The following is a 144,179-nucleotide window of genomic DNA, read 5'->3' as shown; positions in this document are numbered from 1 at the left end:
TGTAAACCGCAATTTCAGCATGCATGTGAGGTATCGCCGTGAACGCCAGGTCGAGGGCAGTAATTGTTGTGGTAGACCTCCTCTGTAAGTCCAAAGTGGTAACCTGTAAAGACTTTTAAAGGCTTTTAAAACCGTACGTAGTTTGTTGCCGCGGCACGGGCGTGCGCAATTTTTAAAGCATGTCATGTTAGGTGTCTATGAACTCGGCATAAGATCATCTTTTAAATTTTACCAAACAATTTGGAATTATATAGTGTATTTCTGCATTAAAAATAAAAAAAGTGTTTTTTTACGCAAAAATTGCGTTTGGAAAATGTGTGCGCAAATACCATGTAACAAAAAAAATTGCAACATCCACCATTTTGTTCTGTAGGGCCTCTGCTTTAAAAAAATATATAATGTTTGGGGGTTCAAAGTAATTTTCTTGTGAAAAAAAAATATTTTTTCATGTAAACAAAAACTCACAGAAAAGGCTTGGTTTTCAAGTGGTTAGAAGAGTGGGTGATGTGTTGCTAAAATTGAGCATAAAATGCCAGGACTGTTCAAACACCCCCCAAATTACCCCTTTTTGGAAAGTAGACACCCAAAGCTATTTGCTGAGAGGCATATTGAGTCCATGGAGTATTTTATATTTTGCCCTAAGTTTCAGGAAAATGACAATTTGTTTTTTTTTTTTTTTTTTTTTACACAAAGTTGTCACTAAATAATATATTGCTCACGCATGCCATGGGTATATGTGAAATGACACCCCAAAATACATTCTGCTGCTTCTCCGGAGTACAGGGATACCCCATGTGTGAGACTTTTTGTCAGTCTAGCCGCATACAGGACCCGGAAAACCAATCCGCACCTTCTGGCTTTCTAAGGGCGTAAATTGTTGATCTCACTCCTTACTACCTATCACACTTTTGAAGGCCATGAAATGCCAAAATGGCACAAAACCCCCCCAAATGACCCCATTTTGCAAAGTAGACACTCCAAGCTATTAGATGAGAGGCATGATGAGTCCATGGAATATGTTATATTTTGCCACAAGTTTCAGGAAAATTATTTTTTTTTTTTTTTTTTTTTTTTTTACACAAAGTTGTCAGTAAATGATATAATGCTCACACAAGCCATGGGTATATGTGAAATGACACCCCAAAATACATTCTGCTGCTTCTCCTGAGTACAAGGATACCCCATGTGTGAGACTTTTTTGCAGTCTAGCCGCGTACAGGACCCGGAAAACCACTCCCCACCTTCAGGCTTTCTAAGGGCGTAAATTGTTGATCTCACTCCTTACTACCTATCACACTTTTGAAGGCCATGAAATGCCAAAATGGCACAAAACCCCCCCAAATGACCCCATTTTGCAAAGTAGACACTCCAAGCTATTAGATGAGAGGCATGATGAGTCCATGGAATATTTTATATTTTGCCACAAGTTTCAGGAAAATTATTATTTTTTTTTTTTTTTTTTTTTTTTACACAAAGTTGTCAGTAAATGATATAATGCTCACACATGCCATGGGTATATGTGAAATGACACCCCAAAATACATTCTGCTGCTTCTCCTGAGTACAAGGATACCCCATGTGTGAGACTTTTTTGCAGTCTAGCCGCGTACAGGACCCGGAAAACCACTCCCCACCTTCAGGCTTTCTAAGGGCGTAAATTGTTGATCTCACTCCTTACTACCTATCACACTTTTGAAGGCCATGAAACGCCAAGATGGCACAAAACCCCCCAAAATGACCTCATTTTGCAAAGTAGACACTCTAATCTATTTGCTGAGAGGCATGGTGAGTATTTTGCATCTCTCATTTTTTTTGGAAAATGAAGAAAAAACAGGAAAATGCATTTTTTTTCCTCTTTTTTCAAATTCCAAAACTTTGTGACAAAAAGTGAGATCTGCAAAACACCCAACATGCCTCTCTGCAAATAGCTTAGGGTGTCTACTTTCCGAAAAGGGGTCATTTGGAGGGGGGTTGTGCTGTCTTGGCATTTCATGGCCTCCGAAACTGTGATAGGTAGTCAGGAGTGAAATCAACAATTTACGCCCTTGGAAAGCCTGAAAGTGGGGGTTGGCTTTCGAGGACCTGTACTCGGCTAGACTGCAAAAAAGTCTCACACATGTGGTATCCCTGTACTCAGGAGAAGCAGCAGAATGTATTTTGGGGTGTCATTTCACATATACCCATGGCATGTGTGAGCAATATATCATTTAGTGACAACTTTGTGTAAAAAAACAAAAAAAAAAATAATAATAATATATTTCCCGGAATTTGTGGCAAAATATAAAATATTCCATGGACTCACCATGCCTCTCAGCAAATAGCTTGGGGTGTCTACTTTGCAAAATGGGGTCATTTGGGGGGTTTTGTGCTATCTTGAAATTTCAGGGCCTCCGAAACTGTGATGGGTAGTGAGGAGTAAAATCAGCAATTTACGCCATTAGAAAACCTAAAGATGGAGATTGATTTTCGGGGTCCCGTACACAGCTAGGCTCCCAAAAAGTCTCACATATGTGGTATCCCTGTACTCAGGAGAAGCAGCAGAATATATTTTGGGGTGTAATTACACATATACCCATGGCATGTGTGAGAAATTTATCTTTTAGTGACAACTTTGTGTTAAAAAAAAAAATTTTTTTTTTTTTATTCATTTTTCAAACACCTGTGACAAAAAAATTAAATATTCAATGAGCTCAACATGCATCTCAGAACATTCCTTAGGATGTCTACTTTCCAAAAAGTGGTAATTTGGGGGGGTCTTGTACTGCCCTGCCATTTTAGCACTTCATGAATTGAGATAGGCAGTCAGAAATTAAAGCTGCGTAAAATTTCAGTATTTACACCATAGTTTGTAGACGCTATAACTTTTGCGCAAACCAATAAAAATACGCTCATTGAATTTTTTTTTGTCAAAGACATGTAGCTAAATATATTTTGGCCAAAAAATATGACATAAATTGAGTATATTGGATATTTTTTAAAAGACAAAGTTGAAAATTTCATTTTTTTGCAAAATTTTCGCTCTTTTTTTATTAATATCGCAAAAAATAAAAAGCGCAGAGGTGATCAAATACCACCAAAAGAAAGCTCTGTTTGTGGGAAAAAAAGGACGTAAATTTTGTTTGGGTACCACATTGCATGACCGCACAATTGTCAGTTAAAGTCGCACAGTGCCGAAGCACAAAAAGTGGTCTGGACGTAAGACAGCAAAATCCTCCGGTTGTAAAGTGGTTAAAGTGTTTTGGTGGTGTGTAGTTTTGGTTTCTTAGGCTGATCTCATCAAAACCTTTCTGGTTATTAGAATGGGTCAGTGCACACATTAGGATTGTACTGCCCTCTAGTGGATACACGCTGTAAGAGAGCAAGAGAGAAAAAGAAAGAAAGAAAGAAAGAAAGAAAGAAGGGGGGGGGGGGGAGAGAGAAAGAAAGAAAGAGGAGAGAGAGAGAGAAAAGAGAGAAAAAGGGAAGGGAGAAAGAAGAGGGAAAGAGAAAGGAGAGGGAGAGAGAGAGAGAGAGAAAAGGGAAGAGATAAAGAAAGAGAAAAAGAAAGAAAGAAAGAAAGAAAGAAAGAAAGAAAGAAAGAAAGAAAGAAAGAAAGAAAGAAAGAAAGAAAGAAAGAAAGATATGTATTTTTTTAAACAAATGCAAAAACAACGTTAACCAGCTTTAGGGGGGGGGGGAGAGAGAAATAAAGAAAAAAGGAAAGAAAGAAAGAAGGGGGAGAGAGAAAGAAAGAAAGAAAGAAAGAAAGAAAGAAAGAAAGAAAGAAAGAAAGAAAGAAAGAAAGAAAGAAAGAAAGAAAGAAAGAAAGAAAGAAAGAAAGAAAGAAAAAAACATTTATTTTTTTCTTTTCTAAATCAGCCAGAACTGACAGCAGCCGGTAAATATATGTCAAATACATATAGGGTCCATTCACACGTCTGTAAAATGGGTCCGCATCCGTTACACAATTTAGCGGAACGTTTACAGACTCATTGATTTTTAATGCCAGTCTGAAAAATTAGGCATTCACAGGATACAGAAGTAAGTGTTGGCCAGTACAGGCCCCAAAAATTAGCCAACAGGCGTTCACCTGACAGCAAAGAACATTGTATTCTGTGGCTGGAGGTACATTAGGCATACACAGGATACAGAAGTAAGTGTCGGCCAGTACAGGCCCCAAAAATTAGCCCACAGGCATTCACCTGACAGCAAGCAACTTGGTTTTCTGTGGCTGGAGGTAGGCATTCACAGGATATAGAAATAAGTGTCGGCCAGTACAGTCCTCAAAAATTAGCCCACAGGCGTTCACCTGACAGCAAAGAACTTTGTGTTCTGTGGCTGGAGGTACATTAGGCATTCACAGGATACATAAGTAAGTATCCGCCAGTACAAGCCCAAAAAATTGGCCCACAGGCGTTCACCTGACAGCAAAGAATTTTGTATTCTGTGGCTGGAGGTACATTAGGCATTCACAGGATACAGAAGTAAGTGTCGGACAGTACAGGCCCCAAAAATTAGCCCACAGGCATTGTATTCTGTGGCTGGAGGTTTCTGTGTGGAGCAGGGATACACTGTATAGTGACACAAGTGGCTAGCTAATAGGTCCACAAAAGTCTTTTGTCAGTGTAGGGAGAGGTTGCTGTGTGGAGCTGGGACAGACTGTAGCAATTAGGCATTCAACGGACATAAAAGGCCATTTATGCCTCTGTATTTACCTAAGACAGGGACCATGAATTGTTATGGGTGGGGGCGGATATTTGTGGCCTGTCATGAGGAATTTGAATCAAACATGGTCTAATGGTCACATGTGTTGAAATCCTCCGAGATCCATGCCTCATTAATTTTTAGAAATGTGAGGTAGTCAACACTGTCGTGAGCTAGGCGAGTGAGCTTATCGGTCACGATCCGCCCTGCTGCGCTGAACGTCCTTTCGGATAGGACACTGGACGAGGGGGCAAGCCAACAGTTCCATTGCAAATTGTGCAAGCTCTGGCCAGAGGTCAAGCCTGCCCACCCAGTAGTCCAGGGTTTTATCACTTCTCAGAGCATCCTCATCGGCCGTTAACCTGATGTAGTCGGACACCTGTCGGTCTATGCGTTCCCTGATGCTGGAGCCTTTGCAGTCAACGCATAGGTCGCAGTAAGCCCAACACTCACCTAGGGATGATCCACTGGACGGATGGAAAATAGGGTTTCCATCAGTCCAGATTTGACGGATCGGATCGGATGTCTCCGCTGACATCCGATGCCCCATAGACATGCATGGGGGGACCGTTCAGACTCGCCAAAAAAACGGACAGGCGGATCTGAACTGTCCGCCTGTGTGAAAGGGGCCTAAGAAGGCACCTGGACTCCCATCACCGAACCCAGTGGGAGCAACGCCATCAGAACCCACAAAACCAAACTCCAGGCTCTCACCGTCCAGCCTCTTCTCCTTCTCCTTTCTCCTCACAATTGTCCTCCACTCCACCTTCCATCATGCCATCCTCAAGTTTTTCTAGAAAAGGGCAGGCTTCCGTGGCCCAAATGTTCGAGCGGTTGACCGCTGGATTGTCGGAACTGATAGCCCGCCAAATACTACCATATAAACTGTCTGACTCGGAGGCCTTTCGAAAATTTGTGGCCATTGGAACACCACTATGGAAGGTCCCAGGAAGGAAATATTTCTCACAGAAGAGCATCCCAGAGCTATATGGCCATGTTCAGCAGCAAGTGAATGTATCTCTGGCACACAGACACGTGGTCTAGCAAACACGGGCAGGGAAGGTATATAACTTTTACTGCCCACTGGGTGAACCTTCTGACGACCGTCAAGCATGTAACCTGTGGCACCCGTGTAGATTTGGTTTTACCGGCACGGATTGCATGCGGGCCTGCCTCTTCTTCTCCTCCCCCTACTCCATCCTCCCTCTCCTCCTCGGCTGACTCCTCCTTTTCCGCTGCTGCCGTCTCTTCCGCTGCACCGCCCAAGATCCCCAGAACCTATTCGGCATGCCAGGTGAGACGTTGCCATGGTGTGCTGCGTCTGTTGTGCCTGGAAGCCAAGAGCCACACTGGTCCTGCACTCCTTTCAGCTTTGCGTTCACAGGCAGATCAGTGGCTAACACCGCTCAATTTGACAGTTGGTATGGTAAAGTGGTGTGCGACACCGGTGCCAATCTGCTGAGCGCGCTGAAACAGGGCAAAATTACACAAGTGCCGCACATGGCACAGGTCCTGAACTTGGTCATGCAGCGATTCGTTGTCAAATACCCTGGGGTCCAGGACGTCTTGCGGCAGGCCAGGAAAATCTCGGGCCATTTCAGAAGATTTTATACAGCAATGGCTCGCCTTGCTGACATTCAACGGTGACACAACCTGCCCGTCAGACGTCTTATTTGTCACTGCCCGACGCGATGGAACTCAACCTTGTATATGCTTGATAGGCTGCTCCAGCCGAAATGTGCAGCTAACGACTACCTGTATGAACTCTGCGGCAGCACAGGTTCTGGGGAGCTTGGGTTTTTTTCACCGCGCCAGTGGCTGCTCATGCGCGATGCATGCAGACTTTTGCGGAAATTTGATGAGATCACCAAATGGGTCAGTTGCAGCCAGGGCTCCACCAGTGACATCGTACCTTACGCCTTTTTGGTGGAGCGTGCATTGCGTCGTTTCATTGATCAAGCAGTCGAGGAGCAGGAGCAGGAAGATGAGGAAGTCGCAATGCTGGATGAATATAGAAAGCATATTATAGTGGATTTGTATTGTTCAGCATTGTGACTGGTGAGCGGTTCTGCAGCGATACTACAACTACAAAGAGTGACAAATGCAATTAGAAAAAAGTATTATAACTGGTGTGATAGACCAGTGGCCCCCATAACCACTGATGGAAGCGGGGGTGTTATATAACAATATACTTTCATAATAGTGTATTTGGGTACTGCAGAAATTTTGCCTCTGCATCATCGACGTCACCTTCCCCACCACTAACATTAGAGATCTCGGAGTAGGCAGCAACAGCAGGGACCAACCTCCTTCAGCTGATCTGGGTACTGTCATCAGAGTGCTGAGTGGCGGCTGTTGCTATCTCCTCTTCCTGATCCGATGCCAAGAATTGCTGTGCATCGTAAATGTCTTGTGATGGATCGGAAAATAATTCCTGTGACTCAAGCAGAGGGTATATGGAAGTGGTGGTGTTGGTGGTGGTGTCTTTGGGAGTGCACACAGCAGAGAGTGAAGAGGGTGCAGATAGAGAGGATGAGGAGGGTGCAGAAGAGGAAGGCTGAGTGAGCCACTCAACCAAGTCTGGTGCATCCTTTGACGTAATCGAATGCACCTTCTGCAACTTTCCACTTTTGCTCCGGCCTGGTGCTCCTGCCCTACCACCCCTGCAGAAGGGCCTGCCTCTTCCTCTGCCTGTCATTTTTTTAAATGACCCTGTGACAAAGTCTCTAGAGAAGCGCAGTATATGTGGAAGAAGGTATATAACACCCCGCTTTAATCTGTCGTTTTGGGGGGCCACTGGTTTATCACACCAGTTATGAAAAATATTTTCTAGTAACGTTTGTCACTGTGTGTAGCAGAGTTAATGCAGCGAAAGAGGCAAATTTTCTGCAGTACCCAAGTACACTATAATATGCTTTCTATATTAGAAAGCATATTATAAGTGTATTACACCCCTATATACTGCACCCCAAACAATAGTACACCTATACCAGTCCTTTAAAAGACTTTTGTGGACCTATTACCGAGCGATTTGTGTCACTCAGTGCCGGTTCACACTGATTCGATGCGGGAACACTGCGAATATATCTGCGTGTTCCTGCATCGCTTCCGCAGCACAGGCAGTTCACACTGCCATATGCGATACGCTGGGGGTGTCAATTCAAGGTTAACGACACCCCCAGCTCAGATCTCATATCGCATGCGATCTGACAGTTCGCACAGAATCGGATCGCACTGGTGTGAACCACCATGCGATCAGATTCTGCTGCGGACCAAAAACAGGGTCCTGTGCGTGTTCACTGCGATTGCAGTGCAAATTCAGCCATACAAACTGTATGGCTGAATTTGCACCGCACAGTCATTGCATGTCATTTTAGGAGCAGTGCGCACCGAATTACATGCGATCTCTGTGATCGCATCAGTGTCAACCGTCACAAATGGACTACACGTACAGTATGGGAAGGGCATAAATGCATATATATTATTTTTTACATCGGATTAGTTTTTGATTACTAAATGGTGTTCACTGACTGCATAGAGTATTTATTTTTTTAATAAAGTTGAACTAACCCTTTATGTTCCTTTATAGCTGAATAGAATGTTCTGAGTACAGAGGTGTGTGAAAAAAAAAACAATCACAAACAATACTTGTTTTTCTGCATTATTAATATATAAAAATGTAATTTTTGTACTCAGACTTGTGTTTTTATACTCAAACCCATGTATTTTGCTGCATAAAAATGTATGTCATATTGAAATCCCATTCTTCCATATAACGGTGGATCACATGTAGGCACAGCAGTTTAGAGTAAACGGGAAACTTAATGGGCCCATTGACACCTAGCACACTGCATTCACTCAGGAACAGTGTGAATCCAGCCTTATGGCCCATACACACATTCAGAAAATTGTCCGAAAAATACCGTTTTCTGAGCGATCGTACAATAATATGATCGTTCGTACACAGCTTTCGAGAGCCATTCACAACAGTTCATTCCATATTATCTGATGGGACAAGCACAAAAATGTTTCCCGTATGATACCAGATCGTACGATTTTCGTTTAATCAGCGCAGTTGTCGTTTGAAAATACAATACAATACATTACATCACTTCTGATATTTTACACTGTTGTACGAGAATTTTCATACATTTAGTAACTAGGGATGATCGAACTTTTGAAAAGTTCGGTTCGACCAGAACACCCGAACTTCCCGAAAGTTCGGGTCCGGATTCCAGAACCCCATTGAAATCAATGGGACCCGAACTTCGGTAATCAAAAAACACCATTTTGAAGCCCTAAAAACCAAATAAATGCCCCTAAAAAATGCCTAGGGTTCTGGGGCATGCCCCAGGGACTATTAATCACACAAAAAAAAGTTCTTAGAAATTGTTGTTTTTGATAGAGAGCCAATTATTGAAAAAATTATTGAAAAAAAAAAAGAGATTTCTTTGGATTTAGTGTCTGGGGGTCTAAAAAGTATACCTGTGAAATTTCAGCTCTGTAGCATGTCCAGAACCAGAAAAAAAAAGATAGTTTGTCTTAGAATTGCAGTAGAGCAGGGATATTGCTCCGTTATTTTCACACCTGGCCGTTTTTGTTGCAGGCGTTTATTGGGCTTTTTTGTGGATGTCTTTGGAGGCAGGCATGACATCTGAACTTCTGTATAGGGGTATATATACACACACACATGTATGTATATATACACATACACACATATAAGTGTGAAAGTAGCGGAGCCCGTGATCAGGTGGCACATGCGCATGGGAGTCCCGCCTCGGCGCCTCCAGCATCTACTCCTTCTCCTCCCCTCCGGGTGGCACATGTGGCGCGCATGGGAGTCCGCCTCCGGCTTACTGTGAACCTCCACCACACAATCCAGAGGCAGCAGCCAGAGAGATAGACAGACAGAGTGAGTTAGGGTCAGAGTTAAGGTGTGTTAGGACAGAGCAGTTAGGGTCACGCTGTGTAGTGATCAGTATAGGAATACTGTAGGTAGGACAGTGTAGTGTAGTTGTCAGTGTAGTGGATAGTGTAGTGTAGTGGGTAGTGTAGTGTAGTGGGTAGTGTAGTGGTCAGTGTAGTGTAGTGGTCAGTGTAGTGGGCAGTGTAGTGTAGCAGTCAGTGTAGTGTAGTGTGTAGTGTAGTGGTTAGTGTAGTGTAGTGGTCAGTGTAGTGTAGTGCAGTGGGTAGTGTAGTGGACAGTATAGTGTAGTGGGTAGTGTAGTGTAGTGGTCAGTGAAGTGTAGTGGACAGTGTAGTGTAGTGGACAGTGTAGTGGTCAGTGTAGTGTACTACTACACTGACACAACACTACTACACTGACCACTACACTACACTACACTGTCCACTACACTACACTGACCACTACACTACACTCACCACTACACTACACTGATCACTACACTGTTCACTACACTACACTGACCCCTACACTACACTGATCACTACACTACACTGTCCCTTACACTACACTGATCACTACGCTACACTGACCACTACACTACACTGACCCCTACACTACACTGATCACTACACTACACTGTCCACTACACTACACTGATCACTACACTACACTGATCACTACACTACGCTGACCACTACACTACACTGATCACTACACTACACTGTCCACTACACGACACTATCCACTACACTACACTGACCACCCTGGACAGTGTAGTGTAGTGGTCAGTGTAGTGTAGTGGACAGGTAGGTCAGTTTAGGAATCAGGTAGGTTCCTGTTGTGGTCAGTTTAGGAATCAGGTAGGTCACTGCAGTGGTCAGTGTAGTGGACAGTGTAGGAATCTGGTAGATCAGTGTAGTGGACAGGTTGGTCAGTGCAGTGGACAGGTAGGTCAGTGCAGTGGACAGGTAGGTCAGTGCAGTGGTCATTGTAGTGGACAGTGTAGAAATCAGGTAGGTCAGTCAGTATAGAGGTCAGTGCAGTTGCCAGTATAGGAATCCGGTAGGTTAGTGAAGTAGACAGGTAGGTCAGTGTAGGAATCAGGTAGGTTAGTGTAGTGGTCAGTGTAGGAATCAGGCTGGTCAGTACTATTGTAGGAAGCGACTCAGGGAGTGCTAAAAGTCCGCAGGTTAGGGGGCGCAAATTACTTGCCTTGCCCCGGGCGCTGACAACCCACGCTACGCCACTGGGGGTGGCTAAGGTGAATTGTGAATAGGGGTGCAGTGTAGAGCTGTGGACAGGGAAAAAAAGGAGTGAGCTGTGGATGGAGGACACAGAGGTAAGCTAAGGGATAAGCAGAGGTGATGATTTGATGGTTACTTTTGGGGAAAGACCAAAGCAATTTTCTGGAGCACAGTAAAGCATACAGAGTTAGTGACCAAGAGTATGTAATGTAAGTCACAGCATGCAGGGTCCAGTAGTGATAATTTTGTAACACCTTATAAATTACATATTCAGAACTGCTATACTTTGTTTGCTGTGCTGTATGTTACATATTAAAGGCCCCTGGATGGTACTGCTTAACCACTTAAGCCCCGGAAGATTTTACCCCCTTCCTGACCAGGCCCTATTTTGGGATTTGGCACTGCATGAGTTTAACGGACAATTGCGCGGTCGTGCAACGCTGTACCTAAACGAATTTGACGTCTTTATTTTCCCACAAACAGAGCTTTCTTTTGGTGGTATTTGATCACCTGTGCGATTTTTTGATCATGCGCTATAGACAAAAAAAAGAGCGACAATTTTGCAAAAATAACCAAATTTTTTAACATTTTTTTTATGAAATTCCCCCCCAAAAAATTTAAAAATCTAAATTTTTTAACATTTTTGGACAATTTGTTTTCTGCTACATATGTTTGGTAAAAAAAATCGCAATAAGCGTATTTTGATTGGTTTGCGCAAAAGTTATTGTGTTTACTAACTAAGGGAAAGATTTTTGCAATTTTTGTTGTTTTTTTTAACGAGTAATGGCGGCAATCTTCGATTTTTTTTGTGGGACTGCGACATTGCGGCAGACAGATCGGACCCTTGACTGACATTTTTGACACTTTTGGGGGTACCAGTGACATTACTACAGTAATCAGTGCTATATATATGCACTGTTACTGTAAAAATGACACTGGCAGGGAAGGGGTTAACTTTATTGGAGAAGGAGGGGTTAGGTGTGTTCCTAGGGGCGTTCTTCTAACTGTGAAGGGATGTGGCTGTGTGTGTAACTACAGAGACACACGATCCTGCATAGCAGGACCGTATGATCTCTGCACTTACACAGGGGAGAATGACAGGCGGCTTTGTTTACATTAGCCGCCTGCCTTTCTCCCTCTGTAACGGACGATCGCGAGTGACCGGCGGAAATCGGGACCGCCGGGCACACGCGCGGGGGTGTCCGTGAACGAGCGGGGGCAGGAGCGCGCCTCCGGCGGCGCGCACTCGCCCCCTATTGCCTCGCAGGCGAGTGACTTACCCATACGTCACTTTGCCTGCACGGGGCTGACCGCCGCAGTATATGTACTTGCGGCGGTCGGCAAGCGGTTAATGCTGTACCCTGCACAATGTGTTTTGCCTTACATACTCCTGAGCCCTGCACTCTGTATGCTGGACTGCATATTACAAATGCTTTATAACTGCTCTCTGTGTGCTGGGCTCTATGTTACATACTCCTGACCCCTGCAATCTGTACACAGGGCTATATGCTCCATATTTCTGAGAAAAAGGAACACTTCGCATTGAATGTAAGTACTATCCTGTTTGCTTTTTTTTCTGCGCCTTGTGTTATACGCACTGCTCACAAGTGCACAATACACACTCCTGAGCCCTGTGTGTTATGAAGTCCTGTATTTTGTTACATATTCCTAAACCATGTGCCTTTTGTGATACGCAGTTGTAAGCCCTAACTTATTACAATCATTTGGCGCCACTGTACTTCTCTCCTCTAAAGAAGGTGTGTCTGGGCGTGGTTGGGGGTGGGGTTTGGCCGGGGGGGGGGGGTGTGATTTCCTGCATCTATTTTCTGAGAAAAAAAGCCCTGGTCAAAAATGTCGGTTAGGGCTCTTTCACACGCCCGTTCAGTTTTTTTTTTTTTTTTTGCGCCCCTGTGCTTTTTTTTTTTTTTTACATGGAGCGGATGACACTTGTGTCATCCGCTCCGTATGTCCGCATATCATCCCATCCGTTTGCGGATGATATACGGACATAATGTATGTCTATGGGCATTGCGGATGTCAGCGGATGACACCGCTGACATCCGATTTTGCTTCCTTTCCGTTTTTTAAACGGAACAAAAATAGAGTTCTGTTCCGTTCCAAAAAAACGGAACAGAACTGAAAGGAAGAAAATCGGATGTCAGTGGATGGTCATCCGCTGACATCCGCAATCCCATAGACATTCATTATGTCCGTATATCATCCGCAAAAAAAAATAGGATGATTTGCGGACATGCGGAACGCCCGTGTGAAAGGGCCCTTAGGTTTTCCGATCTGTCTGCCGCAATGTCGCAGTCCCGCTAAAAATCGCAGATCGCCACCATTACTAGTAAAAAAAAAAACAATAAAAATTACATAAATCTTTCCCGTAGTTAGTAGACGCGATAACTTTTGCGCAAACGCATACGCTTATTGCAATTTTTTTTACCAAAAATATGTACCAGAAAACAAATTGGCCTAAAATGTTAAAACAATTTAGTTTTTTACATTTTTTTTTTTTTGGGGAATGTCATATAAGCAGAATGTGAAAAATATAGTTTTTTTCCCAATTTTCGCTCTTTTTTTGTTTATAGCGCAAAAAATAAAAATTGCACAGGTGATCAAATATCTCCAAAAGAAAGCTCTATTTGTGGGAAAAAAAGGACGTAAATTTTGTTTGGGTACAGCGTCGCATGACCGTGCAATTGTCGATTAAAGTAACGCAGTGCCGAATCGCAAAATAGGGCCTGGTCAGGAAGGGGGTAAAACTTTTCCGGGGCTGAAGTGGTTAATAAAGCAAATGCCCAAAAACATCATTGACATGAAGATTGTTTTACTCCTGATCATCTACATGAAAGTATCATTTTGAAATGGATCAGTGCATGGTGGACTGCACTGGGGTGCGGTCCCAGTACCAGTGAGTTATGGACTAAATGGCTGTAGGTACACTGGTTAGGGCAGGCTTGGTGCCCTACTGGGTGTCCTCAGACAGGCAGTGTGTGCAGGGAACCTGATCAGCCCCATGGTAGGGTACCCAGGAGCAGAGATGTATAGTAACTAAGTAGAGCTACTTCACTACTGTACTTAAGTACCGAAAGGTATCTGTACTTTCCTAGAGTAGAATTTTTTTCTCCTACTTCCACTTTTACTTCACTACATTTTTTCGATGATTTCAATACTTCTACTCCGATGTTTTTTTTTTTTTGTGCTGCATAGTTACTCGTTACTATTATAAAAATTATGGTTTCATGAAGCTCAAAACATGTGTATTATCAGCGCATACGAAAATAAATGCTACTGTATGTATAAATAAAAGCTGCATTTGAAATAATAAAAAACAATATGATGTTCAAACTTTCGACTTCTTTCTTTAATAACTACATAACACAGTACTTGTACTTTTACTTTCAGTACTTGAGCAGCAATTTTTTTTTCAAAACTACTGGTACTTTTACTTTCAGTACTTGAGTAGCAAAAATTAAAAAAAAACTACTTGCAATACTTAAGTACAAAAAATGTTGAATACTTTAGTACTTCTACTCAAGTCACTTTGTGATCGAGCACTTCCACTTCTACTCAAGTCACTTTTTGATCGAGCACTTGTACTTTTACTCAAGTATGGGTTTCGAGTACTTTATACAACTCTGCCCAGGAGGGCTGAATGTACACAGTCAGGTCAGGCAGTGAAGGGTTAAAAAGCAGAAGTCCCCCCCTTTCAGCCGCAGAGCACAAGGGTGGCATGCAACCTGCACACCGCTACATAACACTGCTTTCTCTCTCTCACTCTCCAGCCCTTCTATACAAGGACTTCAAAAACCTGATACCAGGTTAAATTCAGAGCTAAATTATTATTATTATTTTTTTTTTTTTTAAATCTGCCTGTAGTTCAGCTTTAAATTAATGGTTTTGTAGTCCCTATAAAATGTCATTATAGTGTGTTCATTCAAAAAGACCAGTGCTATACATAGACTGGCCAGCAGATGTCACTGTAGGTCAGTTGAAGAGAAATGCTCATAAGTTTCTTTCCATTATTATCCCAAATGTTATATCTGATTCATTAACCACTTAAGCCCCAGCCCTATTTCGGACACTTTTTGTTTACAAGTTTAAATCAGTATTTTTTCCTAGAAAACTACTTAGAACCCCCAAACATTATATATATTTTTTTAGCAAAGACTCTGGAGAATAAAATGTCGGTCATTGTAATATTTTTTATCACGCGGTATTTGCGCAGCGGTCTTTAAAGCGCCATTTTTTTGGAAAATTTTTGAAAAATCACATTTCACTAATTTTAAAAAATACAAAACAGTAAAGTTAGCCCATTTTTTTTCTATATTGTGAAAGAACATGTCACGCCGAGTAAATAGATACCCAACATGTTACGGTTTAAAATTGCGCCCCCCCGTGGGATCGCGACAAACTACGGTCAAAAGAGATCTCAATCTGCGACGCTTTAAATTTATTTAACGGTTACCAGTTTTGAGTTAGAGTGTAGCTCTTTTCTTTAAATTATTGCTCACGCTCTGGCGATCGCGGCGATACCTCACATGTGTGGTTTGAACAGCGATTTCATTTGCGGCTCGACTTCCGTATATGTTTTTTTTTGTGCGCGAGCTAACGGTGACGGGGGCGGCTAAATTTTTTTTTTTTTTTTTTTCCCATTTATTTTATTTATTTTTTTAACTTTATTAAAGTTTTAAAAAAAAAAAAAAATCTGATCACTTTTATTGCTGTCACAAGCAATGTAAACATCCCTTGTGACACCAATATGTAGTGACAGGTACACTTTATGGAGGGATCGAGGGTCTAAAAGACCCTAGACCCCTCCACTACACTTCCCTGTATGCAAAACGCCGAAAACGGCATTTTTGCATACAGCCGTTTTTCAAATTTGCCGCCTTTTGCAGCACAGTAACCCGGAAGTGACGTCATGGACGCCGCCTCCGGGTTACGTCATCGGAGACCCGATCGATGCCGTTTCCGGCATTCATCGGGACTCCATCCAGCCGGCGGACGTGCCGGCTGGGTGCTCGGGGCTCCCGGTGGAACGGGAGCCCCGGGCAAAGCCACGGAAGGCGGCGGGAGGGGGGGGGACGTCCCCTCCCGCCCCCCCGGGTACCGATCGAGCGGCTCCCGAGCCGCATCGGTCGGTACCAACGGAAAGCCAACCGTCGGCTCTAAACCACGGTACCGGGATGGTGCCTCTAGCTAGAGGCATCATCCCGGTACACTACCGCAAAGTTTACCGACGTAGACCTACGTTAGTATGCGGTAAGTGGTTAACCACTTGCCTTCTGTGCACTTAAACACCCTTCCCATCCAGGCCAATTTTCATCTTTCAGCGCTGTCACACTTTGACTGACAATTGCGCGGTCATGCTACACTGTACCCATATGAAATTTTTATCATTTTTTTCACACAAATAGAGCTTTCTTTTGGTGGTATTTAATCATCTCTGGGTTTTTTATTTTTTACAAAAAAAAAGAATAAAGACAAAAAATTTTGAAAAAAAAAAAAAGTTTTTCTTATTTTCTGCGAGTAAATTTTGAAAATAAATTTTTCTCCTTCACTGATGTGCGCTGATGAGGCGGCACTGATGGGCACTGATGAGGTGGCACTGATGGGCACTGATGAGGTGGCACTTATGGGCACTGATGAGGTGGCACTTATGGGCACTGATGAGGAGGTACTAATATGCCGCACTGATGAGCACTGATAGGTGGCACTGATAGGCGTCACTGATAGGCGGCACTGATAGGCGGCACTGATGAGCACTGATAGGCGGCACTGCTGGGCACTGAGAGGTGGCACTGAGAGGTGGCACGCTGGGCACTGAGAGGCGGCACTGCTGGGCACTGAGAGGCGCCACTGACGGGCGTCACTGGTGGGCACTGAGAGGTGGCACTGATGGGCACTGGCGGATGGCACTGATGGACACTGACGGGTGGCACTGATGAGCACTGATGGGCGGCACTGATGAGCACTGGTGGGAAGCACCATCAGTGCCCACACTCAGTGCCCATAGTGCTGCCAGTCAGTGCTCATCAGTGCCTAGATGAGCAGGCACTGATGGGCACTGACTGGCAGCACTATGGGCACTGATTGTGGGCACTGATGGGGGACACTGATGGCGGGCACTGTGGGCACTGTTGGGGGCAATGTGTGTATGTTTTTTTACCTTGCAGTAATCAGGGCACTGGTGATCGGTGCCCTGATTACATGTCTCTGTGTCCCCAGCGCTTCGAGGCTCCCCCTCCTTCCTCACACTGCAGGCTCCGTGTGAGGAAGGAGCGCCGGCGATGAGAGATGATCTCCTATGTTTACATATGAGATCATCTCTCATTGGATGGTCCGATCACGTGGTGAATGGCCGCTGTGATTGGCCATTCACCACGATCTGTGATCGGCCGTGTCCAAGGGACACGGCCGACACAGATTCTCCCCGATGCGCGCTCGCGGGAGCGCGCGGGGAGACTGCTTCTGGGAGGCCGTTTAAAAACGGCCTCCCGAAAATTCGAGTCCGCGCTGCAGCCGTATATAGGCTGTAGCGCGGATGGGATGTAGTTAAACTGTGTTTTAAAAATTGCTAATATTAAGACAAGAGTAAAACTTCTTGCCATCTGTGCACCATAAGGGAGATTTCCCTTAAATTCCTGCCCTAAAGGAAAGGAGAATAAATCTCTCCAAAGTGAGGGAAATGTCTGTAGGTATCATCATAACAAGTGTTGCCACTGGAAGATTTACTCTTCTTCATTTCCGGTAACAACTCTTGGTTCTTCCTCCTCTTTCAGACCCAGTGACAGCGTTCACCAGGACTAATAGAGAAGGCAAATCTACAAACGGGTTCAGGGACATCAATAAATACCTGACAGAGGCCCCCCACCACCACTACCACCACCACCAACACCACTCTTTTAACCACTTGAGCTGAAGGTTTTACCCCTTTCAGGACCAGGCCATTTTTTGTACTTCGGCACAGCCTAGCGGGTCTGGTGTGGCTTGGGGTCCCCCAAAATCTGTACCAGGCCCTTATCTGAGCATGCAGCCTGGCAGGTCAAGAAAGAGAGGGGATGAGCGAGCGCCCCCCCTTCTGAACCATCCCAGGCCGCATGCCCTCAACATGGAGGGGGTGTTTTGGGGCATGGGGGGGCTCTGCTCCCCCCCCCCCCGCCACAAAGCACCTTGTCCCAATGTTGATGGGGGAAAGGGCCTTTTCACCGCAACCCTGGTCTGTGGTTGTGGGGATCTGTGAGCAGGGGCTTATCAGAATTTGGAAGACCCCTTTCACAAGGGGGTCCCCAGATCTTACCCCCCCCCCATGTGAATGAGTATGGGATACATTGTACCCCTCCCTACTCATTCACCAAAAAAAAGTGTCACATAGAAAAAAAAGTACAAACACAGTTTGACAATTTCCTTGTTAAAAATCCATAAATAATGTCCCCGATGTAGACCTTACCTGTTTAAGAACTGTCAGATGGAGAAGCGGGCAGTCGTGGTTAGCCTTCGACGAGTGCAGAGGTTTTTGTCTTTTTTTTTTTGGTACGGCGGCATAATTGACGATGGGTCTACATCAGGGGATATTATTTTTGGAATTTTAATAAAGAAATTGTCAAAAAATGTGTTTGTGTTTTTTTTAATATGCAACACTTTTTTTGGTAAATGAGTACCCCATGCTCATTCACATAGGGAAGGCCAGGATCTGGGGACCTCCTTGTAAAGGGGGCTTCCAGATTCTGATAATCCCCCCAGCCCGCAAACCCCCACAACTACAGCCCAGGGTTGTGGGGAAGAGGCCATTGTCTCTATCAACATAGAAACAAGGTGCTTTGGGGTGGGGGTTGCAGAGACCCCCTGCCCAAAGCAACCCCCCATGTTGAGAGCATGAGGCCTGGTATGGTGTCAGAAGGGGGGGGGGGCACTCATTCGTCCCCTACATTTCCTGACCAGCTGGGCTGCATGCTCGGATAAGGGTCTGGTATGGATTTGGGTTGGGTATGCCATTTTTTTTTTTTTGTGTCTGTATCCAAACATTGCCTGTCCAGTGTGAATGATATGGACTCCACCCATACTACTCCTTTTAGTACATTTAGGTTTAAGATTATGAAAAAATAAATACTCACTCGTGCAAAGTATCAACAGGTTAAAGATTATGTTTAAGTGTTTTAGGTGTAGGGGTTATGTTCATAAAAGGTTAAAGTAAACCTGAATTTAGAAAAGTCTGGCGGTCCGGGGGCGGTGTGACTGACGATATACTCATTCACATGAGGGGCAGGATCTGGGGAAGAAGGAAGAGGCTCTTTTCCCCATCAACATAGGGACAAGGTGCTTTGGGGTGGGGGGGAGCAGATCCCCCCCACTGCCCCAAAGCCCCCCCTCCATGTTGAGGGCATGTGGCATGGGATGGTTCAGGAAGGAGGGGCACTCGCTCGTTCCCTCTCTTTCCAGACCTGCTAGGCTGCATGCTCAGATAAGGGTCTGGTATGGATTTGGGCCATTTTGTTTTTTATTTTGGCATGGGGTTCCCCTCCAAATCCATACCAGACCTGAGGGGCCTGGTATGGATTGGGGCGGACCCCAGGCAGTTTTTTTTTACAAATTTTTTTAGCCGGCAATTCTTTTTTTTACATTCATCTGTCAGGTTGTTAAGGACTTCTTGGGCCTTTCCTTAGCAACTAGCTATATACAGTGTTTTTAAAGGGGGGGAAAAAAAAAACACAAAATGCAAAATGCATGAAAAAACTGCATAAAAAAACACTTGCATTTGTGGTGTGACTCAATAAAGTCTATTACACACAAAACGCAATCTGCTGTGGGAAAAAGTCCTTGGCCCTTTCCAAAATGCACTGGCTGAAAAGCACATAGATGTGAACGTGTACCATAGTAAATAATGTTAAATGGACTGTAGTGCGTTTCTGCAAATTGCAAAACGCACCAAAAATTGCATAGGTGTGAAAGTAGTGTAAGTCTGGGTTCACATCTATGTGGTTGATGTGTTTTTCAGGCACGTTTTGTAGTGCGTTTTGCCTTTTTAAACCCTCGTTTTTCCATGCATTTTTGCATGCAGTTTTAATGCATTTTGCATTTTTCTTTTCTCCTCTTTAAAGCACTGTATATAGCTGGTTGCTAAGGAGCGGGCTGGGAAGCTGGCAGCCACATCCTTAACAACTGATGAGCGTTTATGGTGCAACTCCATTGTTGTCTATTACACACAAAACAATATCTCCTGCGGGAAAAAAGCACCTGACCCTTTCCAAAAACGTGACGGCTGAAAAACGCATAGATGTGAATGTGTACCATAGGAAACCATGTTAAATTGACTGTAGTGCGTTTCTGCAAACTGCAAAACACACTACACAATGCATAGGTGTGAACGTATTGTGAGATGTGACTGTGCCTTGGCACTCCTGTGCCTTAAAGGATAAGTTCACCCTAACACTAAAATCCCTGTATCTATAGATCTCCACATTCTAACACTAACCTATCTAGCCCTGTAAAGAAGAAATCAGTATACGTACCTTTTTTTTAAGCTGATTCGACCCAATCCCACGCTGAGCTGTCAGCCGTGAAGGCGGGTGCAGAGGACACAGTCGACAACAAAAGCCCCATAGTAACTCTATGGGTGATGTCACTTCCCATTAATTTCACAGCCGTTGTCGGCCGTGTTCTCTGCAGAGCTTCCCCTCCTAGAGATTGAGTCGGATCGACTTCAAAAAAGGTAGTTTTACTGATTTCTTCTTTACAGGGCTAGATAGGTTAGTCTTAGAACGTGGAGTGCTATAGATGCAGGGATTTAAGTTTTAGGGTGGACTTATCCTTTAAGTTTAAAGTGGTTGTAAACCTTCAACTTTTTTAAAAATAGAGCAGCCTCGATCCTCTTCTTCTGTAGTTCCCCGCTGGCGCTCCAGACCCCTCCTCTTGTTCATCGGGTGCCCCCATGGAAAGCCCCTTTCTTTAGGGTCACCCGTGCGGGCTCGCTCCCGTGTCCTGCTGCTGCTTCCATTGACACAGATGACAGGACTCGGCCCCCCGCTCCCGTGTAACAAGATTTGATTGACATTAGCAGTCAATCTGCTGCTATCAATCTGTCCAATAAGGAAAGAGACAGCAGCTGGAGCCACTGCGTTCATGCACATCCCTGGTTTGGATCGGGCTCAGGTAAGAAAAAGGGGAATCTGGGGGAGGGCTGCAGCACAGGTTTTTCACCTTAATGCATAGGATGCATTAAGGTGAAAACCTTGGGGTTTTAGAAGCACTTTAAGGCCTCAAGCACATAGGATGTTTTGAATGCCGCTTTTAGAGGCATTTTGCCTTTTTTTATTCTGCCGCTAAACGCCCCTCAATGTTAGCCTATGTATCCATGCACACATACTCTAGGTGAGTACAAGAATTTAGAGGCAGTGGGGCATTTAGAGGCAGAATAGAAAAATCCCACTGCCAGCGCGTTGACGGAAAGCAGCGTTTTGGCAGAAAAAGCTCACAATGCACCTAAACGCGTCTAAATGCACTGAAGAGTTAGGCGCATCATGCGTTTGAACGTTCATTCTTTTCACCAGCCAGAATAAATTAATATTCTTGATAATGATCTATATGAGCGCCCAAGCGCTTGATGCCCCTAACACGTCTAAACACATTTGTAAAAACACAGCTTTTAGCACGTTTTTGGCGCTGCTTTTGTCCTGGTGTTTAGAAGAGTGCCAGTGTGCACGAGGCCTAACAACTGTATATCTGCACGGGATATAGAAATGCCATTACAACCTGCACTTTCTTCTCCTGGCTGCAGAGGAAGCTGAACCTGAAGACCTGAAGTACAAGTATCTCTCTGCTTCTGCTTCATTCATCCTGTGGATCAGTACTTCCTCCACCTTTTCTGCTGCTTCTTCAGTATTCCTCCACCAGTAATCAGATCGGCTGTCATAAAAGGGACACCTCTGACACGGGGAAGCAAAATTCTGCTTTCTATTATGATGGCCATTTCTACACAGAGAATTCAGAGAAAACTTCAGAATAAAGTGTAGTAAATCAGTAATAGGGAAAAGATCAGCTGAAGGGAGACCACAGGTCATGGTGGTAACTAGTCCTTTGTCCTCTGCTTGCCTTTTTTGGGCTCAGCTTCCAAAGGTACCGTGACCTTTAAAGGCAGTGAAAAATTTGGGTTAAAAATGAACTTTGCCTCCCTCTGCATGTTTTTTTTTCTCTTCTTACCTGCATTGCTGGGTTTTCCCCAAATCACATACAATCCAGTCGTGCCGTAATCCACCAAAGGTTGCTGCCTGCTGGGTCCAGAGCCGCCATCTTCTTTGCTTGCATCTATGGTAGGTGGCTATCTCTTCAGGGACTGCAGGTAATACAGGGAGCCGTGAAGTGGCCCTGCAGCTTTCACATGCGTTTGCAAATGTGTGCTAACTAAACCCCTGTTTTGACGCAAACTGTTAGACAGGTTAATTTGGTTGATAAGCAGACTGGTTGGCAAATTGAACTGGGAATTTTATTTTTGTTTGTTTCATAAAAATGAACTTTGCCCCCTCTGCATGTTTTTTTTTCTCTTCTTACCTGGATTGCTGGGTTTTCCCCAAAACACATACAATCCAGTCGTGCTGTAATCCACCAAAGGTTGCTGCCTGCTGGGTCCAGAGCAGCCATCTTCTTTACTTGCATCTATGGTAGGTGGCTATCTCTTCAGGGTTCTTCCAGCCAACCCCCTGATGACACGTCAGCACATGCAAAGTGTGTTCTACATTGCACCTGAGACCTCATAGGATGTGTGACTTGCATCTGAAGGATGTAAGCTCTTACTAGATTGTAAGCTCTTCTAAACAGGGCACTCTTAACCCTCTCATATTTTATTGTATTGTAACTGCATCTGAAGGATGTAAGCTCTTAATAGATTGTAAGTTCTTCTGAGCAGGGCACTCTTAACCCTCTCATATTTTATTGTATTGTAACTGTATTGCCTCCCTTTTATATTGTAAAGCACTGTGTAAACTGTTGGCGCTATAAAAATCCTGTAATATAAAAACAATAATAATAGTACACATGTAACACTGTGCAATGTTACTGTATTGCAGAACTGTTGTGTTGTCACAAGATGGCAGTGTTCTGCTGCTTAGTTATCACACAACTAATACAGAAATGCTGAAGGCTCTGGGACTTGTATGTTGTAAGCAGGATTCTTTCATCCAGAATAGCTGAAGCTGAACTACACCACCCATGAGGACTGACAAAGGGGCGGGAGCATTTAAAAACGGAAAAGTCCAGGATTATGGGAGTAGATGGCAAAGACTGTGTTGGAGGCTCGACGTTAAAGAGAGAGCAGAGCGGATCCACACTGGTTTAGGCCGGATCGGGCCAAGTCAGGAAGTCACAAAGACCACCAGAGAAGCTGATCATCCTGTAGGCAGACAGACCAGGTCATGGCCACCTTCACAGCCATCCCAGGGGAGAACAAGGGGCCCCCTCCACACAGAAGGTCATCGATTCGCCCTGCTGTGCTGTAGAACCAGGTGAGAGGGTTCTTAACCCACACAATGCTGCCATTGCACTCAAGACTGTTTTTTGCATCCAGTTGTTAGGGTCTAGAACAGTTACAGTACAGGCACTCCTTTTGCCAGTCCACCATCCTTTGGGCAACTCAGTTTTCTTCAGAGACCGAATCTCTATTATGAACCAGCGTAAGTGCCCTAACTAGTAGGCAGAAGAGTTCTTCATGTGCTTGGGGTATCTGTTAAAAAGTTATTTTTCTAGATTTCTGAGAGTAACTCTTGACTCTTTTCACTGAGAACCGGCAAGTGAGCTAGCCCAGTGTTTGTTGTTTCTCTTCTTATTTGCTCACTTAGGGAAAACTTCTTTTAGCAGTGTTAACTTCCCAGCAGATTTTGGGGCACCAGTTCTAGTAATTGGAGCAGAGTTTGGAGTCAGAATAGGTTTAACATTTTTACTCCTTACGTTTCTCTTCCTTACATGTATGGTCTTGGCTCGAAAAAAAAATTGTTTATGTTACAGGGTCAAAATAAAGTTGAATTTCAGGCATGGCAATTTTTACTCAGTTACAGTGTATATTGGCCCAACTTGAACCGATGTAAGTATTAGTGATCGACCGATATCGTTTTTTTACCGCCGATACCGATTTTTTGGTCATCGGATATCGGTATCGCCCGATATTGGCCGATATTTTTGGACATTAAAATTTTTTTTTAATGTCTATAGGTACTGTGGTGGAGGGATTTGGGGGTCTAAAAGACCCCAAACACCTCCTCTGCACTTAAAAGCATTCAAAACGCCAAGTTTGGCTGTTTTGAATGCTGTAAGTTTTTGAATTCGGTGCCGCCAGTACCTGGAAGTGATGTCATGTCATGACATCATTTCCGGGTATTCGGCGGTGCCGAGTTCAAAGAAATGGAGATCCGATCAGATGGTGGCGGTGAAGGTAATATGCCCGGGTCTCCTGGTGGGACAGGAGACCCGGGCGAGCCGCCGAAGGCGGAGGGAGGGGGGGGACCTCCCCTCCCACTCCTTGGAATGACAGCCGAGCGGCTTCTCAGCTGCATCGGTTGTCATTACCAGACAGCCGACCGTCGGCTATGGACACCGGTACCGGGGTGATGCCTCTAGCTGCAGGCATCACCCGATACATGCACTTTCCCGAAATATCGGCAATATTGGTAAATCAAAAGGCAGATTCCGATATATCGGGGAAAGTGCATATCGGCCCTCGATATATCGGCTTTGCCGATAATCGGTCCATCTCTAGTAAGTATGTATGTGTATTACCTTTGGGATTCCCTTGGAAGTTGGAAATCCCTGTAGTTGACACCTTTATTACATTCATCTCCCCTAGCTTTTGGGTCTCCTGCCAAGCAGCTGACCTGCTGCTTACTGAACACAGGACGTTGCCCTCTCAGCATGGCCCTCTATTCAAGGAACACTTTAAATTTTCTTAATGAATGTAAGGTGCTCCCTGATTGGAAAAAGTGGAGATCATAATGTCACCACCCCGCCTTGTCCAATCAGAGATTGCTTTGCATTCACTGAGTAAATGTTCTCTGAAGGGCACCATGCCCAGCGGCATCCTCCTGTGTTAACAAAGCAACAGGGCAGCCACTCGGCACGGAACCTGGTAGTTAGTGGAGATCACTGAAGTAGAGGTCCTTACTACAGTGATTTCCAGCATCCCCAGGGATCAGCTAGGTATGTCCCATACATAACTTCATTGGTCCAAGCTAGACCAATGTAAATATATAAAAATTGGCATACGTGGAAGTCATCTTTAAGTAAGGAAAGAAGAAATAAAACTACTTTTAAGTTTCTTTTTCCATCTGTTGATCTTACAAGTAGCATGTAAGTGGATCTTTAGATGAAGTATATTTTGCCAAGTTTGGTGTGGATGAGAGTTTGTTTTGTCCAAGTTCTTGCACAGCAGAGGCCTCAAGTAGCCTTTTTTCCTCCCGGACGAGCAGCCTGCCAGAAATCCAGCACTTTTCCTTGAGCAGTAACTTTGATTTAAATGATCCTTGAGAGAACCTCAGTTATCTCTAGTCATAAAACCTCTCACATCTGTTTTTTTGTTTTATTTCTGACAAATGGAGCAAAAACATAGATATATTGCATTTTTCTCTTACCACAGCCAGCAGAAGGAGGAAAAAAAAGGCTGTTAAGTCATTGGAGTGGAAATGATTTAGTGAAAGTCAGGAAATTTTATTGTGTGTCCAGAGCATTCCTATATTTTGGTTGGGTGTCTGACTGTGAATCCATTGGGGTGCAATGATGGATACTGGGCAATGGGCGAAGGGCCAGCACTTTTCATTGTATATTTACAGCATGCAGTTGTATTTCTGTGTGTAGCTGTTTTATTTTCCAACAGATATTCACAAAGTAAAAGCAATAAAGATAACGCTAGATGTAAAACTCCATGAACACTTACATTGCAGGCGTTCTTTAATGGGATGCTTTTTTTCAGTACATGTTTTCAGTTACTGTGACCTTTCCCTTGAAAAGATTTTTTGACATGATGTCCTTATATTGCTCATTGTACCACCTTTTGATTTACATTTTTATATATTTATGGAATTATAAATACCTCCTTTAGTGGTAATTCCTGTTTAACCACTTTACCACCGGAGGATTTTGCTGTCTTACGTCCAGGCCACTTTTTGCGATTCGGCGCTGTGCGACTTTAACTGACAATTGCGCGGTTGTGCGACGCCGTACCCAAACTAAATTTACGTCCTTTTTTTCCCACAAACAGAGCTTTCTTTTGGTGGTATTTGATCACCTGTGCGATTTTTACTTTTTGCGCTAAAAACAAAACAAGGGCGTTTATTTTGAAAAAATAATATTTTTAACATTTTTTATATGAAATTCCCCCCAAAAAAATGTAAAAATCAAAAAATTTTTACATTTTTGGCCAATTTGTTTTCTGCTACCTATGTTTGGTAAAAAAAAAATCACAATAAGCGCATTTTGATTGGTTTGCGCAAAAGTTTACTAACTAAGGGAAAGATTTCTGTCATTTTTGGTGTTTTTTTTTTAACGCGTAATGGCGGCGATCTGCGTTTTTTTTTGCGGGACTGCGACATTGCAGCGGACAGATCAGACCCTTGACTGACATTTTTGACACTTTTGGGGGTACCAGTGACATTACTGCAGTAATCAGTGCTATAAATATGCACGGTTACTGTAAAAATGACATTGGCAGGGAAGGGGTTAACTTTATTGGAGAGGGAGGGGTTAATGTATGCCTGGTGCTTACTGACATGTGTGGGGGGAGGTGACTGAGTGACACAGGGACAGATCGCATGTTCAGCTATGCTGAACACTGCAATCTGTCACTCCTTGTCACTTAGGAGATCCGCCCGCTCTGTTTACACAAGCGGGCGGATCTCCAAACTCGATTCCCCGACGATCGGGGAAGAGCAGCGGCGATCAGCGCCGCTCCTCCCCTGGGCCGACTCCCGCTGTGACTGAAAACAGCGGGAGCGCACCTACAGGGGGAGGAGTCCAGCGACGTAGGTCTACGTCGCTGGATGGAATCGAGCCACTTTGCCGCAGTACAGTTCCAGTGACTGGTCGGCAAGTGGTTAAGACCCGCACTGGTGCGACATGGGATCCGACTTGAGAGAGCACAAGTCACTTGACATGTCAAATTCAATGTTTCCCTATGAGAGACATCATAACTGATCCGACACAAGTCTCTCTGATCTGACTTTAGTATATGTTCCTACACTACTTTGGTCCAACTTTGATACGACTTCAGTGCCATAGAGTGTAAAAAGTCTCACTAGGTTGGATCAAAGTTGGACTGAAGAGTCGGATTGGAAGTCGCACGACTTTCATGTTGGAGCATTGTGAACCTGGGATAAGGCCTCATGCACACTGCAGCTGTCAAACACTCATTTTATAGGTGTTTGACTTTATTTTCTGCCCCTAAATGCCCCTCTTTCTGTGTCCATGCACACATGGGGGAGGTTTACAAAAAATGGTGCACACAGAATCTGGTGCAGCTGTGCATAGTAAACAATCAGCTTCTAGGTTTTAGTCTGGGATAACACTTCGAATTCCGACTTCCTCGCGGCTTGCATATGACTTCTTTAACAACTTCCCAACCACCCGCCGCAGCTATACTGCGGCAGGGCGGCCCTTCTACGCGAACCGACGTAGGTATACGTTGGTCGCGCGCCTGCAGCTATGGACCGAACGCGCGCTGATTTACTGTAGTAATGTCACTGGTTCCCCCAAAAGTGTCAAAAATGTCAGTTAGGCTTCCGATCTGTCCGCCGCAATGTCGATGTCCCGCAAAAAATTGCAGATCGCCGCCATTACTAGTATATAAATAAAAAAACAATAAAAATGACAAAAATCTTTCCCTTAGTTAGAAGACGCAATAAATTATGCGCAAACCAATCAAAAAACACTTATTGCGATTTTTTTTTACCAAAAATATGTAGCAGAAAACAAACTGGCCTAAAATGTTAATGATTTTTAATTTTTTTGGGGAATGTTATATAGCAGAAAGTGAAAATTATTGTTTTTTTTTTTTTTTCAGAATTGCCGCTCTTTTTTTTGTTTATAGCACAAAAAATAAAAATCGCACAGGTGATCAAATACCACCAAAAGAAAGCTCTATTTGTGGGAAAAAAAAGGACATCAATTTTATTTGGATACAGCGTCGAAATACCACGCAATTGTACGTTAAAGTAACGCAGTGCCGAATCGCAAAATATGGCCTTCCGGTCCAGAAGTGGTTAACAGAAGTCAAGGCAAGTCGTATTGAAGTCACACCAAAAGTAGTGCAGGAACCTTTTTTCTAAGTCGGAGCGACTTGAGTCACACCCATTAGAACGGTTCTATTGCAGTTAATGGGGCGCAACTTGTCATGCAACTTTGAACACACAAGTCGCATAACAAGTCACAACAGTGTGAACCGGGGCTAATTGCATAAGCTTAATTGAACAAGCTGAAATTATAAGCTGATTGGTTAGTTTGCACAGTTGCACCAGATACTGAGTGCTCCAGCTTTAGTAAGTTTCCCCCATAGGTTTTTAGAGGAGTTTGGAGGAAGGGGCGTTTAAGGACAGAACCCTGAATGCACCAAAATCGCACTCAGGAGAGGAACATTTGGGCAGAAAAAATGTTGAACACATTTAAAATAATATTCTGGCCAATGAAATTAATAAGCGTCCAAACGCTTGACTCATCTGAACGCGTCTAACCGCATCTATACGCGTTTTAAAAAAATGCAGCTTTAGGCAGTCCGGAGAAAAGCATTCAGAAGAGATTAGTGTATTTGAAGTCTAAAGCAGGTGTGAACCCAAGCTTTCGAAATGCAGGCAATAATAGTCAGTCAGTTGTTAGATATTTAAATAATATACTACAATACCTTTTTTGGTGTGTTTTATATTGGCCACATGACATTAAATAAAAAAATGGAGCACCAAACAATCATCTCATAAGTCCATAATCCTTTATTGTTGGTAGCAAAGTGACAACAGGTAGAACAATGGTAGAAGACACGTTGTGGGATGAGGAAATACCACTTCATTGGGGCTATAATAAAATTCATATAACATTGTTTATAGCCCTGATGGAGCCAAAATGTCATGATTCTGCCTCAAAGAAGCTCATGTACTTTTTTGAGCTTCATGTGACAGGTGACACAATGCTCAGGCATGAACAGGCCTAAGGAGAATAATGGGATTCTTCGTCTTTTAGTGTTGTGCTTCAGGAAATGTGGGCCAAGACTCTCAGGTGTGAACATGGGGCATAAGGGAAGTTAGAAGATGTACGTGTTCTTTATCATTTTCCTTTTCATTGAATCACCTTTGGCCCTGTTCCCACCTGTGCGTTTAAGGTGCGCTGGGTAGAAAAAAAACGTGTTTGCTGCATCTTTGATGCGCTTTCATCAAAACGAGATACTGTTCAATGGTAAAGTATGTAAACTGCACCCAAGAGTCAGTGCATCTAAAATCACACAGGTCCTAAATGTAAGGAAATCAATTTGCAGTTGAAAGCCATTATTCACTATTCATTATACATTTTTATAACACTGGCAGAGTGCACCACAGAGAATACTGAACACTTCATTCCCTGCCCTCAGGGTTGTATTTACCTTAAAAGCAATTATGGTCCATTGCAAAAGAATGGTAATGCCGCTCAGGTGAAAGCTGTCCCACCCTCAGCAGTTGGGTGCACGTCCGGTCCGCGATCCGAGCAACATCCAAGCAAAGAGAAAAGTTTGACCGCACTCCAAGATCGAAGGTGAAAAATAGACGTTATTGTGTAATAACATGTCTTAACAGCAATACAAGCAACATGGACAAACCAGGCATGGCAAACAGCAGTTGACGCGTTTCATGAACTAATTTTGCTTACTCATAACTAACTGTTGGTTATGAGTAAGATAAATTAGTTAGGGGAGGGGGGGCGTTGTGCAGCTATCCATTCCTATGAGATTGAGAGGTGTCTCTATAGGCAGTGTTGGGGGTAACTAGTTACAAAGTAACTGATTACAGTAACTACATTACTTTTTTTGGTAACGAAGTAAAGTAACTAGTTACAATACTAATATTGGTAACTACACTACTTTCCTAGGCTATAGAAGGTAACTACACTACTTTACTAGGCTACAGGAACGGGCTTTCCTGGGTTACCCAAGCCGTGCGATACAATCGTTATTTCGAAGAATAGAGAGGGATGAAGTTTATGACTTTTTGTTGCACTTTATGTTTTATTCTGTTTTTTCAGGTTTTGTTCTCATGTTTCCCAAAGCCTGTGTTTATACAATAAACTCTATGCAGAAAGAGTGTCATGTATCTTCTTCTACACGGTCAATTAAGAAAGAGGAAAGTAAGGTAATAAGTAGTGAAGTTACTTTTCAAATGCAGTAACTAGTAAAGTAATCTCATTACAATTTACAGAAGTAACTAGTAACTAGTTACATTTTTTGAGTAACTACCCCAACACTGTCTATAGGCTATATCAAAAAGTATCTTGGACGTGAAGTCAGATAAATACCTGAAAAAGGACCATACCATCCACATGACGCCAATTTATAATTTTCCCTAGCAATCATGTGTTCCACATGGTCAATGTTGTCTACTTCAAACACTCCATTCGGCCATGGATGGAGGTTCAGTTTTGCGCCAGAGTCTAGCAATCACAGACCTCGCTGCCATCAGAAAATGTCTAATCAAGCTTCTCTTAAGCTGTTTATAAGAGCCCGGAAGCATGAATACTGTCATTTGAGGCGTATTCGGATATTTTAAATATAAATATATAAAATAAATTCTTATCCCAAAAAGGAGTGATCTTAGGACAGGTGCCCAAATAAGGGACATAGTACCTATGACTTGTAGGCAATTCCAGCACTCAGCAGAAGGGTTCATCTTATGAAGAATCATGGGGAATCGGTACTATCTTGATATTAGCTAGTAATTATGTTCTTGGGCTAGTGAGGAAATCAATGTCAGTGCCAGCGTCTTGTCCCACTCCAGATGTTCATGAGTTTCGTCCAACTCCCCTTCCCATTTAGCTAAAAAAGCTGGAGGGTGTGGGGAAGATTACCTTAACAAAATCTGGTAAACTAGGGATAGTGGATGTTCCATTCTGGAGGACTGAGAGAGTAACAACTCAATGTCTGTGTAAGGTCTGGTCAAACAGTCCAAGGGAAGTAAGGTCCCGATGTAGAATTGAAGCTAAGTATACTCCAACCAGACTCTCGAGGGGTTTTGACAATTGGAGAGCAGCTGAGCAAGAGGGAGAAGTTCGCCTTTATAGAGCATGTGACCCAATTGAGGGTTTGCACTCTTCTGCCAAGATAGATATTGTAATCTATGAAGTGCTGGAGGGAAGGTGTAACAGCCAAATAAAGGGGTCATAGAACATGGTCAGAAGAAAGCAGACCTTTAGCAAGGTATGTGTCTCATTTGTGCAGGGTAGCAGAGATCAGCGTTGGTATACAGGTTCCAGTTGGTCTACACTTGGGGTCTGTCCATGATAAAGAGGTAAAGTCTGGCTCAACTCCAGCTTTGTATTTTACTGTGTGCATTTCTGGAATGTGTATGCTTGAATTTGTTCAAATAAAATTCTCTCTTTTTTTTTTTTTTGTCACAAAAGATTTTAAGGGTTCTTGTAGGAGAAAAAGGTTGAGAAAGGCTCGTCTAAAGCAGGAGTCTACAGACTTTCTAAACAAAGAGCCAGTGTAGTCTCCTTCAGACTTTATTGGGGCCAGCATAGGTGTGTGCAGCCTATTGCATTAGAGTGTGCACCCCAAAGCTTAAACACACGTCCGTGTGTGTGTATATTTATAACACCTATAATATATATTTATATACTGTATATATACATATATATATATATATATATATATATATATATATATATATATATATATATACACACTATGCTTCGGTTATGTATAAACACAGGTACCGATCAACCACTGTGTTCATTCACAAAAGGAGGGGGCGAGTAAATGGCACAGGGGCCCGTGCAGCAGGGGGAATCATTTAGGGTGTGTCCAGGCACTCCAAGTAGACCCTGTGCGCACGCCTATGGGGGCTAGACTGTGGTCAGTGGCAGCAGAAAATGCCTTTGATATAAGATATTGGTGGTTTAGGCTTGGTGGTCAAGCCTGTGGTCAGAAGGAGGGAGAATAGTACCCCATCATTGGTATCAGTGGGAGGCAAAGTGTCCCAGTTTTTGGTATTAGTGGGAGGAATAGTACCCCATCATTGGTATCAATGGGAGGCAAAGTGTCCCAGGTTTTGGTATTAGTGGGAGGAATAGTACCCCATCATTGGTATCAATGGGAGGCAAAGTGTCCCAGGTTTTGTTATTAGTGGGAGGAATAGTACCCCATCATTGGTATCAGTGGGAGGCAAAGTGTCACAGGTTTTGGTATTAGTGGGAGGAATAGTACCCCATCATTGGTATCAGTGGGAGGCAAAGTGTCCCAGGTTTTGGTATTAGTGGGAGGAATAGTACCCCATCATTGGTATCAATGGGAGGCAAAGTGTTCCAGGTTTTGGTATTAGTGGGAGGAATAGTACCCCATCATTAGCGCCAATAGGAGGAGTTATGCCCCACAGTTGGTGTTAGTGGGAGGAATAGTGTCTTAATGGCCAGATAAAGGCTAGCAAAGGGCAGCATCCAGTCCACAGACCATAATTTGGAGACCATTGGTCTAAATTTTTACAAGAACATCTTCAAAACCAATCAAACTGCATTATAAAAACCAACACAAATGACTGAACGAGAAGCTAAAACATAAAGAGTTTATTTTATTTTTTGCCCCTGTAGTGTTTGTCATGTTATAACAGCACAGTAATACTTGTCATAGTTTCAGCCGTATTAATCTATCTCTTTTATAACAATTTTTAATGGATCCCGTATACCTAACATACAAATAACTTTTAAAGGATCTACTAACATTCGCAGATATGTTTTTAAAGAGAAACTTCAGATTTGTTAAAAAAAACTATATATATATATATATATATATATATATATATACAGTATATATATATAAACTTTCCTAAAACTGCTGAAAAATTAAATTTTTTACCAACATGGCAACAATACTAGCTGTAGATGACATTTTCTATACTTCTCAACCCTGTGCTTTTGCAGCTGGCTCACCCCATTTCCCACAAGTCTGTGCGGACAATATATTTATATTACAGGTGTTTATATAGTGCTGAAATTTTACGCATCACTTTACATACTGTAATATTAGTCCCTGCCCTCAAGGAGTTTACAGTTTAAGGTCTTTATCTCACATGCTATATATACACATACTAGGGACAATTTAACCTATCAGCATGTCTTTGGAATGCGGGAGGAAACCAGAGTACCTGGAGAAAACCCCCGCAAGCACAGGGAGAACATGCATACTTCATACAGACAGTATCCTGGCCAGTATTCGAACCAATGACCCCAGTGCTGCAAGGGAACTGTTAAGCTACTATTGGCGCTTTTCCACTGCATGGAACCGAACGGTTCGGCTCGCTTTGTGCTTTTCCACTGCATGGTACCGCATGGTACGGTGTAGGAACGGTTTGGTACAGTACGGTACGGCGGCGCTTTTCCACTACATTGAACCGAACGGTACGGCTCTCAAAAACAGTACCACCTTGATTGTGGTTCCAAGAGGTACCATACCCGGTACCATATTCCACAATCCTTTGCATGCAGTCACTACTAGCCACTGATTGGTCAGAGAATCGTTGTTATCCCACCCACATCCCACCCACTTAACTTTAGTACTACTTTAGTGGAAAAGCAAACCATACCATACCGTACCGAACCGTTCCAACACCGTACCATGCGGTACCAGCAGTGGAAAAGCAAACCGGGCCAAGCAGGGCCGAGTAGAGCCGAGCCGGTACTTGCAGTGGAAAAGTGCCAAATGATTCAATAGTATGAGGTCAATTTACTGGTACAACATTCATGGTTCTGCACCATGAGCTTTCTTCTTGGGTACAAATTTGCTAATGATGCTATATGCCCAAAAGGAGTGCAGTATGTCTTAATACAACATTGCCTCTAATCCTGTATTAAAATTAGGCAGACTCCCAATTCAAATATACCAAAATGGCCTGTTTCAATATGTCCACCTGGCCTTCACCCTCCCCACCTATCTTTTTCATTCTACTCCTATTGCCCTCCTCTCTAACAATTGGATACTTTTTATTTTAATTACCTTTTTTCAGGAACATTTGCCACACTTCATGGATTCATTTGTCCGCTGCCTTCATCACACATCTCAGGAGGCCTTGGGGTGCATTACACCGCAGTATGTCATCAGGGGGGGCCAGCTGTCTCTTACTGGTTCTTCCAGTCAACCCCCTGCTGACACCCCACGGTGCATGGGAGCCAGCTGCAAGAACCCAAAAGAGACAGCTGCCCCCCCTGATAATATCACAAAAGAAAATGGGTCTGCTGTGGTGGAACAGGGGATCTCTATTCTCTACACCATTGGCTTGTTGAGCGTGTTAGTATATTTTTGTGCATAACCCCGTTTAAAAGGTAAGGGGAAAAAAATAGGGGGATGAGCAAAGTTCCAAAATGTATACATTCCATATAATTCACCTAAAGGGAATTTGTTTTTTTTCTTAACAAAACTGAAGTTTCACTTTGAACATATCCATGCCTGGATTTAGCTTGAGATATTTAAGAACATTTATGTAACTTGGCCGTGTGACCTATTTTAGTTGCCATTTCAGATTAAAGAAGGCTTACAATCATCAGAAAATAATAATATGAGCGAATGGCACCAGATTTTCAAAAATAAAATACAAAACAGAATTTCTGTGCACCTTGCAAGTTTCATAAGAGGCAATCTTAGCTGTCCATCCTATTCACCGACTCTTCAGTTTAGCCTTGAAAATTGTAGTCCATTCTTTTTTTTTTAATTCCATCCCATCTCAGTTTTGAAAAGTTTTGGGCAGAACAGTCTATATCCAAATATATTGCAAGTGTTTCCAGATCCAGATCATTTTAGAAGTCCAATGTTCAGGTCTTGTGGGAGGCAAGGGCCGGAAAGTCCACTGGGTGCGAGGCCAAGGGTAATGTGTCTGAATAATAGTATGTCCGATGGAGAAGGCCACAGATTGCGTTCAGGGTACATACATGTGACTCGTTTTGACCTTAGCATTGATTCAGCATATTTTCCCAAAAATTAAAGGGGAACCCAAAGATAAACTCAATAAAAACATGTTTTTTTAGTTAGATAGGACCAGAATAGTTGCCTCTAATGGCTGCAATTCAACATCCAGATGGCTGCTGGGGATAACCAAGTTATCAGTGTTAGTCTGTTTCACATAGTGTATGAGCTGTGATCTTCTGGACAGTGCTACAGCCTGCAGTGAGTATAGCAGGTCACTCGCTCAACACCTCTTCTTTTCACTGCATACACAATGTTCTGTGATTGGATGGGGGTAGGGTGTGACGCTCATTCGCTACACCTTGTCCAATCATAGAATGTCTTGTAAGAATTAAAAGTAATGCAAGATGTTTTTTTAAATGGAGGCGATGGTGAGCGAAAAACCTGCTATACTCACTGTAAGGGATTTAAAGTTGCTGCAACACTGCCCAGAAGACCACGGCTCAGAATGTAAGTGGTATGGACCACCAATGATGATTTGAGTATATATATATTATTTTTTTTCACCCCAAGCAAGTTTGAATCCACTTAAAGCTGACTGACTCTATCTCTGCTGGAAGTCTATTCCAAGCGTCAACCATTCTTTCGATAAAAATTGATTTTTGTAAAATCTTACCGTAAAATCCTTTTCTCTTAAGCTCATTGACAGACGTAGTCCTCGTTGATTAATAACAACTCGGGTTATACTGCCCTCTACAGGAGTAGGACTAGACAGGAAAGAAAACGTTCTGGCCACACCCTAGGGGCAGTCCCAGAGGGTATATCCTCTCACTTCCTGCTACAGCAAATCAGTTATGTCACAAAGCAGTGTTTAGAGAATTTAACCCAACCCAACTCAAAAACAGAGGGGCGGGTACTACGTCTGTCAATGAGCTTAAGAGAAAAGGATTTTACGGTAAGATTTTACAAAAATCCATTTTTCTCTGTCGCTCATTGACAGACGTAGTCCTCGTTGATTAATAACAACTCGGGACGTCCCAAAGCAGTACCACAAATGAGGGGTGGGATAACAGAAATCAAAATCCAGAAGGCCCAACCGGAGCCAACCAGAAGCATCAAGGACTCATCGAGCAAAAAGATGAGACCCAAGTGAAAAACCCAACAAACCCTTGAGGTAGACCAACAGTCTCCTCAGATTGCGGCCTGCAGAACCTTGCGGCCAAAAGAGGCATCTGACGATGCCATCACATCAACTTTATAAAATGATGTAAAGGTATGAACCGACGATCAAGTCATCGCCTTGAAAACCTGGATCGCTGACGCCTGATGGCGGAAGACCCAGGAAAAACTAGGCGCCCAAGTAGAGTGCGCCTTAACAGGGAACGGAGGATTCCGACCCTTAATAGAATAAGCCTGTACCACCGTCTGACTGGTCCATCTAGATATGGTCACGGCAGACACAGGCAACCCCCTTCTAGGGCTATCCGTGATCACAAAAAGTGAGTCCGTCTTACGAAACAAGTTCGTAGTAGTCAAGTGTACCCTGATTGTCTGAACCCCATCCAAGGAGTGTAATGCAAACTCCCAAGGATGGCTAGTCTTAGGACACGGGGAAGGTAACACAATATTTTTATTCAGATGAGAACTCTGAAAACCACTTTAGGAAGGAAGGATGGATTTGGAAAAAGAACCACCTTATCCCTATGAACCACAAGATATGGGGAACGACAAGATAATGCGGCCAGTTCTGACACCCTGCGTGCAGAAGTAATGGCCACCAAAGAAGGCCACCTTCTGGGATAATGTAAGCAAGGGAATCTCCCTAATATCTTCAAAGAGAAGTTTCTGAAGAACCGATCCCAGGCGGTAAGGGTGCACGCACTGGCGGAGCCAGATGTCGCACCCCCTGGATGAAATTCCGCACCAAGGAATGATTAGCCAAAGGTTTCTGAAAGAAGATTGCTAACGCTGAAACCTGACCCTTGATAGTGCTCAAGGACAGTTTCTGCTCAACCCCTTGTTGCAGACAGACCAAGATTCGGGTCCCCGAATAGGTATGTGGGGGAAATCCAAGAGATTCACACCACGCAATATAAGACTTCCATGTGCTGGAAGTCGCTTTCCTAACTTTAACTAGAGGTAGGAATAACTGAAGCTGACACTCCCTTGTCCTTCAGTATCTGGGTCTCAATGGCCAGGCCATTAAGCCAGCGATTGTAAAGCAAGATGGAAGATCGGTCCCTGAGACCGCAAATCCTCCCTGAGAGGAAGTCTCCAAAGAGCGTCCGCGACTAGCCTCACCAAGTCGGCGTACCAGGCTCGACGAGGTCAGTCCGGAATTTCCAGAATAACTGGAATTCCCTCTATCTCTATTCTGCGAAGAAGTTCCCGCAGTAACTTGAGAGGATGGAAGGCATGCCGTAGCTGATACTGCCCCCACGAGGCGATCAGCGTTTCTGCTGCGTCCGCAAGAGGATCGCGGGTGCGAGCTACAAACCTCCGCACCTTCCTGTTGAGCCAAGGTGCCAACATATCCACATCCAGGGTGCCCCAATGAAGGGACAGCTAGTGAAAAACCTCTGGATGAAGAGGCCATACCCCTTGATCCAGAATCTGACGGCTGAAATGATCTGCCTGCTGATTTCCCACCCCCGGAGTGAACACTGCGGGGAGATCCGGAACAAACCGTTCCGTCCAACGAAAGATGCTAGTCGTTTCAATGGCCACCAGGACACTCTAAGTGCCCCTTTCTTGACATAAGTCACGACCGTGGCATTGTGCGATTGGATCCGAATCGGGCTGCTCTAGAGCTGCTCGGTCCAGTAAATCAGACAAAATCTGATCGCTCTCAGTTCCGATACCCTTATTGGTAACCTGGATACTATCGGAAGGAATGACTTCCCCTGGTTGAGCATCGGAGACTCCCTGGTCCGCTCGATCAACCGGATCCGATTGTCCAGGGAATCGGAATTCTGATTCCATTAGAAAAGAATCTCCTTCAGGAGAATTCGGGTATGAGACTGGGTATACGGTACTGCCTCTAAGAAGGCCACCATCAGTCCCAGCCAATTGACGGACAGCAACATCCGAATCGTTGACTGAACCTTCTGGAGTTTCTCCGCAAGGAGAAACTCTCTTGCCCAGGATGTATCCAACATTAGGCCCAGATAGTTCAGTCTCCTGGTGGGAACCAGGGATGATCTTTGGGAAAGCGAAGAAAACGCTGATGTCCTGCGATGATGGGGATATAAAGATAGGCATCCTAAATGTCTATGGACGCCAGGAAATCCCCCTGATGCAGGGAGGCCACCACTGTTCGGATGGACTCCATCTTTCCCCAAGTCCAGAAATTGGACGCACCTTGCCCTCTTTCCTGGGCATTGTGAACAGGTTCGAATAGAACCCCTGAAACCGTTCAATGTTAGAAGGGAAGAATCGCACCGGTGGAAGTGATCAAAAACTCGATCCTGTATCCTGACCGTATGACCTCGCAAACCCCTTAGTCCGGGGTTCTGGCAAGCCATGGATCTGGAAACCGGTGAAGCCATCCCCCCACCCCAGAGATGGGTAGGGGCGCATCAGGCTGTATTCTTCAGGCTTGGCTGAGCTGGACTTTTTGTTTAGCCGACCAGCGCCCTTTGAAAACCCTCTGAAGGGGGTTTGGAGGGTTTCGCCTTATCGCCCGCCCTCGAGAAACGAACAAACTCTTTATGAGCAGAAAAGGAAGGTCCTCGTTAGTTACGAGGTCCTTTTATCCTAACAGTCTGTGGCAAGACCGTGCTCTTGCCCCTAGTGAGATCCTTTATAATCTCAACCAAACTAAATGGCAACCACTGGCCTAAGGGTTGACCCTATCAGGGAAAAAATGATGCGGGATTCCGCTTCCACTTTTTCGATCCACCGGATCCCTAAAAGACGCAGCGTCCTCCAACGGGATAACGGTGGCTTTATTTGGAAATTGGTGAGTCCACTAAAGGTGGTACCGTCTATCCTTTTAAAGAGGGATTCCTCAAACGGATAGCGCCTAGCCATGCGTTTGGAAATAGCAGGGGTTCGTTTCAAAACGACCCCATTTGGGTAAAGGAAAATCCTTCGCCCTTTTTGGTAGGCTAACAAGTACCAAAAAGGAATCTCAGTCTCAGCTACCTCTGCCGGTGTAACCTCAAGACTAAAGGTTTCCCGGACGGACACAACTAGTGCATCCACCACTCTTGTGCTATGGCGGAGGCAGAAACGTTCTCCTCACTGCTGAGGAGACATTACCTGAGAAAACAGCCCCATAAGAGGGACCTGCAGCTGCATTGACCAGCTCCGAATCCGTATCTGAAGTATCAGATAAAAAATAGGGGTAGGCGGGGGTCGCTTCTTGACCCCCGTCCCTGACAGGCCACCTCCACCCGGGATACCAAAGACTCCAAAACTGCCGAAAATGCATTAAAACAAGTGGGGTACTGGAGGGTCCTGCGGCCACCTTGAGGGGATCAGGTGGGGATACATATGCGGCAGGGTCAATGATTATACAAGACATTTGCCAGCGACAAAAAAAAACTTTTTTTTTTTTTTTTTTTGTAATCCCCCAGCGCAACAGCGCCCCTCAGTGTTACCTGCCTTTTTGGACCCCACAGAGACAGAGAGACCCCAAGGCTCATCCCTGATGCACAGAAGTTTTCTATCAGCCTGCTCAGTGCTGTCCTGTTACAGACAGGAAGTCTTTGGCCCTTTTTCCTGGGTAAAGGAGGCGGCTCCGCCCCTTAACACGCCTTCCGGCGCCTCCCCCTGGCTCCACGAGGTGTTTGGTCACCTCAAACATGGCCGCCCCCATGCTGGAGACACGAGGCTACGCCAATATGGCGGCCTCGTGTGATCTGCAAGACAATGGCGGCGGCCTGTTAGGATAGCGGCGGCTAGCAGCGGCCTGCGGGATGCTGTATTCGGCCTAGCGGCCTGCGGGAGTGCATCGGCCCCACAAACTTCACCCTGGATGGTGATAAGCCTGGCCGACGGTACAGGACCCTGGCGGGCCGCATGCGGTCCGTGGGTCGTCGGGAGATGCCACAAAACAGTGCTGTGCAGCCCGTGGAAGCTGGAGGAATGGCGATCTGGACTGCAGTACTCAGGCATAGGCATCAGCCTGTGTACCTCTGACAGGTAGGATACCTCTTACTTCAATAGTAACGCCCCTTTTAGTGCTGCCACTGACTTCAGTCATCCTTACAGACTTACAATGACTTTAGATCGTCAGCTCCCAAACCAAGCCTCCTGGTTATTTTTCACAAAAATCACACTCAAATTGGGGGATCTGTGACTTATTATAGGATAGAGGGGAGATCCATCCTACCATCCCAGAGAGGGGCCCGCGTCCACCACAAACCCGACCGGGGGAGAGGGGGAACATACTAATCACCATACCGGAACCAGGCGGGCACCAACTCCTGACAGAACCCCTCTCCACCGGGGTGGGGGGGCTGTCGACCAATATGGATGCCGTGACTCTGTTGGTCATTGGCGTCCAGGCGAGACGTTTAACTCGCAGGGTCAGTCCCTGTCCAGTGGGACTATGTCGCGGCCGACCCAGCGCGGAGCTATGGCCTGCACGCGCTCGTAGGCTGAACTGGGGTGACCACTGGATCTCAACATCCAGCCCGTCGCCCAGTTCCAGCTTACTTGCTTGAAGATCTCACAGGAAACTGGAGAAAAGAGCTGTCTAAAAAATCTTTCTAAGAAAAAAATCCTGCCAGGACCGAAGATCCTAGCAAGGCATCTAGGTCCTTACTCCTAACTAGACAGAAAAAAACTGATTTGCTGTAGCAGGAAGTGAGAGGATATACCCTCTGGGACTGCCCCTAGGGTGTGGCCAGAACGTTTTCTTTCCTGTCTAGTCCTACTCCTGTAGAGGGCAGTATAACCCGAGTTGTTATTAATCAACGAGGACTACGTCTGTCAATGAGCGACAGAGAAAATAATACTTTCTAAGATTCGTTTTGAACTTTCCTCCTGCTAGTAGAAGTCATGTCCCTGTGTTCTTCATCTTAGCTTTATAACAAAAATACCGCCCTCCTGAACCTTCTTCACGCCCACAGCGATCATTAGAGGTAACAACACTGGCCCAAGCTCTGAAAAATTATTTTTTCCTGGGGTTCAGCTTTACATTATTGCACTATTGCACTTTGGACTGGCAAATATTATCAGTTCTGGTTGCATGCGTGAGTCTTACCAGTGCTTTAAGTGGCCCAAAAGAGGTGCCGGTACTCTATTATAGCCTATACATCCCCCCCCCCACCCCACATCAGGGTCCCCACAGAGCACCCCCCCTGGCCTGGGCTGGGACTCCGGAGCAGGGGGACTCACTGGTGGTGACTGGTTTGGCTCTGGAGTGGGAAATATTCTTGAGGGGGGCAATTGAGGGCGCAGATGTCCAAAATGAGCGTACTGTTAGGCTAAGGCGCACTTAAACCACTGAGTCTTACAAAAAGATAAAGCATGTGGCTCATTTTAGATACGAAGTTCATACTTAGTGCAGCAACAAAGCAGTCTCAGTGTGCACAGTGCATACAGCCAGCGGTAATAGCCGGTCTAGGTGTCAGGTGCAGCGGTTTCATATTTGCCTATTTACAGAAACCATACCGAATTAGTGGAAAACCCGTCAGGTGCCACATACCCTTGCATGCTGCACCGTCCACCGGCATGTGGTCACAGGATGCTCTGTGGTACTGATGAAGGAAAACTCAGATATCAGACAAAAGATGGATATGCAGCTTTAAAAGGAAACCTGTACCAAGGCAGTATGAAGGCTGACCATTGCTGACCTCTCCTTTTGAATATCCTAGTTCCTTGGTTGTCATGCTGATCCTGTGGCTTCAGCACTTTCTCAGTCACGGACCAGTATTGCAGATTAGTTCAGATTTCACCCTGACTTTCTAGATCTGCACCTGAGATCAGGTCCTCAGATGGGATTGAAGCCGGAGAGAAAAAGCTTCCTCACCTTGTACCACATCTGTAAATTCACCTGAACTCCAATTACATGTGGGAACCTCAGCAGAGGTGTCCTGGGATTTGCTGTGGGGGGCAGCCCCATTGAAAGCAATGAGAGGCTGTTGCATGTAATCTCTCATGCAGTGATCACATGCAAATAATTGGCCTTTGACGCAGTCTACTCCCATTGCTTTCAATGAGGCTGCCCCTAACAGCTAATCGCGGGAACCCTGCTGGGTTTCTCACATGTAATCATAGCGTGGGCGCAGTCGCAGGTGTGCATGCACCCTCAAACTATAAAAAACTGCAAGGCTGCCCCTTGTTGACATTCTTATAAAAATGCTATTTGCCTGACTGTCAGGTTTTAATAATTTGAACTACTGACCCAGAACCAGGTAAAAGTCCTGATCTGCAAACGTTTTCCAAGTCATTGACTCTGTATGGTTTTTAAACACCGGAATCATCTTGATAGGCACATGGCACTTTCAGAATCAGAAGACAGTTAAAACAGTCCACATATTCCAACACAGGTTTACATAAAATGACTTACATAAAATGACAGGATGTGGGGTAATAGGGAGAAAACTGTAATTTATACCTGCAGGAAAGGTGCAAGTGCAAGGATCAATTCATAGCAAGTGCATAAAACATCCCCCCCCCCCCCCCCCGCACCCAATACTTGCAGCTTGCAAAGAGGATTAAAAAAAAAAAAAAAGCGTCTCTAATATAAATCAGAGATTTCCGCCATATATGTCTGCAAATATGGTACTCACATGCCTGACCCTGGTTTTTATAAGAACATTAGAAGTAGGTTTTAAAGTGGACCCCCTCCCTTTTTTTTTAAGACATTTGCATAAAACACATTTCTGATGTTTTACAGCTATAATATAATTTTTCGTAACAATGTGTAGCCTTCATCCCTAAAAATCCATCCTTCAACTCCAATCCAGTGATTTGCCTATGCTGAAAATACTTCATCAGCCTGCTGCAGGAAGGAGGAAGCATTTCTTCAGTCTCTCCTGCCCCCCAGTGATCAGGCTTGCAATAATGCAACTCTGCTGCAAGTCACAAGGTAATACCTCGTACACACGCATTGATAGTTGGCTGTAAATTTTCGGCCAACATCCGATCAGCCGATTTTCGGCTTGTTAGTATGATGCTTTCGACAACCAACTCCGACTTTTCGGCCGAATAAAATCTGGTGTGCAGGCTATAAAATTTTTGTTGGCCGTCAACACAACGGCCGATTTTCCGTCAGTCAGTACAGATTTCGGCAGACAAAAATCTGATGAGCAAGACTGGGCATGCTCATGCTCAGAGATGAAAAAACACACGGAAAGTAAACCAGCACATGACATCACTTCTGAAGTTGGTTTTTGTTGGCCGAGAAAATTAGTGTGCAGTCTAGGCACATTCCAACCAACACAACAACACTGGACAAAAGACGGCCGATCGGTCGGCCGATAATCGTTGCGTGTGTACAAGGCATAAGAGGCCATGGAAGGGGATAATCTGTGTCAAAGCCAAGAACTTCATGAGCACCAGGGAATGACTCCATCCTCTTGGATAGAAAAGCAGATGAAGATATTATATAGGGAAAGGAGTTGTCAGAATGCCTGTAGCTGTCAGAATCGCTGAACAGTTGGCATATGCCCATTGGTAATGGCATTATAGGGATATTTTTTTCATTGGCTCAATATTTTTTCTTTTATTAAATTTACACCTGGCTCTTTTGGCAAAAGTCGATTGAGAAATGCACTTTTGTGGAGCCGTGTGGTGCTGACAGGGCCATTCATGGCTTGAATTCTAGCAGATTCAGCAGGAATCAGTGGATATTCAAGTCACCTATGGCAAATATTTATACCTTACTTAGCATGCCTGCACTTTAAATGTGAAAAAAAATATATATCTGATGCTAGGTCCAATTTGGTTTAGGGATGCACCGATCTGACTTTTTTGGACCCGATACCGATATCTGGCATTGTGAAATCGCCGATACCGATACCGGAACCGATCCGGAGCTACACACAAAGCAAGCGGCTGCAGTACAGAGCAAAGCCGCTGCTTCATGTGTGTGGCTCCTCCATTCACAGGCGGAGTGCATCTGATATCACTCCGCCTGTGAGCCGCACCTATACAGGAAGTAGCGGCTCCCATCCCATACTACCATCATACTACTACTGCACCTAGTAAGGGATGGCTGAGCCGTTACCAAGCAAAAACTGGATCGGCCAGTGGATCGGTCAATGTTACCGATCCCCCGATCCATCTAAAATGGCCATATCGGCACCGATATCCGATCCGAATATCGGATCGGTGCATCCCTACTTTGGTTCGGTCCCTGTTGTTGGGCAGGAAATCTGCGTTATGTAGAATTTAACTTATGCACTTGCAATGAGTTGCCTCTCCCATGTGCTCATTTTTAATTATTATAAATCCATTGATGAGCTGCATGATTTTTTCTCCCTTTATTTTGCTATGTATACATACACAGGGCCTTCAGCTACCCCAGGCTTCTGGTGTTTCACAGTACCTTTAAGGAAGGTTGTAACCTCTCAGTTTAGGCATTAGTATTCAAGTCCCAATAATAGCCGGATCACAAACCTAGAGACAGCTTGAAAGCAGCATGTGGCTTCCCCATATGTTTGCAAATGCATAGAGAGACGTCTGCTTTTCTTATAATGGCAGAAGCAGGTTTAAATGAGGTCCTTTTTGCTGGTTAGCAGAGCTGTGTTCTGGGGAAATAGGGATGCAATAAATATGATATTCTGTGAATCAGTCTTACATAAGGCTTGGCTTTCTCAGGAGAACAAGTCCAGCAAATTAAGACAATCCATTGACACAAAGCTTCAGTAAATCTTTGGCAAGACAGCAGAACATCAAACTAAGTGTGCGATGAGGTGACATAAAGATATCCGGCCTAACGGAAGAGGTACAGCGAGATAAAACTGAGCAGCGCTGTTGGCCTTTCAGCGTCTCTGTGTTTGAGTCCTCTATCCAGATGTCTTTGTGAGGAGTCTCTGCCAAAAGCCGTCTTCAGAATTTACCATCCATGGCTGGCCATGTGGAGAACCCTCGCTGGTAGGGCTGTGAAGAGCAGATGTTACCGCATATCACTCCTAGGAAGAAAACAGATGGTTAGACAAGTTTCCAGGTGTATCAAGAGGAGGGGATGAACACAGGAAAATCCTTCTCAAAATTCAGTCCAGTTAAAGAAATATATTAATCCTAGTTGTAACCTAGTGGTCTGAGTATTTTGTCTTACATCAGCCTTTCCTAACCTCATTTCTCTGGAAACCCAGAGTTCCTCCAGAGGTTGTTAGGGGTTCCTTGAGCAATGATATTACATTTATTAAAATGTAATTTATGAAAGATATTGCACTCACAAATGTTAATGGAGTATAGTATACACATCAGCACTCGGGATAGTGAAAAAACTCCCTCTCTGCGCTACACTTCCAGTTAAGGTTGGCACGATGACGCCACCCAGCTCCAGGCGCTTTGCGTCATCATGCAAACTGTTAACAGGGAATTTGCTGTATCTCAATTACTGATGTGAATGCTTTATTCTTTTTTACACTTAAGTGCAATATCTTTAATACATTGCATATTCTAGTGGCCAAGTAGGACCTTTAAGGCCCGTACACACAAGTCAAAATTCGGCAGGGAATTTTCGTCCGACGACCAATCTGCCGATTTTCGGATTGTTAGTATGATGCTTCCGACAACCAACTCCGACTTTTCGGCCGAAAAAATCCTGGTGTGCAGGCTATATAATTTTTGTCGACCGTCAAAACACGTCCGATTTTCGTCTCATTAGTACAGATTTCGATGGGGAAAAATCTTATGAGCAAGACTGGGCATGCTCAGAGATGAAAGAACACAAAGAAAGCAATCCAACACATGACATCACTTCTGAAGTATAATTCTGTCGTGCGGGAAAATTCGTGTGCAGTCTAGGCACATTCCAACCAACAGACACCACTCTGGACAAAAGACAGACGACCGGTCGGCGGAAAATCGTTGCGTGTGTACGAGGCTTTATTCCTAAAAGAGGAACACACCTACAGTGGTTGGAGTGATGGATATTGGCTTGGACCTGTGAGAGTGACCTGAAGCCTACTGAATACCCCTGGAAAGGAGGTTTCAAACTTTGGACTTGTTTTTATCACTATATGCTTCATATTAAGTTTTGAATTGTTTTATACAGTTTGTGTTTCAGTTTTGGTTGGCATATTTAATGTAGCAGCTAGGCACCATATTATTATTTTATGTCTGTTGATGTGGGAACACATGCAAGGCATCAGTGGCAGCTGACTTTGATATAAAATAATACACTTGGTTGATTTTGCTATTTGAGGACTGGCAGCTCAGGAGTATTTTTTTTTTATATTAAATCACACTAATGTACTGTGAGCTGTAGATATGTTCATTATTAGGAGGGGTTTCCCGAGACCTGAAAGTTAATTCAAGGGATTCTCTGCGTTAAAACGGTTGAAAAAAGACTGTCTGCCCCGTTTCCACTGAGCTTTCTGGTACGGTTCGGTTCGGTACGGTACACTATTTATGCCGTTTCCATTGTGAATGGTACCCTAATTCCGAACCGTACCACTTTTTTGGGACCCTTTCGTTGGGGTACCAAGCACATTAGTACCGTACCAACAGGGTGGAGCTACACTCTGCAGAACTTTGATTGGTTGACAGAGAATCGTCTATCACAGCTTTCCTGCTACACCATGCCTATCATGAAAGGGTACTATTGGCAGTGGAAACGCAAGGTGTACCGTTCCGAACTGTACCGTACTGAACCGAACCATACCGTACCACTCAGTGGAAACGAGGCATTACTCCAACACAATATGTTCCTGTTGAAGTCCCCCCTGGGAGTTTTGGGTGTTCAGATCCAGGAACACATCCACCTTTGTATGTTCCAGCTCCTCCTGTTAGATTCTCCATAATATAAAAAAATACAGCAAGGACAGTTGAAGCCTCCTATAATGTACAACACAGGGTTTGCACTAAGACAGTCCACAATAAGACAACAGCATGCAAAAGTAATGATACATGCGGTCCTTCAAGTCATTTTCTAGAGATTGCAGTGCTTGCAGTGAGACTGTTGGATATCACCTTTGTGACTTTCTGGAGCAAGCGTGATCACCATCAAAGGGGGAAAAGTGGTAACTTATAAGATAGTTGGACCCCAAAATGTTATAGGTTATCATGCCCTTGTTGCAAAAAAGAGGATCCCTGGGTCATCTCCGACCTCTAGAAACCTCTGAAACTTTTCCTCTCAAGATAGCACAAAACACTCTACATCAGCCTTTCTCAACCTTTTCAATCCAGAGGAACCCTTGAAACAATTTTCTGGCCTCAGGGAACCCCTGCTAAAAAATACTATATCTACAACTCATAATACATTAGTGTGATTGTCACTGGGAAGAATACTCCTAACATTTGAGGTCATTGCAAAGAATTACCCTCTTACAGACAATTAAAAAGATTAATGGTGTCAGTGGGAACTTATGTGAGAGGCAGAAATTGCTCTGTGCTCAAGGAACCCCAGAAACTTCCTGAAGAACCCTAGTTGAGAAACTCTGCTTTAACCGGTTGCCGACAGTATATGTACTTGCGGCGGTCAGCCCCGGCCAGGCAAAGTAACGTATCGGTACGTCACTAGCCTGGGAGCCAATAGCGGGCGGGCGCGCGCCGCCGGAGGCGCGCTCCCGCCTCGGCTCGTTCACGGACACCTCCATGCGTGTGACATCGGGTCCGCCGGTCACTCGCGATCATCCGCTGTGAAGGGAGAAAGGCAGGCGGCTAGTGTAAACAAAGCCGCCTGTCATTCTCCCCTGTGTAAAAGCACTGATCTAACGGTCCTGCTATGTAGGACCGTTGATCTGTGCTGTTACACACACAGCCACATCCCTGCACAGTAAGAAGCACGCCCCTAGGGACACACATAGTCACTGCATCTCTAATAAAGTTAACCCCTTCCCTGCCAGTGTCATTTTTACAGTAACAGTGCATATGTATAGCACTGATTACTGTAGTAATGTCACTGGTACCCCAAAAGTGTCAAAAATGTCAGTCAAGGGTCCGATCTGTCCGCCGCAATGTCGCAGTCCCGCAAAAAAAATCACAGATCGCCGCCATTACTCGTTAAAAAAAAAAACAACAAAAATTACAAAAATCTTTCCCTTAGTTAGTAAACGCAATAACTTTTGCGCAAACCAATCAAAACACGGTTATTGTGATTTTTTTTTACCAAACATAGGTAGCAGAAAACACATTGGCCAAAAATTTAAAAACATTTAGATTTTTACATTTTTTTGGGGAATTTCATATAAAAAAATGTGAAAAATATTGTTATTTTTGCAAAATTGTCGCTCTTTTTCTGATTATAGCGCATGATCAAAAAATCGCACAGGTGATCAAATACCACCAAAAAGAAAGCTCTGTTTGTGGGAAAAAAAAGGACGTCAAATTTGTTTAGGTACAGCGTCGCACGACCACGCAATTGCCGAATCGTAAAATACCCCTTGGTCAGAAAGGGGGTAAAATCTTAAGGGCTTAAGTGGTTAAATCCAGTGTGGTTCTTCCTGCTCCTCCTTGGCTGCTTGAAAGGTGTCTGGAGGTTGTGCAAAGGGTGGCTTTTCAATACGCAACAAAAGCATAGTGCCCTATAAAGTCTGAGTCCAATTAACTGGTGAGATACAGTATCACTTTTTACCTACGCTGATGAGCATGTTTGCTCCAGAAGGACATGAGGCTGATATCTGGTGGACCCCAAACTTTAAGAGGTCAATATACTCTTGTTGCATTGTCACCCACCCTGTGCATGATTTCAGAAGCAGGGGAGGAGCAGGAGAAGCCACACTGGATGTACAGTATTTGGTGCTATGTTAGGATCCGTACCAGAAACTGTGAGATGCTGGTTGGATATGAACTGGACATCCTCTTTATTACACCAAAGCATATGAACCTATTTTCTAGTGAGTTACCACTTTTTACTCTATGGCCATCCCATTTGCTCAAGGAAGTCACAAGTGTGATATCTAGTGGTCTCACTTCAAGAGCTGCAATGTTTGGAATCCCTTCATTATGGTCACAGTAGATGTACAGACCTGGGAACTCAGTACAGAGATTTCACTGAGAGTCCCTTAGAAATATAAGAAATTGTTAGGTGGTTTAAATCTTTGGCAGGCATCACTAAAAGGGGGACCGTGGTCCGGACCTGGCCTGAGCCATTGCTCCATCTGGCCTGTGGTCGCTCCATTTAGGAGCCGCTTCTATTCCCCAGCCTCCGCCGCTATCATTCTCAAGACCGAGTGGAGAGTGGGAGGCAGGAAGGTAATAAGCTGAGTGCGGGAGGCAGAGCTCTGCATTGGATAAAGGGCGGGGGCAGAAGCTGCAGGCGGTGAACTTTTCATATTAACCAGCAAGTGATTGGTGGCTAGGACCGCCCTGCGGAGAACACTGCTGTTGGGGGGGGGGGGGGGATTTGTGATGTGAGGGGGGGTGGGTGAAGTGAAGGCTGCCGGGCTGTGTGTGTGTGTGGTGAGGGTTGATGTGAAGGTGGCAGAGGACAGTACTAAAACACAAAAGAAGCCTCCATTGCGTAGTATATGATGGTTGTATTAGAGCAAGTAGCATCCACTCACATTTAGGGAGTTCACTTTCAGCATGAGGTGTTCGCCGAGTTGCTTCCGCGTTCCAACGGCTCAAACCACCGTTACCGGAAGTGACATACTGACGTAACAAAACCACGCCCTACGCGTTTCGTCATACTACGTCATCTGGAACGTCAGTACGTCACTTCCGGTAACGGTGGTTTGAGCCGTTGGAACGCGGAAGCAACTCGGCGAACACCTTATGCTGAAAGTGAACTCCCTAAATGTGAGTGGATGCTACTTGCTCTAATACAACCATCATATCCTACGCAATGGAGGCTTCTTTTGTGTTTTAGTGACCGAGGAACGAGGAGTCATCTGCCTTACATGTGCGGTAAGCAGCGGTGCAATTTGTGGGGATCCACAGGCGCCATATTCGTTATCTAAAAGCACATTATCACTCACGTGGTTTATTGCAATATTAACACTCAGCACTTTATATGCATATGTGATATATGATATGGTACACTAAACACAGCCCATGCATTGTTTGTTGAAGTTTTTAACCAGCACGTAGCACTTTGTATTTAAAGGGGCACACGCACTGTATGCACCATATGCACCTTATCAAATACGGATGATTTTATGCAGTTTATCTTTATTAATGCGCACAATATATACTTTTTATTATTGATTATTTCAAGTGATAGCGCCGTTCCCAACATTGTGCACTTTTTCATTTTTACTACCTCAGTGGTAGGTTGGAGGCAGCTTACATCACAATATTTATTCTAGTTCAATTAAGGTACTGAAACTCCATAGCGCTGGTAATAACTTTATTTCAGAGGACAGTACTGTTGTGGGGGAAGGGGAGGAGTAATTATTTAAAAAGGGGGGTGAGGACACTGCTGTGAATAAAGGGGCGGGGTTATGTAAAGGGGATTTGGTACACAAGGGGGAGGACACTGATTTAAGAACCGCATTGTGATATAAGGGGGAGCTGTGATATAAAGGAGCAAACATGCGATTCGGACCTCTGCTGGAAGAAAATTTTACCGATTGGACCTCGGTAAATTTTAATTCAATACCACAGATCTATGGCATCCACCAACAAGTGAAATATCAGTTTAAAATGAACTGATCCTTTAAAAATAATCCACAAGGTTCTCAGGAACCTGTAACATGTCGTTCATGCAGGCGTAGCCCAATAGATTTCCCTAGATAGATCACCAACAACAGGGACTATAAAGCCCTAGCCACGTCCATGCAAAATGAAGCCAATTCACAATCTCGGATAAAATGCATGAGGTCCACTCTCCTAGCCAGGGGTTGCATGAAGATGGACTTGGCTACAGCTCAATACGCAGTGCACTGTATACGGTCTATTCTACAAGTCAATGTGATCTGTACAACCTAGTCCTCCAACAACCAATATCTCAATCATGGATTGGGGCTGGTAGGTTGAATTTTTTATCTTTGGAGTTTCAATGTGCAAAATCTGCTCAGTGGACTGTCTGACCTCATCCTCTCCACCATGCCACCCATGGCCCCCTCTCCCTCTTCCTGCTGGTAGGTGGAGCCCCTGTGTCTCACTGAAGTCTCAGTGATGGAAAATGAATATAAGATCAAACAGGGAGCTCTGCCAGCGAAAGGTTAAAAGACAAACATTTTCATATGTTGCGGATAAAGCTTTACTTTTTTTTCAAGAAAGCACATTGTTGCCAAGATGATAAAATGTTTTCCCGGGAAACTCTGCTGCCGAAGCAGCGCACTTAATCCAGTTGCTTGCACTACCGTCTCAGAGAGACGCAGCTCTCTGCAATCCCATCATGGCATATTTACTAAACGGGATGGAAAATAATGCATTCCTCGCTCTCAAAATGAAATTTACTAAACAAAATTTAAAACCTCTTTTACAGAAGTAGATTTAAAATGGTTTGTATTCTCAGAGGCACCAATCAGGTTCAGACTTTCAGGTTCCAGCCATTTGATTGTTTTCTGAAAGTCTGCAACTGATTGGAGGCAAATCTTTGTTTGAATTTTCACAAAAAGTTTCATTAGAAAATCTATTACTTTATACCTAGATCTACAGACCACATGTGTCAGAGGTGCCTTGAGGCCGCAGTGTGGCATCCACATTTGCAAATGTATGCAACTAACACCTCTTTTTTTTAAGATCGACCTTCCCCTTCTCCTACATAACAAACCTGGTGAAGTCCATGCAATCTACTTAGTAACAGTAATAAAGTTAGTATATAGGTGCGGTAAAGCGTGGTGCGAAGACAATAATTTACACAGGCACCGGGGCGGGCTGGGTCAGGGGGGCAGGGTGGCATTTTCCCCTTGGGCTGATCTAAACCCCCAAAAAAGGCCGCTCAGTTTCTTCATTAAAGTTCACGATCAGTATGCATTTATTGTGACTGGTCTGGCCTCCCCGGAGACCCGGTTGCTAGATCATCAGCCGCTTGGCGTCTAGCAACCAGTGACGTCACGGACGGTCTCCAGAGGAGGAAAGCGAGGCAGAGTGGAGAGGACTTATCATGCAAAGCGGATCGTTCTCCATGCCGATTACTGGCTCCACCTGCCTCTGGTTCCTCCAGGCAGGTGCAATAACTTGTATTAAAGAAATGCAGCAACAGTTCACAAAAAACGTGGTGGGAAAGCCAACCCGCCGGGCACACTCATAGTTCAGGAGCATGACAGAAGTAGGTGCCAAATGAAATGACACCTTCGGTTCAGAGGGGACTGAATGTGGCCTGGCAGTCTGGTTCCCAATTGGGAGAATGTCCAGAAAAGATGAGCCCCTACTCCTTCCCTCCTTGTCAGGAACCTTTCTCTAGCGTCAATACTGTCCCTCACAGATGAGGTTAACTTTCCCTACTCTGTCCACTCTCCAAAAAGCGTGCCAAAACCCAGGAGCCAGGGCCTTAAAAAGGCTCTGCCTGAGCAAAGATGACCTCCTGAGTCACATGAGGCAGCAGCATCCAATAGTAGAGCTTCCCCGCTGACCCAGGAAACCACAGAGGAATCCTGCTCCTCCCGACTTTCCCTCCAGCAACAGGGCTGCTGTGGAAGAGCCCCACCTGCCGTGGAGAAAGTAGATTGCACATGCCTACAAGTAGTACTTTTGCTGTTTTCCCAGTCTCTTTGCCATGTCCTTGCTGCTGGTCGGAATCCCATCCTGCCATTTTTAAAAGAACGTCATGGGTGCCCCGCTTCTTTTTCTCTGACGGTGTTCTGCTGAAAACTCCAACTCGCCAAAATCTCCAACCACCTAAATTTCGGTGACTCTACAGCAGGAATAATTGGGGATTTTGACAAATTGCTGTTTTCACAGACCCCTTGGTTGCCAATACACTCCGGTACACTATCAGTTGCCTCTTTTCACAGAACACCGGGTAAGAAGTAAAATAGTTGTCGCTGCCTTGGTGGCGGCCATGTTGTTAATTAGTAGAGACTGTTGTTAATAATGTTCATGCATTAGATTGTGTAACAGAGTGTATAGGCTGCTGGTGGTCTGTGAAAACAGCAGCTCACTGAAATCTCCAATTATTCTTGCTGTAGAGTCACCGGAAGTGACGTGGTTGGAGATTTTGGGGAGTTGGAGTTTTTGGCAGAACACCAACTACCAATGACATTTGTTCCTCATCATTTGATCTACATCACCATAGCCTTTCTGGGAGATCTTGTTTCTTTCTTCCTTTTTTTCCCCAAAAGATGACTGTAATGTCATATGGCGCATGCTCGAGAATGGGTGCATGATATTCGCGCCTCATCTTGCACAATTGCTGTACCACATTATAATAATCTTTTGGAATAAAAGCCTATACTCCAGGCATCTGTGATGTCAGGGCTATGTCACCAGTGCCTAAGAATACCCAGAATAAAAGATCCCACCCCCCTTGGTATCACAAGATTTTGCAAAAGGCCACTATTCCTTTGGCTGACGTCAACAATGGGCACTATTATCCCCACTGACACCAAAGATGGGGCACTCTTTACTCCCAGTGACCCCTGGACATTTTCTACTCCCACTGCCCACAGTCTGGCCCCTCTAAAGTCTGAGGACAATAAACTGGCCCTTGGTTAAGAAAGTTTGGAGACCCTTTAACTAGATCAGCCTTCCTCAAGCTTTTTATGCCTAAGGAACCCTTAGAAATATTTTTAAGGTCTTGAGGAACCCTTACTAAAGCCAGTTCTTTGGTGGCCTATGGGAAAAAATTTCCCCATTACAGTAGTGGTCAGAGCATCATCCTTATCCACTTTAGCCCCGCTCACTGTGCCTCTACTGCGGCACAGTGGCTCGTTCCCGTCCAGCGACGTAGACCTACGTCGCTGGACTCCTCCCCTTGTGGGCGGCGCTCGCGCGCTGCCGGAGGCTCGCTCCCGCTGTATTCAGTCACAGCCGCCGCTGCTCTTCCCCGATCGTCGGGGAATTGAGTTTGGAGATCCGCCCGCTTGTGTAAACAAAGCGGGTGGATCTCCTAAGTGACAGTGACAGATTGCAGGGTTCAGCATAGCTGAACATGCGGTCTGTCCTTGTGTCACTCAGTCACCTCCCCCCACACACGTTAGTAAGCACCAGGCATACATTAACCCCTCCCTCTCCAATAAAATTAACCCCTTCCCTGCCAGTGTCATTTTTACAGTAACAGTGCATATTTATAGCACTGATTACTGTAGTAATGTCACTGGTACCCCCAAAAGTGTCAAAAATGTCAGTCAAGGGTCCGATCTGTCCGCCGCAATGTCGCAGTCCCGCAAAAAAAAAAAAAAAATTGCAGATCACCGCCATTACTCGTTAAAAAAAAAAACACCAAAAATGACAAAAATCTTTCCCTTAGTTAGTAAACGCAATAACTTTTGCGCAAACCAATCAAAATACGCTTATTGTGATTTTTTTTACCAAACATAGGTAGCAGAAAACAAATTGGCCAAAAATGTAAAAAAATTTAGATTTTTACATTTTTTTGGGGGGAATTTCATATAAAAAAAATGTGAAAAATATTGTTATTTTTTCAAAATTTACGCTCTTTTTTTGTTTATAGCGCAAAAAGTAAAAATTGCACAGGTGATCAAATACCACCAAAAGAAAGCTCTGTTGTGGGAAAAAAAGGACATAAATTTTGTTTGGGTACAGCGTTGCACGACCGCGCAATGGTCAGTTAAAGTCGCACAGCGCAGAATCGCAAAAAGTGGCCCAGATGTAAGACAGCAAAATCCTCCGGTGGTAAAGTGGTTATAGACAACAAAAAAAATATATAATTGGTGTCATGCTAGAGGTCAATTGAAGTCATAAGATCAATAAGCTCCCAGCTCAAGGAACCCCTAGCAACCTCTGAAGGAACTCTAGGGTTCCATGGAACCCTGGTTGGGAATGGCTGATCTACAGTGACTTGTGCACTACATTGTCAGTGCCTTGGCTTGTAGTTCCATGCAGGAATTACTACCTTTTGGTGACAACCCTGTGCATGCTTATGGCCTGGTGTCTCCCAAGGACGGGAAGAGGGGAAGAGCCATGTTCAAGCACTATGCACTAAGAAAGAGCTGCAGTGAGATTTTAAAGCAGTGTAAGTACTGTAAAGGTGGGCTACTATTTCTCACCAATAATTCAAGGTTTACATAAACTTTAAGGGGACTATTTATAAAACATTTATGAAAGGTGACACATTTTTTCCCCATAATTTCTCTAATAGATTAGTTCTTATGATTGTCTGCTCCATCTATTGGCCAAAATGAATTATATTTTTCTCATTGAGGTATTTCAGAAAACTATCCTACATTTTGGCCACTAGATGGAGCTGACAATCATAGGAATTTATCTATTACAGGAATTACAGAATTACAGGTAAAGCCTGCATGAAGGCTTGTGACTTTTGTCCGACAATTTTTTTATAAATAGACCTCATAGTGTTATGATTTAAAATAAGCACCTGAATAAGAATTAAAGTAGAACTTTATGAATTTTTTTTTCTCCCACGAAGTGAGGCTGTGCCTACACTTCATGGGTTAACTGCTCGTTTTGTTCAGGGGCGCACCGAAAACCGATACCTATCCGATCCTTTGATTCTCTGAAAAACAGTGTTCCCCTATGTCCATCGGTGGACTTTTCCTGCTGTCCTCATGTCCAGGGCCAGTCTATGGTTGTGATGACATCAGAAACAGCCCATTAACAAGACTGCTGGAGTGCGGGGAGTGGGCAGGAGTGGTCTTGCACATTGGCAGATTATTAAGCATATCTCCGCTCTCCTCACCCCTAGGCAAAAACAAGCAGTTAGCCCCATGCAGTGCGGACACAGCCTCCACTGCATGGAAAAAAAAATCCTGGAATTCTTCTTTAATATCAGCCTTTTGCAATCCCCTCTACAGCACAGCTCAGACTGGAAGAGAGAGAAGCAGCACAAGGAGCCAATCATTTGTGCTGCAGTGCTAACAAGGGACATGCTGATAGGAGAAGAGAGCTGAGTGATGGAGAAATTAACTTATCAATCTGCTTCTTCTCCTGCACTGTCACAGGCTGAGGGGGCAAGGACAAGATGCAGTTGTAATATGTAACTATGTAGTAGAGAAATGTTAGGTTTAGGTTTCTAGGCTGACTGTGCTTTCTAACAGAGCTGTGTAAATCTCAGGAATGGAAGAACAGAAATGCCATTCCTTTGTCAGGTAAAGCAGCTCCCACCTGTGTATTTTACCTGCTTATTTTTATTATTGCTTGCCTGGAATTCAACTCTAAGTGCCGGTTCACACTACTCCGACTTGTCGTGCTCCATTCTGTGCAATGGGAACCATTCTAATAGGAGCGACTCAAGTCGCTCCGACTTAGAAAAAGGTTCCTGCACTACTTTTGGCCGAAGTTGGAGCGACTTGCATTGACTTCCATTATGTGAAGTCAGTGCAAGCCGCGCCGAAGTCGCGGTGCACGGCGACTTGTTCAAGTCGCCCCGAAGTCGTGTCACCATAGTGTGAACCGACTCTTAAGATCCCCCTAAAGTGGATCTTAACGCTGGGAGAAGTTTCTGACCTTGTGACCAGTGATTACATAATTACATAGTTACATAGTTAGTCTGGTTGAAAAAAGACACAAGTCCATCTAGTTCAACCAATAAAAGTTAAAACAAAAAAAATGCTAAAATCCCATATACACAACCCTATACCCACAGTTGATCCAGAGGAAGGCAAAAAACCCGAGCAAAGCATTATTATTATTATTATACAGGATTTATATAGCGCCAACAGTTTGCGCAGCGCTTAACAAAATGAGGGCAGACATTACAGTTACACTACAATTTGGAACAAAAGGAATCAGAGGGCCCTGCTCGTTAGAGCTTACAATCTAAAAAAAGCATGATCCAATTTGCTCCATCAGGGGAAATAATGCCTTACTGTTCCCCCGATAGGCAATCAGATATTCCCTAGATCAACTTTACCTATAAATGTTAGTATCTAGTTATATTATATACATTTAGTAAATAATCCAGGCCTTTTTTTAAAGCAATCTACTGAGCGGGACTAATCCACCTCTTAAGGAAATGTATTCCACATTTTCACTGCTCTTACTGTGAAGAAATCTTTCTGTATTAGGAGATTAAGGCTGGGTTCACACTGATGCAAACTGGATGTGGGTTTCCCCGCATCCAGTTCCCATGACAGGGGAGTGTGACCGGCTCTCAATGGAGCCAGTTCACAAAGCTCCGTGTCGGTCGCGGTCCGGTTTGCAGAAGGGTCCCGTGTGTCCCCGTTTCCGGTTCAGGTGCGAATTCAGGACAAAATTCGGACCCGATTCACCCCTAAAATGGACACACCAGACCCCCTGATGTGAGCCACTCTGCAGCGTGTGTGAACCCAGCCTAGATCTCTTTTCCTGTAGACATAAAGAGGGCCTCCTTGTCCTCTGTGATGGCCTTAAAGTAAATAACTCAACACCAAGTTCACTATATGGACCCCTAATGTATATGTACTGTACATGTTGATCATATCCCTCCCCTTAATCTCCTCTTCTCAAGAGAGAATAAAATGAGTTCCTCTAATCTTTCCTCATAGCTGAGCTCCTCCATGCCTCTTATCAGTTTGGTTGCCCTTCTCTGCACTTTCTCCAGTTCCCCGATATCCTTTTTGAGAACTGGTTCCCAAAACTGAACTGCATATTCCAGATGAGGTCCGTATGATTGGTTGTCACAGTGGTCACATGATCAGAAGCGATCCCACCGACATCATGGTGACAGCTTGGTCAGTGTGCTGGGAGCAGTGGACAGTGGAGCCACATGCATCTACAGTATGTGGCACCTGATGTCCGTTCCTCCCTCCGTGCTGCCGATATCTGCATTACAATGGCAGGAAAAGGTTCAGGAATACTATCTTAAAAATATGACGCAGAGAAAAATAATGTGAAAGTGCCATGAACAAAAACTCTTTCGGATAAATTACCTTAAAACTGACTCAGAATGTGTACGCTTTAGTTCCTCCTTAAAGCGCCCGGTCCCTTCCCCCCCGCTGCGTCATGCAGCTGTCTAACATAACTCCATCTTTGATCCGGTGTCTTATAAATCCCCGTAGATTTGTTGGAAGTTCACTGCTTGTTTTTCCTTGAAAGGAACGGGGATTAAAAGCTTACTCTGTTATTTTTTTGGAGATCTCAGAAAAATGGATATTCTCTAGTGATGTGGTGCCGAGCGGATCTAAATATTTATGTGACATGGTAAAGAATGTATCATGCTGACATTTAACCATTTAAACTGCCCTACAGTCCTCGTGCCAAGGGTTCGGGTCCCTGCAGAAGAGAAAAGATGTGAACAAAACACACTTAGAGGTTGATTTACTAAAGGCAAATAGACTGCACTTTGCAAGTGCAGTTGCTCCCGAGCTTAGTAAATTATGTAAAGCTTCACTTTGCAAAGAACACCCAATCAGGTGCAAGGGCAATTTAAAAAAAAACAGCATTTTTGCTTGCACATGATTGGATGATGGAAGACAGCAGCGCTTCTGCTCATTTACTAGGCTCTGGAGCAACTGCACTTTCAGAGTGCACAGTCAATTTGCCTTTAGTAAATCAACCCCTTAGATTGCCTTTAGAATTCAGCTAAGAGGAGGGATTTTCTGTCCCTCCGCAGGACCTCCTGCTCTCTCGCTCCCTTGTAACCTCTTCCCATGCTCGCCTCCAGGACTTCTCCCGAGCTTCTCCCATCCTCTGGAATGCTCTACCCCCATCTGTCCAACTATCTCCAACTTTGTCTACTTTCAGAAGATCCCTGAAAACACATCTCTTCAGAGAAACCTATCTGGCAACCACCTAACAACTGTACTTTTATTTTCTCCATCAGCCCATCCCCCACAGTTATTACCTGTTGTATCTCTTGACTGTCCCTCTTAGATTGTAAGCTCTAACGAGCAGGGTCCTCTGATTCCTACTGTATTAAAGTATATTGTATTTGTACTGTCTACCCTCAAGTTGTAAAGTGCAGCGTAAACTGTCGGCGCTATATAAATACTATATAATAATAATAATAATAGTCATGGACTAATTACAGGACACGGATCGTCTCCCAACATACAACTACAGGCAAGTAACTAAATACACATCTGTAAACTGCATAACCTGCCTAAGGATTTTAGAAGTTCTGCTCCAGCCAGATCCCTGACCTCACTCTTCTCCCATGCAGTTAACCGGTTGCCGACCGCCGCAAGTACATATACTGCGGCGGTCAGCCCCGGCCAGGCAAAGTGACGTACCGGTACGTCACTAGCCTGTCACTTGCTTGTGAGCCAATAGCGGGCGAGCGCGCGCCCGCCCCAGCTCGTTCCCTGGGAAGTCTGTGCGTGTGACCGGCGGACCCGATGTCCGCCGGTCACTCGCGATCGTCCGCTGTGAAGGGAGAAAGGCAGGCGGCTGATGTTAACAAGCCGCCTGTCATTCTCCCCTGTGTAGGAATGGTGATCATACGGTTCTACTATGTAGGACCGTTGATCTCTGTTCCTACACCAGTAGCCATGTCCAATCACAGTAAGAAGCACGCCCCTAGGGACACACTTAACCCCTCCTTCCCCAATAAAGTTAACCCCTTCCCTACCAGTGTCATTTTGCAGTAACAGTGCATATGTATAGGACTGATTACTGCAGTAATGTCACTGGTAACCCCAAAAGTGTCAAAAATGTCAGTCAAGGGTCCGATCTGTCCGCCGCAATGTCGCAGTACCGCAAAAAAAATCGCAGATTGCCGCCATTACGCGTTAAAAAAAGAAACACCAAAAATGACAGAAATCTTTCCCTTAGTTAGTAAAAGCAATAACTTTTGCGCAAACCAATAAAAATACGCTTTTTGCGATTTTTTTACCAAACATATGTAGCAGAAAACAAATTGGCCAAAAATGTTAAAAAATTTAGATTTTTTTTTTTTGGGGGGGAATTTCATTTAAAAAAATGTGAAAAACATTGTTATTTTTGCAAAATTGACGCTCTTTTTTTGTTTATAGTGCAAAAAGTAAAAATCGCACAGGTGATCAAATACCACCAAAAGAAAGCTCTGTTTGTGGGAAAAAAAGGACGTCAAATTTGTTTAGGTACAGCGTCGCACTACCGCGCAATTGTCCGTTAAAATCACGCAGTGCCGAATCGCAAAAAAGGCCCTGGTCAGGAAGGGGGTAAAATCTTCCGGGGCTTAAGTGGTTAAAGCAGCACAGCTTGGTCAGGGACCGCCCCCCAGCCTGTGAATAGAATATAAGGGATTAGTATCATGCTGATGAGGTCATCCCCTTGATGTCTTTTCCTTTCCCCAAACTCTCTGTATCAGATTGACAGCACTGTGCAACTCAGTAGAGCCTAATTAGCTTCTGGTGGCCATACACAGTGCTACAAAACTGATTGATCTAATTCGGCAAAAAAAGCTGAAGACTAAAGTGGCATGGCCGAGTGATTAGAGAGGGGGGGGGGGGATTTACTAAAACTGGAGCATGCAAACTAGTGCAGCTCTACATAGAAACCAATCAGCTTCCAGGTTTTACTGTCAAAGCTTAATTAAAGCCTAATTTAGCTGAAGTTAGAAGCTGATTGACTACCATGGGCAGCTGCACCAGTGAAGATTTCAATCAACCCAAGTCGATCAGTTGTCCTGGTAAAACAAAAAAAAAAATCAATTGCACAGGGTCAATTGATAGTGTCCTTGTGATTCATTTATGGTCAATCTTCTGCCGTGGCCAAAAGTTTTGAGAATGACACAAATATTAATTTTCACAAAGGCTGCTGTCTCAGTGTTTATGATGGCTATTTGCATATACAGTACTCAAGAATGTTATGAAGAGTGATCAGATGAATTGCAAAGTCCTTCCTTGCCATGAAAAACATTTCCACTGCATTTGTGAAGAAGGCTTCAGGGCGCCAAAGTAAGTCCAGCAAGTGCCAGGACCGTCTCCTACAGTTGATTCAGCTGCAGGATCTGGGAACCACCAGTGCAGAGCTTACTTAGGAATGGCAGCAGGCAGGTGTGAGTGAATCTGCAAGCGCAGTGAGGAGAAGACTTTTGGAAGATGGCCTGGTGTCAAGAAGGGCAGCAAAGAACCCACTTCTCTACAGGAAAAACACCAGGGACAGACTGATTTTCTGCAAAAGGTAGAGGGACTGGACTACTGAGGACTGGGGTAAAGTCATTTTCTCTGATGAATCCACTTTCCGATTGTTTGAGGCATCCGTAAAAAAACCTTGTCCGGAGAAGAAAAGGTGAGTGCCACCATTAGTCCTGTGTCATGCCAACAGTAAAACATCCTGAGACCATTCATGTGTGGGGTTGCCAAGGGAGTGGGCTCACTCACAATTTTGCCTAAGAACACAGCCATGAATAAAGAATGGTACAAAAATATACTCCGAGAGCAACTTCTCCCAACCACCCAAGAACAGTTTGGTGAGGAACAACGCCTTCTCCAGCATACCGGAGCACCTTGCCATGAGGCAAAAGTGATAACTAATGCCCCGTACACACGCAACGATTATCGGCCAACCGGTCATCCGTCTTTTGTCCAAGTTGTGTTTTGTTGGTTGGAATGTGCCTAGACTGCACACTAATTTTCTCGGCCAACAAAATTCTACTTCAGAAGTGATGTCATGTGCTGGTTTACTTTCCGTGTGTTTTTTCTTCTCTGAGCATGCCCAGTCTTGCTCATCAGATTTTTGTCTGACGAAATCTGTACTGACTGACGGAAAATTGGCCGTTGTGTTGACGGCCAACAAAAATTTTATAGCATGCACACCAGATTTTTTTCGGCCGAAAAGTCGGAGTCGGTTGTCGAAAGCATCATACTAACAAGCCGAAAATCGGCCGATCGGACGTTGGCCGAAAATTCACGGCCAACTATCGACGCGTGTGTACGAGGTATTAGTGGTTTGGGGAACAAAACATCGAAATTTTGGGTCAATGGTCAGGAAACTCCCCAGACATTAATCCCATTGAGAACTTGTGGTCAATCCTCAAGAGGCGGGTGAACAAAAAAACCTCCACAAATTCTGAAAAACTCCAATCATTGACTAGGTAATGTGCTAGGCTGGTGCGGCCTCTGTATTCTTATACTTTGTAAGTTGCTGCAGCCCCCCCTCACTGAGACATACATAGAGACTGTTAGGCTCCATGTACACGGGACGTTGTTAAAAGTCCCTTTGAATGCTGGAATTTTTAGGACGTTTGAAACGTCCGTTCAGTCGCGTTTGTACCCGCGTTTAGCGGCCGTTTGCGTTTAGAAGCGTTCCTAGAGGTCATAAAAATTATTCCCCTTTAAAATGGAAAAACGCGAACCCTAAACGCGGGTCATCGCGTTCAGACGCGTTCGGACGCGTTTGTGCGTTTGAAACGCCGGGAAACACACGTTCGAACGCAAATAATTGCGTTCTAAAAACAGTCCCTGAACGCAACTGCCTGCAAATGACTGTAAACGACCTGATGTACATGGACAGATAAGATAAAATGTAGATGGGTTCAGGGGCTTCTGAAAAAAACGCCCAACTGCTCCTAAACGGCCATTTCCAGCGTCCCGTGTACATGGAGCCTTAAAGAGGAGTTCTGCCTGGAGAAAAAAAAAATGAAAAGTCAGCAGCTACAAATATTGTAGCTGCTGACTTTTAATATATAGACACTTACCTGTCCAGGCAGCCCGCAATGTCAGCACCCCAGCCGATTTTCGGATCGGCTGCCAGGTGCTGCCGCCGCCATCCTTTCTAAGGGAAACCGGCAATGAAGCCTTTCAGCCGGTTCCCTACTGCGCATACAGGGCCGCTGATAAGGGGGGACCACCAGCCCTCTTGTAGGGGGCCCGAGCACACAGGGGGGGCCCACACAGAGAGGGGAATTAGTGATGGACAACAAATACAGAAATCTTCCTCCAGCACCTGAATCTGATCTGTCCCTCTCCCTGCTATCAGCTTTTATCTGTTGAGAAAGAGACAGTCGTCCCTCACTAATCCCCCTCCTTTGTGTGGGCCCCCCTCCCAGCCCTTATCTCTGCTCAGGAGTTTATTTGTAAATTGTAACTTTGTTTCTTTCTCTCTGTCTCTCTGATCACTGAGCTCCAACTGCCCAGCCTGTATATTTTTCTCATCTCATCTTCTTTTTTATTTAAAGCGGAGTTCCACCCTGGGAATACTTTTTTTTAATAAAAATACCCCCGGGACAGTCAGGGCTAGTACATTCTACAATGGCTAGCCTCTGATCTGTCCCGGGTTGCACTTACCTTTTAGAAGAAATACTTACCTTGAAAATGTCTTCTCCAGCGCTGCCATCTCAGGTGTGGTCAGCTTGAAGCCAGCACGATCCTCTTCTGCGTCCTCTTCGGTCCCACGATGCACTGCACCGGCCCCGCCGTCACTTCCGGTGCCGCAGCGTCATCCCTGCACAGCTTCTGGGCATGTCCAGAAGCTGTTTAGCAAGGTATGACGGCGCCTGCACCGGAACTGATGTCGGAGCCGGTGCAGGCGCATAGATTCCTGGGAGCGATGACGTTCAGCTCCCAGGAATCATTGCAAAGCCAGGAAGTGACGACTCGCCGTGGCCGCCGAGGGGAGGAAGAGGAAGTACCAGGTAAGTAAAAAAAAAAAAAAAAAATTGTGATTATCCATTTGTTTTTCAGGTGACCCCGGTAAGTGGAGGTAAGTTTTATTTTAGGGTGGAACTCCGCTTTAACATAGTTTTTTTTTTTTAGATTTAGCAGGAATTATGCGAGTTAGGTTATATTTGTGTCTGATAATAGTGATTTTGTTGTAATTTTAGCTAAATATATCTTTAATATTTTCCTGGGGGGGGGGGGGCCCTGCCAGGTAGTCTGTACTGGGCCCCGCAATTTCTAACAGCAGCCCTGTGCGCATGCATGAGGCGCGCTGCACATTCTCGGGATAGATACCTGTAAAAAAACAGGTACCCGTTCCCCCCCCCCCCCCCCGAAAAGGTGCCAAACGTGGCACCGGAGTGAGGGGGGGAGAAAGCAGATGAGCTGAAGTTCCACTTTTGGGTGGAACTCCGCTTTAATGATTTCATGTTCCTGTTTGAAAAATACCTTATATTGGATGGTTCTGAATGTTATTTCTTCAATACATGGACTTTCAAATACAATGCTGTGTGGATTACTGTCTATAGGATGATACATTTCTCAATTGGGATTTCACTTGCTATTCACAAGCCCCAATTGAGTGTTATCATTTCATTTTTTTTATTTTTTTTTGGGTATCAGTGGAGTTGCTTTAGGGTCCGTTCACATATTGGCGTCCTGAATCGTGAGCGGAATCGCCGCAATTCTGCCTGAGATTCCGAATCACGGCAAATCGCGGGACGCCCTCTCAATTTCTGTTGCTTCCAATGGCACCCCAAACGCGGCACGATTTTGCCGCGATTGTCGCCTGCCGAATCACTGTGAAATTGCGCAAACAGAATCGTGGGATGCCTGTCGCCCAAAAAATATTTTTGTACTTTTTTGGGTGACAGGCGTCACGCGATTCTGTTTGCGTGATTTTACTGCGATTTGCAGTGATTCTGAATCGTGGGCAGAATCGTGGTGATCCATGACGCCAAGATGTGAGCCTGAAACTGATCACATGCTGCTAGCTATCCTAAAAGCTTTCGTAAGACTAGATTGTTCATAAGTATCAGCCACTAGAGGGCAGTACAGTATGCATTAACAAACACAGCAGCCTTCTGTACTGTGATATTTAGGGAACCAGTGCACAGCACTGGGAGTGGGACACATGTAAGACCTGGGATTAAACTTTATGGCAAGTACTGGAAGAAATACAGCTCTGCCTTAGGCTCCATGTACACGGGACGTTGTTAAAAGTCCCTTTGAATGCTGGAATTTTTAGGACGTTTGAAACGTCCTTTCAGTCGCGTTTGTACCTGCGTTTAGTGGGCGTTTAGCAGCGTTTGCGGGCGTTTGCGTTTAGAAGCGTTCCTAGAGGTCATAAAAATTATTCCCCTTTAAAATGGAAAAACGCGAACGCTAAATGCGGGTCATTGCGTTCAGACGCGTTTCAGACGCGTTCAGACGCGTTCGGACGCGTTTGTGCGTTTGAAACGCCGGGAAACACACATTCGAACGCAAATAATTGCGTTTTAAAAACAGTCCCTGAACGCAACTGCCTGCAAATGACTGTAAACGACCTGGTGTACATGGACAGATAAGATAAAATGTAGATGGGTTCAGGGGCTTCTGAAAAAAACGCCCAACTGCTCCTAAACGGCCATTTCCAGCGTCCCGTGTACATGGAGCCTTACTGTAATAAAACCCAAATTTCACCATCCTGACACTGATTCCAAGAACAGGACTATCTATACCATAGGCACTAAAAATGATAAAAATGTGTGGAGGAAGGCACAACAGAGGGACGATTTAGAGTAAAAATATATTCAGTAACGCCTTCACTGGAGCAATAAAAAATCTTAAAGTAGAACTAAAGGCAAACCTTTTTTTTTTTCATTTTGGATACAGTAAAGGAGGGTTATAACCCTTGTCAGGTTTATTGCCAACTGTGTCCCATTGGAGAGATTTTCCTTCACTTCGTGTCCCCTAGTAAAAACAAAGTAAGAGGAAATCCCTCCAAAGTTAGAAAATCCGCATTTGTCTCCAGAATTAGTATTGCCATTGGAAGATTTTCCCTCTATTTCTGTTCTGGTGAAGACCCAAATTTGTTGGGATTTTTTTTCACTTTTGGTAAGGGGTTCTAATCCCTCTCCACTCTATCCAAAACGAAAAATTTCGTTTTCGTAGTTCTACTTTAAAAGAGATATATAAGTGAAAAGCTTTTTAGTCATACTACTCGTGTGGGTCACAGGAGTGCACTTACTTGTGCTCTCCTGTAACCTAGATTTAGCCATCAACAAGATAAAGTCCGCTGTTGGCTGACGTCTCAGAGTTCCAGGCTCCAGAAGCATCTTCCGGAAAGGGGTTACTATTACGTATACTGGCAACAATACTGGGGGTTATTATAGTCACTGATACCAATGTTGGGGTTCTTATGGTCACTAATACCAATGTTGGGGTTCTTATGGTCACTGATACCAATGATTGGGGTTCTTATGGTTACTGATACCAATGGTTGGGGTTCTTATGGCTACTGATACCAATGGTTGGGGTTCCTATGGTCACTGATACCAATGTTGGGGTTCTTATGGTCACGGATACCAATGTTGGGGTTCTTATGGTCACTGATACCAATGGTTGGGGTTCTTATAGTTACGGATACCAATGGTTGGGTTTCCTATGGTCAGTGATACCAATGTTGGGGTTCTTATAGTTACTGATACCAATGGTTGAGGTTCTTACGGTCACTAATACCAATGGTTGGGGTTCCTATGGTCACTTATACCAATGGTTGGGGTTCTTATGGTCAGTGATACCAATGTTGGGGTTCCTATGGTCACTGATACCAATGGTTGGGGCTTCTATGGTCAGTGATACCAATGTTGAGGTTCTTATGGTCACTGATACCAATGGTTGGGGTTCTTATAGTTACTGATACCAATGGTTGGGGTTCTTACGGTCACTGATACCAATGGTTGGGGTTCCTATGGTCACTTATACCAATGGTTGGGGTTCTTATGGTCACTGATACCAATGGTTGGGGTTCCTATGGTCACTGATACATATGTTGGGGTTCTTATGTTCACTGATAACAATGGTTGGGGTTCTTATGGTCACTGATACCAATGGCTTGGGTTCTTATGGTCACTGGTACCAATGGCTTGGGTTCTTATGGTCACTAATACCAATGTTGGAGCTATTATGGTCACTGATACCAATGGTTGGGGTTCCTACGGTCAGTGATACCAATACTGGGGTTCTTATGGTCATTGATACCAATGGTTGGGGTTATTATGGTCACTTATACCAATGTTGAGGGTTATTATTGCAGTCACTCACACCAATGCTAGGGGTTATTATAGTAACTGACACCAATGTTGGGGTTATTATGGTCACTGACACCAATGGTTGGGGTTCTTTTGGTCACTGATACCAATACTGGGGTTCTTATGGTCACTGATACCAATGGTTGGGGTTATTATGATCACTGATACCAATGGTTGGGGTTCTTTTGGTCACTGATACCAATACTGGGGGTTCTTATGGTCACTGATACCAATGGTTGGGGTTATTATGGTCACTGATACCAATGTTGAGGGTTATTATTGTCACTGACACCAATGTTGGGGTTATTATGGTCACTGACACCAATGTTGGGGTTATTATGGTCACTGACACCAATGCTGGGGTTATTTTTGCATCCACTGACGCCGGTTCTATGGACTATTATTGTGTCCACTAACACCAATGATGTGTCAAAGTGTGCTGTAATGCAACACTCACTTTATCCAACATGTCCTCTTTGACCGCAACCATACATGTTTAGAGAGTGACACTCTTTGTGTACTATATTTCTTCCACACCCCTTGAAGGTGTCCTCTTAGTTCTCTTCATTCATTGTCTGCTATAGATAAGGTGTTGGTGTGCCTCAGCTCTGACTATTAGGAAACATGGATCTGTATACAGCATGCATCCCGGGCTATGAGGACAAGAGCGCGGCGGTGTTCAGAGTTCCTGGTGGTGTCAGCTGCAAGGTTCTTATACAAAGATTATCCTTTGGGGTTATTTAAATTCTATTTAAGATCTATGTTCCATTTATTTAAGAAAAATAAAAATAAAATTGTGCAGAAAATATGAAATAAAAGAATTTGGTCCTTAAAGAATAAAATCCCATTTCTTCCCTTTCAGAAGGAGCCCAGGAGTCTGGCTGGTGTCTGCTTCATACGTGTTCCTTGTCTGCCATCCATGCTCACACCCCAGCTGCTCTCTGCATGAAGCAGCAAAGTCAGCTTCCTGTATGATCTACAGAACAATGAACATTCCTCCAGAAGCCATGTGAAGGGAAATGAATGAGCTCTCCCTCAAAAACATGATACTGACACAAAAACGCGTACCAAACATGAGAAATCTGCGCAAGCCCCGACCGCGGGGGGTGTGCCACCAGCAGTATACATCCTAGGAAGATATATGTTCATTGAATATATAACTGGAGCATGGAAAGACTTCTACATAACAAATAACTGAGCTGAATATCGAACAATCTATCATTGTTTACTATCTATAGATAGAGATCGACCAATGAAGGCAATCAGTTTTCCTATAAGATTGGTCAACCAGATTGGTCTGCGAAGGTCACAGCCTTAATTATCTGAATGTGTATAAGGAGGTTGGCCGCACTCCATTAGATGGAAAGTCCAATAACATTTATTGCAAATACTCCGTAATCCAAAACGTCACAGGCAAGGAATCTGAATGTTAACGTGTTTCGCGCAATATGCGCTTAGTGGTTGTAAGTGCATATTGCATGAAATGCGTTAACATCCATGTTCTCTGCCTATTTTTAGATGCGATGGTTTTGATTATGTATTATTTGAAATAAATGTTATTGGAATTTCCATCTATTGGAGTGCGGTCAACCTTGTTATACACATTCAAGCACTTATAGCTGCGAACCGGACCTGCACCTTATATAGTATGGATTAGAGCCTACTGTATGGACTGGACCGATCCCGAGCGATGTTAGTATATTACTTCAGAGGTCATAGCCTGCCCATGGACATATAATTGTTATAACACTTACTATTTTACCGGAATGTCATATGTGATCTCCTGAGGAGCTCCTGGGACCCCAGAAAAAACAGTGCACTCTGATATGCAAATTACGACCTGGAGGAATAAAGTCAATTACTGCTCCACCCCCTACAGCCTCTCCCACCGTACTGTGGATTACAGAGTCTGGCTGTAGCATTTATTGACCAATAGTGAGGCCCTAAAGAGATACATTTTCTGGGATCGTCCTGAAGAGATACATTTTCTGGGATCGCTCTGAAGAGAAACGTTTTCTGGGATCGCCCTGAAGAGATACGTTTTCTGGGATCGTCCTGAAGAGATACGTTTTCTGGGATCGTCCTGAAGAGATACATTTTCTGGGATCACCCTGAAGAGATACATTTTCTGGGATCGCCCTGAAGAGATACATTTTCTGGGATCGCCCTGAAGAGATACATTGTCTGGGATCGCCCTGAAGAGATACGTTTTCTTGGATCGCCCTGAAGAGATACGTTTTCTGGGATCGCCCTGAAGAGATACGTTTTCTGGGATCGCCCTGAAGAGATACGTTTTCTGGGATCACCCTGAAGAGATACATTTTGTGGCATTGCCCAGAAGAGATACATTTTCTGGGATCACCCTGAAGAGATACGTTTTCTGGGATCACCCTGAAAAGATACGTTTTCTGGCATCCCCCTGAAGAAATACGTTTTCTGGAATCGCCCTGAAGAGATACATTTTCTGGGATCGCACTGAAGAGATACGTTTTCTGGCATCCCCCTGAAGAAATACGTTTTCTGGAATCGCCCTGAAGAGATACGTTTTCTGGGATCGCACTGAAGATATACGTTTCCTGGGATCGCACTGAAGAGATACGTTTTCTGGGATCGCCCTGAAGAGATACGTTTTCTGGGATCGCCCTGAAGAGATACGTTTTCTGGGATCGCCCTGAAGAGATACATTTTCTGGGATCACCCTGAAGAGATACGTTTTCTGGGATCGCCCTGAAGAGATACGTTTTCTGGGATCGCCCTGAAGAGATACATTTTCTGTGATCGCCCTGAAGAGATACATTTTCTGGGATCGCCCTGAAGATATACGTTTTCTGGGATCACCCTGAAGAGATACATTTTGTGGCATTGCCCAGAAGAGATAAGTTTTCTGGGATCACCCTGAAGAGATACGTTTTCTGGGATCACCCTGAAGAGATACGTTTTCTGGCATCCCCCTGAAGAAATACGTTTTCTGGAATCGCCCTGAAGAGATACATTTTCTGGGATCACCCTGAAGAGATACGTTTTCTGGGATCGCACTGAAGATATACGTTTCCTGGGATCGCCCTGAAGAGATACGTTTTCTGGGATCGCCCTGAAGAGATACGTTTTCTGGGATCACACTGAAGAGATACGTTTTCTGGGATCGGTGGCCAGACTGGGAGATAGCCAGACAGAGAGGTAGAGGTAGAGAGTTCCGGAGGATAGGAGAAGCTCTAGAGAAGTCCTGAGGAGGAGCACCGGAGGAACGAATGTGCAGCAAAACAGCTTATGGAACTTTTTCTGCTTTGCACATATTTTACTGTGCTTGATGCGCTTTTTTGTGAGTGAAAAAACATGCATCTGCCTCCCGCGTTTTGGGTGCCAATAACAATTAGGCCTCATGCACATTGGACATTTTGCTAACTCTTCGACTCCTCTAGACAGCAGAGTTTCGGCAGAAAAAAAAATGTAAACTCGTGTAACGCACTGAAGCCCGTTTAGACACGTCAAGCTTTTGGGTGATAATTCCTGTTTATTGGCCAGAATAATAGATTATTTTGACTATTGAAATGAAGTTTCCCTCAAGAGCTAAACGCACCTAGCACTTTAGCGCGTTTACATGCGTTTAAGCACATCCAGTGTTTTTTCTGTCAAAACTCTGCTGTTCCTGGAGGAGCTGCCTGTGGGGTTTTTTTTCCGCCTCTAATTGCCTAGATGTTCATGGACACATAGCTAACATGCAGGAGCATTTAGAGGAAGAAAATGTCAGCCGCCCCTAGGAGCAGCAGAAAAAACATCCAGTGTGCAGGAAGCCTAAAGCCTCTTCCACATGGTGCAGGCCCCGTTGGAGTCTGCCTGCTCAGTGGGGAATCTTTTTGCTGATCACTACTGAGCAGGCGGATGGCGGAATCCGTGTTCGCTCCGCTTATACAGAGCGGACACAGACACAGCCCGCTCATCTCCTCCGTGGTCGGTTGGATGTAACAATGAAAAGAGATAACACCGCTCAGGCTAGTCAAAGTCCACGATTCCAGGTGGGTGCTGAACCTCGGCTTGCCACCAGGAGAAGCATGATAGGGAATGGATCCCCATTCATTTGTTTTAAGAGGACAGGATCAGATCAGATGTCGGCAGGTGTCAAAGGACAGATGTCTGTTGACACCCGCCGCTCCATAGAGGAGACTGGTGGGTCCACCCGAAAAACTGACTAGTGTTCCCAATCGGCCGCCTGTGTTGAAAAACCATTAGGCTCTATTCATCTCTGCGATTCTGCCCATGATCTCAAATCGCACTGCAATATCAGAGCGCATGTTCGGGTGCCATTCAAGCCGGTGTGGTTTTTCTGCAATTATCACATGATACAGTGGGTACGGAAAGTATTCAGACCCCCTTTAATTTTTCACTCTTTGTTATATTGCAGCCATTTGCTAAAATCATTTAAGTTCATTCTTCTTCCTCATGAATGTACACATAGCACCCCATACTGACAGAAAAACACAGAATTGTTGACATTGTTGCAGATTTATCAAAAAAGAAAAACTGAAATATCACATGGTCCTAAGTATTCAGACCCTTTGCTGTGACACTCATATATTTAACTAAGGTGCTTTCCATTTCTTCTGATCATCCTTGAGATGGTTCTACACCTTCATTTGAGTCCAGCTGTGTTTGATTATACTGATTGGACTTGATTAGGAAAGCCACACACCTGTCTATATAAGACCTTCCAGATCACAATGCATGTCAGAGCAAATGAGAATCATGAGGTTAAAAGGAACTGCCTGAAGAGCTCAGAGACAGAATTGTGGCAAGGCACAGATCTGGCCAAGGTTACAAAAAGATTTCTGCTGCACTTAAGGTTCCTAAGAGCACAGTGGCCTCCATAATCCTCAAATGGAAGACGTTTGGGACGACCAGAACCCTTCCTAGAGCTGGCCGTCCGGCCAAACTGAGCTATCGGGGGAGAAGAGCCTTGGTGAGAGAGGTAAAGAAGAACCCAAAGATCACTGTGGCTGAGCTCCAGAGATGCAGTCAGGAGATGGGATAAAGTTGTAGAAAGTCAACCATCACTGCAGCCCTCCACCAGTCGGGGCTTTATGGCAGAGTGGCCCGACGGAAGCCTCTCCTCAGTGTAAGACACATGAAAGCCTGCATGGAGTTTGCTAAAAAACACCTGAAGGACTCCAAGATGGTGAGAAATAAGATTCTCTGGTCTGATGAGACCAAAATAGAACTTTTTGGCCTTAATTCTAAGCGGTATGTGTGGAGAAAACCAGGCACTGCTCATCACCTGTCCAATACAGTCCCAACAGTGAAGCATGGTGGTGGCAGCATCATGCTGTGGGGGTGTTTTTCAGCTGCAGGGACAGGAGGACTGGTTGCAATCGAGGGAAAGATGAATGCGGCCAAGTACAGGGATATCCTGGACAAAAACCTTCTCCAGAGTGCTCTGGACCTCAGACTGGGCCGAAGGTTTACCTTCCAACAAGACAATGACCCTAAGCACACAGCTAAAATAACGAAGGAGTGGCTTCACAACAACTCCGTGACTGTTCTTGAATGACCCAGCCAGAGCCCTGACTTAAACCCAATTGAGCATCTCTGGAGAGACCTAAAAATGGCTGTCCACCAACGTTTACCATCCAACCTGACAGAACTGGAAAGGATCTGCAAGGAGGAATGGCAGAGGATCCCCAAATCCAGGTGTGAAAGACTTGTTGCATCTTTCCCAAAAAGACTCCTGGCTGTATTAGATCAAAAGGGGGCTTCTACTAAATACTGAGCAAAGGGTCTGAATACTTAGGACCATGTGATATTTCAGTTTTTCTTTTTTAATAAATCTGCAACAATGTCAACAATTCTGTGTTTTTCTGTCAGTATGGGGTGCTATGTGTACATTCATGAGGAAGAAGAATGAACCTAAATGATTTTAGCAAATGGCTGCAATATAACAAAGAGTGAAAAATTTAAGGGGGTCTGAATACTTTCCGTACCCACTGTATATATATATGTGCATACACGTATACGCATATATAGCTGTATATATATATATATATATATATATATATATATATATATATAATATTACATGTATGCAGTATACATATACACACATATACACACGCATATATATTATATATATATATATACGCGCATACACGTATACACATATGTAGCTGCTGTCTTTACATTTTTAAAAAACAGGACTGACGTTCCTCTTTATTACACTTTTACCTGCTGCTTTCATTACAAAACGTTTTTTTTTTTTTGTTTTTTTTTTTACTTAGACTGGAAATACATGTTCAATTCTCTTGTGCAATTTTCCTTTACATTTACCAAAAACCATATAATATAAGGTCAAACAAACTAACCAACTTCCCATTGTATCCAATCAGGCAGGCCCTTGCACTACATAGTTTAAGGTAAACGTAAAGGAAAATTTTACAATTATTTGAACCCTCTTTTTATTCTGTGATATTGGGAATTTCTACAACGATCCCCCCCGTGGTGCGTTATCTATTTTAGGTTTGATGAAGCTGTAGAGATCCAGTATCTCCGGCATGCGGCTGGAGAATTCCTGTGCTGCAGCCTTTAGGTTTTATGAAGCCCCAACTGTTGTGCTATTATTCATAATCTAGTTTCCTCTCTCATAAAGAGACCTTTAGCACACAGTCTCCTTTTTTTTTTTTTTTTTTTCGGTGCCTCTGAAACAGCTGCTCTTACTGTTGTATCCTGAGTGATGATGAGGCTCTGAAAGTGTGTTTTTGGAACAGATGGCCAGGAGAGAGCTGGGGAGGCTGCCAGCAAAATGCTGGGGAATGTGCCAAATCCTGCAGTGACTGAGTGCTTTGGGTTCCAGCTCGCGTGCCTTTCCCCTGCCCTCTGCCCTAAGTGGCGCCAGTAGGACTTCCCAACTAGCACTCTGAACATCTGGAGTCTGGGACTGCCAGAGACACAGAGAGGGGAGGAAAAAAAAAAAAACAGGCTTCAGATTAACAGCACACTGCCTGGGAGAACATAAGGAAGAGGAAAAAAAAAAAAATACGAATGGGAACCTTGCAAGCTTATTTAACAGCTGCGGTCAAATGCGGAATACATAGACACCCGCTGTTCCAGGATCTGAGGTTAGCGTCGTGGAGACAGATCACACATTCGGATAAATAGACACATTTTTAGGCGTGCGGGTCATTATTTAGATACGGCGATATAGATTTGGCCGGGCTGCCCCTTCTCGGGGGCGATCAGGAGGGACACCGCAGTCTAATTTACCAAAAAGCGCTACGTGCGCATGCATACGTAGGATATGTTGACAACGGGGGGATCATGCCTATAAGGCCCTTTCACACTGATCAGTTTTTGATCAATTTTCAGTTAAAAAAGCGGAGGAAAAATGCATCCCTTTAAATTGTTGTAAAGCACTGCGTAAACTGGCGGCGCTATTTGAATCCATCATATTAATAATAATAATCCTATGAAACTTTTCACACTGGTCCGTTGCATTTTGAAAAGTCTTGCTTGCTGCATTTTTGGTGTGTGTTTAAAACTAGGGATCGACCAATTATCGGCAAAGCCGATATATCGAGGGACAATATGCACTTTCCCCGATATATTGGAATCGGCCACCAAGGTGGCCAATATTGCCGATATTTCGGAAAGTTCTGTACCGGAGTGATGCCTGCAGCTAGAGGCATCACCACGGTACCGGCGTCCACAGCTGACGGTCGGCTCTCTTGTAATGACAACCAATGCGGCTGAGAAGCCGCTCGGCTGTCATTGCAAGGTGCGGGAGGGGACGTCCCCCCCCCTCCCGTCGCCTTCCACGGCTCGCCCGGGTCTCCTGTCCCACCCAGAGACCCGGGAAACCAGCCTGCACGGCTGCCGAAGACCCGATCAAAGCCACGTTCGTCTCTGACCGGATCTCCATGTAAAAACTTGGCGACAGATAAAAAAAATTACAGCATTCAAAACAGCCAAACTTAGAGTTTTGAATGCTATTAACCACTTACCGCAAAGTGACGTATGGGTACGTCAGCAGACTTTGCAGTGTTATACCGGGATGATGCCTCTAGCTAGAGGCACCATCCCGGTACCGTGGTTTACAGCCGACGGTCGGCTTTTCGTCAGTAACGACCGATGCAGCTCGGGAGCCGCTCGATCGTTACCCGGGTTACCCCTCCCGACGCCTTCTGTGACTTTGAACGGGCCTCCCGTCCCACCGGGAGACCCGAGCACCCAGCCGACACGTCCGGCGGCTGGATGGAGTCCCGATCAAAGCCGGAAACGGCTTAGATCGGGTCTCCGATGACGTAAGTAGTTTTCTAGGAAAAAATACTGATTTTAACCTGTAAACAAAAAGTGTCTGAAATAGGGCTGGGGCTTAAGTGGTTAAGTGCAGAGGAGGGGTTTGGGGTCTTTTAGACCCCCAGATCCCTCCTCAAGAGTACATGTCAAGTGATAAAAATAAAAAATAAAACATTTTTTAAATGTACGAAAATATTGGCCCATATCAGCCGATACCAATATGCAATGGTCAAAATATCGGTATCAGCAACGAAAAACCGATATCGGTCGATCACTATTTAAAACCGCACTATAAATGCACCTCCCCACTGAAATGCATTGAATACTCATCAAAAACACACCCACAGTTACGTTTTTGGTTCATTTTTTTTGTGTCACATGTTCCTGTTTTACAGGTGCAGGCTGATGTGCAACCAGAAAAAACTCCAGAAACGTGCCAAAAACTCATATGTGCTTTTATCGCATTTTTGCAACAGAGCAGTGTGGAAGCATCCATATGTTTAAACATTTATCAGATGACTATGTGACAGGGTGACACCACAGGGGGATAACTGCGAGATAGGGACAAAATGTTGTCACCTTGTACCAGAAGGTACATGACTAAAGAAAGATCCTCGTGGCAGGATCATCAAGTGTTAGTTTAACGAAGGTTGCAGGTTTTGAAATATTGAAGAGGACGAGGGGAGAGAAGCGCCAAGCAGACTCATGGTGTAGTGCAATTTTAATTATAAATAAAGGAAATGTATTAAAAATGCCACTCAGAAAGATGTAGAAAGTGTAGAAACAGAGAAGGGTCAGTGCAAGAGCGCCCTGCCTGAGGGGGGGGGGGGGGGGGGGTCTGTCAGTCCATGCCGCTGCGGCGGCTCAAGTGTAGGGGGACATCGGAGGACATTGGGGAGTGAGCTGTCAAAGCCAGGAACACGGTCTGTCAACCTGGAGGGGAATAGCCAATCAGGACGTGTTTCGAAGGCAAGCCACGCCTCCTTTCTCAGCCAATGGTTGTTCTTTAAAATATTGAAAATTACCCTTTAAAGCCCAAATATCCCACACCGAAAGGGTTCACTGCTCAATTAGTCTAAGAGATCATTCACACATGAGGGGGAGGTAAAACCAGGTTTTTGAGCTACAGTTTTACCGCCTCCTCAAACACCCCCCTGAACACTAACATACAGGCGCTCACGGCTGTGCACATGCCGCAGCAAAACCTTGACGTTTTCGCCAGGTAGTTCCACCACCAAACGTGACTAATGCAGTTTTCAGGGGCTACCCTGCCACCACCCCTCAATCACGTGCACTGCATGCGATTGTAGCACAGTAGTACAGCAATTATAGGGTACAATCAGGCGACATTTTGCCTCCTCATTGCTTGTCAAACACCTCTAAAAAAAGCGAACTGAGCGTGGATCGCATTTTCAGAGGTACTGTACTTGTGAACAAGTCCTTAGGGAGAGTAAAAGCACTTTAACTTACTTGATCCTCTGCTCCCCCCGGTAGATAGCACTCCCCTAAACCACCACAGCGGTGGACTGTCCTCTCAGCATCATTATATCCAATGCAGGGCTATGGGTCTTGATTACATCAGGACCTAAGACTGTCGGAGCATGGGGGGAGAATACACTGCAGGGACCGGGGTATTGGTCTTGCATTGCACCTGATGACGTCATCGTGCAGCCGCTGTCCGGAGCGTCTTATAGAAGTGTCTTTGGGGGAGCGGCTGAACAGATGGAGGGAGTCAGCTGAAGCAAGGAGGAAGGTAAGTTTTGCAGTTTAATCCTAACCCTGCGACTTTATCATGGCTTGCATATTTCTTTAACAGAAGTGGATGCAAGTCATATTGAAGTCCCACTAAAAGTAGTGCAGGAACCTTTTTCTAAGTCGGAGCAACTTAAGTCACACCATTTAGAACGGCTGCATTGCCCTTAATGGGGCGCGACTTGTCTTGCGACTTTGAACTCTCAAGTTGCATAACAAGTCGCAGCAGTGTGAACCGGGGCTCATCTCCTAGATTTAACGAGCAACTGGATTACCTGGAGTGTGTATTTTCCATGGCCTACAGCTCCACCATGAATCAAATTTTATTAGCTCCAGGTTTGGTGAATCTCTCATGGTGGTCTAGTAACGGGTAGTGAGGACTGACTGCATAGTCCAGATATGATTTTACTGACATTTCCTCACACAGGCGGACTTTTGATTAGTGCTTTCAATACAAATGCCTGAGGATGTCTGTGAAGGGAAATGGCTCAATCATGATGGTACGGCAAGAATTCCTTGTGCAGACACCTTACACAATGCAGTGTGAGGAAGCAGCAATCTGGCTGCAGCAGCTGCCGTCTCGGCCTGTACGGCGGTACAACTCCAGGTGCAAAGCTCTGGCTCAGGGGACTGTTTCGTGTAGCAAAGATAGCAGCCCAGAACAACCAATCAGAATTCATCCTTACCAATCTGGCTACAGTAAATGGCTGACTGTGGATACAGTAAATTAACAAAAAAAATATATACACAGGAAGGTTATCGTCATATCTGGGAAGCTGAGCGGGGACTGGAGAGAGAAAGAGAGGACTGAGCGGTGGAGAATCAGCAGAGCTGGGGAAATGGAGCAGGGGAAACTAGGAGACCTCACATGTGACGAGCAGGGCCCTCTTATTCCTCCTGTATTGAACTGTACTGTAACTGTATTGTCTTCCCCCACATTGTAAAGGGCTGCGCAAACTGTTGGCGCTATGTAAATCCTGTATAATAATAATAATAATGTGGTGCACAGCATGGAAACAATATAGCAGGGGCTAACAGGGTCTGCAGAGAGAAGGATCTGCAAACCAGAGGATCAGTAGAGCTATGGGTTACTACTGAGAAAGGGATCAGCAGAGCTGGTGGTTATTACTGAGTGGGGGATCAGCAGAGGTAGAGATTACTACTGAGTGGGGGATCAGCACAGTTAGGGGTTACTACTGAGTGGGGGATCAGCAGAGTTAAGGGTTACTACTGAGTGGGGGATCAGCAGACTTAAGGGTTACTACTGAGTGGGGGATCAGCAGAGCTGGAGGGATTACTGTGTGGGGCAACAACAGAGCTGGGGGTACTACTGAGTGGGGTCTCTGCTGAACAAGGGTACTAATGAATTGGGGATCTGTTGACCACGGGAACTTAAGAGCTGGGAAGCTGCTAAACAGGGGTGCTAATAAGCTGGGGATCTGCTGAGCGGGCGAATTACTGAGCTGGGGTTCTACTGAGTCCCTTTAACCACTTGCCGACTGCTCACAGTATATTTACTGCGGCAGTCAGCCCCTCACAGGCAGAGCGACGTAGGTGTACGTTGCTAGCCCGTGAGGGTCTCAGGAGCGAGCGCGCGCCGCCGGGGGCGCGCTCCCGCTCCCGCGCGGTCACGGACCCCCCCGCGCGTGTGACCGGCGGACCCGATTGTCCGCCGGTCACTCACGATCGTCGGTGGAGAGGGAGAAAGGCAGGCGGCTAATGTAAACAAGCCGCCTGTCATTCTCCCCGGTGTATGAATGATGATCATACGGTTCTACTATGTAGGACCGTTGATCACTGTTCATACATCTCAAGCCACAGCCAATCACAGTTAGAATTACGCCCCTAGGGAAACACATAGCCCCTCCCTCTCAAAAAAGTTAACCCCTTCACTGCCAGTGTAATTTTACAATAACAGTGCATATTTATAGCACTTATTACTGTAAAAATGTAGAAATGTCACTGGTAACCCAAAAAGTGTCAAAAATGTCAGTCAAGGCTCCGATCTGTCCGCCGCAATGTCGCAGTACCGCAAAAAAAATCGCAGATCGCCGCCATTACACGTTAAAAAAAAAACAACAAAAATGACAAAAATCTTTCCCTTTGTTAGTAAACGCGATAACTTTTGCGCAAACCAATCAAAATACGCTTTTTGCGATTTTTTTTTTACCAAACATAGGTAGCATAAAACAAATTGGCCGAAAATGTTAAAAAATTTTGATTTTTACATTTTTTTGGGAGGGAATTTCATATAAAAAATGTGAAAAATATTGTTATTTTTGCAAAATTGACGCTTTGTTTTTGTTTATAGCGCATGATCAAAAAATCTCACAGGTGATCAAATACCACCAAAAGAAAGCTCTGTTTGTGAGAAAAAAGGATGGGCTTATGCCCAGTGATAAGTGACCCGCTGGATGTAGGACCTAAGTATTGGTCAAGCCAGGCTGATTTGCCCACAGAATGGCTCAGAAGGGTTTCAAACCGGTAATTGGAAGTTCCTTGGTAGGCCCCATGCTAAAGAAACCTAGGAGCCCCAGAGATCACCCAAGCCATAAGGAAGGACCTGATGTACAAGACACCTGGTCACATTACACTACTGAGGAATTGTTCTGTAGTCCAGTATAAGAAATGGCAAGGCTGTAAGGGTTTACATACACTTTGTGAAAGCCCTTACAAGCTACTGTGAGCTGTTTACTGGTACAGAGAAAACTATGATCAGTAAATCAGTATACACACACACTATATTGTCACAAGAATTGGGACGCCTGACATGGATGAGCGAGTTTGGGGTGGAGGAACTTCACTGGCCTGCACAGAGTCCTGACCTCAACCCGAAAGAACCCCTTTGGAATGAGTTAGAGCGGAGATTGCGAGCCAGGACTTCTCTCTATCAGTGCCTGACCTCACAAATGCACTTCTGGAAGAATGGTCAAACATTCCCATAGACACACTCCTAAACCTTGTGGACAGCCTTCCCAGAAGAGTTGAAGCTGTTATAGCTGCAAAGGGTGGGCCAACTCAATATTGAACCCTACAGACTAAGACTGGGATGCCATTAAAGTTCATGAGCGTGTAAAGGCAGGCGTCCCAATACTTTTGGTAATATAGCGTAAGTATGTATGTGTATATATATATATATATATATATATACGCATAGTATATGATTGATATACCAGCAAGTCTAGCTTGTTATTAAAGCAGACACAAACATATGGTAAAACAACCTCTGCTGTAAATAAATGTTACATTTTATGTATTTTCATTTTTCTTTTTGTAATCTTACGATGTCCCTTCAGATAAAAGCCAACATTTCCCAGACCCGGCAGCTGTTCCATAGCTTACAGACCAACAAATTAATGTTAGGTCTTCTGGCACCACAGCACTTGCAACTGTATTATTATTTTTTGGATGTGAGCGTTCTCCTGCATGTGGTCCCCAGCATGAAAATCATTAGGCGGAGGGAAGGCTCAGCTGGTTAGATCCTTAGTCTAGTCCAGGGGCAGTGGCCTGTGAAATGTGAGACTGGAATTCAAACTCCTGTGTTGGGGTCACTATTAAATGGCTGGAGATGGCTCTCAAAGGTCTTCTCTATAACGTTTTGATATACACAGTTGGGTATACAGATCATGGCGCTCTGGACACATCTTCTTCTTCTGCTCCAGCCCTTTTCTAACTGGCAATGCTCCATGAGCAATATGGGATAATCTTTAGAGATGAACTCAAGGCAACTCAAGGCAACCAGTTGAACATACCTTTGAATAATACTGCATATGTAGATGTTCATAACTCAGTCTTGTGATCCAGACAGCCCTGCCAGACAGCACAGCCAGGTCCTGACTTCCCTGGAGACTACACTGCCGCTGTGCACTGCTATGGCCATCACTGTGATTTTCCTCCAGTTGGGAACCGGTATCAGGACAATATCCCCCCGGACAATATCCCCCCGGATAATATCCCCCTGGACATAATCCCCCCGGGACAACATCCCCCCGGATAATTTCCCCCCCCGGATAATATCCCCCCGGGACAACATCCCCCGGGCAATATCCCTGGGACATAGGGTTAGGCTTAGGGTTAGAGGGTTAGGGTTAGAGGGGGGATATTGTCTAGGGGGATATTGTCCAGGGGGGATATTGTCCGGGGGATGTTGTCCAGGGGGAATGTTGTCCAGGGGGGATGTTGTCCAGGGGGGATATTGTCCGGCGGGGATGTTGTCCCGGGGGGTGTTGTCCCGGGGGGATATTGTCCGGGGGATATTGTCCAGGGGGGATATTGTCCGGGGGATGTTGTCCCAGGGGGAAGTTGTCCAGGGGGGATGTTGTCCAGGGGGGATATTGTCCAGGGGGGATATTGTCCAGGGGGATATTGTCCGGGGGGGGGGGTGTTGTCCAGGGGGGATATTGTCCGGGGGATATTGTCTGGGGGATGTTGTCCCGGGGGGATATTGTCCGGGGGATGTTGTCCCGGGGGGATATTGTCTGGGGGATATTGCCCAGGGGGATGTTGTCCGGGGGGGATATTGTCCGGGGGGGATATTGTCCGGGGGGGATATTGTCCGGGGGGGATGTTGTCCCGGGGGGATGTTGTCCCGGGGGGATGTTGTCCGGGGGGATATTGTCCGGGGGGATATTGTCCGGGGGGATATTGTCCGGGGGGATATTGTCCGGGGGATATTGTCCGGGGGATATTGTCCGGGGGGATATTGTTCAGGGGGGATATTGTCCGGGGGGATGTTGTCCGGGGGGATATTGTCCGGGGGGATGTTGTCCGGGGGGGATATTGCCCTAGAATCTTGGGAACATTACAGTACACTGTGCAGTGCAGTACAGCCTACCTAGCTTATGTTGGATTCATACAGGCACTGGCTGCAGAAGACCAGCTTTCTAGGACAAGGCTTGCCAAACTTTTTGGGGCCGAGACCCACTTCTGAATACAGCTATTTTTTGGGACCTACTTGCTTGTAATTGAATATTGTAAAGCGCTACAGAATTTGTTGGCACTATATAAATGCAAATAATAATAATAATAATGCATATTTTAAAGGGAGGGGGGTGTTAAATTAAAAATATCAATTTACTACTTATCAATTTATTATTGAATACACTTGCCAGATGTTCTAAGTTAGGGGTCAGAAACCTGTGGCATATAAGCAGAGTTGTAAGTAATCAGCACCCTTATAGAAAGTATAAGGCAGGCAGAGGACAGAAATCAACCACCCCAGGACAGTGATCAGCAGGCTACATGGCACTCACCCTCTTCTCCCAGCGGTGCACAATGAAGGTGAAGCCCCCTGTTTGCCCTCTCCAGGGCCCAGCACACCTCACCCATGATGAGGAGCTCTATGCTGGTCTTGGTGTCCTGGCTCTTCTCCTTCAGATCCTCTACTGGGATCCCAGAAGCTGCCATGAACTCCTGACACCGCCAGGCCACCTGGTCCTCCTATGACACAGAGGTTGCCGTCTCTGCCCGCTATAGCTGAGAGAATCCCACCACCAGTCTAGCCACCGCCGCTGCCGCCAGCAGGACCGTGGAGCTGGCTCTGCACCCCATGAACATATCCTACATAACAGCCCACATACGTACTCACTGATGCAAGTATCCTCCTCGCGGGAAATGCAGACCAGCCTCCGTAAACTGCATGGGTGGGGTCCTGAAACCGTCGCGATTTGACTGCTCTGGCTCTCTGTAATTTGCGCAGGCTCGCAGAACACAATTTAAGCGAGCGCCCGCTTTCAGTGATTTCCAGCTCAGCACAATTTAAGCAGGCCCACTCTGGCTCAGCGCAACCCACTCAAACGCAGCTTGCGACCCACCAGCGGGCCCCGACCCACAGTTTGGGAACTGTTCTAGGATATATAGTAGGAAGTCCCATGCCAAAAGAGCCCAATGTGCCGCATGACAACATCTGCTGCATTAAACGTTAAGAGGTGTTTTACCAACCAAGCAAATCCAACCTTATGGTACAACCTCTCCTCCTTCCAGGCTGAGTGCTGCTGCTTATAGGAAATGCGTTTCGGCTATAAAGCCAGACTCATAGCACTATAGGGCTAATTTGCTAAAGGCAAATAAACTGTGCACTTTGCAAAGTGTAGTTGCTCCAGAGCTTAGTAAATGAGGTAAATCTTCACTTTACAAAGGGTATCCGATCACATGCAAGGAAAATAAAAAAAGAAAACAGCATTTTGGTTGGATGATGGAAGTCAGCAGAGCTTTTGCTCATTTACTAAGCCCTGGAACAACTGCCCTTGCAGAGTGCAACTGCACTTTGCAAAGTGCACATTCTATTTGCCTTTAGTAAATCAACCCCTTTGAGTACGGCTTTATAGCCGAAATCCGTTATACCGTTTGTGATGTACCTCAAGATGTACACTATATTACCAAAAGTATTGGGACGCCTGCCTTTACCCGTACATGAACTTTAACCACTTAAGCCCCGGAGGATTTGGCTGCTAAAGGACCAGGGGTTTTTTTGCGATTTTTTACTGCGTGACTTTAACGGACAATTGCGCGGTCGTGCGACGCTGTACCTAAACGAATTTGACGTCCTTTTTTTCCCACAAACAGAGCTTTCTTTTGGTGGTATTTGATCACCTGTGCGATTTTTTGATCACGCGCTATAAACAAAAAAAGAGCGTAAATTTTGCAAAAATAACAATATTTTTCACATTTTTTTATATGAAATTCCCCCAAAAAAAAAGTAAAAATCAAAATTTTTTAACATTTTTCGGCCAATTTGTTTTATGCTACCTATGTTTGGTAAAAAAAAATTACAAAACGCGTATTTTGATTGGTTTGCGCAAAAGTTATCGCGTTTACTAACAAAGGGAAAGATTTTTGTCATTTTTGGTGTTTTTTTTTTAACGCGTAATGGCGGCGATCTGCGATTTTTTTTTTCGGTACTGCGACATTGCGGCGGACAGATCGGACCCTTGACTGACATTTTTGACACTTTTGGGGGTACCAGTGACATTACTGCAGTAATCAGTGCTATACATATGCACTGTTACTGCAAAAATGACACTGGCAGGGAAGGGGTTAACTTTATTGGACAGGGAGGGGTTAAGTGTGTCCTAGGGGCGTGCTTTCTACTGTGCAGGGACATTCCTATTGGTGTAAAAGCAAAGATCAACCGTTCTACATAGTAGAACGGTCAGATCTTCACTTTTACACAGGGAGAACTGACAGGCAGCTTGTTTACACAAGCTGCTCTGTCTTTCTCCCTTCACAGGAGCGATCGCAGTGTGACTGGCGGACATCGAGTCCGCCGGTCACACGCACTGACTTGCCTGTGAACGAGCCGCGGCGGGCGCGCGCCTCGGTGGGCGCGCGCCCGCCCGCGATAGGCTCGCAAGTCAGTGACAGGCGAGTGACGTACCGATACGTCACTCTGCCTGGCCGGGGCTGACCGCCGCAGTATATAGTCGTGCGGCGGTCGGCAACCGGTTAATGGCATCCCAGTCTTAGTCCGTAGGGTTCAATTTTGAGTTGGCCCACCCTTTGCAGCTATAACAGCTTCAACTCTTCTGGGAAGACTGTACACAAGGCTTAGGAGTGTGTCTATGGGAATGTTTGACCATTCCTCCAGAAGCGCATTTGTGAGGTCAGGCACTGATGTTGGATGAGAAGGCCTGGCTCACAGTCTCCGCTCTAATTCAACTCAAAGGCATTCTTTCAGGTTGAGGTCAGGACTCTGTGCAGGTCAGTCAAGTTTCTCCAGCCCAAATTCGCTTATCCATGTTTTTATGGACCTTGCTTTCTGTACCTGTCCAAATCATTTGGTGGAGGGGGATTATGGTGTGGAGTTGTTTTTTAGGGATTGGGATTGGCCCCTTAGTTCCAGTGAAGGGAACTCTTAAGGTGTCAGCATACGAAGACATTTTGGACAATTTCATGCTCCCAACTTTGTAGGAATAGTTTGGGGATGGCCCCTTGCTGTTCCAACATGACTGCATAGCAGTGCATAAAGCAAGGTCTATAAAGACATGGATGAGCAAGTTTGGGGTGGAGGAAAGTGACTGACCTGCACAGACCTGACCTCAACCCAAAAGAAAGTTCATGTGCATGTAAAGGCAGGTGTCCCAGTACTTTTGGTAATATAGTGTATCTAATAAAGAATTGTATCCACGGATGACAGTGAGTTGCTGGCCTGATTTTGTTGTATGGATTATTTTGGCCATCACCGGTAAACTAAAAATGTGGCAACAAAAAGTCGGTGAATGCCAAGTGATAGGGATGAAGAATGGGAATAAATATGTCCCCAATTCCATGCTGCTGTTTTTAATACCAGTCATCAGACATGGCCGTCTCTCTGCGCGAAAAAAAGTAAACATAAATAGATGACAATAAACGATGGTCCCGGCGTACTCGCTGATAGCGGCGCGGCCATCCTGCTAATGGCAGTGACAACAGATCCCAGAATCCTCGGGGAGGTTCAATCAGAGTTTACAAACCACCTTTTGTCATAATCCTCGGAGCACAAACATCAATCACTCACTTCTTATTCAGGCCTGTTATTTTTCCGAGAGGAAGGCTGGCTGAGCAGTCGGCTTCCTTTTTAACACGGTTTGATGGTGATTTCATGTAATTGGTTGTGCGCTCAGTAACCTGAAGGAATGCCGTGCAGTAATTAGGCTCAGTGCTGTTTCCTTCAGATACTCGGCCTTGGCTGTGTGTCTGAAGATAAACCTGCAATTACAGGCTTCTGGTGGGAAGACAGCCGCTGGATCGCCGTCCAAAACAGCCGCAGAACTTCTCCGCGTGATTCACGGGGTTTCCAGAGGAGGAAAACATCTGCCATAGCTATACTGACTTCAGACACTGCCCATGATTGGTTTATAAAGTGGAGTTGTTTGTCACAAATCACCCCCTCACCAGTCCCAGTATCACCAATCACCACCTTACCATCCCTGTGTCACCAATCACCACCACACCAGTCCTAGTGTCACCAATAACCACCACACCAGTCCCAGTGTCACAAAGCACCACCACACCAGTCCCTGTGTCACCAATCACCACCACACCAGTCCCTGTGTCACCAATCACCACCACACCAGTCCTAGTGTCACCAATAACCACCACACCAGTCCCAGTGTCACAAAGCACCACCACACCAGTCCCTGTGTCACCAATCACCGCCTCACCAGTCACAGTGTCCCCAATCACCACCACACCAATCCCAGTGTCCCCAATCACCACCACACCAGTCCCAGTGTCACCAATCAGCACCACATCATTTCCAGTGTCACTAATCACCACCACACCAGCCCCAATGTCACCAATCACCACCACCCCAGTCCCAGTGTCAGTATTTACCACCACAACAGTCCCAGTTTCACCAATCACCACCACCACCACCCCAGTCCCAGTGTCACCATCACCACACCAGTTCCAGTGTCACCAATCACCACCACACCAGCCCCAGTATCACCACTCACCACCACACCAGTCTCAGTGTCACCAATCAGCACCACACCAGTCCAAGTGTCCCCAATCAGCACCACACCAGTCCCAGTGTGATAAATCAGCACCACACAAGTCCCAGTGTCACAAATCACCCCCTCACCAGTCCCAGTGTCACCAATCACCACCACACCAGTCCCAGTGTCACCAATCACCACCACACTAGTTCCAGTGTCACCAATTATTACTTACCTTACCAGTCCAGAGTCACCAATCACCACCACACCAGTCCCAGTGTCACCAATCACCACCACACTAGTCCCAGTGTCACAAATCACCACCACCCCAGTCCCCACCACTACACCCATGTTCAGAGTGCATTTGAAAGGCAGGGAGCATGTCCACAGCATGCACACACTCTTGGCCACGGAGTAGCACAGGGACCACAGCATGCATACACCCTTGGCCACGGAGTAGCAGTTGAGGGCGCTAAAAGCGTGGTTCAACTGCAGAGTTTTACCGCCCCTCAGCCTCTAGTGTGAACCATCCTATAATCTGATTGTACAATCTGCCAGTGATCCACCACTGACTATGCAATATAAAGGCTAGGGAATAGATTTTTTTTTTTAAGTTTGTGCTCATATTATACAGTTTTGGTAAATTTAATTCCTTCCCCCCCCCATCCGCCGTAGCCATTTAACTGGATCTAATAGATAAAACCGGCTCAACCGCCTGGTTTTACAGCTCCCCCTGCCACGCATGTGAAAAAGCCCTAAACACATCTTTTTAATTGAATTCCAGTTCAATCGGCCAGGGCAGAAAATGATTGATTGTTTTGCATCGATCGACAGCAATGAGATACTTTGTTAATCACTTTTGTTATTAATACAATCATAGCAGAAAGCTCCAGATCTCTACGTGTGATTGGGGAGCTTTCCGATCATGTGACTGCTGTGAAACTCCGCTCCGCCTACCGGCTTTAGAAACCTCTTAAAGGGCCGGGAACCACCGGCATTAAGAGGTTAAACCAGGGTAGGTAAAATATAAGCAGGTTAAACATCAACTTTCAATTCTTGAGTAACTATTTTTCTCCCTGCTGGATTTTCATTTATTTTATATTATTGGGGAATATAACAGAGGGATCACCCAAAAAAAAACAGGTGGACAGGAAAGGGGTCAGAAATTCTGGTAGATCTCACTGTAACTAAGCCGTGGGTTGGATCAGCCCACCAGCTTCCACATATAAATAAAAGAACACCATTGGTGGACTGGTAAGTATTGGCCTTCTTCAATAAATTCTGCAAGCATTTACACAGTAAGTGAAAACTATGTAACCCCCAGCGGCCAATCAGAATTCTCTACTGAAGTCAGGCCAGTACAAGATTCCATACATAACGGTCTATTTATAAAAAAAAATGTGCATAGCCATTGATCCAGTGAATCTGAATGTACAGTGAATCCGGAAAGTATTCACAGCGCTTCACTTTTTCCACATTTTGTTGTGTTACAGCTTTATTCCAAAATTGATTAAATTCATTATTTTCCCCAAAATTCTACAAACAATACCCTATAATAAAATCCTATGTTTAAGTATTTTTGCCTAATACTTTGTTGAAGCACCTTTGGCACCAATTACAGCCTCAAGTCTTTTTGAGTATGATGCTACAAGCTTGGCACACCTATTTTTGGGCAGTTTCTCCCATTCTTCTTTGCGGGACCTCTCAAGCTCCATCAGGTTGGATGGGGATCATCGGTGGACAGCCCATTTCAGATCTCTCCAGAGATATTCAATCAGGTTCAAGTCTGGGTTCTGGCTGGGCCACTCAACGACATTCACAGAGTTGTCCTGTAGCCACTCCTTTGATATCCTGGCTGTGTGCTTAGGGTCGTTGTCCTGTTTAAAGATGAACCTTTGCCCCAGTCTGAGGTCCAAAGCGCTCTGGAGTAGGTTATCATCAAGAATGTCTCTGTACATTGCTGCATTCATATTTCCCTCAATCCTGACTAGTCTCCCAGTTCCTGCTGCTGAAGAACATCCCCACAGCATGATGCTGCCACCGCCATGCTTCACTGTAGGGATGGTATTGGCCAGGTGATGAGCGGTGCCTGGTTTACGCCAAACTTGACGCTTGCCATTCAGGCCAAAAGGTTCAATCTTTGTTTCAGCATACCAGAGAATTTTGTTTCTCATGGTCTAAGAGTCCTTCAGGTGCATTTTGGCAAACTCCAGGTGAGCTGCCATGTGCATTTTACTGAGGAGTGGCTTCCGTCTTTCCACTCTACCATACAGGCCTGATTGGTGGAGTGCTGCAAAGATGGTTGTTCTTCTGGAAGGTTCTCCTCCCTCCACAGAGAAACGTGGAGCTTTGTTAGAGTGCCTATCGGGTTCTTGGTCATGTCCCTGACTAAGGCCCTTCTCCTCCGAACACTTAGTTTGGCCGGGCGGCCCACTCTAGAAAGAGTCCTGGTGGTTCCAAACTTTTTCCATTTACGGATGATGGAGGCCACTGTGCTCATTGGGACATTCAATGTTGCAGACATTTTTCTGTACCCTTCCCCAGATCTGTGTCTCCATACAATCCTGTCTCGGGGGTCTACAAACAATTTCTTGGACTTCATGGCTTGATTTTAGCTCTGAAAAGCCCTGTTAACTTCAGGACCTTACAGTATATAAACAGGTATGTGCCTTTCCAAATTATGTCCAATCAACTGAATTTACCACAAGGGGACTCCAATCAAGTTGTAGAAACATCTCAAAGATGATCAGTGGAATCAAGGTGCACCTGAGCTCAATTTTGAGTGTCATGGCAAAGGCTGTGTATACTTACAGTATGTACATGTGATTTTTTCGTTTTTTATTTTTTATAAATTTGCAAAGATTTCAAACAAACTTCTTTTACGTTGTCATCATGGGGTATTGTTTGTAGAATGTTGAGAAAAATAATGAATGTAATCCATTTTGGAATGAGGCTATAACATAAAATGTGGAAAAAGTGAAGCGCTGTGAATACTTTCCGGATTCACTGTACATTTGCTCTGTGTAAATTGGTTACATTTATTTGCTAATTCCCTCTAGCAGTCCCTAGAATTGTAAGAATTGTATCTCTTGTTACAAAGGTTATGTATTTCCTATGCTCGGCAGCTCCATCCAATGGCCATAAAGCGGTATTTTACTCGTGCATATAATAAAAGGACATTCGTCAAGAAGACAAAATAGCCTAAACAACATTCGTTTTTGCCCAATTGCATAAAACGAATGTAGATACGGATTCACTGGATAAATGGCTATGTGATAGTTTTATAAGTAGACCACATAGGGTTAGCGCACTTTGCACTTACCACCTTGCCCCTTGCATTGTTTCAAGTTCTATGATTTCTGCTACAGAAGAAGGTCCATTCAGAAGAGGAAATCAGATTCCTTATAATACATAATCGTCAGCTGCTTTGTCTGGGAGAAGAGCTGATAGGTTAGAGGAAGGACATGGGGATTGATCTTACCTTCCTCTTCTTTGACCTTCCCTCTGACTGTAATGTCCTAGTGCATTGCTCTACACATTCAGAAAAACTCAGGTTACTGTGATCGGCGCTGTAGTCCAGGTCCGCCAGTCTTGCCAGGGACAGGATATAGTTACACGCTATTCTCAAGATGGCCAACTTAGACAGCTTCTGTCCATAGGAATAACAAGGCACCTACAAAGGGAGAAGAGGATATATTACGCCTGGCAATAAAACGCGTCACAGACCAAGTTCATTTTTTTTTTTCTTTCACATTTACTACCTGGAAAATTTTTACACAAGCAAGATGATAAAGGAAAAATGGCCACTGAGGACAGAGAAAAGGCAGAAGTGTTAAATAATTTCTTTTCTTCAGTCTTCACAAAGGAATCGGGGGGCTACATGAACCCCGCTTGTAAGGCCGAACTAAATAATACACCTCAGGAAGTGCCGCCATGGCTAACAGAGGATAGACTTAGAGCTAAACTAGAGAAACTTAACATAAATAAATCCCCGGGACCGGATGGCTTGCACCCAAGGGTTCTAAATGAGCTCAGTCAGGTGATTGCCAGACCATTATTCTTGATCTTTAAGGATAGTTTACAGACAGGTATGGTGCCAGCTGATTGGAAAAAAGCCAACGTGGTACCAATATTTAAAAAGGGGCCGAGATATATCCCGGGTAACTATAGGCCGGTCAGCCTAACATCTGTAGTCTGCAAAATTTTGGAGGGGATGATAAGGGACCACATACAAGACTTTAGTAATGAAAACGGTATTATAAGTAGTAATCAGCATGGATTCATGAAAAATCGTTCATGCCAAACCAATCTATTAACCTTCTACGATGAAGTGAGCTGCCACTTAGATAAAGGTAAGCCTGTGGATGTGGTGTATCTGGACTTTGCAAAGGCCTTTGACACCGTTCCCCACAAACGCTTACTGTACAAACTAAGGAAGGTAGGTATGGACCATAAGGTGAGTACCTGGATAGAGAACTGGCTCCAGGGGAGAGTACAGAGGGTGGTGATTAATGGGGAGTACTCGGATTGGGCGGGTGTGGAAAGTGGGGTCCCCCAGGGTTCTGTCCTGGGACAAATCCTGTTTAATTTATTCATAAATGATCTAGAGGAGGGGATATCCAGCACAATCTCAGTATTTGCAGATGATACTAAATTAGGCATGCCAATATCTTCTATGCAGGATGTGGAAATCTTGCAAGCAGACCTGAACAAAATAACGGGGTGGGCAACTACATGGCAGATGAGATTTAATGTAGAAAAATGTAAAGTAATGCACTTGGGGGCCAGAAACCAGAAAGCAAGCTACTCACTAGGGGGGGAACCTCTGGGTGAGTCTAGGATGGAAAGGGACCTGGGGGTACTGGTAGACAACAGGCTTGGAAGTGGCATGCAATGCCAAGCCGCCGCAAGCAAAGCCAACAGAATACTGGGTTGTATAAAAAAGGGGATTCACTCCAGAAATAAAGAGATTATTCTTCCACTCTACAAGACTCTGGTCCGGCCACATCTGGAGTATGCTGTCCAGTTCTGGGCACCGGTCCTCAGGAAGGATGTGCTGGAACTGGAGAAAGTCCAGAGAAGGGCAACAAAAATAATTAGGGGAATGGAGGACATCGGCTATGAGGAAAGACTACAAGCACTGAACCTATTCTCTCTGGAGAAGAGACGCTTGAGGGGGGATATGATATCAATGTACAAATACTGTACTGGCGACCCGAGCATAAGGAACAAACTATTTAGAGTAAGGGAATACAATAAGACACGTGGCCACTCACTAAAACTAGAGGAAAGGCGGTTTAACCTTAAAGTGCGTAAGGGGTTCTTCACTGTAAGAGCGGTAAGGATGTGGAATTCTCTTCCGCAAGCAGTCGTATCAGCGGGGAGCATTGATAGTTTCAAAAAACTATTGGATGGACACCTTAAAGACCACAACATACAGGGGTATACAATGTACGGTTAAAAGCAAACACACACACATAGGTTGAACTGGATGGACTTGTGTCTTTTTTCAGCCTCACTAACTATGTAACTATGTAACTATGTAATCTGTACCCACAGGAAAAAAATTTTTACGAGAAACGCCAAAATCTAATTGTAACTGCCAGTTGTGCAAAGTGCAGCTCACAGCAACCCCAGGAGAGAAGGCATGCCTACAAGGCTAGCTGTATTCTTCAGTGCTAGTGTGAAATGATATTGTATATGTAGTAAATACACACTTCAGGGACTATTGCTGGGGTGGCAATCCGTTGCACACGTGTGGAGTACTGTGGGATCAATTACAATTACTCACTACTACGCACTCTTTGTGTATTTTTTTTTTTTTGTAGCAGTTAATAGCTACTCTTATGGATCTATTTATGAAAATAAAGTGTCCCAGAATTCATAAAGTCATGAAAAATCCCTGTGACGTGTCTAATTTGTTTATTTCCTATGAGCGCCAGCTCCACCTAGTGGCCATAATGCAGTATTTTCCTGAAATACCTAAAAAAAAAAAAAAATGCATTATGGTCAGTAGATGGAGCTGGCGATCATAAGAAGTAGAAAGACAAATTATTTGCAATGGCTGTGCAAAAACATTTGCACGATTCATTTTTTTATAAATAGACCCCTTAATAATGAATTGTTGCAATTTTAGTAGCACGATTGAACCACTAATGCCCCGTACACACGTGCAGATTATCTGAAGACTTTTGTCTGCAGACTTACCAAAACCATATAATATGAGGTCAAACCTAAACACTTTCAATTTGTATGCAATCCGGCAGGCCCTTGCACTACATAGAAAAGGTAAATCTGAAGACAAAAGTCTTCAGATAATCTGCACGTGTGTACGGGGCATTAGTATCACCTGTGTAGCTCTAGCCAAAGAGACACTGGCTACCAAAAATAATGTGACTTTGACACTTTTTCTATAGCAGATGTGGATTGGGGTAGGAGGGGCACTCACACTAGCATGATTAAGGCCTAGCAGCTGAAACACGTTACCTTTCTATTTGGCTATATGTCACCATTTTTTATTAAAGGATATCCATTTATACTTATTTACTGGGGTGGTTTGATTTTTTCTATGGGCTAAAGAGAGACGCTCAACTTGGGTGCCATGCTGCAGGGGGCGCAGCTGATAAGGGAGCCTCTCCATGGTTGGCCAGACTGTGCAGGACTGAGCTGTCAAACTGAAATTGTGGCTCTCCCTGACCCTGTGTAACCTGCAGAACTACGCTCCACCGTCAAAAATGACAGTTGAAAATAGGGTCATTAGCGTTTTGCCGATAGAAAAAAAAAGTGCAGATAATGGCCCTGTCCCATTGACTTCAATGCAAAAATGCCCCCTATTGACTTCAATGCAAAAATGCCCCCTATTGACTTCAATGCAAAAATGCCCCCTATTGACTTCAATGCAAAAATTCCCCCTATTGACTTCAATTCAAAATTACGTCCTTATTGACTTCAATGCAAAAATGCCCCTAATTGACTTCAATGCAAAATCACTTAAAGGCAGAATTTCGTCCCATTGGCTTCAATGCAAAATCGCATCACATTGGCTTCAATGCAAAATCGCATCACATTGACTTCAATGCAAAAGCACATCATATTGACGTCAATGCAAAAATGCCCCCTATTGACTTCAATGCAAAATCGAGTCCTATTGACTTCAATGCAAAAAATTCCCCCTATTGACTTCAATGCAAAATCACGTCCTTATTGATTTTAATGCAAAAATGCCCCTAATTGACTTCAATGCAAAATCACTTAAAGGCAGAATTTCGTCCCATTTGCTTCAATGCAAAAACGCCCCCTGTTGACTTCAATGCAAAATCGCATCACATTGACTTCAATGCAAAAGCACATCATATTGACGTCAATGCAAAAACGCCCCCTATTGACTTCAATGCAAAATCACATCACATTGACTTCAATGCAAAAATGCATGCCAATGACTTCAATGCAAAAACGCCAGCCACAATAATTAAATATTAAATTTTTTTTTCAAAACTGTCTATTTCGGTTTTCGGCCAAATGCATCCTGAATTTTTTGGTTTCGGCACCGGAATTTTTATTTTGGTGTACAACTACAAGTAGTTGTTAATAAAGCTAAAAACAATTTTTGTACATTTGGGCAGTAAAAAGTTACTCTAAGAAAGTGTGCCCTGCCTCTGGCTGGTGCAGCATTAGTTAAATCTCTTATTTTCATTCATGCAACAGTCTCGTGTTGGCGCTGAACACTGCAGCAGTACACTGATTGTAGGGGGTTGCTTGCTCTGCACCTCCTCCATTCAGAAAAAGGCTTGTATTCTGTGAATGGAAGAGGTGCGAATGTCACTATCTCCCTCCTTCAAACACAGAACACCTTGCATTTATTGAAAAGATTGCAAGTTTTTCTGAATGGATGAGCTGCTGAGCAAGCAACCCCCCCCCTGAGATCAGCATACTGCAGTTGGAAGTTTCAGCTCTGGATCTTAGCTTAGATCACTTCATCAGCGGTCACCCATTTTTACTGTACAAATGTACAGAGCTTTGGCCATACTTCAGCTTTAACTCCTTCCTTCCCTTCTTCACACAGTATTTTTTTCCCGATTTTTGTTTTTCAAAACTTTAAACTTTCAAATTTGCATTTGTGTTTGTATCACCAACTTAAAAAAAACTAATTGCAATCTTACAAAAATATCATTCCGATGCCTTTATAAAAAGGGACAGATTATAGGATGAAGTTTGTAGGTGACCCTAATAATTGTTTACCCCTAAAATGTGTTGTTCTTATTTTTTTTTTTTCTTATTTTTATTCAGTTTGTCATTCCCTTCCCTTCTTTTTTTTTTTACTGTTTTAAATTCGTATTCGTTTTTGTAGTATCGAATTAAAGAACCTGGGGCGGCACATGTTGTCACCCTCACCTTGGGTGACAGAAAACCTTGTCCTGGTACTGCTCACATACTGTAGATTCATGTTTCTTTTTACAAGGGGTTCGCTTTACCAATATAAAATAATAAAAATAAATACATAAAGTAAAGTATTAATAAAATAAAAATGAATATGTAAAATAAAATAGTAAAAATTAAAAGGTAAACCAATATATATATTTGTTTCTCTATCTATCTATCTATATATAGTAGGGCTGCAACGATGCGTCGACGAAATCGATTACGTCGACTACAAAAATACGTCGACGTGCGTGAAAGGCGTTGACGCGTCACGCGTGACGTCAAACGCCCTCTGCTCGCATTGCCGGCCGGGCCGCTGCATTGATTGGGGCTTCTACGTCAGCCGCTGTGAGCGGCATGACGTCCCGGGGGGCGGCTTCGCCTGCGCATCAACTGAGCTGACTCTCCGTGGCTGCAGACTGCCGCCGACGCCGATGATCCCTTCCACTGTCCCACACAGACAAGACGTCGCGTGCCACTCCAGCAGCATCATGTGATCGCAGGTGAGCCTGAGGGGTCTGCACTGGGAGGGGGGCTTACTAAATGGTCTGTACTAGGTGGGAGGGCTTACTGAGGGGTCTGTACTAGGTGGGAGGGCTTACTGAGGGGTCTGTACTAGGTGGGAGGGCTTACTGAGGGGTCTGTACTGGGAGGGGGCTTACTGAGGGGTCTGTACTGGGAGGGGGAGCTTACTGAGGGGGTCTGTACTGGGAGGGGGGACTTACTGAGGGGGCCTACTGAGGGGGTCTTTACTAGGTGAGAGTGCTTACTGAGGGGTCTGTACTGGGAGAGGGCTTACTGAGGGGTCTGTACTAGGAGGGGGCTTACTGAGGGGTCTGTACTGGGAGGGGGCCTACTGAGGGGTCTGTACAAGGTGGGGGGGCTTACTGAGGGGTCTGTACTAGAAGGGGGCTTACTGAGGGGTCTGTACTGGGAGGGGGCCTACTGAGGGGTCTGTACAAGGTGGGGGGGCTTACTGAGGGGTCTGTACTGGGAGGGGGCCTACTGAGGGGGTCTATACTAGGTGGGAGGGCTTAGTGAGGGGTCTGTACTGGGAGAGGGCTTACTGAGGGGTCTGTACTGGGAGGGGGCTTACTGAGGGGTCTGTACTGGGAGGGGGCCTACTGAGGGGTCTGTACTAGGTGGGGGGGGGGGCTTACTGAGGGGTCTGTACTGGGAGGGGGCCTACTGAGGGGTCTGTACTTTTTGTTATTCAAAGGATTAATTAGCTAATCAAAAAAAGAACACTCAATTAAAAAAATAAAATAAAAATAATCGTTAGATTAGTTGACTAATCGGAAAAATAATCGCTGGATTAGTCGACAGACAAAATAATCGTTAGTTGCAGCCCTAATATATATGTATATCTATCTATCTATCTATCTATATATATATATATTAGAATATGTAAAATAGAATAAATATTTAAAATGAAAACTAAACTAAAAAAACGAAACAAATAAAAATGTTTAAAAAAATGAAATCTAAAAAGTATAAATAAATATGTAAACTCAAAAAAAAAGTAAAAAAAAATTAATAAAATTGTAAAAATTAACATGCATAATAAAATGAAATATTAAAAATAATATGCAGAATACAGTATTAATACATTAAACAAATAAAAAGAAAGCTGATTTCTGTTGTAGCTCTCCTAAACATGTCAGAGCTGGACCTGCTGACACCTTTGAATTTAGATAAGGGTGTTGGACCGTGCCAGAACACTTCTGCTCCTGTTAGCTCCAGTTGCCTATAGCGGAAAGCCTTGCTGAGCCTCTAGCCTGCTCTCCATCTGCTCCATGTATCACATACACATTGACATCAGCTACAAGACACTTCCCAAGTCATTCTTATCCTTCCAGGCCCAGAATCCAGGACACGAGTGGTCCGCTTTCAACACGTCTCCTGATCTATTGCTTCCGTCCCGTCTGGGGCTGATGGAATTACCCTCACTTCGCACAAAATAAGATAATGCTTGCACATTTCTTGGAAGGGAATGGATCAATCATATTAGCAGCCGATCTCCAGGGAAGAGGCTGCTGGAATTAGGATCTCCATTGTCAAGTCAAAGAAGAGACAGCAACAGGCAAGCTGACTTAAAGGTGCATTCCGGCCAAACTCAAGCGTTTAGCATTGGAATACATATAGAGGGCATCAGCCATGGCCCTGTTGATTTTTTTTAAGCTGCCATTTTTTGGAGGATAATGTGCCAAAAAAACTCAGGGCGTCAGTAGGTTGGTATACTGGGATTTCCAACTCCACCCGTTAGAAGAGCCTTCTTGCATGGTCACCATGACACAACTTAATAAAATCAAATTGAAAAGGCAAAAAAGGCACTATCCCCGCTGAGCAGGTGGATGACAGGTCCGTCTCCGCTTACTTTGCAGCAGTGTTAATTTCGTCGACTAAAACCGACTAAAACGTTTTCGTCGACTAAATTAACACAATTTTAGTCGACTAAAATACGACTAAAACTAAAACAATTCAGATGACTAAAATACGACTAAAACTAAAATGGCATTTTAGTCATAAGACTATAACTAAAACTAAATTGAAATTTGCTTCCAAAATTAACACTGGTGCATGCTCAAAGCTTAATACCATAAATAATAACATATTAGATTTTTCACTCCAGGACCAGCAGTAGTATATAATGAGTTTGAAAATTGTAGAGAAATGCTTAAATAATGCATTACAAATTACAATTGAACTACACCCATTCGATTATAGATGACTAAAATGAGTTTTAGTCGACTAAAATGTAAGATGTTTTAGTCGACTAAAATGTACTGGAGTTTTAGTCGACTAAATACGACTAAAACTAAAACACTTGCAGAAGACTAAAATGGGACTAAAACTAAAATGCCATTTTAGTCCTAAGACTAAAACTAAATTGAAATTTGCCGCCAAAATTAACACTGCTTTGCAGAGACAGAGCTGTCAGATCCCCGCTCTCCTCTATGGGAGATCGGATGAGAACCGTCTGTCCATTTTCATCCGATCCGATCCTCCAGACGGATGGAAAATAGGATTTCCATCCATCTGGATTTCACGCACAGGATTGGATTGGATAGCAGGGGGTGTCAGCAGACATGTCACCGCTGACATCTGCTTCTCCATAGGGGTGCATGGAGCATCTGATTAGGTCCCCCTGAAAAAACTGACAGGTGGACCTGATCGGAAAGTCCGTGTGAAAGGACCCTTATATGCACTTTGTGTTGTTTATTTGCACTGATATTTTATTTTTATTTTTTATTGTTAAAGGGACTGTGTAACACATTTCTTTTGTTTTATGCCCAAACCTATCAACAGAATGTGGGTCGTGTAGACAGTAGAGATGCACCGATATTTCGGCGGCCGAAACATATGAAGCGAAAATGGTGTTTTGGGCATTTTGTCGATAAAGAAAAAGGTGCCGATAATGGAACCAAAAAGGCAGGCAATTTTGCCTGCGATTTTACTGTGCTTATGGCGTATTTTTCATAGGTCACGTGACTCAAAAACTGCCTCCAAATATGTAAAACAGGTGCGTTATTGATGTGTTTTTGCTGCTTTTTCAATGGGGGAGTTCGTTTTTGGTGCAGTGAAGACTAGTGATAGACCAATTATCAGCAAGGCCAATATATCGGGGGCTGATATGCACTTTCCCCGATATATTGGTATCGGCCCTGGAACTGGCCGATATTGCCGATATTTTTGTGACGTCATTCTGCCTTCTTAGGCCGCCTCCCTCGCCTTGGACAGCCTCGTCTGGAGTCGGGACTAGTCTCGCGGGAGTGTATCACAGCCATACACCCACAGCAGCCCGGTGCCAGCCAGCCACCCACATCCACAGGCCCTGTACCAGCCAGCCACAGGCACTGTACCAGCGAGTCAGCCACCCACATCCACAGGCCCTGTACCAGCCAGCCACAGGCATTGTACCAGCCAGCCAGCCACCCACAGGCCCTGTACCAGCCAGCCACCCACAGCCCCTGTGCCAGCCAGCCACGCACCACAGGGTGCCAACCAGTCAAATTAATATTTATTTAAATTCATGATATTAATTAAAAAGTTGAATATAATACAATTATATAGAAAATATATAACTTTTGAAAAACCTGTCATTTTCAGTTTTCAGCCAAGTGCATCCTGCATTTTTGGTTTCGACGCAAGAATTTCCATTCGGTGCACCTCTAGTAGACAGCTTTCATACCTTCTGTCTGAAAGTAGAATGTTCCTTTAAGCCGCATCACATTGATTAACTAGTGTCTTGCATTACGCAGCACTGGATGTAATTACCCCGTTCTTTCTTGTAATCAGAGAGTGACCCAACTCACCACTGGACAGAAATCAGTAACACGGTCCCAAGCCAACATCAACACATCTCCGTATTGTTCTTCTTTGTATTAAATAAAACTTGATTTCCATGTAATAGCTTAATGAGCTTGCGTTTGGCACCGTAACAATGCTCCGGTCTCCTGTTATTCCATCCATAATTTTTTTTACTGTTAAAATACAACGCCTTTACTTTTCAATGCACTTTTTGTAAGGACATTTTTAGATCTCTTTAGTTTATTTTCATATACTGTATATCTTATTTCAAGGAAAACTCAATTTTCATATTTAGTAAAAAAAAAATAGAGAAAACATATATAATGGCTATGTGATCCATTTTGTGATAACATATTATTAAATTTTACATCTGCATTTATCTACGTGCTCTAAAATGGACAAAAAAATAAATAATTTTTATATTATATATGAATAAACTCCAGACATTACTTTTTTTAGTCTTGTATAGGGTGGGGATCTCTGACGATTTTTCCTGCTGTCTGTGTCCCTGTTGGTACGATTTACTCCCACTTCCTGTCCCTGGGACACGATGTAACAAGGATAGGAAGTTTTGGGATATATCTGATGGCTACAGAGACAGCACATTCACCAACAACAGCACATCCATTTAGTAGTGTAGGGAGCAGCCACAATACCTCTGTAGAAACACACTGCCATTTAGCAGACATGCGGCGGTGCCATTAATTGTTGATGGCAACCCCATGCATCTGCAAACTCTCTTGCCAAACAGTATGGTGCTGCAGCACTAAGCGGTTTCAGTGCGGCGCAATTTTGGAAAAGGGTCATGGAATTATTTCCCGCATATCTTGAGCATAATACATTGAAATGTACGGGCTGCCCTACATGTGATACGAGGGAATGCATCTGCATATGGTTGCACCTAGATGTGAACCAAGCCTTAAACCGAGAGTGTAATTGGGCTTTAAAACTTCCAGTAATCACAGATATTGGTTACATTGTTGCCAGATATCACTGGCATCCTTCCCTCTAAGTTATTGAGAAGAGAAAATGGGAGGTGTTATGTGGTCCTATCCTGGGGTGACCACACTCCTCCATAGATACAGTACAGTGAGTAAGTGTTGTCACCCTTAGACAGGAAGTGTGTTACTGGAAGGATCAACAGGTTAAAATAAAAGAAAGAAATAGCCTAAAAAAAGAAAACAAGCTTTTTATGAAGGAGGTTAAAGTAATACTAAAGCTTTAGCTTTTTATTATAAATACATCCCTCCTGACTGATCACTGATGATTAAAGTGGTTGTAAAGGGAATTTTTTCTTTCTAAAATAATAAATATGGTAAATTTACCGTTGCACAGAGTGGCTCTGAACCCCATCTTGTTGGGGTCACCCACCGGCACTGACCGCTCCTCCTCTTCTTTGTGTGCACCCATAACAAGCTCCTTCATATGGGGGCAGACATGTGGGCTCGATCCCAAGGGTTGAGGCTATGTCCCATGTGTTGAATCGCCCCCTTGCTACCATAAATACTTAATCCAGTGCTGTACCAGTCTGCAGCAGTGCTGCTCTCTCTTTCTCTTCCCATAGCACACAGAGGCAGCAGCGGGATGCTATGGATCCATAGACACACACACAGCAAGAATTGGCCCCACCCCCCCACTCACAGGACTTGATTGACAGCAGCAGGAGCCAATGGCTCCCGCTGCTGCCTCTGTGTCCTATGGGAAGAGAAAGAGAGAGCAGCAATGCTGAAGACCAGCACAGCACTGGATTAAGTATTTATGGTGACGAGGAGGGCGATACAACAAATGGGACAAAGCCTCAACCCTCAACCCTTGGGATCTGCTGCAGACCAGCACAGCACTGGATTAAGTATTTATGGTGACGAGGGGGGCAATACAACAAATGGGACATCTTTTACCTTACAGTGGTTGTAAAGCCTCAACCCTTCTGCGCTGCAGCTCCCCCCAGACCCTCCCTTTTTCTTACCTGAGCCCGATCCGATCCAGTAATGTGCACAATCCAGCCGCTGTCTAGTTAGAGAATTTAAGAATGTCTTTATAATCATTTATGTATAAGGCTGACTGTGACTCCATTTTATTCTGCTTGAATACAATCTAACTGGTTTTAAATGCCCTATACTATATATGGTAATGGCTAGATTTCAGAGTTTGTAAGACGAAACTCCTTCCCCTTTAAGGAAATGGCAATAAAAAAAGACATTCCTCATTGTCCTGGGGGAAGGGTTAAGTCAGGATGTTTTAACTGTATAAATGTGTGAGCTAGCATAAAGAATTCAGACAAGTGTCAGATAAGAAGCCAACTAGGCTAGATACTGTGTATGGAGCCCTATTCCACGGGTCACAGGCGGCTAGAACCGGTGGGTGAATATCTGACAATCTCCTGTACTTGTCTCCTCATATACGAGAATAAATCTTTCCTTGTATCAGCTTGTGGTCTAAGGTGAATTCCCTCACACTGTCTCTCTCCTCATTGGACAGATTGATAGCAGCAGGAGCCACTGGCTCCCACTGCTGTCAATAAAATCCAGTGACATGGGAGCAGGGACTCCGTGGCTTTCCGTGGGGGCATAAAATGAGGAGGAGGGGCCTGGAGGGTCGGCAGGGCACCCCAGTAGAGGAGGATCGGGCTGCTCTGTGCAAAACGATAGCAGAGAGCAGGTAAGTATAGGCATGTTTGTTATTTTTATATAATTGATATATTGAAGTAAAACATGTTCTGCCTTTACAACCACTTTAATGATTATTTACAATGTCTCTATACTCACGTTTTAATCTTTTTACTTCCACTGCCTCCAGCTTCCTAAAAATACGAAGATGCAAAATGCTGTTGATTGGATGCTTGTGCCCCTCTAATTGGTGAATGTCATGCGACTGTTGGGGATTCAGGATCCAGCAACTGTGTATAGTTATGGGAAATATGTAAAGGATTTCTGTCCTTTCATTGTACTCCAAACATTCCTTACAGATAGAGAAAGCTCCCATCAAGACAATTGTGAAGAAACTCCTGTTTACAAATGCTAGGTGTAACATTACAGGAAGACGCGTCTTTTGGCGCCACTGTGAATTATATCTCCATTATTCTAATGATAACAATTGATAAATAGTACTCAGCAAGGCTTACATACAGTAATGTTAGAAAGTGTAGAAAGAGTAATTGTGCAGAATAAGGAAACAGCTAAAACACATTCTAACAAATATTAACAGTTGAAGGTCATATGGAATTTCCAAAGATAGAGAACGGGCGGCCAACATTGGTCTTTCTCCTCTTCTGCTGTTCTCCATGACTGGGCACGAGGACATCCGTTTTTACAAAGTCATTTCACGTAATGCCATGCATGCCCTGTAGTGCCAGATCAGACCATTTCTAAATAGAGAACAGTATCTGGGGGTGCAAAACATGTGCCAGGAAAAAGTTTGCAAATATTCTGAATCTCCCAGCAAGTGTTGAAGATGGAAAAATTAGGTAAAGGCGCCTGGAGCATAGGTGTGCGCACAGGGTGTGCCAGGTGTGCCTAGGCACACCCTAATCACCCTGTGCTGCTCAGATTTCCTCTGCTGCTTGGTTGCAGAGAAAGGGACTGGGAAATCTCTGTCCTCAGTCCTTTTCTCTGTCCCAAATGTGAGACATCAGGGGTCTGTGGGGCTCCTAAATATTGTAAAAAAATAAAATCATAATACATTATTAAAAAAAGAATTGTAAAAATTAAAAAAAAATAGTAAATAAACTACTAACACCAATCTCTGCCCTACTGACACCATCCACTGCTCTACTGACACCAATCTCTGCCCTGCTGGCATTGTCCACTGCTCTACTGACACTATGCATTGCCCTATTGCGATATATATATATATATATATATATATATATATATATATATATATATATACATACATACACAGTATATATATATATATATATATATATATATATATATATACAGTAATCCCCCGCTACATCGCGGTTCAGTTTTTGTGGTCCCGGTAATTCGCTGTTTTTTTTGTAATGTTATTTTACTATATAAATCATTAAAAATGAAAGATTTTTGTGTTTTTAATAGCTCTTGCTCTGTCTCTAAGTATCTTTTATGTGTTTAAATGAGTTTCTATTGTTTTAAAAGTGTGTTTAAAGACCTTAAAATGCTTCTACACGTACAGTGACAGTAAAAAAATCACGCCTACAATGCATTTTAATAGGGTTTTTCTATTTCGCGGAATTTCACTTTTCGCGGCTGGGTCCGGAACGTAACCCCCGCAATGGAGGGGGGTTTACTGTATATATATATATATATATATATATATATATATATATAGTGCACACCCTAATGCAATAGGCTGCGCACACCTGTGGCCTGGAGACACCCAAAGGCTGCCCACACAATCGTATTGGCAAATTACTTTTGTAATAACCAATAATCGTATAAGCAAGATTGCATTGAGTAAACTCCCAGGTTTGTTACTATAGAGAGGGAGGGGAGCACTGCAGGCACTGAGTTGTCATAGTGCAAAGTCAGTAAACCTATCCTGGCTGCCCAATTTCTCTCCCAAGAAGGTTCAACCATCAGACGAAGTCTACAAACTTACACGCTCTTATTCTATGTACCTTTAAGTGAACTGCTCTGCTCCCCCCTCATAGCAGTGACTCAACATCTACCCCTGTTCACCCCTTCCAGCAGTGATTCCGCAACTAAAGCTGGTCATACACTGTTAGTTTACCTCATGCTGAATAGATTCCTTCAACCACACAAATAAGGGTGTGTAGCACCCTCTAGTGTGCTACAAGTGCCAGCCTAGGCAAATTTATGTTAGGACTAATGGTAAGCTATGTGAGTCCCAAATTGGGTCAGGTTACTGCAGGTCAGGCTGGATGGGTCTACAGAGGCAGGTCTCTTGTACCTCTCCCTGGATCGTGAAGTTTGGAGAAGCTTCTAGAAGTTAGTGGGCAGAGGCCAGGAGGACCTGAACTGGATACTTAGGGGAGTCTAACCAATCCCCAGGCAAAATGTCCTGGTAGGGTGGATGCATCAGTCCTAAAATATGAGAGAGCCTAGCCAGCAGGGAGTCAGGTGGAAGATGGAGTGCTGAGTAGGAGATTGTTGGTGGCCTAGGAGGGAACCCCTGGGTCTAGGGGGGGATCTGCCTCCAGGATGGGCCTGAGCTGATTTAGGAGGATCCTATCAGCAGAATGGTTTGAGAAAGAATATTGCCTAAGAAAAAGCAGGGAGCAAGGAGGACATAGTGAGTACATCAGCATATCCAGGGATTCACTGGGGGAAAAGACTGCCACATGTAGCAAGTGGTGTGCCTAAACCTTCATCCCTTGTCCTGGGAGATCTTCAGAGCAGCAAAATGGCTGGCAGACAAGCAGCCGGGAGGGCTGGAAGTACCTGCAGGCAGTGGAGTTGGAGATACTCCTGTATGCCGTTTGCAAATGGTTGTGCTATTCTTCTAAATGGGACTAAAGAGCTCCTAGTCTTCAAGGAACATTTTGCTACTGATCCTAAAGGACTAGGGATGTCCAGGAAGGAGAACAGTCCAGGATCCTTACTTTGTACATATGAAGGAAGTTTTCCCCCGTTTTTCAGTCATGTTGGGCATCCCATAAACCTTTTACCCCATCCAAGTTGTTATCCCTAAAAATCAAACAAAAAACAAGCATAGAGATGGATTTATTGTGTCCGGATGCAAGTGGAAAAATGCGTGGCCTGGCTGTGCAGGAATAGGAGAGCCAGTTACCATCAGCCCTTGCTGGGGTAGTGCTACAAGTGGATTGAATCCCTCCTGCCATGGAAATGTAATCTGACAGCAGCATCCACCACTGCCAGAATACACTGATCAGCAGCTGCAGCTGATTGGCTGCAATGGAAAATTACTCAACATGCCCCTTTGACAGAAGTAAATTAAACTATTGACTTCTGTTGAGCGGGGAAGCCCACATACTGATCGAAACTCGGCCAGTCCCTGCTGGACTGACTGAATTCCGATCAGTGTTTGGCCAGCTTAAGTTCACTCTGCTTCCTCCTCCCAGCAGTGACTCAGCTGTACAGCTTCTCCGTCCCAGCAGTGCTTCAGCAGCTCAGCTTCCCCTTCTCCCTTTGCCCTAGCAGTGAATGAGCAGCTCAGCCGGGTTACGTGTTCAGTTAAAGTATGTTTAAAGGAGATGTACAGCCAGAGCTCATTTAGCTGTACTTCTCCTGTGGATCACAGGAGTGCAGTTGGTTTTGCACTACTGTGACCTGTTTTTGTAAAGTCCGCTGTTGGCCGACGTTACAGAATCAGTCCAGGCTATTAAGTATACACGTTTGTTTTTTTTTGTTACCTTTTACTTCCACTTTAAGTGGAAGTAAAAGGTAATGAAATTGCACAGAGTGGCTGCAAACCTCCTCTTCTTGGATCCCCTGCTGGCGCTCCTGGCCACTCCTCTCTGTCCAATGCCCCCACTGGAAGCCGCTTCCCATGGGGGGCATTCGTGCGTGCTCGCTCCAGAGCCCTGCTGCTGCGTCCATTGACACAGACAGATAGATTCAACCCCACCCCTTGCTCCCTCGTCACTGGCTTTTATTGACAGCACTGGGAGCCAATAGCAAAGCCAGCGAGACCCAGAAGTGAGGGGAGAGAAGAGCTGCAGATGTGCCTAGCGCTGGATCAAATGAGGGCTCAGGTAAGTAAAAGGGGGGGAGGGGGGTGCGGATGCTGATGCCTAAACATTTTTTACCTTAATGCAAGAAATGCATTAAGAGAAAAAATGTTTAGGCTTTAGAAGCACATTAAGAGGGCTCTGCTCATAAGGGCTTACAATCTAATAGGTTGGGGCAAGTGGTACAAAAGGTAGCAACTGTGGGGGATGAGCTGGTGGAAAAATTAAAAGTTCAGTTGTTAGTTCGAGGCAGAATAGGCTTCTCTGATGAGATGAGTTTTCAGGGAAGCCAGATTAGGAGAAAACCGGACAGATTGAGGTAGAGTGTTCCATAGAATGGGAGAGGCTCTTGGGAAGTCCTGGAGACAAGCATGGAGAGAGGAGACAAGAGAGCTAGAGTGCAGGAGGTCTTTGGGAGGAGCGGCAGGTGGAGGACTTTACTGCCCCTCTAAAAAAGACGATTGAACGGCGGTTTGTAGTTGTTCAGGAAGTGACAGTTTAGCCTCCCTAATTTTCTATCGGAAGGGGAAGTTTACATAGAAATACTGCACCGCAACTGAATGGCAAGCCTATGGCAAGCCAAATCTGCTACATCGCAAACTGAAGCATCATGGCCACGGAAATGTGCACAGAGCTAAGCAGCCATCATGTCTATTGTAGGTAGGTGGTTAGTAAAAACGTGGATCAACTCCTGGTTTTTACAGCCCTCTATCCCCTGCGTGAAAGGGCCTAGGTCTTCTTTCACAGGAAAGGCCAGAGGACGATTCAAAAAAAAAAAAAAGGTGGTTGAGCCGTGTTTTTATTGCCCACTGGCTGCCCACCTAAAGCCTTCAGTACAGCCAGAGGCAGCTATTCAAATTGTGTGGCTGTGAAGCCTTGCGAATGTATGTTGATTTTGACAGGAGACACCTCAATGGGGAACGTACTGCAACCATAAGCCAAATGCTTGGTTCATGGTTATGGTGCATTAGTCCCATTAACACCAATATTGGAGCACCTCAATGGGGAATGTGCTGCAAGCATAAACCAAATGCTTGGCTCATGGTTGCGGTGCTTTGGTCCCACTGACACAAACAATGGGGCACTAATTCTTCCACTGACACCAACAAGGGGGCACTATTGCTCCCCCTGACAAGAATAACGGGGCAATATTCTTTTCACTGACACTAACAATGGGGCACTAATCCTTCCACCGACACTAACAATGGGGCACTAATCCTTCCACCAACACAAGGGATGGGGTACTATTCCTCCCACTGAAACCAACAATTGGCAACATTACATACTTGCAGTTGCGGTGCTTTAGCCCCATTGACAGCAACAATGGGCACCTCATTGGGGTGCTACAACCATAAGCCAAATGCTTGGCTCGCGGTTGCGGTGCATTACTTCCACTGACACCAACAATAGGGCACTAATTCCTCCACTGACGCCAACGATGGGATACTATTGCTCCCCCTGACACCAACAATGAGGCACTATTCCTTCCACTGACACCAACAATGGGGGACTATTTCTACCACCAACACCCACATTAGGGCACATTAGGGCACTAATTCTTCCCCTGACACCAATGATGGGGCACTATTCCTCCCCCTGACACCAACGATGGGGCACTATTCCTCCCCCTGACACCAACGATGGAGCACTACTCATCCCCTTGACAACAATGATGGGGCACTACTCATCCCCTTGACACCAACGATGAGGCACTACTCATCCCCTTGACACCAATGATGGGGCACTACTCATCCCCTTGACACCAACAATAGGGCACTATTCCTCCCCCTGACGCCAACGATGGGGGATTATTCCTCCCCCTGACGCCAACGATGGGGGATTATTTCTTCCTCCGATTACCAGGGATGAGCCACTATTTCCCCCACTGAAACCAACAATTGGCAATATTACATAAGCCAAATGCTTGGTTCGCAGTTGCGGTGCATTAATCCTATTGAAGATTACTGTTCAGCTAAAGAAGATCAGGCACTCAGTAGGAGGCAGCATGGTCTCCTGAGAACCTGACAGCGACTCAGCCGCACTCTAAACGGCGATCCACCTCAGATTGCATTTCAAAGAACGGGCATGTATGAACTTAGCCTAAGAGTTAGATTAGTGGTTAGGACATGTGGGTTTTTCCCCTGCTGAGACTGGCGCTGCCAACATTAAATACAGTCTATGTCCACCATGGGCTTACAGAACCACAATGAACCCACCATTAAATTGCTTGTTGGAGAAAAACATAAAAAAAAATAAAAATTAAGTACCAGAATAAAAATCTGTTTTTCGAACAGACGACAAAAAGATAACCGCATTTGTTAGGCCGCTCAAGGGACAAAGAGCACAGAGCTGAGTCGACTTTGTTCCGTAACAAGCTGCTGAATTTCCCCTGTCTTCTAATTCATGCAGTTTATTTTTATTCGGGGAGTTGAAGCATTTTAAAGCCCCACTGGGGAGGTAGCTGGCCCGCTCTGGATGAGACTTTTGGAACGCTCCTTGTAACTCAACTGTCTCTTTGTCTGTGCCGCGCGTGACGCCAACCAAATCTTCCAGAAGGTTCATATAAATGTCCACTTTTTCGGAGTCTTCTGGCCTCATTACGTCATTCGCTTCTTTTTTCTTCTTATAAATAGAACTTGAGTTGTTTTATTTCAGTCGGAGAGATTGTGATTTTTCCCCAGGGAGTGACTTTCAAACTTGTTAAAGTGAATAACTTATTCACCCTTTCACAAGTTTTTAACCCTGTGTGTTTCTTAGCAGAAACAGCTGCTGCTTGTAGAAGGTTTAGCTGGCTCTATGAAATTCACTTTGAAATATTTTGTAATGGGATAACCGGTTATGGGGGGGGGGGGGGGGCAAAGAAACCAAAAAGCTCTTTGATTACTGTGAGCTACATGCAAAAATGAGATCTGAGCGACATATGTTTTCATAAAGAAATTAGGTATAATAAAAAAATTATCATTTTAAAAGATTAAATTCTAATTTTCAAATTTTCCTTCCTTTGCTGCATCTCAGTGCTGCTGATCTCTTACATCCTATTTCAGCCATTTCCTGTCTACATGCATTCAAGGGAAGGCTGCATGAGATTTTTTAGGGTGGGCTTTCTGATGGTGACTGAGTAATGTGTGTAGAAATGATCACTTTCAGTCTGTATCAGTGGTCTCCAAACTGAGGTCCACAGGTCAGCTGTGGCCCTTTGTTTGCCTTTACCTGACCCTCAGGGCAGTATTCTTCCCACTGATACAAGGCACTATTCCTGCTACTGACAGCAACAAAGCAACACTATTCCATCCAGAATGGAGCACTATTTCTCCCTCTGACATCCATGGTTGAGCACTTTTCCTCCCACTGACACCAACGATTAGGAACTCCCACTGAGACCAACAATGGGGCACTATTCCTTTCACTGACACCAAGGATGGGGTAATATTTCTTCCACCAACACCGCGGATAGGGCACTATTCCTTCAACAATTGGCAATATTACTCCCAATACCAATAATGGGAAACTATTCATCCCACTGATACTAATGATGGGGTACTACTTCTCTCACCTCCACCAATAGGGCATTATTCCTTCCACTGAAACCAGGGATGGTACACTATTCCTCCCACTGGCACCAACAATATTACTCCCACCAATACCAAAGATGGGGCACTATTCCTCCCACCGACACCAATGACGAGGCATTATTCCTTACACTGATACCAGGGATGGCGCACTATTCCTCCCACTGACACTAACAATTGGCAATACTACTCCCATCAGTACCAATGATGGGGCACTATTCCTCCCATTGACACAGACGATGAGGCACTATTTTTTTCCACTTACATCAACAATGGGGCACTATTCTTTTCACTGACACCAGGAATGGGGAATTATTCCTTCCACTGGCATCGGGGGTGGAGCACCAGTCCTACCACTGATACCAGCAATTGGCATCACTACTTCCACCAATACACCATTCCTCCCAATGACACCAATGATGGGGCACAATTCCTCCCAATGACACCAATGATGGGGCAAACTTCTCCTCCTACTGACCACAGGTGCTATATCTTTTTACTCCAACTGACCACTAAGCCTGAGGTATTGTTTATTCCCACAGATGCTGGGGAATTTTCTATTTCCACCAAAGTCTGAGGGAAAGTAATCTTGCCCTTTGTTTAGAAAGTTTGGAAAAAAACAAAAGAAAAAGCAGGCAGAAGGCAAAGGACTAGTCTTTAGGATTTCTACAACATACACTCTAAGGTAGCAGCACACCCTATATTGAATCAGCGCACTTTCCTACCCACCATAGTCTTTAGGATTTCTGTTGTTCGGTTCTGACTTACCACTACTGACTTACCATGCTACTGTTTACAGTGTCTTTGTGTAGAGGCGCCCATCTTGGTAGAAGCAGGGCTTTGCTTCCTCATGTCAGAGCCTCCAGCAAGGAGAACAGTGAGCAGCACTATATGGACATCACCATATCTCCTGAGACTAGCAGTCAGAGGCAGTAGTGCCTTATATCTCACACTGCAGATATACAGCAACGAGACTGTAGGCACACTCACACACCAGGAAGTGCTCTGCTTTTTTTCAGGAGGAATTACAGACAAAAGGCCCCATTCACATTTTACAGAGCGCATCAGAACACACTAAATTATATATGTCATCAAAGGTAATACTATAGACTGACCCTGTTCACATCTATGTGCTTTGTGATTTTGAGAATAGCTCAGGTCAATTTTATGTTTTGCTTTTATGTGTTTTGAGTAGTGATCGACCGATATCGGTTTTTCATTGTCGATAACGATACCGATATTTTGGCCATTGCATATCGGTATAGGCCGATATTTTCGTACATTTAAAACATTTTTTTTTAATTACTTGACAGGTACTCTTGTGGAGGGATCTGGGGGTCTAAAAGACCCCAAACCCCTCCTCTGCATTTAAAAGCATGCCATTTCTTTTTAATTTGGCGCCAAGTACCGGGAACTGATGTCATCACATCACTTCCGGGTATTTACATGGAGACCCGATCAGAGCCGAATACGGCTTTGATCGGGTCTTTGGCGGTCGTGCAGGCTGGTTGCCCGGGTCTCCCGGTGGGACGGGAGACCTGGGTGAGCCGCGGAGGGCGGCAGGAGGGGGGGGGACGTCCCCTCCTGCTCCTTGTAATGACACCAGAGCTGCTTCTCAGCCGCATCGGTTGTCATTACAAGACAGCCGACCGTTGGATATGGACGCCGGTACCGGGGTGATGCCTCTAGCTGCAGGCATCACTCCGGTACATGCACTTTCCCGAAATATCAGTAACCTCCGGGCCAATTACAATATATCGGGGAAAGTGCATATCGGCCCTCAATCGGCTTTGCCGATAATCGGTCGATCACTAATTTTGAGGTCCGTGGCAGTTAATAGCCAATGCATGAAGATACATGGGTGATATGTTTTAATGTTTTTAGCCACGGGTAACAAATTAAAATTGTTTTTTTATTGGCGAACTAGAAAAAAGCATGAAAATGCATTATAATGCCAGTCAATGTGTTCGCAAAGCAGGCATCAAAGTGATTTGAAAAACACATTAAAAATGAAACCAGAAGCGCAGAAGTGTATGCCTAGCCTTCTAGATGTTTTCTTTAACATAGCAAATCTTTTTTGAGTTCGTTTCCAATCTAACGTAACGCCTGCTTGTGAATAACACACTTTCCTCTTGAATAGGATTCAGGAAACAGATTGTCAAAGCAGCATTTACGCTAATCTTAAGAACATGGAACACAAAAATACATGGAAATCATTTACTGATCAAACAGCATTTCTTTTTAACCAGCTCAGGGCTGACTTCATTTAGTGAAATAGAAAAGAAAGAATGGGTATGGACACTGAAAGGAAAGTCCATCCAAGCCGATGTGCAGCCAAGGCAGCAGACCGACCTGTGGGACCGGATTCCGGCACACTGCTTGATCCTGGAAGCTCAGTACGGAATGATCTTTATGTAGAAATAATTGAATCTCTCCTGCTGCTGATAATCAGCATTCAGAGGAGTGCTGACTGTTGTTCTCAGAATATTTTTCTAATATCAAACACAGATGCTCATTGATATGAATTGTTTTTTGAATTTTATCATAATTTTTCCACTAATTATTAGACATTTTTTTGATAATCATTATCATTTATTAAGATTATTGCACTTTTTTGGTTGGAGATAATAGGATACCATAATACTGAAGGGTAGATTTGCGCTGATAAGTTTGTTGATCCATTTAATGCTGAACACTCCTGCAGTCAATTAGCAGCAACTACACATTATACACAGTATTCCCCAATAACAGTTCATAGCCATTGATTGATTTTGGCGCCAGATCCTCTTTTGGCATACAGATGCTCATTTATCTGCTCGACTATGGAACCCTAATACTAAAACTACTGTATATCCTCACAAGTGCAGAACATACTTTTTATAAGAATTGCAAACTGTATTCATAAAGCTGATCTCCAGGTATAGCAATTTTTGCATAGTTACAATTGGTCCAGCTTGGATCAATGGAGGTATGTAGGTGCCATACCTGCAGGATCCCTGTGGAAGCCTAAAATCAGTGTAGAAGGCACAGCTACTACAGTGATAGGCACCAGCTTCTGAGTCCTGTGCATTTTCTCAATTAAGATTCTCAGTTCTAATTCAATGAGATGGAGATGCATCCATTGCTGCTATAGGGATGTATCCTAAGCACATACCTTGCTTTTTTAATCTTTCCCTCTATTAAATCTTCGGCCCTTGTTGTTTTAACTTTGGATAGTGAAGCATTATTTTTTCTGCCAGTAAATACCTTATACAGCCCACTTCCTCTTTATTGTCTGGTAATAAGCCTAGGCTAATGACATCATGCACAGCTCTCTCTCTCTCACTCTCACAAGAGTTTGCCAGCAAGGGAGGAGGGGTGAGTCATAGGAGAGCCAAAGAGAGCTGCAAAGCTGGAGGGGGCTGGATGAGGGAGATACATGAGTATTCATCAAGAGAGGAGAAATGTGCAGGCAAGCAGTGGTGTGTGTCTGTCTGTCTGTATATATGTGTATATGTGTGTGTGTCTGTATGTGTGTGTGTGTGTGGAAATCCAGGAAGTGAACAGGCAGCAGCTTCAGCTGCCCACAGTTAAAATGGCTGCAGCCAGACTTAGTGGAGGGAGATTTCTGCAGCATATTTGGCAAGTACAGAATCACAGTATATATAGAATATTATGCAAAGTGGTTGGAGGGAAGCTTCAGAATGGCGAAGATGTTTTTATTCCAATCTATGTGAGCAGACTACAGTTCCTCTTTAATGCATTCTCTGCATTAGGGTTAAAAAAAAAAATCATCTGCATTTAGCTTCTCCTCCCAGCCTCCCCTTTAGTTATCTAAGCCTGATCTCACTCCAACAATAGGCTGAGGCAGAGGCTTTCTCCCTCCTCATTGGCTCAGAGACAGCAGCGGGAGCCATTGGCACTTCCCACTGATGTCAATCACAGCCAGTGAGGAGGGAGCGGAGACAGGGCTGAGTTGCACTCTGTGAGTCAATGGACACCGAGTAAGGCTCAGGAGCGAGCACGCACAAGTGCACCCAAAGCAAGAGGCTTTCTATGTAGGCACTCAGTGGGAGGGGACCTGGGAAGAGTAGGATCAGGGCTGCTCTGTGCAGAGCCATTGTACAGAGCAGGTGAGAATGACATGTTTGTTAGTTTAATAAAAAAAAAAAAACAAGCATTTTCAATCATTTTGAATCCCCCATTGAGTCACTATGGGGTGGGGAAAAGCAGGGGTAGCTGCTCTGTTAAGGAGAGATAGAGAGACTAAGCTGTGGAGACACTGCTGAAAAGGGGGTGCAAGGAGAGCTGAGCTGCGCAGCCAAAGCTTGAAGGCGGAGCAGGGGGAGCTGACCTGCTGAGTCACTGCTAAAAAGGGGAGCAGGGTGGGCTAAGCTGCTAGGAGAATGAACTGGGTGACCTCAGTACTTCTGCTATGGATTTTGAGAATGAATTACTCCACAGTGCCTGCAGCTGCAAAGCCAACCAAGGCCTTCGATTTAAAGCTCGTTTACCTTTTGTTAAATATTTAAACACTTGAATGTCCATAGTCTGGCTACAAGTTCACTTTAAAAAGACACTTGCAGTAACAGTAGAAAAACAAGCCGTCCACAAGGTTATTTCAAGTCTCGTAAGTTTTTATTGGTCACAACACATATCACATAGCTAGCCAGCACGCTATGAGGGCTCGTCAGACGCTCTTCATCCATGTGCTACCAATTATCAAGGCTCATTTGGGTGTATGCTGGTTTAACAATCTGATTTGAAGTTACCCTATTGCGCTCTTTTACTTTATATTGTACCTACAGCTGATATTCCGAGACAAAAACAAAAACACCTTCTAATATTAAAAGGGAAGTTTTTTTGTTTTTTTTTTAAATTATATTTACCTAGGGCGATGCTGCATCTGTCCCCCGTCGGCTCTATGACTGAGAACTGAGTGATCAAAGACTGCTGATCGCTCAGTTCTCATTAAGCAGAGAGCTGTTGACTGTCAGTCACTGGCTCTCTGCTCTGCACCCTCTTCTAATATTAAAAGAGAAGTTTTTTGTTTTTATTTTAATCATATTTACCTAGGGCGATGCTGCATCTGTCCACTGCCGGCTCTATGACTGAGAACTGAGTGATCAAAGACTGCTGATCGCTCAGTTCTCATTGAGCAGAGGGCCAGTGACTGTCAGTCACCGGCCCTCTGATCTGCACACCCCCCTACGCTCACTGGAGAGGCTGAACAGGGTGCTGCTCAAGGCATCTGGGACAATCTCAACCATATGATCGCGATCTTTCCCCAGCCTGGGCTGGCTCTGTGACATCAGCCGACAACGGGCTTCAGCCCGCTGTCAGCTGAAAATAGGTCACAGGAGTGCAGAAAGAGTTGCACTGCTGTGATCTACAGTAAGAGTAAAGCCAAACGAGCTTTGGCTGTACTTCTCCTTTAAGCTGCAGTGCTCCACCAATTTAAATTTAAAAGAAAACTGAACTGCCTGCACGCCGGAGTGGTAAACCAACCCTTCTGTTCCTACATCTACCATGTTCCGTCTACACCCTGATCTGCTGCTGCAGATCCCCAAAAATCCTATAAATATACAGACTTTTTGAAAGTCAGTATTTGCATTGTACTATAAATGGCCACTGGCACTGAATCTTGATAGCTGTAGGAAAGGAAGGAGGGGGCGTCTTGTGCTTCCCATATCCACAGTCTGTTTTTACTTACATACATTTTGATGTTTTTTCATTGATTTCAATGGAGAACACATCTGGCAAAAACAGGCAAGTAAAAAATTTGTAGTAAGTGTATCTAAAGCCAATTTTGTTATTTTTGATTGGCGAGCTTCACCCTCTCCTGGTCCTAGTAACCATTGCCTCTGGGACTAAGTCCCAGTTCATACATATGCGATGCGGACACCCTGTGCATCGCACTCAACTCGTAGGCAGTTCACACTGCCATGTGAATTGCTGGGGGTGTCAATGCAAAGTTAACGACACCCCAGATCAGTTCACATATGCAAAATGTCAGTGTAAAAAAAAAGGTCCTGCGCGACTTTGGTCCGAATGCGATGCAAATTCAGCCATACAATCTGTATGGCTGAATTTGCAATACACAGACATTGCATGTTATTTTCAGAGCAGTGTGCTGCGAATCACATGCAATATCTGACATTGCATATGTGTGAACCGGGTCTAAATGGATGGGAAATTTAACATTTTAGGTCACAGAGGGGGAACATTTCTAAAGGTTGAAAAAAAAAAAAAAAAAGACCTACTCTATCTAAATAAAAAAATGGCTTTGAATATACTTTTTTTCTGTGTTCACTAAAACAAGCTTTGGTAAAGCACATTCAAGCTTAGCCTTGTCACCAGCAAAATAATAGCAGGAGTTAATATGCAATCTGATGTTTCGGGAAGCACCACCATTATATGTTCAGAATGTAAAATCGAGAATCAGCCAAATGTTTTGTGCTTAGGAAGTACTGAATAATTCCTCTTCGTTGTGATAAAAGTAAACATTTAATAACTGAACTTCCCAAAGAACACAGTGTACAAAGAACTTCTGCCATGTGCAGTGAAATCAAATTAAGCAATTTCAGGGCAGGAGAGGATCCTGTACAACTGTGCATGTCTATGGATAAGGCTGGAGTTCCACTTTAACCACTTAAGCCCCGGAAGATTTTACCCCCTGACCAGGGCCTATTTTGCGATTCGGCACTGTGTGACTTTAACGGACAATTGTGCGGTCGTGCGACGCTGTACCCAAATAAATTTGACGTCCTTTTTTTCCCCACAAACAGAGCTTTCTTTTGGTGGTATTTGATCATCACCTGTGTGATTTTTTGATCATGCGCTATAAACAAAAAAAGAGCGACAATTTTGCAAAAATAACAATATTTTTTTACATTTTTTTTATATGAAATCCCCCCCCCCCCATAAATGTAAAAATCTATTTTTTTTTAACATTTTAGGCCAATTTGTTTTCTGCTACATATGTTTGGTAAAAAAAAAAAATCGCAAAAAGCGTACTTTGATTGGTTTGTGCAAAAGTTATTGTGTTTACTAAGGGAAAGATTTTTTTTGTTTTTTTTTTAACGAGGAATGGCGGCAATCTGTGATTTTTTTTGCAGGACTGCGACATTGCGGCGGACAGATCGGACCCTTGACTGACATTTTTTACACTTTTGGAGGTACCAGTGACATTACTACAGTAATCAGTGCTATACATATGCACTGTTACTGTAAAAATGACACTGGCAAGGAAGGAGTTTATTAGAGAGGGAGGGGTTAAGTGTGTCCCTAGGGGCGTGATTCTTACTGTGATTGGATGTGGCTTTTCATGTAACAGCAGAGATCAACGTCCTACATAGCAGGACCGCTGTTACACAGGGGAAAATGACAGGCGGCTTTGTTTACATTAGCCGCCTGGCTTTCTCCCGCTGTAACCGACGATCGCGAGTGACCGGCGGACATCAGGTCCGCCGGTCACTCGCGTGGGGGGTCCATGAGCGAGCGGGAGCATGTCTCCGGCGGCGCGCGCTCGCTCCCTGAAGCCTCACAGGCAAGCAACAAAGTACTACGTCACTTTGCCTGTGAGGGGCTGACCGCCGTTGTAAATAGTCGTGCGGCGGTCGGCAAGCAGTTAAAGCGGAGCTCCAGCTCCCCCCCCAAAAAAAAACGTCAGCAGCAAAAAATACTGTTGCTGCGGACTTTTAATATTAGGACACTTACCTGTCCAGGGATCCCACGCAATGTCGGCACCACAGCTGATTTTTCAATCAGCTCTCGGGTGCTGCTGCCGCCATTCCTTGTAAGGGAAACCTTCACAGCCGGTTCCCTACTGCGCTGCGCTTTGTGAATGGCCCGGCGACGGAGGAAGGAGGAGGGGGGGGGCGAACTTCGGGGGGACGGGTACCTGTCAAACACAGGTACCTGCTCCTCCCTCCCCCCAAAAGGTGCCAAAATGTGGCAGTGGAGGGGGGAGGAAGCAAACAAACAGAGATTTGGCGCTTTAAGTCACACCTCCTTATCTGTATACTTGTTTCAGATCAGTAACTCAAAGTACTGATGTCATTGGAATCGCATTCAACATTAAAGTAGAACTATAGGCAACCCTTTCTTTTTCATTTTGGATTGAGTAATGGGGGGTTTTAACCCCTGTCAGATTTTTTTTTTTTTCCGTCATCCGTGTCCCATTGCCAAGATTTCCCTTCACTTCCTTTCCCATAGCCGAACAGGAAGTGGGATGAAATCCCTCCAAATAAAGGAAATATCTTGGGGACCCCCATAACACCAGAGGGTCCCTATTGGAAGATTTCTCCTTTATTACTTTTCTGGGGGCAACCCAAAATTTGGGATTTTCTTTTAATTTCACTTTTAACCACTTCAATACTGGGCCTATTCTGGTACTCTTCTCCTACATGTAAAAATCATCATGTGTTTGCTAGAAAATTACTCAGAACCCCCAAATGTTATACATGTTTTTTTTTAGCAGAGGCCCTAAGGAATAAAAAGGCAGTTGTTGCAACTTTTTTATCATTGTGCAGCAATTTAAAAAAAAAAAAAAAAAAGGGTTTCATGAATTATAAAAAAAGTAAATACTTAAGTTTGCCATTTTTTTTTTTATAATGTGAAAGATGAGGTTACACTGAGTAAATAGATACCCAACATGTCACGCTTTAAAATTGAACACACTCGTGGAATGGCGCCAAACTTCGGTACTACAAAATCTCCATAGGCGACGCTTTAAAAATGTTTACAGGTTACCAGTTTAGAGTTACAGAGGAGGTCTTGGGCTAGAATCGTTGCTCTTGCTATAACGATCACTCGATACCTCACGTGTGTTTTGAATGCCATTTACATATGTGGGCGCAACGTACGTATGTGTGGGAGCACGGGGGCGCTTTAAAATTATATATATATATATATATTTACACTTTCCTTTTCAATTTTTATTTTTTTTATCACTTTTATTCTTATTACAATAAATGTAAACATCCCTTGTAATGTGAATAGGGCATGACAGGTCCTCTTTATGGAGAGATGTGGGGTCTGTAGGACCCCACATCTCTCCTCTAGGCAGGAAATACTGAGATTAATAAAAAAAAAAAGACCTCGGCCATTCCAGCCGAGTACACGGAAGTGTTTACAACTGCTAGGCCGGACGTGACGTTGTGACGTCATAACGTCATGCCCAGTCCTCCGAAGTTCATAGAGACTGCCGGGGAACATCTGGTCCTTGGAATTCTCTATGGTGAACTTCCGCCATCGGCAGATTTCTTCTCTGGCTCGCCGACCGCGTGGGAAAGTCGGTAGAAGCACCGGAGGACGGCGAGGGGGGGTGGCGTCCCCTCCCGCCGCCTGTAAGAATGATCAAGCGGCTGAACTGCTGCTATGATTGTTCCTACAGTACAGGGAATCGATGGCTGAAAAAGATGCAGCTGCACCCATCATTCAGATATCACCACTCAAAGTCCAGGACGTCATATGACGTCCTTGGGCTGGAAGTGGTTAATGATAATGGTAAACAGGACAAATAGAGAGGGGGAATCTCCCTAACGGGGACACAGACAGCAATAAAAACTGACAGGGGTTCTAATCCCTCTCCACTCTTTTCAAAACTAAAAAAGTTATGCCTTTAGTTATATTTAAAACAAAAACATTTAATTTAAAACAGGTATAACATAGATAACTTTTAAACATCACATATAAATATTTTATATTGATGATTTCTATTGAGCAGGTGGAGCTTTATGCTAATTGTCACATGTTTATTAGGCTAATGTTATGTTTGCTTATAGTGCTGGATAGCTGAAGCTCAGATTGTACATACAGCTAAATGAATCAGAGGCCTGCCTCTGCCAACTCCCCCACTCCTTATGCTCTACAATGGTTCCATGCAGCATGTCAGTTAGACAGAGACAGTCTGAAAGGAAGCAGCTTCTGTTATGCTCTCCTAAGAAGAACCCTAAGGCCCCTTTCACACGGGCGGACCGTTCAGATCGGCCTGTCCGTTTTTTTGGCGGATCTGAACGGATGCCCCATGGGGCATCGGATGTGAGCGGAGACTTGTCCGCTGACATCCAATCCGATCCGTCAAATCTGGACGGATGGAAACCCTATTTTCCATCCGTCCAGCGGATTGGGTAGGATGAGAACGGACAGGCGGTCCGTTCTCATCTGATTCCCCCATAGAGAACAGCAGGGACCTGACAGCTCCGTCTCCGCACACAGCTTTCATCTGCTTGCTCAGCGGGGGCCCGGAATGTGTGAAAGGGGCCTAATGCTCTGCAACAGCAGTGTCCTGGGTGTTCCCTGTATAAAATGTTATTTGTGAAAATAGTTTTTATAAATAGTAACAAAGTATTAAAATGTATAAATAAAAAAAAATGATCCAAGCCATCAGTTTCCCTTTAGGCCTGGGTTCACACTGCCACGACTTTGAATCTGACATCCCTGTGCGACTTCATCGCGCCTTGCATACGACTTCTTTAACAGAAATCGTATTGAAGTCGCACCAAAAGTAGAGCAGGAACCTTTTTCTATGTTGGAGCGACCAATTACCAATTCTAAGGTGTGGTGGCTGCATTCGCTTTCTTTTTTAGGCTCTCTTTCTCCCCTTTTCATCTGGTGATCCAAAAAACAATGGGCTCTTATGGGCACTATAGATTTGGTGTGATTTGGTGTGATTTGGTGTGAGGTTTTTTTATACACGTTTTTCACTCAAAAAGTTTGATGTCATTTTATTGATTTGTTTTTGTGTTTTCACAATACTGAGTTAAATTTTTTAGCGTTGCTTCATATATTTATCTGGTGATCCAAAAAGTCTGGTGTTTTTCAACAGAAAAAGCTCTCTCACAGTTACAGGGATGAGAACATTTAACACTGACAAGGGTGCTTAAAATGATCAGCTTTTATTTAATTATGTAAAACCTTTATCCCAAGAGCAAAAAAAAAATGTTTGCTGTAACTGCTTAAAGCTGGAGTTAATGTAATGTTACTAAACCCAGAACAGTAAAATCAGTCTGTATATGCAGTAAAGCATGCTAAACTCACTGTGGAATCTAAGGGGTTATACCTCTGCATTGTGTAAAAAGGCTGTTTGATCCTGTCTTCTCTATTCCTCCCCTTTTTCCACTGTCCCCAATTCATCTCCTGATAGTACAGAAGCTAGTAAAAGGGTTTTTTCTTGGGAGGGTGCATGTGATCAGCGCAGAGCCAATCAGCACTGTCCAGACAGAGGGTCCGGGGTTCTTCAGTCTCATAGGACAATCAGGGGAGAATGAAAATTCCTCCTACAAAATGTAACCAGACACTGATAGAAGTCACAAGACTGCTATATACTGCTGATGAGGAAAGGTGTTTAGCAGTTTATATTTACTAAAACTATTGCATCACTATGTTCTGTGTACTGTGGGAGACAAGATATCGTGAATAGGGTTGAGCGAACACGGACTGTATTATTCGTGTTCGTACCGAATAATTGGATTTTTGTTACCCGAACACGGACCCGAAAACTTTACTGTATATTCGGGTAAAAATCCGTGTTCGGTCGTTTTATTTCCGGGTTTTGTATGCATTGGCGCGCTTTTCATGGCGGGCTTTCAACAGCCAATCAACAAGCGTTTAACTGGTGTGCCTTAAGCCATCCCGGCCATGCCTACAAATGTATTAGTAGCTGTGATTGGCCATCTGAAGCATGTGACCAAGTCTTTAAGTTCGAGCGCCGCTGCGTCATTCTGCTGTGTAGTTCAGGGACAGAGCACACATCATACGTGCTGGCTGCTGATTAGGGACAGACAGGCAAAACTCATTTGTGTCCGCATAGAATTGAGGGACAGGTCGGAGTGTGTTAGGCAGGGCGAGTTGTAGGGCATTTTAGGGAGAGGCTGCTGATTTTTAGGGTCAGTTTTCTACAATCGATTTTGCAGTGACCGATCTTATCAATCCTTTTAGGGAGAGGCTGCTGATTTTTAGGGTCAGACAGTGTGTTCTACAATCGATATTGCTGTGTGGGGTGGGGTTTGCAGTGACCGATCTTATCAATCCTTTTAGGGAGAGGCTGCTGATTTTTAGGGTCAGACAGTGTGTTCTACAATCGATATTGCTGTGTGGGGTGGGGTTTGCAGTGACCGATCTTATCAATCCTTTTAGGGAGAGGCTGCTGATTTTTAGGGTCAGACAGTGTGTTCTACAATCGATATTGCTGTGTGGGGGGGTTTGCAGTGACCGATCTTATCAATCCTTTTAGGGAGAGGCTGCTGATTTTTAGGGTCAGACAGTGTGTTCTACAATCGATATTGCTGTGTGGGGGGGGGGTGGGGTGCAGTGAACACAATCTTTTTTGCCCACTGAGGAGGAGGGAGAAAAGTCTTTTTCTATCAGTCACTGTGTGCAGCGTTTTTCCTTCAGCTGTGCTGTGCTGACTCTGATCATACACTGCTGTGTTCAGTGTTCACATGTGCTATTATTGAGTGGTTTCAAAAATCATACACTTTTTTCTATTCCACTATTCAATATACAGCCTTGGGTTAAAAAAATTAAATTGTGGCCTGCAGCAGAGCTGAATGATATAAGACACTGCTGTTCACATGTGCTATTGATAAATCACACCAGTTTTATATCATATTTTCTATTCCGCTATTCAATAAAAACCCTTGGGTATAAACAATTAAATTGCGGGATAGTCTGTGTTGGTACGTGTGAGATACACCTTTCCAATTTATGGGGTTCATCTCATACTTCTGAAGATTTGAGGGTGCTGCCTGTTCCAAACTCCTCCTACTCCTCATCCTGCCTTTTAGGGGTACAAAAAATAGTAATTGGGGCCTAGTGTGGTTCTGTACGTGTGAGATACATACACGTTTTTTGATCATATTTTCTATTCCGCTATTCAATAAAAACCTTTGGGTATAAACAATTAAATTGCGGGATAGTCTGTTGGTACGTGTGAGATACATACACCTTTTGATATTATATTTTCTATTCCGCTATTTAATCAAAACCTTTGGGTATAAACAATTAAATTGCGGGATAGTCTGTGTCGGTACGTGTGAGATACACCTTTCCAATTTTTGGGGCACATCTCATACTGCCGAGGATTTGAGGGTGCTTCAGTCTGCCTCCTGCCTGTTCCGAACTCCTCCTACTCCTCATCCTGCCTTTAGGGTACAAAAAATTGTAATCGGGGCCTAGTCTGTGTTTGTACGTGTGAGATACACCGTATTATAAAATTTTTCCTATTCCGCTATTCAATATACACCCTTTTGGAGTGTAAAAAATTAAATTACGGCATAGTCTGTATCGGTACGTGTGAGATACACCTTTTAAATTGGTTTGGCGCATCTCCTTCCACCGCCAAGGATTGCAGGGCGCTTCAGTTTGCCTCCTGTTCCCAACTCCTCCTACTCCTCTTCCTCATCCTGCCTTTAGGGTACAAAAAATTGTAATCGGGGCCTAGTCTGTTTGTACGTGTGAGATACACCGTATTATAAAATTTTTCCTATTCCGCTATTCAATATACACCCTTTTGGAGTGTAAAAAATTAAATTACGGCATAGTCTGTATCGGTACGTGTGAGATACACCTTTTAAATTTGTTTGGCGCATCTCCTTCCACCGCCAAGGATTGCAGGGCGCTTCAGTTTGCCTCCTGTTCCCAACTCCTCCTACTCCTCTTCCTCATCCTCCCTTTAGGGTACAAAAAATTTTATTCGGGGCCTAGTCTGTGTTTGTACGTGTGAGATACACCGTTTTTTATCCTTTTTCCTATTCCGCTATTCAATATACACCCTTTTGGGGTAAAAAACATTAAATTGCGGCATAGTTTGCATATTTGACTGTGAGATACACCCGTGCGATACTGTTGTTGTTTTGTTCCGCTATTCAATAAACACCTTTCTAGGGCAAGATCATAAATTACAGAAATATGAGGAGACCGTCAAATAGGGGCCGTGGCCTGGGTTGTGGTGCTGCTGGTAGAGCTCCTGTTGCAAGGAGAGGACGTGGTCGATCTGTGCCAGCTACACAGTGAAACACCTTCCTCAAGTGTGAGTAGGCGACAGAACCTGCATCAGTATTTGGTAGGGCATCATACGCCTCTAGAAGTGATAAGGCCAGAACAAGTAGAGGCGATAGTAGATTGGTTTGCTGCTGACAGTGCCTCCAGTTCCTTCACATTGTCTCCTACCCAGTCTACTGCAGAAAGGTCAGAGTTGGCACCTGCAGCCGATGTCCAACCGTCTTTCACCTCACCCCCTTGCAAATCAGGCAAGCAGTCTGAGCCCCAAGCCATACTGCAGTCTCTTCTTCTTTTTGATGACTCTGTCAGCAGGGTTTCCCAGGGCCATCCACCTAGCCCTGCCCCAGAAGTGGAAGAGATTGAGTGCAGCGATGCCCAACCACTTATTTCTCAAGATGAGTACATGCAAGGACCATCGCAGCACATCTCCGATGATGACGAAACGCAGGTGCCAACTGCTGCGGCGTTCAGAATTGTGGAGACCGACAAGGAGGGCAGGGGTGAAGACTGGGTGGAAGATGATGTGGAGGACGATGAGGTCCTCGACCCCACATGGAATGAAGGTCATGCAGGTGACCTGAGTAGTTTGGAGGAAGAGGCGGTGGTCACACAGAGCCACCAGCACAGCAGAAGAGGGAGCAGGGTGCAGAAGCAGAGCGGCCGTGCCCTAGACACTACGCCTGCTACTGCCCAACGCAGCAAGGGAACGAGCGCAGCAAAGCCAGCTCAAAGGAGTTCTCTAGCGTGGAAGTTCTTTAGAAAATGTGCTGATGACAGGACACGAGTGGTTTGCACCCTGTGCAATCAGAGCCTGAAGCGAGGCATAAACCTTCTCAACCTGAGCACAACCTGCATGATCAGGCATCTAAGTGCAAAGCACGAGCTGCAGTGGAGTAGACACCTTCAAAACCAAGAAACGTCTCTGGCTCATCCTGCTTCCTCTTCTGCTGCAGTCTCGGCCGCTCCATCCACATCTGTAGTGATACCGGCACCTGCCACCCCGCAAACAGACGATCTGTCAGCAACACCACCACCTGGGTCACCAACCATCTCCACAATGTCCCGTGGAAGCGTTCAGCTTTCCATCTCCCAAACACTTGAGAGGAAGAGGAAGTACCCCCCTACCCACCCGCGATCCCTGGCCCTGAATGCCAGCATTTCAAAATTCTTGGCCTTTGAAATGCTGTCATTCCGTCTGGTGGAGACGCACAGTTCTAAAAACCTTATGTCGGTGGCTGTCCCACAGTACGTCGTGCCCAGCCGCCACTACTTTTCCAGGCAAGCCATCCCTTCCCTGCACAACCAAGTGGGGGAAAAAATCAGGTGTGCACTGCGCAACGCCATCTGTGCCAAGGTCCACCTAACTACCGATACGTGGACCAGTAAGCACGGTCAGGGGCGTTATATCTCCCTAACGGCACACTGGGTAAATGCAGTGGCAGATGGGCCTGAGGCGGATAGCAATTTGGCGCATGTCCTTCCACCACCGAGGATTGCAGGGCGCTTCAGTTTGCCTCCTGTTCCTAACTCCTCCTACTCCGCTTCCTCATCCTCTACCGCCTCCTCATCCGGTCAGCGTAACACCTTCACCACCAACTTCAGCACGGCCAGGGGTAAACGACAGCAGGCAGTTTTAAAACTTGCCTGTTTGGGGGAAAAACCACACACCGCGCAGGAGTTGTGGAGGAGCATGGAACAGCAGACAAATGAGTGGTTGCTGCCAGCGAGCCTCAAGCCTGGCCTGGTGGTGTGCGATAACGGGCGAAATCTCATAGCAGCTATGGGCCTAGCCGGTTTGACGCACATCCCTTGCCTGGCGCATGTGCTGAATTTGATGGTGCAGAGGTTCCTTAAAAACTACCCCGATATGTCAGAGCGGCTGCAGAAAGTGCGGGCCGTCTGTGCGCACTTTCGGCGTTCTCACCCTGCTGCTGCTCGCCTGTCAGTGCTGCAGCGTAACTTCGGCCTTCCCGCTCACCGCCTCATATGTGACGTGCCCACAAGGTGGAACTCCACCTTACACATGCTGGAAAGACTGTGCGAGCAGCAGCAGGCCATAGTGGAGTTTCAGCTGCAGCACGCATGCGTGAGTCGCTCTGCGGAACAGCACCACTTCACCACCAATAACTGGGCCTCCATGCGAGACCTGTGTGCCTTGTTGCGCTGTTTTGAGTACTCCTCCAACATGGCCAGTGCCGATGAAGCCGTTGTCAGCTTAACTATCCCACTTCTATGCCTCCTTGAAAAAACAATTCGGGCGATGATGGAAGAGGATATGGCACAGGATGAGGAGGAGGAGGAGGATGAAGAGGTAACATTTCCAAGGCTTTCAGGGCAGTCATTCGCAAGGGGCTCCGAGGGTGGGTTCCTGCACACACAAACGCCAGGGACACAATTGTCCAGCAGGGGCATAGTTCTGGAGGATGAGGAGGAGGAGATGGAGGAGGAGATGGAACCATGTTTACAGCAGGGTGGCACCCAGGCCAGCTCATGGCCATCACTGGTGCGTAGCTGGGGGGATACAGAGGACACATACGATACACCTCCCACAGAGGACAGCCTTTCGTTGCCTCTGGGCAGCCTGGCACACATGAGCGATTACATGCTGCAGTGTCTCCACAACGACCGCCGAGTTGCCCACATTCCAACTTGTGCTGATTACTGGGTGGCCACGCTGCTGGATCCCCTTTACAAGGACAACGTACCGTCCTTAATTCACTCACTGGAGCGCGATCGCAAGATGCGCGAGTACGCTGGTAGACGCAATGCTGCTGGCATTCCCACCTGACAGCGGGGCCACAGTGGAAGCACAAGGCAGAGGAGGAGGAGGAAGAGGTCGCCAACGCAACCAGGGCACCGCCAGCACCTCAGAAGGCAGGGTTAGCATGGCCGAAATGTGGAAAAGCTTTGTCAGCACGCCACAACAAACAGCAGCACCAGCAGCTCATATGGAACGTCTTAGCAGGAGGCAGCATTTCACCAACATGGTGGAGCAGTATGTATGCCCACGCCTACATGTAGTGAATGACGGGTCTGCCCCCTTCAACTTCTGGGTCTCCAAGTTGGGCACATGGCCTGAGCTTGCCCTTTACGCCTTGGAGGTGCTGGCGTGCCCTGCAGCCAGTGTATTATCTGAACGGGTATTTAGCACGGCTGGGGGCGTTATCACAGACAAGCGCAGCCGCCTGTCCAGAGACAATGTGGACAAGCTCACGTTCATTAAAATGAACCAGGCATGGATCCCACGGGACTTTTCCGTACCTTGTGCAGAATAGCGATGGATATCGACCTTACCCAGCCATTGTTCTATTTTTGCTCTTTCTCACTCTTTTGGGGTGTACCCTCATTTAAAATTTCTGAAAAGAAGCAGTGTTGGCTACCTCGTCCTCCTCAGGGCCAGATTAACGTAGGGGCTATTGGAGCTGCAGCTCCAGGCCCCTACCTTTATATAGGCCCCGGGTTGGCCATATTCACTGTTACCGCTCTTCAGTCACTTGTAAACACAGAAGTCTGGCTTCTATGCTCGCTTCCCCAGGCAGCTCCCTCAGAACCTCCCCACACAGCACGAAGGCCGGACAAGGAGGGACAGTTGCCGATGCATGGATGTGTTTATGGGCTTCAGAGACAGCATCCCATGTTGAATTAGGCATGCATGGCTGCACCCTTCCTCCTCTGGGTGCATGCCAAGGCACGGCCCTTAAGGCCCTTCAAAATCCTCAGCACCAAGCCCATGATGCTCTTAATCCGGCCCTGGTCCTCCTCCACCGCCGCTTCCACCTACACCGCCCATAGGTGTGCGCAGCCTATTGCATTAGGGTGTGCACCCCAAAGTTTAAATACATAAATACACATGCATGTGTTTGCCTACATGTACATGGCCCCGATACATTACTCTCCCTGCTGGCAAAGAGAAATAGAGCAGAGCAGGTCCGAGGGAGATCTTTCCCATCTCCTCACTGGCAAACAGAGCGATAATGCTATGTGCCCTAGGTGATTAGGGTATGCCCAGGTACACCCGGCACACCCTGTGCGCACGCCTATGACACCGCCACATCCACCACCACCTCAACCTCCCTCCTACTCCATATGGGCCTCGTCCTTCAGAGATGAAGAACATTGTTTTATTTTTCTGGGTTTTTTTTGTTGTTTTAAGTTATTTCCCTATCCACATTTGTTTGCAGAGCACTCGCCATGGTCTTAACTACGTTTTGCTGCCATTTGCAGCACTCTAGCCCTTTCCATTGGTGTTTTAGAGCCATTTTAGTGCCTGAAAGTTCGGGTCCCCATTGACTTCAATGGGGTTCGGTGTCCGGGGAAAGTTCGGCAAAAGTCCAGGACACGGACCCGGACTTTTTTTTAAAGTTCGGCCGAACCCGCCGAACACGGATATCCAGGTGTCCGCTCAACTCTAATCGTGAATGCAGAGTCCTGGGTTTAGTAACACTTTACTCTGCAATTTGTTAGTGTATTTAAATCTCCTAATACTTTCTAACACTCCCCCCCCCCCCCAGACTGACAATGCTGCTGTCCAAATCTGCCCTCTGTGCTCCTTCATCCAGAGTGCTGTCTGTATAATACAGGAGGTGTGTTACTGGTCGGATCTTCAGGTTAAAACAGAGGGGAATAAGCCTAAAAAAAGAAAACTAATGCAGCCACCATATCTAATAATTGGTAAGCTGCAATATATTACATTTTTGGTTTTGGGTTTAATACTGCTTTTTTCTTTGTCTCGAGGGGGAGAAAGAAGCAGTAATAATTCCCCTCTCCGACGCTCTTGCATGTGGGCAGGGCCAGCGACATCTACATGTGCAATGCTGGATCACTGCTCATGCATTGTACATGATGACGTCATAGAGGCTGCAACCGGTCATGCTGTGAAGGGAAGCTTCATGCAACAGGGAGGAAACCTGCACAAGTGAAGAGCTGACTCATCCTTGTATTTCTTCTTATACACTATATTACCAAAAGTATTGGGACGCCTGCCTTTACATGCACATGAACTTTAATGGCACCCCAGTCTTAGTCCATAGGGTTCAATATTGAGTTGGCCCACCCTTTGCAGCTATAACAGCTTCAACTCTTCTGGGAAGGCTGTCCACAAGGTTTAGGAGTGTGTCTATGGGAATGTTTGACCATTCTTCCAGAAGCTTCTTCCAGAAGCGCATTTGTGAGGTCAGGCACTGATGTTAGACGAGAAGGCCTGGCCCGCAGTCTCTGCTCTAATTCATCCCAAAGGTGTTCTTTCGGGTTGAGGTGCAGGCCAGTCAGGTTCCTCCACCCCAAACTTACTCATCCATGTCTTTATGGACCTTGCTTTGTGCACTGGTGCAAATCATTTGGTGGAGGGGGGATTATTGTGTGGGGGTTGTTTTTCAGGGGTTGGGCCCCTTAGTTCCAGTGAAGGGAACTCTTAAGGCGTCCGCATACCAAGACATTTTGGACAATTTCATGCTCCCAACTTTTTGGGAACAGTTTGGGGATGGCCCCTTCCTGTTCCAACATGACTGCGCACCAGTGCACAAAGCAAGGTCTATAAAGACATGAATGAGCGAGTTTAGGTGGGGGGGTGGAGGAACTTGACTGACCTGCACAGAGTCCTGACCTCAACACCTTTGGGATTAATTACAACTGAGACTGCAAGCCAGTTCTTCTCTCCAATATCAGTGCCTGACCTTACAAATGCACTTCTGGAAGAATGGTCAAACATTCCCACAGACACACTCCTAAACCTTGTGGACAGCCTTTCCAGAAGAGTTGAAGCTGTTATAGCTGCAAAGGGTGGGGCAACTCAATATTGAATCCTATGGACTTAGACTGGGATGTCATTAAAGTTCATGTGGGTGTAAAGGCAGGCGTCCCAATACTTTTGGTAATAGAATGTACCTCCCTAGACAAAACGAGCATTTAAACCTTGCAGAGGAACTCACACAAGGGTCAATTTTTGTTTTTCCTGAAGTCTCGCTTTAAGAAAAGGCATGTAAACCAAGTTCATAGGCATAGAGATATAGGACTAAGCACAGTGTCTGATTTGTGTTTCCAATCTTACAGAAAGCACAGCATCAAGTTACACGGGATAGGGATGGAGGGGGGGGGGGGTGTAAAATCTGCTCTAGAAGCATGTGGTTACTCCGTATTCAGTGGGGTGGTCACTTATGAATGTTAGCGGTCAGGACTGGGATTCCCTTCCTATTTAGCAAATGAAAGCTTGTCCTCTTACATGTCATCAGTGGTCCCCTTCCTAATGTTAGCATTGTACATTTTGTTCGGCGCCAAAGCCAAGCCCCTTACAGGCAATCTGACGGCTTGGCTTGTAAAAGTTTATTGGAAAATGGAAATAATAAATAAATGAAAGATGGTAAGGCTACGTTCACATGTGGGCGTAGCCGATCGCGGGCAGTATCACTGCGATTCTGCCAGCGATCCGAAATCTTTGCTAATCGCGGGACGCCTGTACGATGCCCGTGATTTGCAATAGCACCCCAAACGCTGTGCGATGTCACCGCGATTTCCGCCTGCCGAATCGCTGTAACATCGCGCAAACAGAATGGCGGGACGTATAACGCACAAAAGAAGCTCCTGTACCTTTTTGGGCGCTATGCATCCCGTGATTCTGTTTGCATGATGTTACCGCGATTCGGCAGGCGGAAATCGCGGCAACATCGCACAGCGTTTGGGGTGCTATTGCAAACCACGGGCATCGCACAGGCGTCCCGCGATTAGCAAAGATTTGCAATAGCACCCCAAACGCTGTGCGATGTCGCCGCGATTTCTGACTGCCGCTCCTCCTGCGGCCTGCCTCCCGCCGTGTCTAAACACAGCGGGAGCGCGGCTCCGGCAGGGGGCATGCGCCTCCGAAACCACATGCACTCCAGTTCACGTAGTACTACGTGACTGGACGCAGCTGAACTGCCCTGCCGCAGTAATATTACGGTGGGCAGTCGGCAAGTGGTTAAGGAACCCTTGAAATAATTTTAGGCCCTGGGAACCCCTTGCTAAAACATAATAATTGGGGGTCAAAGGGAAAAATGGCCATTACATTGGTGGTCAGTGGAAAGCATGTTCCCCTTACAGAAAGCTAAAAAGATAATTGGTTGTCATGCATCTGGCTCTGCAAATTGGACTTATAGCCCTGGAACTGGACCTGAAAGTATGAAGACATCATCAGATGGGAGGTCAATCAGCCACAGCCCCGGGAACCCCATCTCCATAGGAACCATGGTTGGCGATGGCTGATCTAAATTTCCCAAATCTTAAAGAGAAATTTCACACTTCCACCATATTTTTATTTTCTTCCCCCGCTTACATGATGATGGGATGGCCACACTTCAGATACTCACCCACAGTTGTCCTCCTGAGATCCTCTTCTCTGCAGCAGCTGCTGCCAAGTCCCACTCCGCCATGTTCCTCTCTGACCTCATCAGGAGGCTGCATCGGTGTTCTGACGAAAACTTTATCTTGCCTAGATCTCCAATCACGTTATTTCCGGTGAGTGTACACCAGGAATAATTGGAGATTTTGACCACTTGGGGTTTTCACACAACTTCTGGCTATAAGTAGTGGAGATTGTTAGTCCGCCCGCTAGCGGACTACCAATCTGCACTAATTATAGCATCTACTGGAGTGTATAGGCTGCCAGAAGTTGTGTGAAAACCCCAAGTGATCGAAATCTCCAATTATTCCTGGTGTACACTCACCAGAAATAACGAGATTGGAGATCTCGGCAAGTTGGAGTTTTCGGCAGAATACCGGCTCTTTTATGTTCTGGTGCAACCTTTCAATGACGCACCGCCCCCGGTAGTGAATAGGATGACCTGCAGGGCTCTGAAGACTTTCATGGGATATGAACACCAAATATCCCAGGAGGCACTGGGGACCCTGACACCATTCCCTAGGTGATTGATGGATAAAAAGGGGAGGGGCGCACAAAAATAACCCAAAAAAACACGATAAATGTGGAGCGGAGGGGGGCCGAATGGAGGGGAGCCAAGTCAGTTTAAAGGGTGAAGATCTGCTTTGGGCTGGCCATACACTAGTCAAATTTTGTTCATAATGTTTCATTTTAAGAACATTCATTTGATTTTTCCAGTTGTTTGTGGGGTCAAATTGGCGCTCGTTTTTGACCACACTAATGAGAAAATCTGAAGGAGCAGGATGGAAATTTGTTCTCGAACAAACAAATTTCTGACAGTGTATGTGGTTTTCGTTCACAAAATCACATTTGTTCTAAAATAGAATGTTAAAAGGCAAACACATTTTTAAATGACATTGGTCCAGTATCTTTGTACGAATGTTTATTTGAATATATACTAGAGTATGGCTAGCTTAAAGCCCAGCTCAACTACAGATTCCTGACACCGCAGTGGGGACTCCTGCAGCCAATGTGGGCACCTCTAGCTCACGCCCTACTACATCTGTGTGATTATTTGTTGGTTTTAGGCTCGGCTCACACTGCCATGACTTGGGGTCCAACTTGTGAGACCTCAAATCGCGTGACATGTAAAATCCCATGTTAGTTAATGGGAGCACTACTGAAGTCGCTTCGGCTTTAGAAAAAGTTCCTGTACCACTTCAAGGTGACTTCTACCCAACTTCAATTCTATACTTCTATCAAAGTAGTACTCAAGTCGCCAGGAAGTTTTCTGGCAAAGTCGCTCTGCCGGTCGCAGCAATGTGAACCAAGCTTAAGTGGTCCAAGTATCAGATATATTTTTGTTAAAAGTAGCAATTTTAGTAAATTATTACCTCCCAAAGAGATCAAATTACTTCCTGTGACAATGCCTTCTCCAGCTTTTTTTTCCCCAGAAGCATAGCCCATCCTTGTTCCAGCTTTATCCAGGGTCAGCATCCCTTTTCTGAAATGCTGTCTCAAAAATAATGTAATTATGTAAATCTTAGCGCCTGTGCAGGTTCTTGGCTGTGTTCACAAATGTCTAACATACATCAGCCTCTCGTCTTGGGACTTGCTACAAAGTTACTATGGACAGTCTGATCCCTTAAGGAGAGGACACTTAGGCCCCTTTCACACAGGCGGACCATTCAGATTCGCCTGTCAGTTTTTTAGGCGGATCTGAACGGATGCCCCATGCATCTCTATGGGGCATCGGATGTCAGCGGAGACATGTCCGCTGACATCCGATCCGATCCGTCAAATCTGGATGGATGGAAACCCTATTTTCCATCCGTCCAGCGGATCAGATCGGATGGGATGAGAACGGACAGACGGTCCATTCCAATCTGATTCCCCCATAGAGATGCATGGGGACCTGACAGCTCTGTCTCCACACACAGCACGGAGAACAGCTGTCATCCTCCTGCTCAGCGGGGGATCGGCGGATCGATCCCCCGCTGAGAAAAATGGAGTCCGCCTGACGGACTCCGTGTATGAAAGAGCCCGTAGGAAGTGACTCTTCCTGCCTGCAGCAGACTGATGACATCAGCTTAGCCTAGGCCCAGGACTGGAGCTAAAGGAAAGCTTTAGGTAGGGAGAGCTTTTCTGGATACAGTTGCAATATATTGAGACAAGTCAGGAATTTACACAGAAGAACTTTCAGTAAAGTTACCAAAAATTCTGAAGGTAAAAGTCTAAAGTGAAACTCTAATCCTGGGGAAGGGTTAGATCCCCTGTTACCAAAACCAGAAGTGGGCAGCAATCACCGCAGTGTAGTCATCAGTAAAACCATAGCGGCCTTGCTTCATTTCATTTATAAATGAACCACTTCTGGACCAGGCCTATATCTGACACTTGTTGTTTACAAGCTAAAATCATTTTTTTTGCTGGAAAATTACTTAGAACCCCCAAACATTATGTATATTTTTTTTAGCAGAGACCCTAGAGAATAAAATAGAGATCGTTGCAATATTTTTTATCACTGTATTTGCACAGCGGTCTTAGAAACGCAATGTTTTTTAGAAAAAATACATTTTTTGAATTAAAAAATAAAAAAACAGTAAAGTTAACCCAATTTTTTTATATAAGGTGAAAGATAATGTTACGGTGAGTAAATAAATACCCAACATGTCATGCTTCAAAATTGCGCACGCTCACGGAATGGCGACAAACATTGGTACTTAAAACTCTCCATAGGCGACATTTCAAAAATATCTACAGGTTACCAGTTTAGAGTTACAGAGGAGGTCTAGGGTTCGTATTATTGCTCTCACTCTAACGATCACGGCGATACCTCACATGTGTGGTTTGTACACCATTTACATATGTGGGCGTGACTTGCGTATGCATGCGCTTCTACGCGCGAGCTAACGGAGACAGGGCGCTTTAATTTTTTTTCCTATTTATTATATCTCTTATTTTTACACTGTTCTTTAAAAAAAAAAAAAATCACTTTTAGTCCTATTACAAGGAATGTAAACATCCCTTGTAATAGAAATGAGCATGACAGGACCTCTTTATTGTGAGATCTGGGGGTCAAAAAGACCTCACAACCACACTAAAAAGCAGAAAACCACACAAAAAAAAAAAGTAATTTTTTTCTCATGATGAAAAAAAATAAGCTCTTTAAGGCCGTTGGGAGGAAGCGACGCTCCAGACCTCCAAGGCCATAGAGTGGAGTGGGGCCATCTTGCCCTCATTCGACTTCCTGCCTGAGAAGAGAGTGGACTGGATTGCTTTCCCCCCTACCGAAGAGTCAGATGATCGGGGAAAATTACTGGGAAGTGGCGGGGGGGGGGGGCAGCTCTCCTGCTGCCCATAAAGGTGAATCCACCGCTGGGACCACTCTTATGTTAAAGTGGACCGCCCGCAGTTTAAAGAAAATACGGGGGTTATGCCAGCTATCTGCTGCCATAACCCCAGTAACTAACATCAAAGGACCAATGTAAATACAGGATGGGCGGTCCGTAAGTGGTTAAAGTGGTTGTAAAGTTTTTTGTTTTTTTTCTAATAACAAACATGCCTATACTTACCTGCTCTGTTCAATGGTTTTGCTCAGAGCAGCCCCGATCCTCTTCTTCTGCTGTCCCCTGCTGGTGCTTCAGGCCCCTCCTCCTCATTGAGTGTCCTTCCATGGGGGCACCTGTGTGTGCTCGCTCCCGAGTCCCGCTGCTATGTCCATTGACACAGACAGTGGGACTCGGCCCTGCCCCTTGCATCACCGAATTTGATTAAGCGATTGGCTCCTTCTGCAATCAATCTGTCCAATGAGGAGAGAGACAGTGGCGGGAGCCACTGCACTTGTGCACATCACTGGATCAGATCGGGCTCAGGTAAGGAAAAGTCTAGGGAGCAGCTTCAGCACAGAAGGTTTTTCATCTTGCATTGAATACATTAAGGGGAAAAGCCTTAAGTGCCGGTTCACATTATTGCGTTTGCAGAGATCGCATGTAATTTGGAGCGCACCGCTCCTTCATTACATGCGATCTCATGTGCGGATTCGCACTGTATCCGCACAGGACCCTTTTTTTCAGCCGCATCAGGATCGGATCGCACAGTGGTTCACACTTGTGCGATCCAATCCTGTGCGAACTTTCAGATCGCGCTGCGATATGCGATCAAACTGGGGGTGTCGTTAACATTTAATTGACACCCCCTGCGTATCGCATATGGCAGTGTGAACTGCCAGAGGTGCGGATGCGATGCGGGAAAAGGCTGTGAATTCGCAGCCTTCCCGCATCGCACAAGTGTGAACCGAGCCTAAGGCTTTAGAACCACTTTAAAGAGGAATTTCACCTGAAAAGGGAAGTTCTGCTCACCCTTTTCAGCAACCTCAGTCACTTTTGGAGGATTTATTTATTTTTTCCTATTTCCGCTCTGCTTACCTAGGCATGCAGAGCAGAAGTAGTTTTGCAACAGCTGGAGGGCCACAGTTTGCATATCCCTGCTATATAGTAACCATCGCTATGGGGTACTGCTCTCTACCTGTGCTCCTAAATCATGCATTATAGCAACCAAAGTGGCACTGCACCCGAGATCTGCTGATCGTGGGTGCAATTATTTTCAGGCTTGCGTTTTTTTTCCTACAAAAGTATGTGCATTTATTATTTTTTCCTAAAAGATGAACTTAGCCTTTAATATACAGATTGTGGACAGCGAGGGTGGAGTTAGACGTGCATCTAAGTCTCTCTTTCCTCTGAAGCCTGATCTGCTTTTGGATTGCACTTCAAAGGCTCCTGCCAGGTGGTGAGGAAGCAATGCAACGCCTCCTTACCGCCTGGTTTAATCCCATTTTTTTCAGATAAATGCGGCAAAACCGTGTGCACTGCATACAGCTGCAGGGCACCAGCAATGCTTCTCCATTTACATGAATGTGTAGCATTCGGCAGGCTTGCCGACCGCTACATGTCTGGTAAACTTTGCCGCGGGCACAAAGTGAAGCATCGCGCCTGTGCCATGTAAACACCCGTACGCTGCCTAATGCAACTTAAAGTAAAAGGGGGGGGGGGGGGTTGGCGGGCATTTTTCTTCCATTAGAGCCCTCTGTAATCAATGATGGTGAGTCCTGTAACGCCTTGGTCCTCAACCCTTGCCTACAGGGCTCACTACCAGGCCAGATTTTCAAGATAACTGAAATACATCACAGGTGATATAATTTGCTGCTCAGTGATTGCAGTACTCTAGTCTGCATCTCCCCAAGGTAATACCTAAAATCTGGCCTGTTAGTGGGCCCTGTAGGCCAGGGTTGAGGACCACTGCTGTAACGCACAGCAACCAATCAGAAGTCAGATTCATTAGCTTCTGCAGTGAGCTGGTTAAATATCAGATTGCTGTCTGCACCGCATTACTAAATAAACCTTATTTGAGCTTATTTAAAAGACCACCATTGGGAAAAAATATTCTGATATTGTAAATATACTGTACTGTAAATATACTGTATTTAATGTATGTATGTAATGATAGTCATCAATATATAGGATCCTCCTTCTTTTCCACATTTATATTTATAACACATATGCATTACCACTACAGGTGGGCCCTCATTATTATTATACATGCAGGGTGTATACATGGCCCTCATGCAGGGTGTACTCGCATATATGCATCAGCAGGTTCCCACTGTTCTGTGCTGAAAACCCAGTCCCAGCACCAGGACCGAGCTCTCACCAACAGCTCCTGGTCACCGTTTATGATTGAGAGCTGGAGGGAGGGGCTTTAAGAGTTCAATAAATCTTTATATTCTTTCACGCATGCCGTTGTCCAACAAAAGTGATGGAGGTTGGGACAAACTATAATGCCATGGGTGCTTACTAGACTCACCTTTCATTCCCAAGCATAACAAAACTCTGCAAAAACGTACCTCCGCTGCAGCAATGCAACATCCCTGATTGTGCCAAAATCTTCTTTCAGGTACAGGATCTTCCGGAAATTGTAATTGGCCAGCCCAGGGTGACATAACTCCTGTGCATGGACACAGGGGTACATTTCGGCACACAGAGCTATGCCAAGAATGCAGACTGAGCTGCACACGAGCATCTCAGTGTACATTTTACAGAAGACTGCAACCATAGGGGTGCGCGGGGGGTGTGCTGGGTGTGCCTGGGCACACCCTAATCACCCCGTGCATCAGGGCTGATAAGGCAGTACAGCCTGCCCTTCTGTACTGGGCCCATGTCCTATTAGTTCAAAAGGGGAACCGGCTGTACTGCCTTGCAGATACTAATCCTCTTGTTCCTTCCCCTGTAGTGCTGTGGGTTTCTCCTCTTCTTCCTCCCTCTGGGGGGATCAGTTCTAGAATCTGCTCCTCCGTCCTGTACTCAGTCCCTTTCTCAGTCTTAAATGTAAGACATCAGGGGTCTTTTTAGAACCCTGATATTTTACCAGTCCCCCCAAAAGGGCAGTTTTTAAAAAAAAAAAACAAACAAAAATGTGCAAGAAAAAAAAATGTAATAAAAAAAAATAAAAAATAAATAAATGAAAGACTCGTTGGGATGTACATGTCATTTCTGCCATGGCTGGGAAGCATAGCGTTGCGTGTACACCCCTAGCCTCTGCTGCTCTGCATTTGAGCTTTGGGGTGCACACCCTAATGTAATAGGCTGCGCACACCTATGACTGCAAGGGCAGGTACATTTTATTGCAAAAGAGAGAAGTCTGTTCAGAAATAAAAGCCTGCCTGCTGGCAATTTTTTTTTTTACTTTCTGGCAGCTTTAAAAAATACTGCAAGATACTCAAGCACTCCTGGCAGTAGTTTGTCTGAAGCCCTATCACTTTTTGGGTTCATACACACAGGCGCATTGGGCCAATGAACGTAGAATACGCCTGCATTTTGGTGCCCGGGAGCCACAAGTGTTGCGCACAACCACCAGTACAAATGAGTTACAGGATACAACTAAGCCCATGTATATGCTGGTACTTGGGTTTGCAACCCCCAATGCAAACTATCTGCATTTGGGTTCCAACATGAAGAAAGTCTGGCTGGCCGCACTTCCATAAAATCATCTTTATTGATATAAAATTTACAAAGACAATCCACAATGTAGAGATGAGGGAAATAGCATACAGCTAACGCGTTTCACGCCAATCTCGGTGCTTAATTAAAGTGGTTGCAAAGGCACAAGGTTTTTATCTTTATGCATTCTACAGAGGGAGCGGGATTGAGCCTTGGCTCCGTGTGTGAATGGACGCATAGAGCTGCGGGTCAGGAACGTGCCTGCTTGCTGTGGGGGCACCCTGGAGAAAGCAGGAGCCAGGAGCGCCTGTTTGTGACCTGAGAAGAGGAGGATCCGGGCTACCCTGTGCAAAACCACTGCCCAGAGCAGGAAAGTATAACATGTTTGTTATTAAAAAAAAAAAATGGACTTTAATATCGCTTGTACAATAATCAATAAAGGTGATTTTATTGACGTGCGGCCAGCTAGACTTTCTTCACATTGCCATTCCTGTGACGTACAGGGCCAGTGTGCAGTGGCGGTGGGATAAGTGAAGACGAACCTTAAGTGATATTTCACACTCTCCTATCTGCATTTGGTTTTACGCCTGTAGATACATATTTAATGAGGTTGAAAAAAGACACCAGCCCATCCAGTTCAACCCATGATGTGTGTGTGTGCTAACCGTACATTGTATATCCCTGTATGTTGTGGTCTCTAAGGTGCCCATCTAATCGTTTTTTGAAACTATCGATGCTCCCTGCTGATACGACTGTTTGCGGAAGAGAATTCCACGTCTTTACTGCTCTGACAGTAAAGAATCCTTTACGTAGTTTAAGGTTAAACCGCTTTTCTTCTAGTTTTAGTGAGTGGCCCCGTGTCTTATTGAATTCCCTTTCTCAATAGTTTGTTCCCTATGCTAGGGTCACCAGTATGGTATTTGTACATTGATATCATATCCCCTCTGATAAAGAGGCATTCGCGGTTGTACGCCTGTACACATGTGCGTACTTATGCTCAGAGTTGCATATTCCTTTAAACAGTCACATCCTATAATTAATTTGTATAAACAGGGGTGCGCAACACCTGGCTGTAAAGGTATTTGTACATTGATATCATATCCCCTCTGATAAAGAGGCATTCGCGGTTGTACGCCTGTACACATGTGCGTACTTATGCTCAGAGCTGCGTATTCCTATGAACAGTCACATCCTATAATATATTTGCATAAACAGGGGTGCGCAACACCTGGCTGTCAAATTTATTTTACGTTATATGGTCCAATACGCCTGTGTGCGTGAGCCCTTACTGCCGGTTCACACTACCGCGGCTTGTCAGGCGACTTGGTTGCCTGACAAGTCGCAGTCCATTCTGTGCTACGGGAACCGTTCTAATAGGAGTGACTCAAGTCGCTCCGACTTAGAAAAAGGTTCCTGTACTACTTTTGACAGAAGTTGGAGCGACTTGCATTGACTTCCATTATGTGAAGTCCCTGCAAGTCGCGCCGAAGTCGTGGGGCATGCTGTGCACCGCGACTTCACAGGTCGCCCCTCGAAGCCAGTCTGAATGGGCTGTTAGACTGCATGTAAACATGATATCATAGGAGGCATATGGAACAATACAAAATAAATAAACTAATAAATAACTAATAATAAAATAATAAATAATACACTAAACATACTATGTTAATATGCAATAACCACATACAGTTATCAGAATACAACATATTTAAAGCGCTGCGCAAACTGTTGGCGCTATATAAATCCTGTATAATAATAATAATAATAATAATTTCACGATATTGGTCCTTTTACAAGACAAAGTACAATCTAAGATGTAACAGCCCATGGCAACCAATCAGAAAAAATCTTTGCTCCATGCAGAGAAAAGGTAAAATCTGATTGGCTGCTCTGCTTTTACTATACTTTGCACATCATCGTTCCCTTACCTGCCATCAGTATCCTAGGACTTTTTTTTTTGCACGTTAGCAATGCTGTACATTACATTCTCTGATTGCTGTTTGTGTTATAAAATAAGCCCCGGGCTTGACGATGTGACATGTGCCATCCCACCCCAGCTCACTGTGACAAGGCGCTAGAAGGGGGGGACACAGAGAGCTCTGTACCTGCTTCCTGAGAGCCTCAAAGGCTGCACTGATGGTGTGCACTCTGGTTCTCTCCCTGGCATTAGCCAGCAGCCTCCTTGTCTGCTGGATGGCTTTGATCTCTGTAGAGACGCCTGCTGGCTCCCCCAGCCGTTTCCTAGGCGATGAGCAGGGCTCTGGGCTTCCGTTGTTGTAGGTGACTTGAGAGACTGACAGGTAGGAGGTCTCTGGGGGTCGCTGGCACACCACAATCCTGGAGGGCAGCCTCTGATCCCCGTAGGGCTTCGTCTCCAGGCTGTCGGTCGCCAACAAGCCCTTGTTCCCCGGGGCGGCTACGCTCCTCAAATCCAGAGCATCCTCCGCACCCTCTTCGGACGCCTCGTCCATCAGCTCGGCGCCGGGTCTCGGCTGAGCAGTCCCCTTTAAGCCGGAGTCCACTTTCAAGTCCACTTGAAAAGTTTGGTAGCCATTCATTGGCTTGATGACCTCCCTGCTCTTCCTCTTCAGCCTCTTGAGACTAGAGATGTCCTTGATGCAGTGGCCCTTCCACTGGGGATCCTCTAGGATCTGGAGGTTCCTCATGATGGACAGCGTCCTGCGGTGGCCACTCGGGGGAGTTGAAGAGATACCTTTTTTATTGGCTTAACTTGGAAGAGATGAAATAAAATTGCAAGCTTCCCAGACCAAGTCAGGTCTCCTCGCCCGGCATGGTAAGGACTGTGTGCCGTGCAAGTCAGAGTGTCATTTCATGTCCCTGCCGCATTGCCAACATTTTTGGGGAAGGCACACAGGGCTCCATCTGTGTTTGTTTAGCCTCAGCTTACACAGAAGCCCTGTTAGTGAGATCAGTCAGCGAGCCGCCTGTTACAAGCAGACTGCCTCACACAGCCAAAAAGACTTCCCTGCCCCAGCCACACAGATGAGCTGATTTAAAGGAGCAGGAAGCTTTCTTTTTTTTCACCCCCTCTCTTGCTTTCTCCTCTTCTCTCTCTCTCTCCAAAAGCAGCTGGCCTGCCAATCTCCTTTGTTCTGCTGTCTCCACGAAGCTGTTTCCTTTAAAACTTAGCAATGCCTGGAAAAAGAAAATGATACATGATATTATTTAGGAGAAGAACACGACCCACAACTACTTACTGTACATTATACAGGAAAAAGACGGCTTATACTTCATTGTCATTCATCTACTTAGATAACTGTAATAGAGGAAGAAAATAACCGAAGAAAAAGAAAGATAAGAAAATCCAAAGAGATAGATAGATAGATAGATAGATAGATAGATAGATAGATAGATAGATAGATAGATAGATAGATAGATAGATAGATAGATAGATAGATAGATAGATAGATATCTCCTTGACATTTTCCACATTTTTTCATGTTACAACCAAAAACGTTAACGTATTTTATTGGGATTTTATGTGATAGACCAGGGTTTCTCAACCAAGGTTCCCAGGGTTCCTCCTGAGGTTGCTGGGGGTTCCTTGAGCAAAGTCCAATTTCTGCCTCTCAGATAAGTTTCCAATGACACCATTGTTCATTTTAGCTATCTGTAAGGGGGAAATTCTTCCCAATCAGTGGCGGCTGGTGAAGTTTTTTAAGATGGGGGGGCGCAAGACCCCGCCCTTCTATTTTGACCCCTCCCATTTCTCAGAAGCCCCACCCCTTATAGACTCCATCCATTTTGTCCCCTGTATTTTGCTTGCGTGAACAAATTCTCCCAATATATCACATATTAAGGGGTCCATCAGTACTAGTATATCCCATAATAGGGAACAGGGGCCCTATTATGGGATATACTGTGAGAGACACCCTATTATGGGATACACTGACTGAGAGTGGCACTAACCCCACAGTACAGACCCCCTAGCACAAACCCCACAGTATAGACCCCCTAGCACAAACCCCACAATACAGGCCCCCTAGCACAAACCCCACAGTATAGACCCCCTAGCACAAACCCCACAGTACAGGCCCCCTAGCACAAACCCCACAGTACAGACCCCCTAGCACAAACCCCACAGTACAGGCCCCCTAGCACAAACCCCACAGTATAGACCCCCTAGCACAAACCCCACAATACAGGCCCCCTAGCACAAGCCCCACAGTATAGACCCCCTAGCACAAACCCCACAGTACAGGCCCCCTAGCACAAACCCCACAGTATAGGCCCCCTAGCACAAACCCCACAGTATAGGCCCCCTAGCACAAACCCCACAGTACAGGCCCCCTAGCACAAACCCCTCAGTACAGGCCCCCTAGCACAAACCCCACAGTACAGACCCCCTAGCACAAACCCCACAGTACAGGCCCCCTAGCACAAACCCCACAGTACAGGCCCCCTAGCACAAACCCCACAGTACAGACCCCCTAGCACAAACCCCACAGTACAGGCCCCCTAGCACAAACCCCACAGTACAGGCCCCCTAGCACAAACCCCACAGTACAGGCCCCCTAGCACAAACCCCACAGTACAGACCACCTAGCACAAACCCCACAGTACAGACCCCCTAGCACAAACCCCACAGTACAGACCCCCTAGCACAAACCCCAAAGTACAGGCCCCCTAGCACAAACCCCACAGTACAGACCCCCTAGCACAAACCCCACAGTACAGGCCCCCATTCAATGTAGTGACCAGCGTACATGCCCCCTTTCAATGCATTGACCAGCGTACATGACCCTTTCATCCATCCATCCATCCATGATGATATATATAATGATATCTGCACACTCTGGTCTGGGCCCGGCCCAGATATCAGAAAAGTGGGGTGTGTCGGGGCGCATTGCTCTGCGCCCCGATGACCCCTGAAGAGCGCCAATCGGCGCCTCTGCTGGCCGAGGGTGGGGTCAAAAACCCCACCCCCCCATACCCAGCACACAGTCCGGCGCCCCTAGTGGGCAAAAAATTGACATTTTTTTTTGTGTAAAGGCAGGCGTCCCAATACTTTCGCTTATATACTGTATATCCACATCAGTCCCTGCCCTCAAGCAGCTTACAATCTAAGGTCCCCAACTCACATTCACACATACAGTGCCTTGCGAAAGTATTCGGCCCCCTTGAACTTTGCGAGCTTTTGCCACATTTCAGGCTTCAAACATAAAGATATAAAACTGTAATTGTTTGTGAAGAATCAACAATTGAGACACAATCATGAAGTGGAACGAAATTTTTTGGATATTTCAAACTTTTTTAACAAATAAAAAACTGAAAAATTGGGCGTGCAAAATTATTCAGCCCCTTTACTTTCAGTGCAGCAAACTCTCTCCAGAAGTTCAGTGAGGATCTCTGAATGATCCAATGTTGACCTAAATGACTAATGATGATAAATAGAATCCACCTGTGTGTAATCAAGTCTCCGTATAAATGTACCTGCACTGTGATAGTCTCAGAGGTCCGTTTAAAGCGCAGAGAGCATCATGAAGAACAAGGAACACACCAGGCAGGTCCGAGATACTGTTGTGGAGAAGTTTAAAGCCGGATTTGGATACAAAAAGATTTCCCAAGCTTTAAACATCCCAAGGAGCACTGTGCAAGCGATAATATTGAAATGGAAGGAGTATCAGACCACTGCAAATCTACGAAGACCTGGCCGTCCCTCTAAACTTTCAGCTCATACAAGGAGAAGACTGATCAGAGATGCAGCCAAGAGGCCCATGATCACTCTGGATGAACTGCAGAGATCTACAGCTGAGGTGGGAGACTCTGTCCATAGGACAACAATCAGTCGTATACTGCACAAATCTGGCCTTTATGGAAGAGTGGCAAGAAGAAAGCCATTTCTTAAAGATATCCATAAAAAGTGTTGTTTAAAGTTTGCCACAAGCCACCTGGGAGACACACCAAACATGTGGAAGAAGGCGCTCTGGTCAGATGAAACCAAAATCGAAATTTTTGGCAACAATGCAAAACGTTATGTTTGGCGTAAAAGCAACACAGCTCATCACCCTGAACACACCATCCCCACTGTCAAACATGGTGGTGGCAGCATCATGGTTTGGGCCTGCTTTTCTTCAGCAGGGACAGGGAAGTTGGTTAAAATTGATGGGAAGTTGGATGGAGCCAAATACAGGACCATTCTGGAAGAAAACCTGATGGAGTCTGCAAAAGATCTGAGACTGGGACGGAGATTTGTCTTCCAACAAGACAATGATCCAAAACATAAAGCAAAATCTACAATGGAATGGTTCACAAATAAACATATCCAGGTGTTAGAATGGCCAATTCAAAGTCCAGACCTGAATCCAAACGAGAATCTGTGGAAAGAACTGAAAACTGCTGTTTACAAACGCTCTCCATCCAACCTCACTGAGCTCGAGCTGTTTTGCAATGGGCAAAAATTTCAGTCTCTCGATGTGCAAAACTGATAGAGACATACCCCAAGCGACTTACAGCTGTAATCGCAGCAAACGGTGGCGCTACAAAGTATTAACTTAAGGGGGCTGAATAATTTTGCATGCCCAATTTTTCAGTTTTTTATATGTTAAAAAATTTGAAATATCCAATAAATTTCG

At 44.9% G+C, this 144,179-nt stretch overlaps 1 protein-coding gene across 1 annotated transcript; it reads right to left on the bottom strand.

The window, feature by feature from the left end:
* Positions 1 to 44,233: 44,233 nt before the first annotated feature.
* ATOH8 (atonal bHLH transcription factor 8) lies at positions 44,234 to 140,295 on the bottom strand. Its single transcript, XM_082243215.1, has 3 exons — positions 139,689 to 140,295; positions 89,807 to 89,998; positions 44,234 to 45,020 (listed from the first exon to the last, which is right to left on the bottom strand). Exons 1-3 carry the CDS (start codon positions 140,247 to 140,249, stop codon positions 45,015 to 45,017), a joined length of 759 nt encoding a protein of 252 aa, XP_082099341.1. The 5' UTR covers positions 140,250 to 140,295; the 3' UTR covers positions 44,234 to 45,014.
* Positions 140,296 to 144,179: the final 3,884 nt, after the last annotated feature.

The sequence above is a fragment of the Pelophylax lessonae genome, assembly GCF_965119305.1.
Source record: "Pelophylax lessonae genome assembly, chromosome: 1".
Taxonomy (NCBI): domain Eukaryota; kingdom Metazoa; phylum Chordata; class Amphibia; order Anura; family Ranidae; genus Pelophylax; species Pelophylax lessonae.
The sequence above is the reverse complement of the archived record's forward strand: the minus strand, read 5'-3'. Positions and strand labels throughout refer to the sequence as shown.

Coding starts and splice junctions, on each gene's coding strand:
- ATOH8 (XM_082243215.1), bottom strand. CDS start 140,249: ATGAGGAACCTCCAGATCCTAGAGGATCCCCAGTGGAAGGGCCACTGC. Junction 89,999..139,688: donor TTGAGGCTCTCAGGAAGCAG/GTACAGAGCTCT, acceptor CTCCCTTTGTAG/GTGCCTTGTTATTCCTATGG.